The following is a 144,179-nucleotide window of genomic DNA, read 5'->3' on the forward strand; positions in this document are numbered from 1 at the left end:
AGAGAATGCAGAGAATGCCAGACTAAATTTGCCCACAAAGGACCAACACGCCACAACTAGGTGAGTCCAAAAATGTATTGTATGCTCCTGCATAAATTATGTAATATGCCAGAGAGATATGTATACTGTAGCTAAGAAAGTAATACTAAGTGTATGTTGTGTATTAAGCTGCTAGTAGCCCATGTGCCTCACTCTAATAATTTGGTCTATTTTTTCCTCTTAATTTCATCTACTGTTCTGACTTGGTGGTGCACATGTAGCCTATAACCTGTTTTAGAGAAATGTAATCATTGAATATTGTAAGACCTTTTATTGTCTGCTTATATGCCCCCTTTATTTATCCTACGGTTCTGAGTTGGTAAACAGGGAGAACACTAAGAACAGCCCATGTCCTGAATTCTGTCACTGTACATTTCAAAAGTTCTGATCAAATATTTATATTGACTACGTCAGTCCTAGCTTGCTCATTAATGACTTTATTGAAATTACGGATTGCCTCTTATCTGCTTGTTGTTCCCTTATGCCATAGTTTGTACATCTCAATTATCTGTAGAAAGCACATTTGTTTAAGCAAGTCAACCATGTTTTTTTAAAGTCAGTAAATGAGGCTGAATTAATTGTTTCGCTGCCAGACAAGACTGAGCTGATAGCCAGTTAGTGGGCACCGTTTGTCACCGTTATAGTACAATGAATGTATTGTTTAGTGTTGTGGCTTTGCTGGCATGCATCCCACATTTATTTATTTTTGCCACGCCAAGATTTACATGCTAAAATCGCCAGTGGATAGGAGTCATAGGACACTGGCATTATTCCTGTGGACATAAAATGTAATGTGGATATAGAGAGGCCTTACAGGCTATAGTCATTAGCCGTGGTGATTTTAGCATGTAAATCTTGGTGGGGGGGGGGGGGGTGCATGCCAACAAAGACACAAAAAATGTGGGGCTCTGCCCCACCTGCCCTGAATGACGGGTCGCCACTGGTCATTAGGCAGTATGAATAGGCTTAGCTAATCATGTGGAAAACTTCACTGAAAGCATTGTTAAATATTAAGAGTGCTTGGTTGGGCTGCAGTAGAGTTAAAGGCCTATACAATTTAGGCTGAGTTACACAGATGGCATGCAGTTCAGATGCAATAGCACAGGTTGGTGCGCTCTGACGTAGGCGGCGGTATTATCTAACGAACTGAAATCTGTGATGGCCTATTCGCCACATATTATGGCCTACAATCACAATGGACATGAACTTAATTTTAGGCCAATAACATGTCATTATTTACATAGCACAAGTTATGAGATTACAATAAACAAATATTCATTTTCACAAGACTGTAGTCTACCTGTTTACTGGCAGAGAGGATCTTGCTAACTCTGCGAACGTGCATCGCATTGGACCCCTTGTTATAGCGCTCTTCTGCAAACTTCAGTGCTTTCTTTAGACCTGGGTCGTTTTCCGACAAACGGACGGCAGACCCGGGTGCCCCCATCAAAGGGCCATCCAAATCGGCCAGAACCAAGCCCAAAACCGCTAGGATTAGGCAAAGAAGAACAGGGTGGCGAAATCCGGCGTCCATGTTGATCCGTCTGTTTGTAGAGCAGTAAAACTCCAACGGAGGGTGGACGGTGAGATTATAAAATGGGATTTCTGTTTTCCTAGTTACCTGTCAATGCCACAACAAATCAGAAGACCGCCCCAAATAGAAATGGTTACACAATGGTTACAATGGCCGTGTTCGAGAGGATCAAACCCGCAATGCATCATGGGTAAATTCTGACTGACTGACCGATCTACAACAGTTAGTAGTTATTGACGGGTGATTTGTAGATCAGTCAGTCGGCAGTAGCCTGCAATCGTTTTGATGCTCTCAAACACGGCCATTGTTGCCTGAAACAACGACGGAACAATGGTGCGCGGAGCTACAGGGACTGAAAATATGCATACCACCCTCTGCATCCTACTGCTAACTTGCTTCTGAAGCTAAATAGGGTTGGTTCTGGTCAGTCCCTGGATGGGAGACCAGATGCTGCTGGAAGTAGTGTTGGAGAGCCATTTGGAAGCACCCTTTCCTCGGGTCTAAAAAAAATTCCCAATGCCCCAGGGCAGTGTAGAGTGCAGTCTTTCGGGTGGGACGTTAAACGGATGTCCTGACTCTCTGAGGTCACTAAAGATCCCATGGCACTTATCGTAAGAGTAAGGCTGTTAACCCTGTACTGGCTAAATTCCCATTCTGGCCATCATACCATCATGGCCACCTAATCATCCCCAGTTTACAATTGGCTCATTCATCCCCTCCTGTCCACTGTAACTATTCCCCAGGTCGTTGCTGTAAATGAGAATGTGTTCTCAGTCAATTTACCTGGTAAATTCAGGGTTAAATAAATAATAATAACATATTAATAAATATAATATTTGAATTAATATCCATTCCAGAGACAAGAAATTGTGTAATATATGAAGAGACTGGCTCAGACTTCGTGCCAAATTTTGAAATATTTCAACATCCAAAATATTACTCAACACCTCTGAAGTCTGTGATGAACTATTCCTCATGCAGATGAAGGAGAAATAACTTGTGCTGGTATGGGTGATACTGATATCAGTTTAGTGTTCTGTTTTGCCAGTTAACTGTCTGTATTATTGTTTACTTATTGTTTAATTATGGGTTATTTTGCAAATACAGGCCTTAGATTTTGAAGATAAAATATTAATTTAGATTTTTTTTATTTCACATCCATTTAAGTAAAGACGTTTTTTATATATATATATATATATACAGTATATATATATTTAAAGCATTTAATATCTGGATTTCACTGTTTTGCACTGTTTTTGTCCTGTCTCACACACAGACTTTGGACATTCTGCTTTGTATTACACTTACAAAATTCTTGATAATTAGAAAATATGTAATGCACCTGTTTAAAAAAAAGAGTCAAATAAATGGAAACTACATACATATTAGATGTGCATAAGCCATTTGTAACTTATTTTTATACACAAAATACAGTCCTCTCTTGTATTGTGTCATTACCACCACAACAAGCAAATGACAGGATATTGTTTGTGCACTTGGTTACCATGGATATGAATAGTGACAGTGGAGCACATGGATGTCATGGAGAGAGATTCAAATGTTGATGCTAGGAAATGATAGAAAAATATAGGTAAATATGACTTATGATAATATTTTTATTGTACGTCATTACCCCTTCTTAGGTTATAATTTCATCAAATGATGTTAGATTTTTCAAATTATGTTTTAACAATGTGCATTTAGTATACATTGTATGCTAGCTGTTCAACTGGAGTTCGCATGCTAGGATCCCTGCTATTTATGACCAAACACTGTAAAAATGTCATTCCCACCACATAATGAACTGTGATGGTAAGGACAGAATGTGGTGGTAATGACACAATTTATTAGTTAATCAATTTTTACTTACCTTAATACCTGAAAAGACACACAACTTACATACTATATGATCATGGTTAAGTTGAAACTGAACACTTATTTGCTGAATAAGACCATTACATGTTGTATAATGTTAGGATGACTGAGTGATTTTGATGTCTATTCGTGTGACTTACTATGGTTGTTGCTGACTTTAATTATTTATTTTTATTTTCTATAAGATGCCCCCTAAATAAACCAAGGAGAGGACAGGGACATATCTAAACAAAATCAAACAAGACCCTATAAAATACCAGGAGTATCTTAAGAAACAAATACCTTAAGAGAAAAGAAAGTGGTGAACTGAAACACATCTCACAACTTTCCCAAAGGAAGAAAAAGGAGGCAATGGAAAATAAACCAAAGAAACAGAAGATCAACTATCCAGAAAATAGTGGTTATGGAGTGATACCTGTCAAGGAACACACCACCACACTCACCTGAAGTCTTCCAGCTACAGAATGATATGTGATTGTTTTGGCCCACATACCGTGATAATTCAACAGACAGAGGCAGACAAAGCACAACCTTACACTTCAACCTGCACAGCACCACAGCCATCTCCTAGCACAATACAGCCCATTGCAGACATACATGAGGGACTGATTGGAAAGTGGTGTGTTGTGAAATATGAGGAAGACCCTTACCCTGGTATTATACAAGATGCAGAAAGCTGTGCTCTAGTCAAGACGATGAGTAGTATGGGAGCCAATCGATTATTTTGGCCAATGAGAAAGGACATTGTATGGTACCAACCAGAAAATGTGCTTGGGCTTGTCCCTGAGCCTCATCCAATGACAAAACGGCATATGATGCTTGATGGCGCAGTCTGGGAGGAAATTTGCTCTCTCGTTAAGCAATATAGAGCATTATTAAGGGCAAAACCTAATCTTGAGTGAGCACACACCTGTCTCATGAGTCTGAATCAATAGGTTACAGCCAGTGAACAATCATTTGTTTCATGTCAAGCAGTGTTTCCAACCTTTCTGCCTAATGCTTTGAATCCCAAAATTGTTCTTAAAGATGCTTTAAGTTCTTGAGGCATGTATCATTGTTTTTTGAGGTTTTGAATGGTGTGTTCTAGATCTTAAATCAAATTAAACATGTACAACTGCCACCATTAAAATGTTTAATGGTATTTTTCATCAGTTGTTTTATATGAAATGGCATTTCCACCATGCACGTTGGCTACCCGGACTATCTGCATTGTGTCCCTCCACCCGCCAACCCCTCTTTTACGCTACTGCTACTCTCTGTTTATCACATATGCATAGTCACTTTAACCATACCTACATGTACATACTACCTCAATTAGCCCGACTAACCGGTGCCTGTATATAGCCTCGCTACTGTATATAGCCTCGCTACTGTATATAGCCTCGCTGTCACGCCCTGACCATAGTAAGCTGTTTATTCTCTGTGTTGGTTGGGGCGTGATAGTGACTTGGGTGGGTCATCTAGGTGAATTTGTATGTCTATGGTGGCCTGATATGGTTCCCAATCAGAGGCAGCTGTTTATCATTGTCTCTGATTGGGGGTAATATTTAGGTAGCCATTTCCCCGTGGTTATTCGTGGGATCTTGTCTACATTTAGTTGCCTGAGTGCACAACAGTAGCTTCACGTTTCGTTTTTGTGCTTGTTTGTTTTTGTTTTGCTGAGTTTCGGTTTATTAAAAATATGTGGGACTCTACTCAAATCACTCACGCTGCGCCTTGGTCTATTCATTACAACGAACGTGACACTCGCTACTGTTATTTTTCACTGTCTTTTTACTGTTGTATTTATTTCTTTACTTATCTATTGTTCACCTAATACCTATTTTTTACTTAAAAATCACACTGTTGGTTAAGGCCTGTAAGTAAGCACACCTGTTGTATTCAGCGCACGTGACAAATAAACTTTGATTTGATTTGAATGCCAAGAGTGAGCAAAGCTGTCATCAAGGCAAAGGACAGCTACTTTGAAGAATATCAAATATTTTTTGATTTGTTTAACACTTTTTTGGTTATTACATGATTCCATATGTGTTATTTCATAGTGTTGATGTCTTCACTATTATTCTACAATGTAGAAAATAGTAAAAATTAAGAAAAACCCTTGAATGAGTAGGCGTGTACAAACTTTTGACTGGTACTGTATATTCTGTGTGTTCGTGTGTGTGTTTGTTTGGGCGCATGTGTATGAGGTGAGAGATTCGTCTTCATCAAAGGCTAGCTGGGATGGACGAGAGCGAGGACACCGAACACCTGCAAGATGGCCAGGATAACACTACAGGCAGTGGTGTAAAGTACTTAACAAAAATACTTGAAAGTACTACTTAAGTCGTTTTTTGGGGGTATCTGTACTTTACTTTACTATTTATATTTTTTTAAACTTTTACTTTTACTTCACTACATTGCTAAAGAAAATGATGGACTTTTTACTCCATACATTTTCCCTGACACCCAAAAGTACTGGTTGCATTTTGAACGCTTAGCAGGACAGGGAAATGGTCTAATTCACACACTTATCAAGAGAACATCCCTGGTCATCTCTACTGCCTCTGATCTCGCGGACTCACTAAATGCAAGCTTTGTTTGTAAATTATGTCTGAGTGTTGGAGCGTAACCCTGGCTATCCGTAAATTTAAAAAACTAGAAGATGGTGCCGTCTGGTTTGCTTAATATAAGGAATTAGAAATTATTTATACTTTTACTTTTGATACTTAAGTATATTTAAAACCAAATAATTTTACTCAAGTAGGATTTTACTGGGTGACTTTTTCTTTTACTTGAGTCATTTTCTATTAAGGTATCTTGACTTTTACTCAAGTTTGACAATTGGGTACTTTTTCCACCACTGACTACAGGTAAGTACACACTTGTACACACACCTGTGTGAGACGTATCATGTGTTGTGTGTTTCCTATATCATGATGTTGTGTTTGGGTGTGCTTTTCACTCAGAAATCGAGTAGTGCATCTGAAATTCTTCATCAGATGCACTACTGGAGCCACATCAGATTACAGCAACACATCTGAGCCAGGAGAAAGCGTCCATTCTCATAGCATGAGGGGGGAGATGGACATCAGAAGGTTTCAGAGTGAGATAGGCGAAGAATAAATATTTGCTGAGGAAGGGGTGGGGAATATTTGGTTGGAAGGGTAATCTGAGACAGCAAAGCAGCCAAACAGTATCCCCAGCACACTGACTGGAACTTCAACCTGAGTGATATCCTGATGCAGAGCTCCAGTGGAGTAATGATAGGTGGCGCCAAAGTATTATCTTTAGGGGGGGCCCTCATGTATTTTGTTACTGTAAAACAATAGGAAGATTTGTTACATTTAAAAACCTGCTTATATGTTTAAATATGTGTGAATGTATTACTTTTTGTGTCTTCTTTTATTTCATTTATTTCAAGTTGTTTGATAATTCTTGCAAAAACCAGACAATGTTGAAATATTTCACCATAGGCCTCCACCTAAGATGACCATTTTACTGTAGCCTACAGTATTGCACAAATGGAGTAAGGGTTAAATCAGATTATCTCAGTATTATGAAACATCCTGGGTGGATGACAACACAAACAAAGTGCCTTCCTCATTTTCATATATTTGCAGGGCCGGTTCCAGGCATAGGAGACATAAGAGGTTGTTTAGGGCCCCGGCCGCTAATGACATGACCTTTTTTTTAAATAAAATTGCTACTTTTTCTCTCCGCCCCATTGCGAAATGTGTAGAATTGCTGAAAACGTGCTTTAAAATGTAAATGTTGTCTCTATGCCCCATGGCAAAATGTATAGAATTGCAAGAAATTAACTTTAAAACACCATCAAGAGGCGGGCCAATAAATGTTTTGCCGCGAGATGGAGGGCCCTCAAAAGGCTAGAGCTGGCCTTTATATTTGCATGTTACAGACAAACATTTCTATGTCTCCCATGATCTCCTCATCGTTTCATTTAATAAATATTACAAATGTTTTTATTGGTGTTTGTATAGCATTTATGCATTTACATCCTACCTTTCACATTCTGTCATTATGTCACTCAAAAACATGCTCACAGCACAATCTGTCCAAACATTGCTGTGTATACCTTTTGATTTTATGTAATTAATTAAGCCACCTAAGATGTTTTAAAATGTCCTATAGTAGCATAGGTCTGTTAGTAAACCCCCTATGTATTTGGATACTAGACAGAGCACCCCATTCAGATGACCCAGATGCATTTCCTAAGTAACACACAAACAAGAGAGACTCCTGTCAACCTGCCATGCTGCCAGTCACGCTCACTCACTCACCACAGTGTTTTGAAAACTTTGTTCCGTCACAGCATGCAAAATACTAAAACGTCAGGGATAACGCAGGGAGACAGAGCTAGAGCCTATTCTACTACAGTCCTCCGACTGGTGTCATTTCTACAGACTAAATGAACCCCTGGGGTCCATAAAGGGTTCCACAGATTTATCAAGGGGATGCTGTTGAATGCACAAGGTAGGCTACTGCTAGCAACTTTTAATATATGTATTTCAGCATCCTTATTGCAACACCTAAATAGACATTGCCATTGCATTGTTAGTCCTGTACGTGTTTTAAAAAACGAATTGTTGTAGCTATAGCTTATTCATGTATCTGTTGTTAGTGAAACAATTATATTCTTAACCATTCAAATTCCTTCATTTGCCTGTGTGTTTTGTGCTGTATATGATTTTATAAAGATGTTTTCACATATGGAACATATCATCTATACTCAGGAGACTTATCGAACACTCACAAAGTGGACTAGGCCGACTAACATTGGAGTGGACTTATCAGGATAACTACATCCCCTGGAATATCACCCTTTCACCTGGGAATGATGGACAACACAACACCCCCAGCACTGGAGGAAATGAAGGATGTAGAGAGAAAAAAGGAGACGGTAGAAGGAGAGTTGGGGAACGGAGAACATGATAATGACAATGAGGATGGATTTGTTGGACTCTTGAATGATGTTGACCAACATCTGCCCACTGCTGACAGGACACCCAGTGTGTTTAGTGGGGTGAAACCCCAAACCAAACTTCTCTCTAGCCCGGACTCACCATCTAACAGTCTGGAACTACAAGACCACGATGGAGGACCAGAAGAAAGACCCAGGCAAATGGGTGACACAGAACCAGGCTCTGAACTGCATTTGACTCAAGGCCTTTTGTTTGATATTCAAATATGTGACAGTGGTGTGCGGGAGAGGAGAGAAGAACATGTAGAGGAGGGGTCTGAGAGTGAGAGAGTAAAGGATTCAAGGATGAACAGAAGGAGCGCAAAGGAGAGATGGAGACTGAGTAAGAGGGAGAGGTCGGGAGAGAGCATGCCGACAGCAAAGACAGAGGGATGGGAAAAGATGGAGAAAAGAGAGAGATGGAGCAGGTCAGGGAGGATGAGAAAGATGGAAGAGGAAGAGGGGATGCAAGATGGAGGTGTGCTGAATGAGGGGAGCGAGGAGAGGAAGAGTACAGAGCAGACACGTGATAAAGAGACCGAGCTTGAGAGGATAGGGGACAGAATGACAGACAGAGAGGACACAGGGGATAGAGAGACAGACAGAGGGGACATAGGGGATAGAGACATAAGCAGAGAGGACACAGGGGATAGAGAGATAGACAGAGAGGACACAGGGGATAGAGAGATAGACAGAGAGGACACAGGGGATAGAGAGATAGACAGAGAGGACACAGGGGATAGAGAGATGGAAGGAGAAAGATCAGGGGATAGAAAGACGGAAGGGGGAAGTGTCAGGGATAGAGAGAAGGATGGAGAGAAGGAAGGTGCCAGCAGCCTTAGCTCTGAGGGGAGCTGTAGTGAAACCCACTGGTCTCCTTCACCCCATCCCATCCTCTCCAAGATGCTCATGCATTCCTCCGTCTCTTCCTCCGCTTCCTCCTTCAACTGCTCCTCAGCGGAGAGCGATGAGGTCTTCAGCGAAGGAGAGGACACTGCCAGCAAGAGGAGCACCATGAGGAGGGTGAGATTGAGAACTGAACATGAAAAGAGAAAGAGTGTAGGCCTATTAGATACACCATACTTTTGGAGATCATATTTTAAATAGACAATATCTCACTGGTTTCATCCACTGTAGGCCTACACTGTAAATATTAGGGATGGGAATTGCCAGGGTCCTCACAATACAATATTATGACCATATTTAAGTGCCGATATGATATGTTTTGCGATTCTATATGTATTGCAATTCAATTCTCTGATTTTATTCCGATTCCATGGTCCTGACATATTGTCTGCTGCAGAGAGACACGAGAGAGCATAAGAAAACCAGTTTTGATCAGTCATGGAAATAAAAGTGCTGAAAACAAATTGGCTCCCCATTGAAAAATAATATGGAGAACAAGCTAGGATAAGTACTGTCATTTTGGTGCAGGTACAGCCAACTAGCGCAAAAATAATATTGCAATATTGTCAAATCGATACAATACATCGTTAAAAATATATGTAACTCTATCGATTATTTCCGTTGATGCCTTTATTCTCCATGAAAGAATGTGTGTAATTTCCATCCCATTCTCAACCCCTCTGTCTAACTGCAGTCTGCGATTTGCATGAGTTTGAAAGCGAGCCTTGAGCCCGGCACATTTGAATAGGATTTGCATGGGTCCTACTGATAGAGATAGGGGAGACCGGAGAGGGGGGTGATGGGTGTTCCACCAGTGTTGTCCCACTCCCCTTAGTGTGGACCTACAGTATTTTGACTCAAGTTATGCCCATTATGAAGCTAAAGAGAGAGATCACAAAAAGCAGGCTATTTTATGTGAATAAGACAATGGAAATTCTCTTTACTCCAGTGTCGCTCCTGGAGGACCTTCCTGACCATGATGCAGTGGTCAGTGCGTCGGCAGAGTTCATGGGTCCAGCTAGCAGGACATCAAGGCATGTGTACATTCAACAACACAAACACATCGCTATCGCACTTTATATGTACTGTATAACTCACTCTATCACATCTCTCCCCTGCCTCTGTGTTGCTAGGTAACTTCCAGCTGAGTGAGGGGGGCGAGGTGCTGAAGCGTTTCAGTGAGGTGGAGGCTGTGTGTCTGCAGGCCCTCATGGCTGACCCCCTGCGTCCGTTTGTACCGCAGTACCATGGCTCGGTCAACAGAGGGGGTAACAGTTACATCCGCCTGGAGGACTTACTGAGTGGCCTGAAGAACCCTGTCATCATGGACTGCAAGATGGGCGTGAGGTACTGTGTGTGTGTGTGTGTGTGTGTGTGTGTGTGTGTGTGTGTGTGTGTGTGTGTGTGTGTGTGTGTGTGTGTGTGTGTGTGTGTGTGGGTTGGTTGGTTCTTCTATCCTTGTTGGGACCTAAAATCCACAAAAGTCTCCACAAGGATAGTAAAACAAGGAAAATTATCCCTTATGGGGACATTTCCCACTTCCTCATGTGGACAAAGGCTGTTTTAGGCTAGGCCTGATACCAGGCATTTCATTAATTCCGTTCCAGACATTACTATGAGCCTCTCCTCCCCATTTAAAGTGCCACCAGCCACCACTGGTGTGTGTGTGTGTGTGCGTGTGCGTGTGCGCGCGCGTGTGTGTAATACAAACTACTGTTGACCATAATGGTTTCTCTCAGGACATATCAGGAGGAGGAATTAACCAAATCACACACCAAGCCCACCCTGCGGACTGATATGTACCAGAAGATGGTAAAAGTTGATCCGACGGCTCTCACTGTGGAGGAACACGAGCAGCGAGGCGTGACGAAGTGGCGCTACCTGCAGTGGAGGGATAACACCAGCTCCACCTCCACACTAGGCTTCAGGATTGAGGGCATCATGGTGAGAGACACGGCTTCAACGCCCAAACCTCTTCTGTCCTCTGATTGGCTAAATGATTTTAAAAAATCGTATTTTGTGCCAGTCTTTATTTATTGACGTCATCATTGATGTTTTAAAAGTCCTGACTGTTCTTGACCCCTGTGTCTCTCAGGCTACTAACTTCTCTGGATTATATATACTGGGGTTATATACAGTTCATTCGGAAAGCATCCACTTTGTTGCGTTACAACCTTATTCTAAAATTGATTTCATTGTTTTTTTCCCTCATCAATCTAAACACAATTCCCCATAATGACAAAGCAAAAACAGGTTTTTAGAAATGTTTGCAAATGTATTAAAAATGTTAAAAAATGAAATATCACAACTACATACGTATTCAGACCCTTTGTTATGAGACTGGAAATTGAGCTTAGGTGCATCCTGTTTCCATTGATCATCCTTGAGATGTTTCTACAACTTGATTGGAGTCCACCTTTGGTAAATTCAATTGATTGGACATGATTTGGAAAGGCACACACCTGTCTATATAAGGTCCCACAGTTGACAGTGCATGTCTGAGCATAAACCAAGCTATGAGGTCGAAGGAATTGTCCGTAGAGCTCAGAGAAAGGATTGTGTCGAGGCACAAATCTGGGGAAGGGTACCTAAACATTTCTTCAGCATTGTAGGTCCCCAAAAACACAATTGGCTCCATCATTCTTAAATGGAAGATGTTTGGAACCACCAAGACTCTTCCTAGAGCTGGCCGCACTGTCAAACTGAGCAATCGGTGGAGAAGGGCCTTGGTCAGGGAGGTGATCAAGAAAGTGATGGTCACTCTGACAGAGCTCCAGAGTTCATCTGGGGAAATGGGAGAACCTTCCAGAAGGACAACCATCTCTGCAGCACTCCACCAATCAGGCCTTTATGGTAGATTGGCCAGACGGAAGCCACTCCTCAGTAAAAGGCAGCCCGCTTGGAGTTTGCCAAAAGGCACCTAAAGACTCACAGACCATGAGAAACAAAATTGTCTGGTCTGATTGAACCCTTTGGCCTGAATGCCAAGCGTCACATCTGGAGGAAACCTGGCACCATCCCAACGGTGAAGCATGGTGCTGGCAGCATCATGCTGTGGGGATATTTTTCATCGGCAGGGACTGGGATACTAATCAGGATCGAGAGAAAGATGAACCGTGCAAAGTACAGAGAGATCCTTGATGAAAACCTGCTCCAGAGCGCTCAGGACCTCAGACTGGGGCGAAGGTTCACCTTCCAACAGGACAATGACCCTAAGCACACAGCCAAGACAACGCAGGAGTGGCTTCGGGACAAGTCTCTGAATGTCCTTGAGTGGCACAGCCAGAGCACAGACTTGAACCTGATCGAACATCTCTGGAGAGACCTGAAAATAGCTGTGCAGCGACGCTCCCCATCCAACCTGACAGAGCTTGAGAAGTTCTGCAGAGAAGAATGGGAGAAACTCCCCAAATACAGGTGTGCCAAGCTTGCAGCATCATACCCAAGAAGACTCAAGGCTGTAATCGCTGCCAAAGGTGATTTAAAAAATGTAATAAAAATGTCATCTATAACAAAACATTTTTCATCATACTGAGTAAAGGGTCTGAATACTTATGTAAATGTGACGTTTGCAAAAAAATCTAAAAACTTGTTTTTGCTTTGTCATTAGGGAGTATTGTATGTAGATTGATGACGGGAAAAAACGATTTAATCCATTTCAGAATAAGGCTGTAACATAATAAAATTAGGAAAAAGTCAAGGGGTCTGAATACTTTCCGAATGCACTGTGTACTGGGGTTATGTATACTGGGCTTCTATATGCTGGGCTTCTGTATGCTGGGCTTCTGTATGTTGGGATTATGTATGCTGAGCTTCCGTATGCTGGGTTTATGTATGCTGGAGTTATGTATGCTGGGTTTATGTATGCTGGGTTTATGTATGCTGGGGTTATGTACGTCAGCTATCGCCAATTAACACTTGATCTGATTGAATCTAGGCCTTAGTCTGCGTCTGTCCCTGTGTGTCCATGTTAGATGGAGAACGGCAGCGTACAGCGGGACTTTAAGATGCTCACCCCAGCCAAGGTCACTGAGGCCCTCCTCTCTTTCACCAAGAGTCATCTACACATCCTGGTCAGTCATTCACCATCAACCGCTCTAATAATGTAGCTGAATATATCTCCTTTTCACCCTGCACTCTGCCTTCCTGTTTCTCACCCTTAGAAGGCCTACCATTCCAGACTCCAGGCTCTGGATGAAGCCCTGAAGGAATCCCCATTTTTCAAAGCCCATGAGGTCAGTTGATATGTGCTACTTAAACATGTCAACCCTCCCTCTACTTCATAATAACATATTTAGCCTCAGAACTAGTCATGCAGTAATGTTTTGGGTTCACCTGGCAGGTGATTGGCAGCTCGCTCCTCTTCGTCCACGACTGGACCAGTAAGGCCAGCATCTGGATGATAGACTTTGGGAAGACCACCCCGTCGCCCAGCACTGTGCAGCTGAGCCACGACGTCCCGTGGGCCGAGGGGAATCGGGAGGATGGGTACCTGATCGGGCTGGCCGCCCTCACCTCCCTCGTGGGTCAGGCCATCAGCCAGGCAGCCTGCAGACAGGAGGAGAAGCATGGAGAGGAGACGGACAAGTGTCACACACACCCTGCAGGAACAGGAACACACACAGACTAAAAGTCAGGGTGGTCAGGGCGAGGCAGCACAGAATGAAGGTACTTCTGATTGAAGAAGAGAGGCCACATCAGGACAATACTCACAGGAATGTGTTCTCTAATTTACATGGATGATGTTTGTGGATGATTGCAATAGACACTATTAATGGATAGAATTCTCTTAACTGTTTAGACATAAGACAATATTTTTCTATTTTTCACAATAAAAACAACCCACTGTACAAATGCCTCGTCTATAGACATCATATTGACAGTTATCAATATATTCTAACTCAAATTTGCACCATAGACCATGGTCTGGTTTGTCTCATTTGCTTGTGCCATTAAGGAAATTAAATTTGAATAGCCACAGTAGATACTCCAGGCTTTGTGGTGGTGGTTATCTCCTGAACCATCACTGCAGTACAGGTGAGGGAGGTTAACACCCAACATCAGACGCAGCCAACAAAAACAGGGTCTTTCATTTCTTTCATCACACATTTTTTCAGCATTACATCTGTGGCACACGTTGGCAAAGTTCATGAGGTCAAGGTTGACAGGAATTGTCTTTGCTGCTCAATGGATGTCCCTGAGCCCTATCAGAGATACTGTACATTTGAGGAGATGTACTGGAGTACCAGTACCAGATCAATATGCAGCTATATACAGGGAGTACCAGTACCAGATCAATGTGGAGCTATATACAGGGAGTACCAGTACCAGATCAATGTGCAGCTATATACAGGGAGTACCAGTACCAGATCAATGTGCAGCTATATACAGGAAGTACCAGTACCAGATCAATGTGCAGCTATATACAGGGAGTACCAGTACCAGATCAATGTGCAGCTATATACAGGGAGTACCAGTACCAGATCAATGTCGAGCTATATACAGGGAGTACCAGTACCAGATCAATGTGGAGCTATATACAGGGAGTACCAGTACCAGATCAATGTGGAGCTATATACGGGGAGTACCAGTACCAGATCAATGTGGAGCTATATACAGGGAGTACCAGTACCAGATCAATGTGGAGCTATATACAGGGAGGGGATAGCCCCATTCACATTGACAGGGTTGTAGTGGAGCGGTTCGAGAGCTTCAAGTTCCTTGGCGTCCACATCACTAAGGACTTAACATGGTCCACACACACCCGCACAGTTGTAAAGAGGGCTGAAAAGATTTAGCATGGGCCCTCAGATTCTCTAAAAGTTCTACATCAAGAGCATCTTGACTGGCTCCATCACCGCTTGGTAAGGAAAATGCACCGCCCTTGACTGCAAAGAGCTACAGAGGGTGATGCGGACAGCCCAGTACATCACTGGGGCCAAACCTCCTGCCATCTGACACAAAACAAATACATACATATTACAAACACACACTTTTACACTCATCATTTGCTGGTGCTGCTCTGTTCTTAACTTACTCTTATTATTATCTATCCTGATGCCTAGTCACTTTACCCTGCCTTCATGTACATATCTACCTCAAATACCTTATTATTATCTATCCTGATGCCTAGTCACTTTACCCTGCCTTCATGTACATATCTACCTCAAATACCTTATTATTATCTATCCTGATGCCTAGTGACTTTATCCTGCCTTCATGTACATAACAATAAGGTATTTGATGTAGATATCTATCCTGATGCCTAGTCACTTTACCCTGCCTTCATGTACATATCTACCTCAAATACCTTATTATTATCTATCCTGATGCCTAGTCACTTTACCCTGCCTTCACTTTTGAGCCAGGAGAGATTGACATCCATATTATTAATATTTGCTCTCTATGTACATCCAAGGGCCAGCAGTGCTGCCCTGTTCTGAGCCAATTGCAATTTTCCTAAGTCCCTCTTTGTGGCACATGACCACATGACTGAACAGTAGTCCAAGTGTGACAAAACTAGAGCCTGTAGGGCTTGTAGGCCTTGTTGATAGTGCTGTTAAGAAGGTAGAGCAGCGCATTATTGTGGACAGACTTCTCCCCATCTTAGCTACTGTTGTATCAATATGTTTTGACCATGACAGTTTACAGTCCAGGGTTACTCCAAGCAGTTTGGTCACCTCAACCTGTTCAATTTCCACATTATTTATTACAAGATTTAGTTGAAGTTTAGGGTTTAGTGAATGATTTGTCCCAAATACAATGCTTTAGTTTTTTTTTTGATATTTAGGAACAACTTATTCCTTGCCACCCATTCAAAAACTAATTGCAGCGCTTTGTTAAGTGTTGCAGTCATTTCAGTCACTGTAGTAGCTGACGTGTATAGTGTTGAGTCATCCCCATACATAAACATACTGGCGTTACTGAAAGCCAGTGATATGTTGTTAGTAAAGATTGAAAAAAGTAAGGGGCCTAGACAGTTGCTCTGGGGAATTCCTGATTCTACCTGGATTATGTTGGAGTTTGCTGAACACATCAGCAAGATAAGCAAGGAGGGCTCCCCAATCTGTGTCCTCAAACACGGGGGTGTGAGTGCTCAGACAGAAAATCACTTACTTTGGCACGCAGCTCAAAAAGCCTCTTTAGCGGTTTCCCTCTTGATAGCCAATGGACGTCGGCGTGAAGCAGTAGCTGCTGGTGCTCAGTCCCACTGTCATCACAGAGCTTTTCAAACAGTCAGTGATTCAGGGGCCTGGACGAGATAAAGTTCATCACTTTCACTGCGTCATTCAAAACATAATGTAACCTAGGACTCATTCTCTTGCTGGCCAATTCTTCTCTGTGAATGATACCGTGGGTTTGACCTTTTTGTGTGTAATTAATCATTTCACTCTCCCGTGCATTGATGCAGCACGATCGGTGCACACATGAACACAGGATTTCCAATCCTGATTGAACTCTGAGAAAGAGCAGTCAATAACGTGAAAAACATCTTCACCTTTAGTTCTCCCCGTTAGCTTCTTGCAGAACAGAATGTGCTCATTCATTTGCGAAATGTCTCTGTATCGCACAAACGCAATCAACTGGGCTTCCCCACTGACATCAGTTGATTCGTCCAACTGCAGAGAAAATGGACAGGAATTATTTAATTTGTTTCACCTATTGATCAACAATATCAACGCCCATGACGTCGATCCTATGGCACACCGTGTTATTGGACAATGGTACAGTCTGCAGTGCATCAGGTGCTGTCTTATCATTCATAGTTTCTATAAGGATAACAGCAGCAGGCACTCAAGCGCCCGGAGCAAAGCATCACGTGCACTTTGCAGAAGCAGAGGATCAAACATTGAGCCAACGGGCGGGCGAGCAGACGCCAGGTAGACAGAGCAATGCGCACAGACCAAAACTAAAGTAAAAAAGTAGGCCTATAAATATAAAATAACTACATATTTTACACGAGTGACCTCAGTAAATGTTTTCCTGACTATTAAAATTGAATTAAATTGAATATATTGTTTGCGGTAATATTTTTCAAAATATTTTGTTTCTTCACATTTTAGAAAATGTTCTCATGTACCCCCTGGAGACTGCTTTTTTATCTCCTCTCCCGCCACACACCCACTCCCCTTGTGCCTCTCTGCCTTTGTGTGCACCTTTGCTGTGACTTCTGTTGCAGAGACAGCTTCCCCACTCTCATTTATGGCACAATTGAGTGGGAAAAGTCACTAAATGCTACCAAAGCAATAGCAATAATCGGCGTCAAAACTCCACAAAGGCACTGAAAAGTAGATGCATTTGTCGCTTGCCTCTTTTACAAAATAAAGTCGCTGGAGGGGTCTGAACTCGATCCAAAGTCGCCCAATTGGAAACACTGGTAACCGTTGGTCAGACTGAGGCATCCTCATGTTTTAAATGTTGATAATGTGTATAATTACGCCGGAGTCAGAACCTATAATGGCGTTCTATGTCAGAACCGACCAGAGTAGTGATGCTAGTCGGGCAGGCGGGTGCGGACAGCGATCGGTTGAAGAGCATGCATTTAGTTTTACTAGCATTTAAGAGTAGTCGGAGGCCACGGAAAGAGTGTTGTATGGCATTGAAGCTCGTTTGGAGGTTAGTTAACACAGTGTCCAAAGAAGTGCCAGATTGTATACAGAATGGTGTCTTCTGCGTAGAGGTGGATCAAAGAATCACCAGCAGCAAGAGAGATATCATTGATATATACAGAGAAAAGAGTCGGCCAGAGAATTGAACCCTGTGGCACCCCCATAGAGACTGCCAGAGGTCCGGACAACAGGCCCTACGATTTGACACACTGAACTCTACCTGAGAAGTAGTTAGTGAACCAGGCGAGGCAGTCATTAGAGAAACCAAGGCTGTTGAGTCTGCCGATAAGAATACGGTGATTGACAGAGTCGAAAGCCTTGGCCAGGTCGATGAAGACGGCTGCACAGTACTGTCTTTTGTCGATGGCGATTATGATATCGTTTAGGACCTTGAGCGTGGCTGAGGTGCACCTGTGACCAGCACAGAAACCGGATTGCATAGCGGAGAAGGTACTGTGGGATTCTAAATGGTCGGTGATCTGTTTGTTAACTTGGCTTTCGAAGACTTTAGAAAGGCAGGGTAGGATGGATGTAGGTCTGTAACAGTTTGGGTCTAGAGGGTCTCCCCCTTTGAAGAGGGGGATGACCGCGGCCGCTTTCCAATCTTTAGTAACCTCAGACGAGCAGTTTCGCTAGCCAACAGGCAACAGCACTTCTACAATAACAGTTTTAGTAAAGAGAGCACAGTATGAAGATGGGCTAAAACTGCTTCTCCAATAGAAATCCCTGATCACACTTGTGGGCGATATCATGGCAATGTTGGCTAGCTAATGCTCAAAACAACTGGGAACTTGGAAATCTCAGACTTCAGTGCCTTCAAGATAACTGGGAACTCGGATAAAAAAGTAGCCCCTCCGACTGGGGAAAATAGTTTTAAATGGTCATCAAACTCGGGAACTCTGGCCTCTTTTTAGAGCTCGTACTTTCCGACCTGATGATCACTGACATCATGATTGACCACGTATTTTTCAGAGTTCCCAGTGGTCTAGAACACACCATAAGCTCAAGTGTAGAAATACGTCATTGTGTCTAACGGTAGTGTGGCGCCAAGCTGCACATGTGCAGGCCGTCAAATCAAAGGCACTCCTTCAATATAAAGTTGTTTTTGACGAAAATGGAAATGTGTCAGTTTGTCACATTCGCAAGGTTGGAGTAATAACATGTTCAACTACATAAGACATTGGCTCAAATCTAGGGTTTGCCTTTAGATTCAGAGAAAATTAACAACTAAGGAAGAATTCTTCCCTTCTCTCATTGACTTCTCACACCTTGGCCTGGTTCCCGAAAGTCTTGCGTTGTTCAGTGGTGAAAAGTACTTAAGTAAAAAATACTTAAAAGCAGTATTTAAGTCATTTTTTGGTGGTGTCTGTACTTTATTATTTATATTTTTGACAACTTTTACTTTTACTCCACTACATTCCTTAAGAAAAGTATGTACTTATTACTCCATACATTTTCCCTGACATCCAAAAGTAGTTGTTAAATTTACAATGCTTAGTAGGACAAGAAATTTGTCAAATTTGTCAAAATTTGTCCAATTCACACACTCAGACGCATCCCTGGTCATCCCTAATGCCTTTGATCTGGCAGACTCACTAAGTACAAATGTTTTGTTTGTAAAATATGTCTAAGTGTTGGCTACTCATACATTTATTTTTGTATTAATAAAATCATTCCATAATATAAGGAATGTGAAATGATTTATACTTTAACTTTTGATACTTAAGAATTTTTAAAATCAAATATTTGTAGACTTTTACTCAAGTAGTATTTTACTGGGTGACTTTCACTTTTGCTTGAGTAAATTTCTATTAAGTTATCTTTATTTTTACTCAAGTATGAAAATTGGGTACTTTTTCCACCACTGGTTTCTAAACCCAGACTACAAAAGGAAAACCAGCCACGTTGCGGACACCAACGTCTTGCTTCCAGACAAGCTAAACACCTTCTTTGCCCGCTTTGATGATAACACAGTGCCACCGACGCGGCCTGCTACCGAGGACATTTAAGCGTGTTAACCCTCGCAAGGCTGCCGTGCTAAATGGTATCCCTAGCCGCATCCTCAGAGCATGCGCAGACCAGCTGGCTGGTGCGTTTATGGACATATTCAATCTCTCCCCATCCCAGTCTGCTGTCCCCACATGCTTCAAGATGGCCACCACTGTTTCTGTACCCAAGAAAGCAAAGGTAACTGAACTAAATGACTATCGCCCCGTAGCACTCACTTCTGTCATCATGAAGTGCTTTGAGAGACTAGTCAAGGATCATACCCTTACCTGTCACCCTAGACCCACTTCAATTTGCTTACCGCCCCAATAGATCCACAGACGATGCAATCGCCATCACACTGCACACTGCCCTATCCCACCTAGACAAGAGGAATACATATGCAAGAATGCTGTTCATTGACTATAGCTCAGCATTCAATCACATTTATTTAAAAAGCCCTTTTTACATCAGCTGATGTCACAAAGTGCTGTACAGAAACCCAGCCTAAAACCCCAAACAGCAAGCAATGCAGGTGTAGAAGCACGGTGGCTAGGAAAAACTCCCTAGAAAGGTCAAAACCGAGGAAGAAACCTAGAGAGGAACCAGGCTATGAGGGGTGGCCAGTCCTCTTCTGGCTGTGCCGGGTGGAGATTATAACAGAACATGGCCAAGATGTTCAAATGTTCATAGATGACCAGCAGGGTCAAATAATAATAATCACAGTGGTTGTAGAGGGTGCAACAGGTCAGCATCTCAGGAGTAAATGTCCGTTGGCTTTTCATAGCCGATCATTCAGAGTATCTCTACCACTCCTGCCCGGACAGGAAGATCACATCAGTGACTCAACCCACTCAAGTGATGCACCCCTCCTAGGGATGGCATGGAAGAGCACCAGTAACCCAGTGACTCAACCTCTGTAATAGGGTTTGAGGCAGAGAATCCCAGTGGAGAGAGGGGAACCGGCCAGGCAGAGACAGCAAGGGCGATTCGTTGCTCCAGTGCCTTTCCGTTCACCTTCACACTCCTGGGTCAGACTACACTCAATCATATGACCTACTGAAGAGATGAGTCTTCAATAAAGACTTAAAGGTCGAGACCGAGTCTGCGTCTCTCACATGGATAGGCAGACCATTCCATAAAAATTGAGCTCTATAGGAGAAAGCCAAGCCTCCAGCTGTTTGCTGAGAAATTCTAGGGACAGTAAGGAGGCCTGCGTCTTGTGACCGTAGCGTACGTGTAGGTATTTACGGCAGGACCAAATCGGAAAGATAGGTAGGAACAAGCCCATGTAATGCTTTGTAAGTTAGCAGTAAAACCTTGAAATCAGCTCTTGCCTTAGCAGGAAGGCAGTGTGGAGAGGCAAGAACTGGAGTAATATGATACTTTTTTGGGGTTCTAGTCAAGATTCTAGCAGCCGTGTTAAGATTAATTCAACACCATAGTACCCTCCAAGCTCATGATTAAGCTCGAGGCCCTGGGACTGAACACCGCCCTGTGCAACTGGGTCCTGGACTTCCTGACGGGCCGCCCCCAGGTGGTGAAGGTAGGAAACATTTACATTACATTTAAGTCATTTAGCAGACGCTCTTATCCAGAGCGACTTACAAATTGGTGCATTCACCTTATGATATCCAGTGGAACAACCACTTTACAATAGTGCATCTAACTCTTTTAAGGGGGGGGGTTAGAAGGATTACTTTATCCTATCCTAGGTATTCCTTAAAGAGGTGGGGTTTCAGGTGTCTCCGGAAGGTGGTGATTGACTCCGCTGACCTGGCGTCGTGAGGGAGTTTGTTCCACCATTGGGGTGCCAGAAACAACACCTCAACTTCACTGATCCTCAACACTGGGTTCCCACAAGGGTGCGTGCTCAGTCCCCTCCTGTACTTCCTGTTCACCAATGACTGCGTGGCCAAGCACGCCTCCAACTCAATCATCAAGTTTGCAGATGACTCAACAGTAGTAGGCCTGATTACCAACAATGACGAGACAGCCTACAGGGAGGAGGTGAGGGCCCTGGGAGTGTGGTGCCAGGAAAATAACCTCTCACTCAATGTCAACAAAATAAAGGAGATGATCGTGGACTTCAGGAAACAGCAGAGGGAGCACCCCCCCATCCACATTGACGGGACCACAGTGGAGAAGGTGGAAAGCTTCAAGTTCCTCGGCGTACACATCACTGACAAACTGAAATGGTCCACTCACACAGACAGTGTGGTGAAGAAGGTGCAACAGCGCCTCTTCAAACTCAGGAGGCTGAAGAAATTTGGCTTATCCCCTAAAACCCTCACAAACATGTACAGATGGACAATCGAGAGCATCCTGTTGGGCTGTATCACCGCCTGGTACGGCAACTGCACAGCCCGCAACTGCAAGGCTTTCCAGAGGATGATGAGGTCTGCCCAACACGTCACCGGGGGCAAACTACCTGTCCTCCAGGACACCTACAGCAACCGATGTCACAGGAAGGCCAAAAAGATCATCAAGGACAACAACCACCCGAGCCACTGCTTGTTCAAATCAAATCAAATCAAATTTTATTAGTCACATACACATGGTTAGCAGATGTTAATGCGAGTGTAGCGAAATGCTTGTGCTTCTAGTTCCGACAATGCAGTAATAACCAACAAGTAATCTAACCTAACAATTCCACAACTACTACCTTACACACACACACAAGTGTAAAGGGATAAAGAATATGTACATAAAGATATATGAATGAGTGGTGGTACAGAACGGCATGGCAGATGCAGTAGATGGTATAGAGTACGGTATATACATATGAGATGAGTACTGTAGGGTATGTAAACATAAAGTGGCATAGTTTAAAGTGGCTAGTGGTACATGTATTACATAAAGATGGCAAGATGCAGTAGATGATATAGAGTACAGTATATACATATGAGATGGGTAATGTAGGGTATGTAAACATTATATTAAGTGGCATTGTTTAAAGTGGCTAGTGGTACATTTTTACATAATTTCCATCAATTCCCATTTTTAAAGTGGCTGGAGTTGAGTCAGTATGTTGGCAGCGGCCGCTAAATGTTAGTGGTGGCTGTTTAACAGTCTGATGGCCTTGAGATAGAAGCTGTTTTTCAGTCTCTCGGTCCCTGCTTTGATGCACCTGTACTGACCTCGCCTTCTGGATGATAGCGGGGTGAACAGGCAGTGGCTTGGGTGGTTGTTGTCCTTGATGATCTTTATGGCCTTCCTGTGACATCGGGTGGTGTAGGTGTCCTGGAGGGCAGGTAGTTTGCCCCCGGTGATGCGTTCTGCAGACCTCACTACCCTCTGGAGAGCCTTACGGTTGTGGGCGGAGCAGTTGCCGTACCAGGCGGTGATACAGCCCGACAGGATGCTCTCGATTGTGCATCTGTAGAAGTTTGTGAGTGCTTTTGGTGACAAGCCGAATTTCTTCAGCCTCCTGAGGTTGAAGAGGCGCTGCTGCGCCTTCTTCACAACGCTGTCTGTGTGGGTGGACCAATTCAGTTTGTCCGTGATGTGTACACCGAGGAACTTAAAACTTTCCACCTTCTCCACTACTGACCCGTCGATGTGGATAGGGGGGTGCTCCCTCTGCTGTTTCCTGAAGTCCACAATCATCTCCTTTGTTTTGTTGACGTTGAGTGTGAGGTTATTTTCCTGACACCACACTCCGAGGGCCCTCACCTCCTCCCTGTAGGCCGTCTCGTCGTTGTTGGTAATCAAGCCTACCACTGTAGTGTCATCCGCAAACTTGATGATTGAGTTGGAGGCGTGCATGGCCACGCAGTCGTGGGTGAACAGGGAGTACAGGAGAGGGCTCAGAACGCACCCTTGTGGGGCCCCAGTGTTGAGGATCAGCGGGGTGGAGATGTTGTTACCTACCCTCACCACCTGGGGGCGGCCCGTCAGGAAGTCCAGGACCCAGTTGCACAGGGCGGGGTCGAGACCCAGGGTCTCGAGCTTGATGACGAGTTTGGAGGGTACTATGGTGTTGAATGCTGAGCTGTAATCGATGAACAGCATTCTCACATGGGTATTCCTCTTGTCCAGATGGGTTAGGGCAGTGTGCAGTGTGGTTGCGATTGCGTCGTCTGTGGACCTATTGGGTCGGTAAGCAAATTGGAGTGGGTCTAGGGTGTCCGGTAGGGTGGAGGTGATATGGTCCTTGACTAGTCTCTCAAAGCACTTCATGATGACGGAAGTGAGTGCTACGGGGCGGTAGTCGTTTAGCTCAGTTACCTTAGCTTTCTTGGGAACAGGAACAATGGTGGCCCTCTTGAAGCATGTGGGAACAGCAGACTGGGATAAGGATTGATTGAATATGTCCGTAAACACACCAGCCAGCTGGTCTGCGCATGCTCTGAGGACGCGGCTGGGAATGTTCAACCCACTATCATCCAGAAGGCGAGCTCAGTACAGGTGCATCGAAGCTGGGACCGAGAGACTGAAAAACAGCTTCTATCTCAAAGCCATCAGATTGTTAAATAGCCATCACTAGCACATAGGCTGCTGCCTATATAGATAGACTTGAAATCACTGGCCACTTTAATAAATGGAACACTAGTCACTTTAATAATGTCTACATATCTTGCATTACCCATTTCATATGTATATACTATTCTACTGATTCTTAATCTATACCGCTCTGACATTGCTCATCCAAATATTTTTATATTCTTAATTCCATTCCTTAGATCTGTGTGTATTGGGTATATGTTGTGTAATTGTTAGATAGTACTTGTTAGATATTACTGCACTGTCGGAGTTAGAAGAACAAGCATTTCGCTACATGGGCAATAACAACTGCTAAACACATGTATGTGACCAATAAAATTTGATTTCCTCAATGAAAACAATGTACTGAGCAAATGTCAAATTAGCTTTTTAACAAATTACCATACGACAGACCACGTATTCACCCTGCACACCCTAAGTGATAAACAAATCAAACATTATTTGTCACATGCACCGAATACGACAAGTGTAGACCTTACCATGAAATGCTTACTTACAAGCCCTTAACAAACAGTGCAGTTCAAGAAGAGTTAAGAAAATATTTATCAAATAAACTAAAGTAAAAAAAAAAGAAAAAGATAACAATAAAAATAACAATAACGAGGCTATATACAGGGGGTACCGGTACCGAGTCAATGTGCGGGGGTACAGGTTAGTTGAGGTAATTTGTACATGTAAAAAGGGGTGAAGTGACTATGCAAAGATAATAAACAGTGAGTAGGAGCAGTGTACAAAACAAATAGAGGGTGGTGGGGGGTGGGGGGGGGGGGCAATGTAAATAGTCCGGTGTCCATTTGATTAATTGTTCAGCAGTTTTATGGCTTGGGGGTAGCTGTTAGGGAAGCTGTTAGGGAGCCTTTTGGTTCTAGACTTGGCTCTCTGGTAGCGCTTGCTGTGTGGTAGCAGAGAAAATAGTCTATGACTTAGGTGAGTGAATTTTATGGGCTTTCCTCTGACAACGCCTTTTATATAGGTCCTGGATGGCATGAAGCTTGGCCCCAGTGATGTACTGGGCCATACTCACTACCCTCTGTAGCGCATTACGGTCAGATGCCGAGCAGTTGCCATCGAAGGTGGTGATGCAACTGGTCAGGATGCTCTCGATGGTGCAGCTGTAGAACTTTTTGAGGATTTGGGGACCCATGCCAAATCTTTTCAGTCTCCTGAGGGGGAAAAGGTTTTGTCGTGCCCTCTTCACGACTGTCTTGGTGTGTTTGGACCATGATAGTTCGTTGGTGATGTGGACACCAAGGAACTTGAAACTCTCGACCCACTCCACTACAGGCCCGTCAATGTTAATGGGGGCATGTTCGTCCCGCCTTTTCCTGTAGTCCACGATCAGCTCCTTTGTCTTGCTCACATTGAGGGAGAGGTTGTTGTCCTGGCACCACAGTGCCAGTTCTCTGACCTCCTCCCTATAGGCTGTCTCATCGTTGTCAGTGATCAGGCCTACCACTGTTTTGTTGTCAGCAAACTTAATGATGGTGTTGGAGACATGTTTAGCTACGCAGTCGTGGGTGAACAGGGAGTCCAGGAGGGGACTAAGTACACAAACAATCCAAAACAACGGCAAAGTCTTCTCATGCTTTGTTGATTTCAAAAAAGCTTTTGACTCAATTTGGCATGAGGGTCTGCTATACAAATTTATGGAAAGTGGTGTTGGGGGAAAAACATATGACATTATAAAATCCATGTACACAAACATGGGCAAATAACACACATTTCTTTCCACAGGGACGTGGGGTGAGACAGGGATACAGCTTAAGCCCCACGCTCTTCATCATAAACTACAAATTGGCGAGAGCACTAGAACAGCCTGCAGCACCCGGACTCACCCTACTAGAGTCTGAAGTAAAATGTCTACTGTTTTCTGATGATCTGGTGCTTCTGTCCAAAACCAAGGAGAGCCTACAGCAGCACCTTGATCTTCTGCACAGATTCTGTCAAACCTAGGCCCTGACAGTAAATCTCAGTAAGACAAAAATAATGGTGTTGCAAAAAAGGTCCAGTTGCCAGGACCACAATACAAATTCCAGCTAGACACTGTTGCCCTAGAGCACACAAAAAGCTATACATACCTCGGCCTAAACATCAGTGCCACAGGAAACTTCCACAGAGCTGTGAACGATCTAAGAGACAAGGCAAGAAGAGCCTTCTATGCCATCAAATGGAACATACAATTCAACATACCAATTGGGATCTGGCTAAAAATACTTGAACCAGTTATAGAACCCATTTCCCTTTATGGTTGTGAGGTCTGGGGTCCGCTCACCAAACAATAATTCACAAAATGGGACAAACACCAAATTGAGACTCCGTGTACATGTCACGATCGACAAAGGGAGAGAAAGCGGACCAAGGCGCAGCGTGTGAAAAATACATCTTCTCTTTATTTAGAAGATGAACCAACGAAGCAAAACAACAAATCGATGACCGTGAAGCTATGACCGACTAAATGCAAAACATGCAACCTTGACACAGACCTAGACCTAGACACAGACTTAGACAATGACCCAACAAAAACATGATGCCTATGGCTGCCTAAAATATGGCTCCCAATCAGAGACAAATGAAAGACATCTGTCTCTGATTGAGAACCACTCAGGCAACCATGGACATACCTAGAAACCCTCACTAAACCATAGACATACCTAGACATATTCACTCAACACAAAACCACACACAAAACCCAACACCCCCTTTACCATATAATCACCCAAAACACAAACATACCCCATGTCACACCCTGACCTAACTAAAATAATAAAGAAAACCAAGAATACTAAGGCCAGGGCGTGACAGTACAACGCAAAACACCAAATAATGCAGAATTAGGCCGATACCCGCTAATTATCAAAAACCAGAAAAGAGTCGTTAAATTCTACAACCACCTAAAAGGAAGCGATTCCCAAACCTTCCATAACAAAGCCATCACCTACAGAGAGATTAATCTGGAGAAAAGTCCTCTAAGCAAGCTGGTCCTGGTGCTCTGTTCACAAACACAAGCAGACCCTACAGAGCCCCAGGACAGCAACACAATTAGACCCAACCAAATCATAAGTAAACAAATAGATAATTACTTGAGACATTGGAAAGAATTAACAAAAAAGCTGAGCAAACTAGAATGCTATTTGGCCCTAAACACTGAGTGCACAGTGGCAGAATATCTGACCACTGTGACTGACACAAAATTAAGGAAAGCTTTGACTATGTACAGACTCTGAACATCGCCTTGCTATTGAGAAAGGCTGCCATAGGCAGACCTGGCTCTCAAGTAACTCAGGCTTTGTGCACACTGCCCACAACATGAGGTGAAAACTGAGGTGCACTTCATAACCTCCTGCCAAATGTATGACCATATTAAAGACATATTTCCTTCTGATTATACAGACCCAACAAATCCAGTTTTGACAAACTCCCATATCTATTGGGGGAAATACCCGTGTGCAATCACAGCAGACCTGTTGCCACAAGAAAAGGGCAACAAGTGAAGAACAAACAGCTTTGTAAATACAACCCATATTTATGTTTTTTTATTTTTCCTTTTGTACTCAAACTATTTGCACATCGTTACAACCCTGTATATAGACATAATATGACATCTTTATTCTTTTGGAACTTTTGTGAGTGTAACACTGTTACATTTTTATTGATTATTTCACTTTTGTTTATTATCTATTTCACTTGCTTTGCCAATGTAAACATTTTTCCCATGACACTAAAGCCCCTTATATTGATTTAATTGATAATTGGAGATTTCCGAGTTCCCAATTGTTTTGAAGACTAATGTGGTTAGCTGATACGTAAAATAACTATCCATGCGTTGTAACTAAGATATGGCATGTAACAGCAACGCCTGGGCAGAGGACCGCATAGTTTGGTTTTGACCTTCCAAAGATGGCGTATTTATAATTCTAACTTTCGGCTTTTGCAACTGACGCAATGACGTCCCCCACCGTACAATCAATTCGCGTATGAAAACAATAAACAACCCTGAGAAACGGTGAAACGCGAGATATGCAAGAGAACCTGTCGCCAAGTTTAGACAGAAATACCGTTAAAAGAGGAACTGAAACAACAAGTATAACGTCTTGTAAAACGACGTTGGACTCATCGGTCCTGACACAAAGGATTTCCGAGAGACGGGTTACCCCCTTCCTTAGCCCCCTACTAGGCTCTAACGTTAGCTAGCCAGCCAGTCCTGTAGCTCCTTCTTCGTTAGTACACTTTGTTTTATTTGTTATGCAGTTGCCGGAGGACTATTTTCGCATTCGTTTTCCTCCATCGCCTCATCGCTCCCTCACCCTGAACTCGCTGGCCCTATGTCTCGCTGGCTTTTCCCCTGGTCAGGCTCAATCAAGAAGCGGGCCTGTCGGTACCTCTTACAGCATTACCTCGGTCACTTCTTTCAAGAACGACTGAGTTTGGAACAGCTGAGTTTGGATCTGTACAATGGTAGTGGTGTCATCAAAGAAATCAACATCGATGTTTGGGTGAGTTAGTCAAAGTAGTAAGGCCGTTTAGCTGTCATGAAACAACTGGTCCCTTTTGTGTGTTCCCATGCACTCCGACCCTCAACTTTTTTGAAATTTCAGGACTTGAGTATAACAACAATATCAACGCATTTTCGTGAGTTCAAGGAACAGTAGTTCCGATAAATATTTTTGTCAGCATCTGATTGGAAAATAACTCGCCTCATCCAGTGTCCCTGCAGTTCAGTTGAAATATACTGTATATGACTTAGGTCTCGCAAACTCACTCACTTTCAATCTGCACATCAGACAAAACCATTGCCTGACGCCATTTCCACCAGCTGTTTATTGTAGGACACGGTGTTTCTTTTTCCAACTTCATCTTCCACTCATCTCTATTCATTTCTCATCGCCCATTTCCTTCCTTCCCTCCCCCCAGGCGGTCAACGAGCTCTTGGAGTCTCTTGGGGCTCCACTTGAGATTGTGGATGGGTTTGTGAGCAGCATAGAGGTGACAATTCCCTGGTCAGCTCTTGTCACTGACCACTGCACCCTCGTCATCTCAGGCCTTCAGATAACATGCAGACCCAAGTACAGGACCAGTAAGTCTCAGCCTGACAGCCAGTCTTACCTTGTTATTGATAGAGCTCCTGTTCCTGTCACTGCCTCAGGTCTATCAGGTTCAGGAAGGAAGTTGTGGTAACCATTGTTTAGCTAGCTACCTTTTAGAATGTCATTGTCAACCAAGACAAATACAGTTGTCTAGTACTAGCTAACTCTTTGTTGTAAACCAATGTCAGAGCTCAAGAGAAGATGTTGCACTATCCCAGGCCCACATTTTTCAGAGCCAGCTACAAACCAATTAACAAATGACTGTTGCTCAGTCATACAGTACAGTATGTCCATGAGTCATCACTTAGCATTGATTACAGTCACTGAATTATGCCTTGTTTTTTTCGTCTACGTGTAGGTGGGGGTTTGGACTCCCAGGGCTGGTCCACATGCATGACCTCCAGCATGCAGCTGGCCCAGGAGTGCCTAAAGGACCCCCCTGAGGCGTCCGAAGAGCCGCCCGCTCCACTGGAGGGCTTGGAGATGTTTGCACAAACTATTGAGACTGGTGAGTCAATGTGTAGGCCTTGTTTGCACGTGTGCATGGCAGTGAAAAGCATTCACCTGTTTTCCTGTAGTTGGTTATAGTGCCTTTTTGAAGATAACATATTTGTTCAGTTGTTTTCAAACTGCTGAGTCGGTTGTGTACCATCAAGTCCAAGCTTGTGAAGTAAGGACTCATATCACATCACTGGTGTCCCTTGTTAGTGTCTTTGTGACCAATATGCTTAGTGATAATGGATGTCCCTGTTTGTGTTGTGTTGCAGTCCTGCGTCGGATTAAGGTCACCCTCCTGGACACCATCATCCGAATCGAGCACCAGCCCCTGGACATGGAGATGGGCATTGCCTTAGAGGTGCACATCAAACGGTATGTTGGTTCTCACCACACTGACACTCACACTTCCTGTAGTGGGCTGTTCACCTTTGACCGGTTTAGAAGTCAGGATGGAAAGGAGATAAGGAAACACTTGATTCAAACTTGCAATGCCAAACAGTCACTGGATTTGTCTGTAGATCCAAAGAGAACCTTTGAACCTAGGAGAAGCTTCACTATCTTTGGTAAAGCTTGTATGGTGAATGTGTGTGGTGGGTGTTTTGGCTGAGGTTGAAGGTTATATTGTGTTATTGTGCTGAGTGCTCATCTCTGCCCCCGGTGGCTGTGTGGTGCGCTGTAGGCTGGAGTACTGTGACGAGGCGGTACGGGACCCCAGCCAGACGGTGCCTGTGGACATCCACCAGCCCCCTGCCTTCCTGCACAAGATCCTCCAGCTCAGCTCTGTTCAACTGCTGTACGAGACCACCGGAGGGCCCCAGGTAGCATACAGTTTCACATTGACCATGGCACTTATCAACCCCCTCATGTACACTGTCACTCTCACATGCATATACTCACATTGGGTCCCAATATAACACACAGCTCTTATAGAGACTAAATATTAACTTAGAAACTACTCACATACACTCATACAGTATTTCCTCTCGCTCTCCCTCTAGTGTGAGAGGCAATATGAGACTTGGGGCTGACAGACTCTACCAACCAGTGGTGCTAAGGGTTAACCCTGCTAATCTTTCTCTCCTCAGGGTCCTTTAAGAGCTGACACCACTGGCTCAGCCTCAGCCAGCGAAGAGGAAGTTGAGGAGGAGGAGAATGACCCACCAGCCGCCCCTACCTCCCTCCCTCCGGCCACCCAGCGGCCCCTCCTCATCGGCAGCTGCTCTGGCTTCATGGAGACCACAGTCAAGATCAAACAGAACGACATGCTGCCTGGACCTAAGGTGTGTGTGTCTGTCTGTCAGTGTGTTTGTATGTGGTTTGGTTCACTTCCTTCCTGTGTGCTTAACCTAGATTTTAAGAACACAGTTTTGCTTTTGTCTTGTTCTGTCTCTGTTATTACAGCCAATTGTCTCTCCTTATCTTTCAGTTGGAGCTGGATGGGAAGGTGGGCTGCCTCCACCTGCTGCTCTCTCCAGACCAGATCACTCACCTGACCGACCTTCTGTCTGCCCTCTGCATCGACACAGGTGAGTAAAGAAAGTGGTTTACCTGTACCTCCCCACCTGCATTCCACCTACACTGAGTACCGATATACAAAACATTATGAACTGCTCTTTTCATGACATAGACTGACCATGTAAATCCAGGTGAAAGCTATGAGCCCTTATTGATGTCCCTTGTTAAATCCACTTCAATCAGTGTATATGAAGGGGAGGAGGCATGTTAAAGAAGGATTTTTAAGCCTTGATACAATTGAGACATGGATTGTGTATGTGTGCCATTCAGAGGGTGAAAGGGCAAGATACCCTGTTCAAAGGCACTTAAATATTGTATGGTAGTAGGTGCCAGACGCAGCAGCGGTTTGTGTCAAGAACTGCAACGCTGCTGGGTTTTTCATGCTCAACAGTTTCCGTGTGTATCAGAATGGTCCACCACCCAAATGACATCCAGCCAACTTGACACAACTGTGGATTCCCTGTGGAATGCTTTCGACACCGTGTAGAGTCCATGCTCTGATGAATAGAGGCTGTTCTGAAGGGGGGTGAAACGTAATATTAGGAAGGTGTTCTAAATGTTTTATACAGTTAGTGTATGTGTCTTAGTTCCACATCCTAATGTCATTGACAGTGGAACAAAACTCAGTGTCTTTTAACCATGCACATCTTCATCCACACTGTGTACTACATAGCCTGTATGATTCCTCCCTGTCTATCCTACCAGAGCCTGTATGATTCCTCCCTGTCTATCCTACCAGAGCCTGTATGATTCCTCCCTGTCTATCCTACCAGAGCCTGTATGATTCCTCCCTGTCTATCCTACCAGAGCCTGTATGATTCCTCCCTGTCTATCCTACCAGAGCCTGTATGATTCCTCCCTGTCTATCCTACCAGAGCCTGTATGATTCCTCCCTGTCTATCCTACCAGAATCTGTATGATTCCTTCCTGTCTATCCTACCAGAGCCTGTATGATTCCTCCCTGTCTATCCTACCAGAGCCTGTATGATTCCTCCCTGTCTATCCTACCAGAGCCTGTATGATTCCTCCCTGTCTATCCTACCAGAGCCTGTATGATTCCTCCCTGTCTATCCTACCAGAGCCTGTATGATTCCTCCCTGTCTATCCTACCAGAGCCTGTATGATTCCTCCCTGTCTATCCTACCAGAGCCTGTATGATTCCTCCCTGTCTATCCTACCAGAGCCTGTATGATTCCTCCCTGTCTATCCTACCAGAATCTGTATGATTCCTTCCTGTCTATCCTACCAGAGCCTGTATGATTCCTCCTGGTCTATCCTACCAGACCCTGTATGATTCCTCCTGGTCTATCCTACCAGACCCTGTATGATTCCTCCTGGTCTATCCTACCAGAGCCTGTATGATTCCTCCTGGTCTATCCTACCAGAGCCTGTATGATTCCTCCTTGTCTATCCTACCAGAGCCTGTATGATTCCTCCCTGTCTATCCTACCAGAGCCTGTATGATTCCTCCCTGTCTATCCTACCAGAGCCTGTATGATTCCTCCCTGTCTATCCTACCAGAGCCTGTATGATTCCTTCCTGTCTATCCTACCAGAGCCTGTATGATTCCTTCCTGTCTATCCTACCAGAGCCTGTATGATTCCTTCCTGTCTATCCTACCAGAGCCTGTATGATTCCTTCCCGTCTATCTTACCAGAGCCTGTATGATTCCTTCCTGTCTTTCCTACCAGAGCCTGTATGATTCCTTCCTGTCTATCCTACCAGAGCCTGTATGATTCCTCCCTGTCTATCCTACCAGAGCCTGTATGATTCCTCCCTGTCTATCCTACCAGAGCCTGTATGATTCCTTCCTGTCTATCCTACCAGAGCCTGTATGATTCCTTCCTGTCTATCCTACTAGAGCCTGTATGATTCCTTCCTGTCTATCTTACCAGAGCCTGTATGATTCCTTCTTGTCTATCATACCAGAGCCTGTATGATTCCTTCCTGTCTATCCTACCAGAGCCTGTATGATTCCTTCCTGTCTATCCTACCAGAGCCTGTATGATTCCTTCCTGTCTATCCTACCAGAGCCTGTATGATTCCTCCCTGTCTATCCTACCAGAGCCTGTATGATTCCTCCCTGTCTATCCTACCAGAGCCTGTATGATTCCTCCCTGTCTATCCTACCAGAGCCTGTATGATTCCTCCCTGTCTATCCTACCAGAGCCTGTATGATTCCTCCCTGTCTATCCTACCAGAGCCTGTATGATTCCTCCCTGTCTATCCTACCAGAGCCTGTATGATTCCTCCCTGTCTATCCTACCAGAGCCTGTATGATTCCTCCCTGTCTATCCTACCAGAGCCTGTATGATTCCTCCCTGTCTATCCTACCAGAGCCTGTATGATTATTCCCTGTCTATCCTACCAGAGCCTGTATGATTATTCCCTGTCTATCCTACCAGACCCTGTATGATTCCTCCCTGTCTATCCTACCAGAGCCTGTATGATTATTCTCTGTCTATCCTACCAGAGCCTGTATGATTCCTCCCTGTCTATCCTACCAGAGCCTGTATGATTATTCCCTGTCTATCCTACCAGAGCCTGTATGATTCCTCCCTGTCTATCCTACCAGACCCTGTATGATTCCTCTCTGTCTATCCTACCAGAGCCTGTATGATTATTCCCTGTCTATCCTACCAGACCCTGTATGATTCCGCCCTGTCTATCCTACCAGAGCCTGTATGATTATTTCCTGTCTATCCTACCAGAGCCTGTATGATTCCTCCCTGTCTATCCTACCAGAGCCTGTATGATTCCTCCCTGTCTATCCTACCAGAGCCTGTATGATTCCTCCCTGTCTATCCTACCAGAGCCTGTATGATTCCTCCCTGTCTATCCTACCAGACCCTGTATGATTCCTCCCTGTCTATCCTACCAGAGCCTGTATGATTATTCCCTGTCTATCCTACCAGACCCTGTATGATTCCTCCCTGTCTATCCTACCAGACCCTGTATGATTCCTCCCTGTCTATCCTACCAGACCCTGTATGATTCCTCCCTGTCTATCCTACCAGACCCTGTATGATTCCTCCCTGTCTATCCTACCAGACCCTGTATGATTCTTCCCTGTCTATCCTACCAGACCCTGTATGATTCCTCCCTGTCTATCCTACCAGAGCCTGAAGCCAGTGGTGCTGGGGTTCACAGCCGTCCCCTGGACTCTGAGGACCTGCGTCTGATAGAGGAGGACTTGAGCAAACAGTTGAGCTCCAGCCCCGGAGATAGAGATCCGGACTGGGATGAAGAGCCCGACATGGAGCCCTACCTCACCGGTCTGGAGAACGGGGGTATGTTGGTTAGTCGAGGGCAGCTATAGTTGGAATGCAATATGGAGGCTAGTGAATTTGTGGTCACATTAGCTTTTGTTTGCTGCTGCATAATTTGCGTTCTTGGCATTTCTGTGAGAGATTAGTTGAACTAGACATGTGAAGCATAATGCACCTTTTCTCTGTTTACTCTCTCTCTCTTTCAGATATGTTCTTCTCCATGGGTCCTGGTATGACTAGCAGTGTGACGTCAGCGCTCTCTGGCAGCTCTCTCTCCGACAGCATGGCGTCGTCTACACACAGCCAGGCTAGCTACGCCCAGGGCTTACCACAGGGTCCCAGGCGTTATCCTGTACCAGGATCACTATCCAGCCTGCCCCAGTGTAACCGAATACCAGGTAACACTCACAGCATCTTACTACACTGTTTTGTACACATTTCACAGATATCAAAATCTATATTATACAACCTATCTTCCTGATTCATCTTATTAACCCCTCGTCCAGGGCGAAGTAGCCAATCTGAGCCCCTGAAACCAGAGGCATTGCTCCGCTTCTCGCTTGGCGGGCTCACCCTAACCCTACTGGAGCAGGAACCACACACCGGGCCGGACGGAGTGTCCTCATTGACCCAGGTGTCTCGGGTGTTCTTCCGGGAGCTGGCCTTCTTCAAAGACAGCATGTTCAGCGAGAGAGACTTCCACCACCTCAGAGCTAGCTTCGCTAAAGCCTGCCCCCACTCACACCTCAGGTACAAACACACAAAGCCTCTTCAACATTGGCCACCACTCCTCAGATATACCAACAAACCTGCCTGCCCTACATACCCGTAAATAATCATTTGCTCTATCTCTCAGGATGACTGGAGCAGCAGTACAGGTGGCGTGTGAGATGCGCAGTGCAGGTCGCCACTCCCGTGCTGTGACCTCTGACCTATCCTTCAGTAGGCTAGAGCTGCTTGAGTGTCTCTGGGAGCCAGGAAAGCCCCAATACACTGAGGTAGGACAGGGGCTGTTATTTGAGATGATCTGAGGACTTTTACACACCATTCAACATAACAGTGTGCTACAGCAGGGGTTAGCATTGCCCAGGATATAACTCTTCACTCCTCTTTCCTCCCTCTCTAGTTGCTCCAGTTCCAGCGTGCTGGGATGTTCACAGTGGGAGCTACAGCCAGACCCTGTGCACAGCTACACTACAGTCTCACAGAGAAACACCTGCGCAAGGTAAACCAGGACAGTGTCCATGTTGTGTGTTGGCGTCATGTTCAAAAGCTAATATGTCATTAATTCAGTCTGTTTTGGTCGCATCTGTTAGCCTGCTACCCCCTCCTCCTGAAATGTCAATGTCTCTGTATTGCAGGGGAGGCAGCGTGTGCTGCGTAGAGACAGTGTAGTGAGGGTAGAGTTGGGAGAGCTGAGTGCTGAGTTGGACCTGGACATACTGAGTCGACTGGAGCCTCTGAGCAGAGCCTGGAGCCACTGTCCCACACAGACAGGAGGAGGATCCGTCCACACAGAGGTAAACACTTAGAAAGCCATCAGCCACTAAGGACCCGTCCACACAGAGGTAAACACTTAGCAAGCCATCAGCCACTAAGATGAGCCATTTTAATAATGATTAATAAGGATTTTGATATGCCTGCCTCACAATTGAAGTTAAATTGCAGGTTTGCTTTGTTTAGATTTTTTATTTGAATATTCTCCCTTCTTTTTCCTCTCCAACTCCTCTCCCATCCCTCTCTCAGACCCAGAGCAGTGAGCTGCACTCCTCTCTCTCCCTCCTCTCGCCCCACGCCATCCTCAAGCTCCGCTTCCCCATCCCGGACCTCCGGCCGCTCCCCTTCCGACGCCCGCCTTCCCAGAGAGCCATGCGGCAGGAGACCCTGGTACTGGAGCTGTGTGACCTGGATATCTGCTCCCAGGAGGGCCTTGACCTCCAGCCAGATCACCATGCACCCCCTGGCCCCTCCCACGGCTCCCTCACACAGCTATTGGAGGCCAGCTTCAGTGACATGCACGGTGAGGAACACACACACCGTCAAATATACATACACACACAGTAACACTCACATTTTGAGCAATTGTTTGTTCATTGTCTCTCTCAGGAACGTATGAGGGCTGGGAGGGAGGCTCCTTCCCCTGTATCAGAGTCAAGAAGAGTCAAGACTCCATGGCCAAGTGAGTGTGTTTCTGGGACATGTGTTTTAGGAGAGTTTGTTTCACTTGCTGTGTCACTTTAATTGAATGTCTTTCATCAAAAACATACTGTACACCAATTCCACAGCTGGATAGTATACATCTCCCTGTCTTTCTTTGTCTATCTCCCTCTCTCCAGACTGTCAGTGCGTGTGAGTGGAGGAGAGGGTCTGGGGTCAGCATTAGGGGGGGTAGGGGTGGGTCTGATGAGGGACCTGGGGTCCATGTCGTTTGAGAACCCCTGTGAACTCCGAGAGAAGACCAGCTCTCCCTTCTCCTCCAACCGCACCATGTTCGAGACTGAGGAGGTACCGCACCATCCCATCACAAACACCTAGACTCCTCTCTCACCCCTGGCCATCCCTCTCTCACCCCTGGCCATCCCTCTCTCACCCCTGGCCATCCCTCTCTCACCCCTGGCCATCCCTCTCTCACCCCTGGCCATCCCTCTCTCACCCCTGGCCATCCCTCTCTCACCCCTGGCCATCCCTCTCTCACCCCTGGCCATCCCTCTCTCACCCCTGGCCATCCCTCTCTCACCCCTGGCCATCCCTTTGCATGTAAATCTCGCATGGCTCAAAGTGGAACATCCATACTTGTTTTTGTAAGAAGTGTTGACAAGCTGAATGCACTGAGCTGTATGTTTAAACTACTAGCACACAGCTCGGACACCCATGCATACCCCACAAGAAATGCCACCAAAGGTCTCTTCACAGTACTACATAGAGCCATGGCTACATTGAACTCTATTCCACATCAGGTAACTGATTATAAGCAGTAGAATCATATTTCAAAAAACTGATAAAAATACACCTTATGGAACAGCAGTGTCTGTGAAGAGATACACACAGGTACAGACACATGCATATGCACACACACTCATATATATATATATATATATATATATATATATATATATATATATATATATACACACACACACACGTACAGTACAGTACCAGTCAAATGTTTGGACACTCCTACTCATTCAAGGGTTTTTCTTTATTTTTAGTTGTAGAATAATAGTGAAGACATCAACATTATGAAATAATAAATATGGAATCATGTAGTAACCAAAAAAGTATTAAACAAATCAAAATATATTTTAGATTCTTCAAAGTAGCCACCCTTTGCCTTGATGACAGCTTTGCACACACTTGGCATTCGCTCAACCAGCTTCACCTGGAACGCTTTTCCAACAGTCTAGAAGGAGTGCCCACATGTGCTGAAGACATGTTGGCTACTTTTCCTTCACTCTGCGGTCCAACTCATCCCAAACTATCTCAATCGGGTTGAGGTCGGGTGATTGTGGAGGCCAGGTCATCTGATGCAGCACTTCATCACTCTCCTTCTTGGTCAAATAGCCCTTACACAGCCTGGAGGAGTGTTGGGTCATTGTCGTGTTAAAAAAACAAATGATAGTCCCACTAAGTGCAAACCAGATGGGATGGTGTATCGCTGCAAAATGCTGTGGTAGCCATGCTGGTTAAGTGTGTCTTGAATTCTAAATAAATCACTGACAGTGTCACAAGCAAAGCCCCCACACAACATACCACCACCTCAATGCTTCACAGTGGGAACCACACATGCGGAGATCATCCGTTCACCTACTCTGCATCTCACAAAGACACTGCGGTTGGAACCAAAAATCGCACATTTGGACTCAGACCAAAGGACAGATTTCCATCGGTCTAATATCCATTGTTCATGTTTCTTGGCCCAAGCAAGTCTCTTCTTATTGGTGTCCTTTAGTAGTGGTTTCTTTGCAGTAACTGGACCATGAAGGCCTGATTCACGCAGTCTCCTCTGAACAGTTGATGTTGATGTGTTTGTTACTACATTTATTTGGGCTGTAATCTGAGGTGCGGTTAACTCTAATGAACTTATCCTCTGCAGAAGAGGTAACTCTGGGTCTTCCTTTTCTGTGGTGCTTGATGTTTTTTGCAACTGCACTTGAAGAAACTTTCAAAGTTCTTGAGATTTTCCGAATTGACTGACCTTCATGTCTTAAAGTAATGATGGACTGTCATTTCTCTTTGCTTATTTGAGCTGTTGTTGCCATAATATGGACTTGGTCTTTTACCAAATAGGGCTATCTTCTGTATACCACCTCTAGGGTTGCACATTTTGGGGAATATTCAGAGGTGGACATTTTCTGTGGGAATTAACGGGAATATATGGGAACCATTTAAATGTAGATGTTTTTTGCATTGGATATATTTACCATATATGGAGACAGAAACAAGCCTTTTAGCTTATCATAAGTAGACATAATTGCAAATGATTATCCTTCCAATAGATTTTCCAAAAAATATTTAAGTTACAAATTGAACTTTTAATTAAATGAGTTGACTCTTCAAATGGGAGGATTTCACTGAACAACTAAAGGGAATATTGAACAATCCCCAGTGATCCATGGCATCTCTCAAAAAGTCACTTTCCAACCCTGTTGAGGATGGCTCGTTGTCAGGCTCAAAAAGCCTCAAGTTTGCCAGGATGGCCACCAATTTTTTTTTTTTTGGGGTGTGATGTGAGGGTAGAACTCCTCCACTTTAGACCAAGCAGCGTTCATGTTCGCAGCATTGTCTGTCACCAGTGCAAATACCTTCTGTGGTCCAAGGTCATTGATGACCGCCTTCAGCTCATCTGCAATGTAGGGACCAGTGTGTCTGTTGTCCCTTGTGTCTGTGCTCTTGTAGAATACTGGTTGAGGGGTGGAGATGATGTAGTTAATTATTCCTTGCCCACCAACATTTGACCACCCGTCAGAGATGATTGCAATACAGTCTGCTTTCTCTATGATTGCTTGACCTTCACTTGAATTCTGTTGAACTCTGCATCCAGCAAATGAGTAGATAAAGCATGTCTGGTTGGAGGAGTGTATGCTGGGTGAAGAACATTCAGAAATCTCTTCCAATACACATTGCCTGTGAGCATTAGAGGTGAACCAGTTGCATACACCCTCGAGCAAGACATTCATCAGCATTTCTCTGACTACGTTCCTCCATTGAGTCAAAAAAACTTCTGATTCCAGGAGGACCATGAGCTGTTGCTATCGATAAGGTGTCTGATTCATCATTTTCACCTCGAATAGAAGTAGAGAGACTTTTGCCAGAGGTTGCTTGTTGTGAGCGCTGAGGGAACTTTATGCACTTGGCCAGATGATTCTGCATCTTTGTTGCATTCTTCACATATGATTTGGCACAGTATTTGCAAATGTACACAGCTTTTCCTTCTACATTAGCTGCAGTGAAATGTCTCCACACATCAGATAGTGCCGTGGCATTTTCCTGTAAAGATTAGGGAAAAAATTTGGAAGAAAACCCCAAATACAATTCCATGTACAGATAAATAGTTAAACAGCTAGATTAAACAACTCCTTTTGTAAGATAAATGTTTTAAAATTAAACATGTATGGAAACAGGTGCGTTAGCAGGCTCAAGCAAGCTAAAACCCACATGGTAGCAAAAACTAACTAGCAGAAATTGTTAACAAGTTAAATGATTTAAACACACTTTGCTGTAGGCTACTATTTACTAGTTAACAAAAAAATAATGTATGTCACATAAAATATCTTCACCCCACCCAGTATTGTAATCAAAAAGCATGTAAAGAAAGCATGTAGTCCTTGGCTCAGACAGTGTAGTAGTGTGGGCTCAATAGCAACTCATTAGTGTGCAAGATCTTGAGAATCAGCTGTACATGTGATGGAAGAGTGCACTGCACATGTGATGGAAGAAGGCACTGTGCTTGCAGGGGGTTGCAATTCCATTGAATTGGGGATAGTTTAACCAAAATATGCCACAAAACCTAGAATTGCCTTCTCTGTATCCCACAAAAAAGGTTCACTGTTATAAGATCACTTTTTTGAAGAATTTAATTTAATTGAACTTCCCATGGAAAGATTCCGGAAGAATTCTGAAAATTTACCGGAAAGTTTCTGACCCTTTGCAACCCTAACCACCCCTACCTTGTCACAACAACTGATTGGCTCAAACGCATTAAGAAGGAAAGAAATTCCACAAATTAACTTTTAACAAGGCACTCCTGTTGAAATGCATTCCAGGTGACTACCTCATGAAGTTGGTTGAGAGAATGCCAAGAGGGTGCAAAGCTGTCATCAAGGCAAAGGGTGGCTACTTTGAAGAATCTCAAATATATATAGATTTGTTTAACACTTTTTTTTGGTTACTACATGATTCAATATGTGTTATTTCATTGTTTTGATGTCTTCACTATTATTCTACAATGTATAAAAGAGTAAAAAATAAACACCCTTGGCAGAGCTAACGGGGATCCTTAATAAACCCCAGGAAGAGTAGCTGCGGCCTTGGCAGAACTAATGGGGATCCATAATACAAATCCCTCTCTCACAACTGACCATACCTCTCTCACACCTGACCATACCTCTTTTTACTCCTGACCGTCCCTCCTTTACTGTATCAATTGTCAGTTTCTCACCTACACTCAATCACCTGACAACCCCTCTCTCACTCAATCACCTGACCATCCTGCTCTCACATATAATCTCACACTTCCTGAAGATATTGGGGTTTTATTTGACCCATTTTACGAAAGTCGCAGTCTAATCTTTTCTCATTCTCCCTCTCCTCCTCATCCTTCTGTCCTCTCTATCTACTTTCATTGCCCCCTCCCCTCTCAGATGGTGATCCCAGCAGACCCAGAGGGGATGCAACAGTTCCAGTCTCAGTGTGTGTCTCAGTGTCAGTGTGTAGTAGACGTCTTTCTGCCCCTGGCCTACATCTTCCTGCCCAGCAAACAGGCCTTCCAGAGCATCTACAACAGGTCTGTGGGTCTCTTTTTCTGCTAGTTTTCTTATTTGTACAAAAAAGTATTACAATGTACAGTTGAAGTCGGAAGTTTACATACACTTAGATTGAAGTCATTAAAACTCGTTTTTCAACCACTCCACAAATATCTTGTTAACAAACAATAGTTTTGACAAGTCGGTTAGGACATCTATTTTGTGCATGACACAAGTAATTTTTCCAACAATTGTTTACAGACAGATTATTTCACTTATAACTCACTGTATCACAATTCCAGTGGGTCAGAAGTTTACATACACTAAGTTGACTGTGCCTTTAAACAGCTTGGAAAATTCCAGAAAATTATGTCATGGCTTTAGAAGCTTCTGATAGGCTAATTGACATAATTTGAGTCAATTGGAGTTGTACCTGTGGATGTATTTCAAACTCAGTGGCTCTTTGCTTGACATCATGGGAAAATCAGCCAAGACCTCAGAAAAAAGTATGGTTCATCCTTGGGAGCAATTTCCAAACGCCTTAAGGTACCACGTTCATCTGTACAAACAATAGTACGCAAGTATAAACACCATGGGACCACGCAGCCGTCATACCGCTCAGGAAGGAGACGCGTTCTGTCTCCTAGAAGTGAACATACTTTGGTGCAAAAAGTGCAAATCAATCCCAAAACAACAGCAAAAGACCTTGTGAAGATGCTGGAGGAAACCGGTACAAAAGTATCTATATCCACAGTAAAACGAGTCCTATATCGACATAACCTGAAAGGCCGCTCAGCAAGGAAGAAGCCACTTCTCCAAAACCGCCATAAAAAAGCCAGACTACGGTTTGCAACTGCACATGGGGACAAAGATCTGACTTTTTGGAGATATGTCATCTGGACTGATGAAACAAAAATAGAACTGTTTGGCCATAATGACCATCGTTATGTTTGGATGAAAAAGGTAGAGGCTTGCAAGCCGAAGAACACCATCCCAACCGTGAAGCACAGGGGTGGCAGCATCACGTTGTGGGGGTGCTTTGCTGCAGGAGGGACTGCAGCAAAGCACAAAATAGATGGCATCATGAGGGAGTTAAATGATGTGGATATATTGAAGCAACATCTCAAGACATCAGTCAGGAAGTTAAAGCTTGGTCGTAAATGGGTCTTCCAAATGGATAATGACCCCAAGCATACTTCCAAAGTTGTGGCAAAATGGCTTAAGGACAACAAAGTCAAGGTATTGGCGTGGCCATCACGAAGCCCTTACCTCAAAATTTGTTGGCAGAACTGAAAAAGTGTGTGCGAGCAAGGAGGCCTACAAGCCTGTCTCAGTTACACCAGCTCTGTCAGGAGGAATGGGCCAAAATTCACCCAACTTATTGTGGGAAGCTTGTGGAAGGCTACCCGAAACGTTTTACCCAAGTTAAACAATTTAAAGGCAATGCGTCCAAATACTAATTGAGTGTATGTAAACTTCTGACCCACTGGGAATGTGATGAAAGAAATAAAAGCTGAAAGAAATAATTCTCTCTACTATTATTCTGACATTTCACATTCTTAAAATAAAGTGAGTTTAAATGTATTTGGCTAAGGTGTATGTAAACTTCCGACTTCAACTGTATGCACTCACTACTGTAAGTCTCTCTGGAGAAGAGTGGTCTGCTAAGTGACTAACGAGTCAATGTGAACATTTTACAATCACTCATTCTCTTTTTTTGTCCTTTCCCTCTGTCCTCCTCTCTCCATCCCTGTAGGATCAATAATGACCTGTTAATGTGGGAAGCCCCTCCCCCCTCAGGTTCTAAGAGCGACCACAGCCCCCTACACCGTCTCCAAGACGATGACAACTTCCAGCTTTGCAAGTCTGCCTTCAGACTAGGTGAGACCCCCATACTGAGACTTGTAAACCACTTCAGACAGGTCAGACACTCATTCAGAATTGGGTAATCCCTGGGTAGCAACTTTGTTGACATCTTTAGTTTATATAAATCTCTGATTTAAGATGGCTTGCCAAGTAGTATGAGTTGAACAACTCTTTAGTCGGCACACCTGCAGACCATCTGAAATGTGTTGTTGCTCAGCAGTTCTATAACTGTGACATTTCTGGTCTCTCAGACTCGGAATCCGAGGAGGAAGATGCTCAGTTCTACACAGCCAGTGAATCAACCAGACGCAGGCAGTCAGAGCCCCGCCCTAACCACACCCTCAGCCTGCTCTCTCTCACCATTGTCATAGGAAAGGGCCGCCTCCAAGCAATGACGGACAGCAAGGTGAGCCATTGATGAACCAGCTACATCTTACAATGGTTAACTAGGGATATAGACTGGAGAGATTTTGGATCCTGGTTCAATTCCTGACTGGACCTTACTGCTTGAATGAGTGATATTAGAGCAAACATAAATGTAATTTGAATTCAATAGCTTGGAATTTGTATTACAAAAATGGAATGATTGAATGTATATATACTATGATGCTTCTAAAGAAGACACTTGCTTAAATACATGGTTTTCTGTTTCTCGTCTCCTGCAGGGAGAGACGGGAAGTCCGGAGGACCGGTGTCATGGTGAGCTCCTATTGGACCTGGAAGGGGGGAAGATGTTCAGTGTGGCGCAGCATCAGAATAACCCCCATCTCAGCTTCCTGTGCCTGGAGAGCAGGAGGGTGGAGCTCTACCACAAAGGTGAATGGAATGACTGTGTGATACCAGGGTTTAGGTCTGGTAGTACCTACCTAATCATGTGTGATAATCCCTGTGTTATCATGTAGATTTTAGTCATGAGCTAATCTCTTCTAAATGACTGATAGCCCTTTTCCTTTCTGGCCACTAACCCTTTTCCTACCTCTCACAGCTGTAGTGAAGGACTCCCCTGTCCCCGGGCGGTTGGAAATGCCCAGCTTCACTCCCCCAGGGCATCTAGACCTTACCATTTACCCCACAGAGGTGGGGCTGAGCAGTGTGAGTGGCAGGGAGACTGAGGTCCAGATGTTATCCACAGCCATCAAAGTCACCCTGGACCCTCAGAAGAATGTCAAGGTAACACGCATATCTTCTAATTTATTCTTTGACTGAAATATCACCTTTTGATTGTGCTTGTAGGTTAGCTGTGCTTATGATGAAGAAAGCGTAAGAAATATCATTAACTTAATTCTCTGTTTGTGTGTTTTACAGGAGTTTCTGGTTGCCCTTCGTCTCCATGGTGCCACTATGCGACATCGCATGGCACAGACCAATCACAGCTGGCACGAACAGGTATGGGGGGGATCCTAATAAATACTAAATCTGAGATGCTTCAGGCACCTAACATGATTTGACTGTGTGGGTGTGTGTTTGGTTAGTGAGTCTTGTTGATTAGTCTGTTTTTCGTCATGACAGCTGGTTGATTTTTTGGATGTCATTGATGACCCGATCCTGGGCTACACATCTCCTGTAGTTATTACCGTCCTACACACACACCTGGCTACCTGCGTCGTGGACTACAGGTACACACACACACACACACCAGATTTAGATATGTGGACAAAGGAAGATAATACATTATTAACATAAAATTATTTTTCACTTCTCCCTTCTCTCCCCTTCTTTGTCTCTTTCTGTCTTTCAGGCCCCTGTATCTTCCATTGAGGGTGTTGTTCACAGCAGAATCCTTCTCTCTGTCCAGTAACATCATAGTAGACACGGCCACCTTTCACCTCAGGTACAGTAACATCAATAAGTGCATCGACAGTGACAGTACATACGTATCCCAACCAGAATTAATGGGTTACAGGCAGCATCTGCAACGAATTAAAAGCTAGAGCTGCCGCTTTCAATGACTGAGACACTAATCCGGACGCTTATAAGAAATCCTGCCCTCAGACGAACCATCAAACAGGCATAGCGTTAATACAGGACTAAGATTGAATCCTACTACACCGGCTCTGATGCTCGCCGGATGTGGCAGTGACGCAAGCCTACCAGACAAGCTAAATTACTTTTTATGCTCGCTTCGAGGCAAGCAACACTGAAGCATTTATGAGAGCATCAGCTGTTCCGGATGACTGTGTGATCACGCTCTCCGTAGCCGATGTGAGCAAGACGTTTTAAACAGGTCAACATTCACAAGGCTGCGGGGCCAGACGGAATACCGGGACGTGTACTCAGACGTGCGTGGACCAATTGGTGTCTTCACTGATATTTTCAACCTCTCCCTGACCGAGTCTGTAATACCTACATGTTTCAAGCAGACCACCATAGTCCCTGTGTCCAAGAAAACTAAGTTAAACACCTCCTCTGCAACTGGATCCTGGACCTCCTGACGGGCCGCCCCCAGGTGGTAACGATAGGCAACAACACATCTGCGCGCGCTGATCCTCAACACGGAGTCCTCTCAGGAGTTTGTGCTTAGTCCTCTCCTGTACACCCTGTTTACCCACAACTGTGTGGCCAAGCACGATTCCAACACCATCTTTACGTTTGCTGACGACACAACAGTGGTAATCCTGATCACCGACAATGATGAGACAGCCTATAGGGAGGAGGTCAGAGACCTGGCAGTGTGGTGCCAGGACAACAACCTCTCCCTCAATTTGAGCAAGACAAAGGAGCTGATCGTGGACTACAGGAAAAGGAGGGCCGAACATGCCCCCATTCACATCAACAGGGCTGTAGTGGGGCTGGTCAAGAGTTTCAAGTTCGTGGTCCAAACACACCAAGACAGCCATGAAGACGGCATGACAACACGTGCCCCCTGAGGAGAAAAAAAACATTTGTCATGGGTCCCCAGATAAAGTTCCACAGCTACACCATCGAGAGCATCTGACAGGTTGCATCGCCTGGTATGGCAACTGCTCGGCATCTGACTGTAAGGCGTTACAGAGGGTAGTGCGTACGGCCCAGTACATCACTGGGACCAAGCACAGGACCTATATACAAGGCGGTGTCAGAGGAAGGCCAAAAAAAGACTCCAGTTACCCAAGTCATAGACTGTTCTCTTTGCTACCGCACGGCAAGCGTTACCAGAGCGTCAAGTCTAGGTCCAAAAGGCTCCTTAACAACAGCTACTCCCAAACCATAAGTCTCCTGAACAGCTAATCAAATGGCTACCAGGACTATTTACATTACACTGCTGCTAATCACTGTTTTTATTATCTATGCAAAGTCACTTTACTCCTACCTACATGTACAAATGACCTCGACTGACCTGTACCCCCGCACATTGACTCGGTACCAGTACCCCCGTATATAGCCTCATTATTTTATTGTGTTACTTTTTATTTAGTAAATATTTTCTTAACTCTATTTCTTAAACTGCATTGTTAGGTTGAGGGCTCGTAAGTAAGCATTTCACTGTACTTAGCGCATGTGACAAAAAAAAATTTGATTAGAAATGTGTAGAATTGCAGGAGGGATATGGGGACGGGGGGGTTAGGAATAACCTAATAGTTGGCTATTGAAGTTTGTGATGGTATTTCCTCCTCAGGTTTATCCTGGATGATTCTGCCTTGTTTCTCTCTGATAAGTGTGAAAGTGACGTAGTGGACCTGAGACGAGGTATGACACATAATTAACTGTACTGTGTGTGTGTGTAACAGTATAACTTTAGTACCGTCCCCTCGCCCCGACACGGGCGCGAACCAGGGACCCTCTGCACACATCAACAACTGACACCCACGAAGCGTCGTTACCCATCGCTCCACAAAAGCCGCGGCCCTTGCAGAGCAAGGGGAAACCCTACTTAAGTCTCAGAGCAAGTGACGTAACTGATTGAAACGCTACTAGCGCGTACCCGCTAACTAGCTAGCCTTTTCACATCCGTTACACTCACCCCCCTTTCAACCTCCTCCTTTTCCGCAGCAACCAGTGATCCGGGTCAACAGCATCAATGTAACAGTATAACTTTAGTACCGTCCCCTCGCCCCGACACGGGCGCGAACCAGGGACCCTCTGCACACATCAACAACTGACACCCACGAAGCGTCGTTACCCATCGCTCCACAAAAGCCGCGGCCCTTGCAGAGCAAGGGGAAACCCTACTTAAGTCTCAGAGCAAGTGACGTAACTGATTGAAACGCTACTAGCGCGTACCCGCTAACTAGCTAGCCATTTCACATCCGTTACATGTGTACATCTACATCTGAGTGTGTTTGCAGTTCTAACGCTTTCTCTCTCTCGCTCTTTCTCTCCTCAGACTATGTGTGTGTTCTGGACATTGATCTGCTGGAGCTGGCCATCACCACATGGAAAGGCAGTGATATAGGGAAACTGGTAAGTTCTTAGCCTGACAATTTTATGTCATTACACATCTGTCGGTGTGTTTGAACTTGAGAGACTGTCAGTCTCAAATCTACGGTCTCTTTAGTTCTTCTTACCTCTTCTCCTCGCCAGCGAGATGACGCTCAACGGAGAAGGGTGACATCTTACGAGTTCTAACCGAACGTTGCTAATTAGTTACTTTTATTTTGTTTATCTTCTTTGTACAAAAAGTTCATACTATCACATATCAAATGTTAATATTCACATACACATATTTAGCAGATGTTCTTGCGGGTGTAGCGAAATGCTTGTGGACATCAGATCGACAGTTAGTAACCTCGATTTCGACAGTTAGTAACCTCGATTTCGACTTCAAATACAACTTCAACTACCACAGCTGTTCCACTGTTCATACCAGACCCTATTCCTTTGTTCCATAAGCCACCAAAACAATGCAGGAGTCCTGGTGAAATTGAGGTGAAGAGAGAACCGAATGGCGCTCCCCTCCATTCTATTGGCAAATGTCCAGTCTCTCGTGAATAAGACGTATGAGCTTTTTTTCGAGAGTCTCCTATCAGAGAGTCTCCTATCAGAGAGTCTCCTATCAGAGAGTCTCCTATCAGAGAGTCTCCTATCAGAGAGTCTCCTATCAGAGAGTCTCCTATCAGAGAGTCTCCTATCAGAGAGTCTCCTATCAGAGAGTCTCCTATCAGAGAGACTTGAAAAGCTGTAATATTATGTCTTACTGAAACGTAGCTGGATGATGACGCAATGCACGTAGTACTCTGTGGATTCTCCATGCAGCGGTAGGATCGGACGGCGCCTTCGGGAAGTCGAAAGGAGTGTTTTTGTTCATGAATAACAACTTGTGTACTGCTTCCAGTGGGAAGGAAATCTCAAACTTTTGTTCACTTGATATAGAATGCCTCATGGTAAGCTGCAGAACCTTTTATCTACCAAGAGTTCTCATTCGTAATTATCACGGCTGTCTACATCATGCCCCAAGCAAACAGCACTCTGGCACTCAACAAACTGTATGGGGCCATAAACAAACAAGAAATCGCTCACCCAGAGGCAGCGTTTCTGGTGGACAGAGACTTTAATGTGGGGAGAATTAAAACCGTCCTACCTCGCTTCTACCAACGTCTCCTGTGCCACTAGGGGCGCTAAAACTCGTCATCCCTTTGGCAAATCTGACCATGACTCCATTCCAGTGATATCAGTGATGCGCTCAATACAGAAGTGATTGGATAGCATTGAGGAGTTTACAACAACAGTCACAGGCTACATCAATAAGTGCAAAGACGATGGCGTCCCCGCAGTGACTAAGAACGTATCCAAACCAAAAACGATGGATTACAGGGCCTCTCGGGTGGCGCAGTGGTCTAAGGCACTGCAGTGCTAGCTGTGCCACCAGAGATTCTGGGTTCGAGTCCAGGCTCTGTCGCAGCCGGCCGCGACCGAGAGGTCCATGGGGAACCTACCGGGGAACAGTGGGTGAACTGCCTTGTTCAGAATGACAGATTTTTACCTTGTCAGCTCGGGGATTCAATCCAGCAACCTTTCGGTTACTGGCCCAACGCTCTAACCATTAGGCTACTTGCTCGCTTCGAGGAATACAACACTGAGTCTCGCCACCGGGCGAGATGGAATACGAGGTCGCGTTGTCAAAGCATGCGCAGACCAGCTGGCAAGTGATTCATGGACATTTATTTAGATCGATTTTTATTTAATTTTTCGTTTTTTTTGTTGTCTTTTTTTATTTTTTAACCACTTTTTTTCTCGTGATATCCAATTGCGATCCAATTCCGATCTTTTCTCATCGCTGCAAGTCCCCAACAGTCTCAGGAGAGGCGAAGGTCGAGTCATGCATCCTCAGAAACATGACCAGCCAAACCGCGCTTCTTAACACCCGCCCGCTTAACTCGGAAGCCAGCTGCACCAAGGAGTCAGCCTGCAGGCGCCCGGCCCGCCTTAAGGAGTCGCTAGAGCGCGATGAGCCAAGTTAAGCCCCCCGCCTAACCCAGACGACGCTGGGCCAATTGTGCGCCCTATGGAACTCCCGGTCACGGCCGGTTGTGACACAGCCTGGGATTGAACCTGGGTCTGTAGTGACGCCTCAAGCACTGCAATGCAGTGCCTTAGACTGCTGCACCACTTGGGAGGCCCTTCACGGGCATTTTGAATCTCTCCTTGTCCCAGTCTTTAATACCAACATGTTTCAACCTGACCACCATTGTCCCTGTTCCCAAGAGCTCCAAGGTAACCTGCCTAAATGACTATCGCCCTGTAGCACTCACATCTGTAATTATGAAGTGCTTTGAAAGGCTGTTCATGACACACATCTACACTATCATCCCAGACACCCTAGACCAGGCCTGGGCAAAGGCCGGCCCGAGTAGCTGTATGTGGCCCGCGACCTAATTTCAATACGGCCCAAGGAATCATGCTCAAATCACATAAAGAATTAGCGATAGTAAAGTTTTGAAAAACGTATTTGTTATTCAAATTAAAAGCCCAATAAATACTCGCCTTTGTGCAATGATTTAACTCCCACCGCTTGTGGGACATTTATTTTGAAGGCACGTATAAATAACAACTGCACGAGGACAGACAGTGACTGACAGGCTGACACACACGTAACAGTTACAAACAGTAGCTAGCTAGAAATTGAGTTTTTCAAAGAAAAGGAAAGTAGACCATGAATTTAGGGTGTTCCAGCAAGAGTGGACATCGAAATATTTCTTTGAGCTATCAGGGAAAGCTGTGTGCAAAGAGAGCATCGCTGTCTTGAAAGACAACTTGTCCCGACACTTCCAGACGAAGCATGCAGAGGAATATGTCTTCTGAGCAGAGGGCAAGTGCATCGAAAGAGTTGCTTTCTCAGTTGCAAAAGCAGCAAGGACTTTTCACAAAACTGCATTCAGCAAACGGCGGAATTGCGAGACCTATCTATGTACTGTCCCACAAAATTGCTAAACATAGCATGCCATTCGCTGAGGGTGAATTCATTCAAGAATGTTTAATTGACTCTGCAGCAATACTTTGCCCTGACAAGAAAGAGCTGTTTGAAAGTGTTTCCCTGTCAAGGCCAACAGTGACACGGCGTGTTGAGGACATTGCAGAGAATATGGAACAGTTGAAAGACAAGGTAAAGGATTTCACCTATTTCTCCTTGGCCCTGGATGAGAGCAGTGATGCACGTGACACGGCGCAGTTGTTGATATTCTTACGAGGCATAACCCCAGACGTTGAAATTACAGAGGAGCTTGCTTCAGTGCAGTCAATGAAGAGCACAACCACAGGGAAAGATTCATTGGAGGAGGTTAATAAGTGTGTGGCAAAGCTGGGACTGAGTTTTGAAAAGTTATCCAGTGTGAACACTGATGGGTGCCCAAACTTGACAGGGGAAAAAAATTGTCCTTTTGAAAAGGATACAAGATCAAGTAGATGAGCTGAACCAGGATCAGACAATTATTTTCCTGCATTGCATTATTCATGAGCAGGTGCTCTGTAAATGTGTTCTGAAAATGAGCCATGTTGTGGATACAGTCACTGAAGTGGTAAACTTCATAAGATAATTTTTTTTAAACCACAGGCAGTTTCTCTCTTCTAACAGTGAGACCGAGTCGGGTCAATCAGATCACCCCTACCACACAAACGTGAGATGGCGAAGGTGCTTAGAAGGGTGTGGGACCTGAAGTCGGAGATTGCTGAGTTTTTGCAAATGAAAGGGGAAGAAATGTGGATTTCCCTCAACTGCAAGATAAAGAATGGTTGGCTGATTTTGCCTTCACCGTGGACATCATGGCCCTCATGAATGAACTGAATTCTAAACTACAAGGGAAGGGCCTTTATTGCACATCAGATGTATAGCCTTGTCAAAGCCTTCAAGGGAAGATTACTCCTCCTGACCTGCCAAGTAGAAGCCAACAATCTCACCCATCTTCCGACACTACTAGTCTGTTCCCTATCAGATGACCAGCGGGAGAAGTATACATCGCTGCTGCGTGCTTTGAACGGTGAGTTTTCTCGTCGTTTTGAGGATTTCAAAGTGTTGGAAAATTACATGCTGTTGGTGGCCTCTCCTTTCACCTTCAATGTGGATAACGCTCCCACTGACCTGCACCTTGAGCTTCTCGATCTTCAGTCTGATGCTTGGAGAACTATTCAAAACAATGTCACTGACGAGGTTCTATGCATCTCTTGATGAACAAAACTTTCCAAAGATTAGGAGTTATGTTCAGAAGATGTTTGGTTCAACCTATGTATGTGAACAGACATTTTCAGTGATGAAATATAAGTCAAGGCACAGATCATCTCTTACTGACTCTCACCTCTCAGCAATCCTGCGCATAGCGACATCAGAAACTATACCTTCACTGCTCTAGTCAATGCCCATCAGACTTCACTCCTCATACTGATTGAGTGATTTTAAATGTAATGTTGAGCTCTCTCTCTTGTGTTTTTGTGCATACCTGTTAACAAGAGTTCTGTCCGTGGTGATGATTGCACAGTGTACTTTTCCCTCTGTGTAGTTCATTGCATGTTTAATAATGAAAATACCTACCAAAAGGAGAACATGGATGTGGTTTATTTCTGTGCATGTTAAGAAAGTAAAATAAGTAGCATATCTGGACATGATTTACAGTAGATATATCTGTCAACAGTCATACACATGATGTATAATCCTGTAATATGATTCTGGCCCACGATGGCAAAAATATATTCTAATGTGGCCCTCCATGGAAAATAATTTCCCAGGCCTGCCCTAGACCCACTCCAATTCGCATACTGCCCCAACAGATCCCCAGATGATGCAATCTCAATTGCACTTCACACGGCCCACCTTGACAAGAGGGGAAATAACTGTGAGAATCCTGTTCATAGACTACAGCTCAGCATTCAACACTATAGTCCCCTCCAAGCTCATCACCAAGCTAGGGACCCTGGAATCCTGGAACTGAACCTCTCCCTCTGCAACTGGATCCTGGACTTCCTGATGGGCCAACCCCAGGTGGTGAGGGTAGGCAACAACACCTCTGCCACACTGACCCGCAACACGGAGGCCCCTCAGGGGTGTGTACTTAGTCCCCTTCTGTACTCCCTGTTCACCCATGACTGTGTGGCTACGTAGAACTCCAACACCATCAAGTTTGCTGACAACACAAAGGTGTTAGGCCTGATCAGCGATAGCGATGAGACAGCCAACAGGGAGGAGGTCAGAGACTTTGCAGTTTGGTGCTGGGACAAAAAATCTCCCTCGACGTCAGCAAGACCAAGGAGCTGATTGTGGACTACAGGAAAAAGAGGGGAGAACCCCATCCACATCGACAGGGCTGTTGTGGAGCAGGTCGAGAGCTTAAGTTCCTTGGCGTCCACATCACTAAGAACTTAACATGGTCCACACTCACCGAGCACAGTCGTGGAGAGGGCACGTCAGTGCCTCATCCCCCCCCTGGAGGCTGAAAAGATTTGGCATGGGCCCTCGGATTCTCAAAATGTTCTACAGCTGCACCATCAAGAGCATCTTGACTGGCTCCATCACCGCTTGGTATGGAAAATGCACCACCCTTGACTGCAAAGAGCTACAGAGGGTGGTGCGGACAGCCCAGTACATCACTTGGGCCAAGCTCCCTGCCATCCGACACAACACAAATACACATACAGTTGAAGTTAGAAGTTTACATACACTTAGGTTGGCGTCATTAAAACGAGTTTTTCAACCACTCCACAAATGTCTCGTTAACAAACTATAGTTTTGGCTAGTCGGTTAGGACATGCACAAAGTAGATGACAAGTAATTTTTCCAACAATTGTTTAGACAGATTATTTCACTTATAACTCACTGTATCACAATTCCAGTGGGTCAGAAGTTTACATACACTAAGTTGACTGTGCTTAAAAACAGCTTGGAAAATTCCAGAAAATTGTCATGGCTTTAGAAGCTTCTGATAGGCTAATTGACATAATTTGAGTCAATTGGAGGTGTACCTGTGGATGTATTTCAAGTCCTACCTTCAAACTCAGTGCCTCTTTGCTTGACATCATGGGAAAATCAAAAGAAATCAGCCAAGACCTCAGATAAAAAAATTGGTTCATCCTTTGGAGCAATTTCCAAAATCCTGAAGGTACCACGTTCATCTGTACAAACAATAGTACGCAAGTATAAACACCATGGGACCACGCAGCCATCATACTGCTCAGGAAGGAGACGCGTTCTGTCTCCTCGAGATGAACGTACTTTGGTGCAAAAAGTGCAAATCAATCCCAGAACAACAGCAAAGGACCTTGTGAAGATGCTGGAGGAAACGGGTAGCCGAAGAACACCATCCCAACCGTGAAGGATGGGTGTGGCAGCATCATGTTGTGGGGGTGCTTTGCTGCAGGACGGACTGGTGCACTAAACAAAATAGATGGCATCATGAGGGAGGAAAATTATGTGGATATATTGAAGCAACATCTCAAGACATCAGTCAGGAAGTTAAAGCTTGGTCGCAAATGAGTCTTCCAAATGGACAATGACCCCAAGCATACTTCCAAAGTTGTGGCAAAATTGCTTAAGGACAAAAAAGTCAAGGTAATGGCTTGGCCAAAACAAAGCCCTGACCTCAATCGTATAGAACATTTGTTGGCAGAACTGAAAATGCGTGTGCGAGCAAGGAGACCTACAAACCTGACTCCGTTACACCAGCACTGTCAGGAGGAATGGGCCAAAATTCACCCAACTTATTGTGGGAAGCTTGTGGAAGGCTACCAGGAACGTTTGACCCAAGTTAAACAATTTAAAGGCAATGCTACCAAATACTAATTGAGTGTATGTAAACTTTTTACCCACTGGGAACGTGATGAAAGAAATAAAAGCTGAAATAAATCATTCTCTCTACTATTATTCTGACATTCCACATTCTTAAAATAAAGTGGTGATCCTAACTGACCTAAGACAGGGAATTTCTACTAGGATTACATGTGAGGAATTGTGAAAAACTGAGTTTAAATGTATTTGGCTAAGGTGTATGTAAACTTCCGACTTCTACTATACATACATATTACACACAAACACACACTTTTACACTCATCATTTGCTGGTGCTGCTCTGTTCTTAACTTACTCTTATTATTATCTATCCTGATGCCTAGTCACTTTACCCTGCCTTCATGTACATATCTACCTCAAATACCTTATTATTATCTATCCTGATGCCTAGTCACTTTACCCTGCCTTCATGTACATATCTACCTCAAATACCTTATTATCTATCCTGATGCCTAGTCACTTTACCCTGCCTCCATGTACATATCTACCTCAAATACCTTATTATCTATCCTGATGCCTAGTCACTTTATCCTGCCTCCATGTACATAACAATAAGGTATTTGATGTAGATATGTATCCTGATTCCTAGTCACTTTACCCTGCCTTCATGTACATATCTACCTTAAATACCTAGTACCTCTGCACATTGATCTGGTACTCCCTGTATATAGCTCCACATTGATCTGGTACTCGTACTCCCTGTATATACACTACCGTTCAAAAGTTAGGGGTCGCTAAGAAATGTCCTTGTTTTTGAAAGAAAAGCTTATTTTTTTGTCCATTTAAAATAACATAAAATTGATCCGAAAATACAGTGTAGACATTGTTAATGTTGTAAATGACTATTGTAGCTGGAAACGGTTCATTTTTAATGGAATATCTACATAGGCGTACAGAGGCCCATTATCAGCAATTATCACTTCTGTGTTCCAATGGCACGTTGTGTTAGCTAATCCAAGTTTATCATTTTTAAAAGGTTAATTGATCATTACAAAACCATTTTGAAATTGTTAGCACAGCTGAAAACTGTTGTCCTGATTTAAAGAAGCAATAAAACGGGCCTTCTTTAGACTAGTTGAGTATCTGGAGAATCAGCATTTGTGTGTTCAATTACAGGCTCAAAATGGCCAGAAATAAAGAACTTTCTTCTGAAACTCGTCAGTCTATTCTTGTTCTGAGAAATGAAGTCTATTCCATGTGAGAAATTGCCAAGAAACTGAAGATCTCGTACAACGCTGTGTACTACTCCCTTCACAGAACAGCGCAAACTGGCTCTAACCAGAGGACAAGTACATTAGTGTCTAGTTTGAGAAAGACGCCTCACAAGTCCTCAACTGGCAGCTTCATTAAATAGTACCCGCAAAACACCCGTCTCAATGTCAACAGTGAAGAGGCGATTCCGTGATGCTGGCCTTCTAGGCAGAGTTGCAAAGAAAAAGCCATATCTCCGACTGGCCAATAAAATATTAAGATGGCCAAAGAACAGACACTGAACAGAGGAACTCTGCCTAGAAGGCCAGCATCCCAGAGTCGTTTCCAGCTACAATAGTCATTTACAACATTAACAATGTCTACACTTTGTTTCTGATCAATTTTATGTTCTTTTAATGGACTAAAAATGTGTTTCTCTTTCAAAAACAAGGACATTTAGAAGTAACCCCAAACTTTTGAATGGAAGTGTAGCTCCACATTGATCTGTTACTGGTACTCCCTGTATATAGCTCCACATTGATCTGTTACTGGTACTCCCTGTATATAGCTCCACATTGATCTGGTACTGGTACTCCCTGTGTATAGCTCAGCATATACTTGTATAGCTGCACATTGATCTTCCTCTGTACTTCCTATATATAGCTCCACATTGATCTGGTACTTCCTGTATATAGCTCCACATTGATATGGTACTCCCTGTATATAGCTGCACATTGGTCTGGTACTGGTACTTCCTGTATATAGCTGCACATTGGTCTGGTACTTCCTGTATATAGCTCCACATTGATCTGGCACTCCCTGTATATAGCTCCACAATAGCTCCACATTGATCTGGTACTTCCTGTATATAGCTCCACATTGATCTGGCACTCCCTGTATATAGCTCCACAATAGCTCCACATTGATCTGGTACTTCTGGTATATAGCTCCATATATGTGCATTTTATTTTATTCCTCATGTTACTATTTTGTTTGTATCATTATTATTGAACTGCATCATTAGAAAGGGCCCGTAAGCAGTGGTGTAAAGTACTTAAGTAATACTTTAAAGTACTACTTAAGTAGTTTTTTGGGGTATCTGTACTTTCATTTACTATTTATATTTTTGACTACTTTTACTTCACTACATTGCTAAATAAAGTAATGTACTTTTTACTCCATAAATTTTCCCTGACACCCAAAGTACTCGTTACATTTTGAATGCTTAGCAGGACAGGGAAATGGTGCAATACACATACTTATTACTGCTTCTGGAGGACTCACTAAACACAAATGCTTTGTTTGTAAATGATGTCTGCGTGCTGTAGTGTGCCGTCTGGTTTGCTTAATATAAGCAATTTGAAATTATTAATACTTTTACTTTTGATACTTAAGTATATTTAAAACAAAATTATTTTACTTTTACTCAAGTAGTATTTTACTGGGGGACTTTCACTTTTACTTGAGTCATTTTCTTTTAAGGTATCTTTACTCAATTATGACAATTGGGTACTTTTTCTACCACTGCATGTAAGAAAGTATTTCACGGTAAAGTGTACACCAGTTGTTTTTGGCACATGTGACAATGTTATTTGATTTCTATTCCAATCCCCTCACCTCCTCTCGGTCTCTTCCCCTAGTCCCAACCTCTGTTTGAGCTGCGTTGCTCCAACAACGTGGTCCACCTCCACACTTGTGCTGACTCCTGTGCTGCCCTGGTCAACATGCTGCAGTACCTGGTGTCCCAGGGAGACCTGCACCCGCCCCCCCGACACACATCACCCACTGAGATCGCTGGACAGAAGCTACCGGTAAGACAGACAGGCCAGTAGACCAATAGACTAGTAAACTAGTATAATATTACCTTCTTTAAGGTCTGGAACAGATGTTGTATGTTTGTTCAGATAAACGTTGTGTGAGAACAACTGAAGAAAATGAAACTGTGGAGCGACTGGAAAGGAGCCTATCTGAACCTCAACTATCTGTTGTCTGTCTATGTGACTTGTTTTAGTTGTCAGAAAGTCCCGCCTCCTTGCCACCCTGCCCTCCAGCTGAGACTGCTGAGATCAACCAGTATGATCTCCTTGATGCTTTGATTGACACAGAGAGGAGCCACCCAGATGAGGATATGGACTCAGGTAAAACGGGGGTATTAAATGATAGTGTAGTTCAATATCTCCAATTATAAATCCCTTCTGTACATTTGATAGATGAAATGGATGCCATTAGCTATTCCTGTGTGTATTTCCCATTTCTAATGCATATTACTTTTCACTGTAAAAATGGAGTCTTCTAAATGAACATTTCTATGTCTAGGATCTCCCACTGTCCCGCGGGGCTCACCTGTCTCAGTCTACCTGTTTCCTGGGGAGGCCCCTAAGCTCCGCCCACCAGTTGTCATTGAGGGGGAGGAGTCAAAGCTTGACAGACTGGTGGCGACAGCCACTGAGGTGCAAGTGGATATGATGTCAGAGGAGGGCTCTGATGGTTCAGAGGACAACGAGGACTTCTGTATCCTAGAGGCTCCTGGGATGGGTATACCTGTGAGTCTGTTTCTTTATTTCATTATGTCTCTATGCTCTCTCTCTATACACTCTCTCTATACTCTCTCAACTCTCTCTCTCTATACTCTCTCTCTCAACTCTCTCTATACACACTCTCTCTATACACTCTCTCAACTCTCTATACTCTCTACTCTCTCTATTCTCACTCTGTACTCTTTCTTTATACTCTCTCTCTCTATACTCTCCCTCTATACTCTCACTCTATATATGTGTATATATAAATATGTATGTATACGTGTGTGTGTGTGTATATATACATACATACAGTTGAAGTCGGAAGTTTACATACATTTAGGTTGGAGTCATTAAAACTAGTGTTTCAACCACTCCACACATTTCTTGTTAACAAACTATAGTTTTGGCAAGTCGGTTAGGATATCTACTTTGTGCATGACACAAGTAATGTTTCCAACAATTGTTTAGACAGATTATTTCCCTTATAATTCACTGTATCACAATTCCAGTGGGTCAGAAGTTTACATACACTAAGTTGACTGTTCCTTTAAACAGCTTGGAAAATTCCAGAAAATTGTCATGGCTTTAGAAGCTTCTGATAGGCTAATTGACATCATTTGAGTCAATTGGAGGTGTACCTGTGGATGTATTTCGAGGCCTACCTTCAATCTCAGTGCCTCTTTGCTTGACATCATGGGAAAATCAAAAGAAATCAGCCAAGACCTCACAAAAAAAAAATGTAGACCACCACAAATCTGGTTCATCCTTGGAAGCAATTTCCAAATGCCTGAGCGTACCAGGTTCATCTGTACAAACAATAGTACGCAAGTATAAACACCGCAGCCGTCATACCGCTCAGGAAGGAGACGCGTTATGTCTCCTAGAAATGAATGCACTTTGGTGCGAAAAGTGCAAATCAATCCCAGAACAACAGCAAAGGACCTTCTGAAAATGCTGGAGGAAACCGGTACAAAAGTATCTATGTCCACAGTACAGCATCGACATAACCTGAAAGGCCGCTCAGCAAGGAAGAAGCCACTGCTCCAAAACATCCCAAAAAAGCCAGACTACGGTTTGCAACTGCACATGGGGACAAAGATCGTACTTTTTGGAGAAATGTCCTTTGGTCTGATGAAACAAAAATAGAACTGTTTGGCCATAATGACCATCGTTATGTTTGGAGGAAAAAGGGGGACGCTTGCAAGCCGAAGAACTCCATCCCAACCGTGAAGGACAGGGGTGGCAGCATCATGTTGTGGAGGTGCTTTGCTGCAGGAGGGACTGGTGCACTTCACAAAATAGATGGCATCATGAGGCAGGAAAATTATGTGGATATATTGAAGCAACATCTCAAGACATCAGTCAGGAAGTTAAAGCTTGGTCGCAAATGAGTCTTCCAAATGGACAATGACCCCAAGCATACTTCCAAAGTTGTGGCAAAATGGCTTAAGGACAACAGTCAAGGTATTGGAGTGGCCATCACAAAGCCCTGACCTCAATCCTATAGAAAATTTGTTGGCAGAACTGAAAAAGCGTGTGCGAGCAAGGAGGCCTACAAACCTGACTCAGGAGGAATGGGCCAAAATTCACCCAACTTATTGTGGGAAGCTTGTGGAAGGCTACCCGAAACGTTTGACCCAAGTTAAACAATTTAAAGGCAATGCTACCAAATACTAATTGAGTGTATGTAATGTCGTGTCTTTGGCATCATTAATTTGAGGACTGTTATTTTATCAAATCAATTCTCTGTAATTATTATTACGTGATTAAACTAATCATGTAAATGTAATTAACTAAGAAGTTGGGGCACCAAGGAAAATCTTCAGATTAAAGTTATTTTCCTAAAATAACTCTTCAGATATTTTAATATCTGATCAATTAGTCTTCTAATTAATTATTCTTTACCTCACGTTAGTCTCATTCCAAACGTCGTAAATTGATGGTTATCTACACGAACCCAGCCTTTACTATGAATCATCCATACACCAATTGTCTTAATCATTTATTTACTAGCTAACTAAATAATCACAGAAATGCATAAACAAACAAACAGTAGATATGGTTACAAAGAAATGATAGGGGAGGTTCCCTAGTGGGCTAAGCCGATATGACGGCTTGGTGGACAAAGGGAAGTGGGTGTGGACTGAGAAGGGTGCGAAAGACAAAAATGCAGTCACTACACAGTTGATAATGATATTATTTGAAATTCTAATCCTTTGCACATGAACGCTCACTCATTCGGGAATAATTGCAATCAATATATATTTACGCTCAGTGTGTCGTCGTTTTCTCTGTTGGAATCGTCCGTCTTTCTGTTGGAAAGTTCATCCGCGCATCTCTCTCTCTGCTTTCCTGAAGTCTTTCGTGGTTAGAATGGATACCTCAGAGTACCATTCAGAAATGTTCTTATAGGATAGATGTTTCGGCGGTTGTCGGTCTTCGCATCTCAGGTTCACATAATTTCTAGCTGCAGACTAGTAATTTGTATCGAAGATTTGCTCTTATTCTGTCGGGATCGATAGTCTCAGAGTTTAACCATTTCCACCCATGTAGCCAATGCTCCACGTGATATGGTTAGGAATTCCACAACCATTACAACCTTAGCTTATACTGAGGTTTTTGTGGTCTCTACTCAAACCTTCGCCCCCTCGGTGACCGATGTACGCATGGTCTAAAGAGGATTTCTTCAGGTGGGGCTTTTATTCCTAACGGTAGAAAAGGGCTGTCCCATGAGCCAGATCATGTCGGTGCTCATGGAGGCGGGCCAATGACTTAGTTAAACTTGAAAGGGAATACAATTCTCTCACATTAACTGTTTTTAAAATCACATTACATAATTTCACAAATAGTTTCATCTTTACTCATTCATTTTATACAATAATTAGACGCAAACCTCATAACGGAGGCTCCTGTATAAACAGAGTTATGGTAATGTGGCTGTATTGTCTTTCATTTTCCACCGACCGTTTACACATTCTCCAAAACATGGATATTGTTCAGTTCTCAAGTTCTGTGATGTAGAAGAAGTTCCTTTGTTCCCTCTGTCTCTTTCTGCATGGCCAGGAGGAGAGTCTCCTCCAGGAATTTACGACTTGAGATAACAGAACCTGGGTGTTGGAGGGAGAGAGGGGGAAGCCACTCGCTATACCCAAAGAGGAGCACACCATGACAGTAAACTTCTGACCCACTAGGAATGTGATGAAAGAAATAAAAGCTGAAATAAATAATTCTCTCTACTATTATTCTGACATTTCACATTCTTAAAATAAAGTGGTGATCCTAACTGACCTAAGACAGGGAATTTTTACTAGGATTAAATGTCAGGAATTGTGAAAAACTGAGTTTAAATGTATTTGGCTATGGTGTATGTAAACTTCCGACTTCAACTGTGTATGTATATATATATATACACACACACACACACACACACACACACACACACACACTGTTGAAGTCGGAAGCTATATATACAGTGGGCTCCAAAATTTCTGGCACCCCTGACTGGCAATGCACAAATAATGCTTAAACAATATAATTATAGAGAAACTCAAAATACCAACATGTGAGAAATACGATACTTTATTAATGTTTCAATGGAACCAACCAAAATATATATATATTCTTTTTTTTATATTTTTTTATCCCATTTTCTCCCCAATTTTCGTGGTATCCAATCGCTAGTAATTACTATCTTGTCTCATCGCTACAACTCCCGTACGGGCTCGGGAGAGACGAAGGTCGAAAGCCATGCGTCCTCCGAAGCACAACCCAACCAAGCCGCACTGCTTCTTAACACAGTGCGCCTCCAACCCGGAAGCCAGCCGCACCAATGTGTCGGAGGAAACACCGTGTACCTGGCCCCCTTGGTTAGCGCGCACTGCGCCCGGCCCGCCACAGGAGTCGCTGGAGCGCGATGAGACAAGGGTATCCCTACCGGACAAACCCTCCCTAACCCGGACGACGCTATGCCAATTGTGCGTCGCCCCACGGACCTCCCGGTCGCGGCCGGCTGCGACAGAGGCTGGGCGCGAACCCAGAGACTCTGGTGGCACAGCTAGCACTGCGATGCAGTGCCCTAGACCACTGCGCCACCCGGGAGGCCACTCAAAAATAATTTATTGATTTAATTAAAAATCAATGTCCTCCAAATCAAGGTTTCACAATTAATGGCACCCTTAAAGATTATTGTAAATAACATCTACCAAAATTAAACCACAAATTAAATTCCACTTATTTAAGTTTATCTAAGTCTTAAGGAACTATATTGAGCCATTACATTACTTCCTGTTTCACTAGGGTATAAAAATGAGGTAACACACATGCAATATCCCACTGTCATCCAACACCATGAAGAAAACAAAAGAACTGGCAGTTCAAAAGAGACAGATGGTCATAGACCTTCATAAATCTGGTAATGGCTACAAGAAGATCCACAAACGATTGAATATACCACTGAGCACTGTCAGGGCAATTATTAAATGCAAAAGATATGGAACAGTTGAAAACCTCATGGGTAGAGGACGCAAATGCATTTTGCCCCCCAGGATAGGGAGGAGGATGGTGAGAGAAGCAACAAAATCCCCAAGAATCACTATAAAAGAATTGCAGGCCTTGGTGGCGTCTTGGGGTCACCAGGTTTCAAAAAGCACCATTAGACGCCACAACCACAGGCTCTTTGGAAGGGTTGCCAGAAGAAAGCCCTTTCTGACCACAAGACAGACGCAAGCGCTTGGAGTTTGCCAAGCGTCATTTCAATTATGACTGGAAGAAGGTGCTCTGGACAGATGAGACCAAAATTGAACGATTTGGTCAGATACAGCATCGGCATGTTTGGCGTCGAAACAGAGATGCATACAAGGAGAGGTACCTCATACCCACGGTGAAATATGGAGGGGGGTAAGTGACGTTTTGGGGCTGTTTTAATTCCAGAGGTCCAGGGGCACTGGTTAAGATTGATGGCATAATGAATTCCACCAAGTATCAGGCAATTTTGGCTGACAATCTGGTTGCCTCTGCCGGAAGGCTGGGACTTGGCCGTAGGTGGACTTTCCAACAAGACAATGACCCGAAACATACAAGATCCACACAGAAATGGTTCCGTGACAACAAAATCAATGTTCTGCCATGGCCATCTCAGTCGCCGGACCTCAATCCAATCGAAAACCTGTGGGCTGAGTGGAAGAAGGCAGTTGATAAGCGCAAACCCAAGAATGTGAAGGATCTTGAAAGGATCTGAATAGAGGAATGGTCCAAAATCCCTCCAAATGTGTTCCTTATGCTTGTCAAATATTACAGGAAAAGACTCCATGCTGTTTTCCTTGCCAGAGGTGGTTGCACTAAGTACTAAATGAGGAGTGCCAATAATTATGAAACCTTGATTTTGGTTCAATTTATTTTGTATTAAATAATTGTATGATTTTGGTTACAAAATACAGTATAAGTACAGTATTTCTCACATGTTGGTATTTTGAGTTTCTCTATAATTGTTTTATTTTTTTAAGTATTGTTTGTGCATTGCCAGTCAGGGGTGCCAGTAATTTTGGAGCCCGCTGTGTATATATATATTACACACACATATACATACACTGTCTCTATATATACATTGCCTTCGAAAAGTATTCTATTCAGAGCCCTTGACTTTTTCCACATTTTGTTACGTTGCAGCCTTATTCTAACATGTTTTAAAAAATACATAAATCCTCATGACAAAGCAAAAACAGGTTTTTAGAAATGTATAAAATGCACCTTTTCAGACCCTTTGCTATGAGACTTGAAATTGAGCTCAGGTGCATCCTGTTTCCATTGATCATCCTTGAGATGTTTCTACAACTTGATTGGAGTCCACCTGTGGTAAATTCAATTGATTGGACATGATTTGGAAAGGCACACACCTGTCTATCTATATAAGGTCCTACAGTTGACAGTGCATGTCAGAGCAAAAACCAAGCCATGAGGTCGAAGGAATTGTCCATAGAGCTCCAATACAGGATTGTGTCGAGGCAGATCTGGGGAAGGGTACCAAAAAATGTCTGCAGCATTGAAGGTCCCCAAGAACACAGTGGCCTCCATCATTCTTAAATGGAAGAAGTCTGGAATCACCAAAACTCTTCCTAGAGCTGGCCGCCCGGCCAAACTGAGCAATCGGGAGAAAGGCCTTGGTCAGGAAGGTGACCAAGAACCCGATGGTCACTCCGACAGAGCTCTAGAGTTCCTCTGTGGAGATGGGAGAACCTTCCAGAAGGACAACCATCTCTGCAGCACTCCACCAATCAGGCCTTTATGGTAGAATGGCCAGACGGAAGCCACTCCTCAGTTAAAGGCACATGACAGCCCGCTTGGATTTTTCCAAAAGGCACCTAAAGACTCTCAGACCATGAGAAACAAGATTCTCTGGTCTGATGAAACCAAGATTGAACTCTTTGGCCTGAATGCCAGCGTCACGTCTGGAGGAAACCTGGCACCATCCCTACTGTGAAGCATGGTGGTTGCGGTATCATGCTGTGGGGATGTTTTTCAGTGGCAGAGACTGGGAGACTAGTCAGGATTGAGGGAAAGATGAACGGAGCAAAGTACAGAGAGATCCTTGATGAAAACCTGCTCCAGAGCACTCAGGACCTCAGACTGGTGCGAAGGTTCACCTTCCAACAGGACAACGACCCTAAGCACACAGCCAAGACAACGCTGGAGTGGCTTCGGGACAAGTCTCTGAATGAGCCTGAACTTGAACCTGATCGAAAATTTCTGGAGAGACCTGAAAATAGCAGTTTCCAAGAGTGTGCAAAGCTGTCATCAAGTCAAAGGGTGGCTACTTTGAAGAGTCTCAAATATAAAATATTTGTATAACTTTTTCACTTTTTTGGTTACTCCATGATTCCATATGTGTTATTTCATAGTTTGTCTTCACTATTATTCTAAACTCACCAAAAATAGAAACGTCCTGTCGCTGTCAACTGCATTAATTTTCAGCAAACTTAACATTTGTAAATATTTGTATGAACATAACACTATTCAACAACTGGGACATAAACTGAACAATTTCCACAGACATGTGACTAACAGAAATGGAATAATGTGTCCCTGAACAAAGGGTTGGGTTGAGGGGGGGGGTCAAAATCAAAAGTAACAGTCGGTATCTGTTGTGGCCACCAACTGTATTAAGTACTGCAGTGCATCTCCTCCTCATGGACTGCACCAGATTTGCCAGTTCTTGCTATGAGATGTTACGCCGTTCTTCCACCAAGGCACCTGCATGTTCCTGGACATTTCTGGGGGAATGGCCCTAGCCCTCACCCTCCGATCCAACAGGTCCCAGACTTGCTCAATGGGATTTCGATCTGGGCTCTTCGCTGGCTATGGCAGAACACTGACATTCCTGTCTTGCAGGGAATCACACACAGAAAGAGCAGTATGGCTGGTGGCATTGTCATTCTGGAGGGTCATGTCAGGATGAGCCTGCAGGAAGGGTACCACACAAGGGAGGAAGATGTCTTTCCTGTAACGCACAGCTTTGAGATTGCCTGCAATGACAACAAGCTCAGTCCGATGACGCTGTGACACAATGCCCCAAACCATGACGGACCTTCCACCTCCAAATCGATCCCACTCCAGAGTACAGGCCTCATTCCTTCGACGATAAACGCGAAGCTGACCATGACCCCTTGTGAGACAAAACAGCGACTCGTCAGTGAAGAGCACTTTTTGCCAGTCCTGTCTGGTCCAGCGATGGTGGGTTTGTGCCCATAGGCGACGTTGTTACCGGTGATGCCTGATGAGGACCTGCCTTACAACAGGCCTACAAGCCCTCAGTCCAGCCTCTCTCAGCCTATTGCGGACAGTCTGAGCACTGATGGAGGGATTGTGCGTTCCTGGTGTAACTCGGGCAGTTGTTGTTACCATCCTGTACCTGTCCCGCAGGTGTGATGTTCAGATGTACCAATCCTGTGCAGGTGCTGTTACACGTGGTCTGCTACTGCGAGGACGATCAGCTGTCCGTCCTGTCTCCCTATAGCGCTGTCTTAGGCGTCTCACAGTACGGACATTGCAATTTATTGCCCTGGCTACATCTGCAGTCCTCATGCCTCCTTGCAGCATTCCTAAGGCACGTTCACGCAGATGAGCAGGGACCCTGGGCATCTTTATTTTGATGTTTTTCAGAGTCAGTAGAAAAGCCTCTTTAGTGTCCTAAGTTTTCATAACTGTGACCTTAATTGCCTACCGTCTGTGAGCTGTTAGCGGGGTTTTCAGCCGTAAGAAGTTAAGACACTAACAGGATTGATATGACAACAGCCAGTGAAAGTGCAGGGCGCCAAATTCAAACAGAAATCTCATCATTTAAAATTCCTCAAACATATTTTACACCATTTTAAAGAAAATTGTTGTTAATCCCACCACAGTGTCCGGTTTCAAAAAGGCTTTACGACGAAAGCACACCAAACGATTATGTTAGGTCAGCACCTAGTCACAGAAAAACACAGCCATTTTTTCCAGCCAAAGAGAGGAGTCACAAAAAGCAGAAATAGAGATAAAATTAATCACTAACCTTTGATGATCTTCATCAGATGACACTCATAGGACTTCATGTTATACAATACATGTATGTTTTGTTCGATAAAGTTCATATTTATATCCAGAAATCTCAGTTTACATTGGCGCGTTATGTTCAGTAATGTTTTGCTTCCAAAACATCCGGTGATTTTGCAGAGAGCCACATCAATTTACAGAAAAACTCATAATAAACATTGATAAAAGATACAAGTGTTATGCATGGAATTATAGATCCACTTCTCCTTAATGCAACCACTGTGTCAGATTTCAAAAAAGCTTTATGGAAAAAGCACACCATAAAATAATCTGAGTACGGCGCTCAGACACAAAAACAAGCCATACAGATACCCGCCATGTATGATACCCGAGAATGCACTCCCAGGAATCCCAGTTCGACAAAAAATGATTGTTTTGTTCGATAAAGTCCATAATTTATGTCCAAATACCTCCTTTTTGTTCGCGCGTTTAGTTCACATCCAAATTCATGAGGCGCGAGCAGTAGGTCCAGACGTAAAGTCAAAAAGTTCCGTTACAGTTCGTAGAAACATGTCAAATTATGTATAGAATCAATCTTTAGGATGTTTTTAACATAAATCTTAAATAATGTTTCAACTGGAGAATTCCTTTGTCTTTAGAAATGCAATGGAATGCCGCTAACTCTCACGGGAGACTGAGCTCATGGCACTCTGCCAGACCTCTGGTTGAAACAGCTCTCATTCTCTCCCCTTCACAGTAGTAGCCTCAAACAAGGTTCTAAAGACTGTTGACATCTAGTGGAAGCCTTAGGAAGTGAAATCGGACCAAATTTACGCTGTATCTTGGATAGGCAAAGAGTTGAAAAACTACAAACCTCAGATTTCCCACTTCCTGGTTGGATTTTCTTCTCAGGTTTTTGCCTGCCATATCAAATCAAGTTTATTTTATATAGCCCTTCGTACATCAGCTAATATCTCGAAGTGCTGTACAGAAACCCAGCCTAAAACCCCAAACAGCAAGCAATGCAGGTGTAGAAGCACGGTGGCTAGGAAAAACTCCCTAGAAGAAAAAAAAAACTCCCTCCCTTAATACACTCATATGAGTTCTGTTATACTCAGACATCATTCAAACAGTTTTAGAAACTTCAGAGTGTTTTCTATCCAAATCTACTAATAATATTGCATATCTTAGCTTCTGGGCCTGAGTAGCAGGCAGTTTACTCTGGGCACCTTATTCATCCAAGCTACTCAATACTGCCTCCCAGCCATAAGAAGTTAACGATCGTTCCACAGATGCATGTTCATTAATTGTTTATGGTTCATTGAACAAGCATGGGAAACGGTGTTTAAACCCTTTACAATGAAGATCTGTGAAGTTATTTGGATTTTTAAGAATTATCTTTGAAAGACAGGGTGCTGAACATTTCTTTTTTTGCTGAGTTTACAATGTAGAAAATAGTAAAAAAGAAACCCTTGAATAACTAGGTGTCTCCAAACCTTTGACTGATACTGTATATACTCTCTCTATATATAGATATACTCTCTCTGCCTCTACAAACGCTCTATTCTTTCTCTCTCCCTCTACTCTCTCTATATGCTCTTTTTTTATATGCACTCTCTCTCTACACTCTCCTACACACTCACTCTCCCTCTACACTCTCTCCTACACACTCTCTTAATACACTCACTCTCCCTCTACACACTCTCTTAATACACTCACTCTTAATACACTCACTCTCTCTCTACACTCTCTCCTACACACTCTCTTAATACACTCACTCTCCCTCTATACTCTCTCTCTACACTCTCTCCTACACTCTCTTAATACACTCACTCTTAATACACTCACTCACTCTCTATACTCTCTCTACACACTCTCTTAATACACTCCCTCTCCCTCTACACACTCTCTTAATACACTCACTCTTAATACACTCACTCTCCCTCTACTCTCTCTCTACACTCTCTCCTACACACTCTTAATACACTCACTCTCCCTCTATACTCTCCCTCTATACTCTCTCTTTCTTTGTACTCTCTACTCTCTCTATTCTCTCTACACTTTCTCTATACTCTCTACACTCTCTTAATACACTCTCTCCCTCTACCTCTCTACACTCTCTCTCTACTCACTCCCTTTCTCTATACTCTCTACACTCTCTTAATACACTCTCTCCCTCTACCTCTACACTCTCTCCTACACACTCTCTTAATACACTCACTCTCCCTCTACACACTCTCTTAATACACTCACTCTTAATACACTCACTCTCCCTCTACTCTCTCTACACTCTCTCCTACACACTTTCTTAATACACTCACTCTCCCTCTACTCTCTCTACACTCTCTCCTACACACTTTCTTAATACACTCACTCTCCCTCTATACTCTCTCTCTACACTCTCTCCTACACTCTCTTAATACACTCACTCTTAATACACTCACTCACTCTCTATACTCTCTCTACACACTCTCTTAATACACTCCCTCTCCCTCTACACACTCTCTTAATACACTCACTCTTAATACACTCACTCTCCCTCTACTCTCTCTCTACACTCTCCTACACACTCTTAATACACTCACTCTCCCTCTACTCTCCCTCTATACTCTCTCTTTCTTTGTACTCTCTACTCTCTCTATTCTCTCTACACTTTCTCTATACTCTCTCTACACTCTCTTAATACACTCTCTCCCTCTACCTCTCTACACTCTCTCTACTCACTCCCTTTCTTTATACTCTCTACCTCTCTACACTCTCTCTACTCACTCCCTTTCTTTATACTCTCTCCCTCTACCTCTCTACATTCTCTCTCTACTCACTCCCTTTCTCTATACTCTCTCCCTCTACCTCTCTACACTCTCTCTCTACTCACTCCCTTTCTTTATACTCTCTCTACACTCTCTTAATACACTCTCTACCTCTCTACACTCTCTCTCTACTCAATCCCTTTCTTTATACTCTCTCTATACCCTCTTTATACTCTTTCCTTCCTCTGTATCTCACTTTTAACTTCTTGTCCCAGTGTTCCTATTAGTCGTAGTTCACATGGAATTTAATTATGTGACATTAAGTACTAAACCTGTTCATTAATTCACCCCCTCCCCAGCCAAGAGACGGGGAGCCTCTTGTGACGGTGCTAGCTGAGGGTCCTATCAGGGTTAGGGAGGGCCACTTCTCCCGGCCGCGGGGCAGCTCTGACTTGCTGCGGGCCCCCAGCCGCTTCCCTGTCCCCGAGAGCAGGGTGGTGCTACGAGAGGTGTCTGTCGTCTGGCATCTGTACGGAGGGAGAGACTTCGGGGGCAAGGCCATGTCTATACACACGCAGCATGGAAACAGGTCCCTATGCACACATGTACACACAACCCAGCAACAGGCACTTGAATTTGGAAGATTTCTCTTACTGATCATCAAGCTCCTCCCTCTCTCTCCTCTCTCCTCTCTCTCCCTACCCTCTTGCTCTCTAGGGGTCGCACTGCCCCGTCTGGGATGCGTGGATCCCCGTCCCGCTCCACTGCTCCGTCCCGGCCTCAGAACTCGTGGCGCTGGGCTGGAGGCGGTGGACGTCAACACAACTTGCTCATGGAGATCCAGCTCACCAAGGTAGGGAGAGTATGTACACTACATAACCGAAAGTATGTGGACACCTGCTCATCGAACATCGCATTCTAAAATCATGGGCATTAATATGGAGTTGGTCTATAACAGCCTCCACTCTTCTGGGAAGGCTTTCCACTAGATGTTGGAACATTGCTGCGGGGACTTTCTTCCATTGAGCGACGAGCATTAGTGAGGTCGGGCACTGATGTTGGGCGATTAGGCCTGGCTCGCAGTCAGCGTTACAATTAATCACAAAGGTGTTTGTTGGGGTTGAGGTCAGGGCCCTGTGCAGGCCATTCAAGTTCTTCCACACCGATCTCAACAAACCATTTCTGTATGGACCTCACTTTGTTCACGGGGGCATTGTCACGTTGAAACAGGAAAGGGCCTGCCTCAAACTGTTGCCACAAAGTTGGAAGCACAGAATCGTCTTGAATGTCATTGTATGCTGTAGCATTAAGATTTCCCTTCACTGGAACTAAGGGTTCTAGGCTGAACAATGAAAAACAGCCCCAAACCATTATTCCTCCTCCACCAAACTTTGCAATTGGCACTATTCATTTGGGCAGGTAGTGTTTCCCTGGCATTCGCCAAACCAAGATTCGTCCAAATGTGATTCATCACTCCAGAGAACGCGTTTCCACTGCTCCAGAATCCAATGGCGGCGAGCTTTAGCATTGTGAATGGTGTTCTGTGAGCTTGTGTGGCCTACCACTTCGCGGCTGAGCCGTTGTTGCTCCTAGACATGTCCACTTCACAATAACAGCACTTACAGTTGACTGGGGCAGTTCTAGCACGGCAAAAATTTGACGAACTGACTTGTTGGAAAGCTGGCATCCTATGACGGTGCCACGTTGAAGTCACTGAGCTCTTCAGTGAGGCCATTCTACTGCCAATGTTTGTCTATGGAGATTGCATGGCGGTGTGCTCGATTTTATACATCTGTCAGCAACAGGTGTGGCTCAAATAGCCGAATCCACTCATTTGAAGGGGTGTCCACATACTTGTGTGTGTGTATATATAATGTATGTAACTTGAAAAATACAGCCAGTATGATGCTGTGTTTTGCATCATACCAGCTGTATTTCTGTGTTCTGAAAGTTATAAATCTTAAACTTGATTGCCGACATGCAAAACATTTTGGGACTATATAAACAATGGACTAATGAAACAAATACCAAAATGTTTTTTAGGGTAGAGTTTTCCTTTAACCATACTGTGAGTGTGTGGTAATAAAGCCATAAGACCTGACTGTGACAGAGGTGATAGAACATTTATGCCACTGTAGTGGTTGGGGGTTAACTAACCATGTTGTAGTGGTTGGGGGTTAACTAACCATGTTGTAGTGGTTGGGGGTTAACTAACCATGTTGTAGTGGTTGGGGGTTAACTAACCATGTTGTAGTGGTTGGGGGTTAACTAACCATGTTGTAGTGGTTGGGGGTTAACTAACCATGTTGTAGTGGTTGGGGGTTAACTAACCATGTTGTAGTGGTTGGGGCAGATCTAGCAAACTGACTTGTTGGAAAGGTGGCATCCTATGACGGTGCCACCTTGAAAGTCACTGAGCTCTTCAGTAAGGCCATTCTACTGCCAATGTTTGTTCATGGAGATTGCATTGCTGTGTGCTCGATTTTATACACCTGTCAGCAACGGGTGTGGCTCAAATAGCCAAATCCACTAATTTGAAGGGATGTCCTATATATACAAAAGTATGTGTGTGCAAGGTGTGTTCTTTTCTCCGTACAAACTAGAACGCTAATTCATTTCCCCCATCATAAGGATATGTTCAGTTCAAGTGTAGCATAAGTGTCAACCAGTCCTTTTGTTAGTGGAGACAGCAAAAAGCTACATAACAAAAGCAAAAAGCTACACTAATTGTTTGCAACCATTTAGTTAAGTGTCATTCCTGTTCCAGGTGAGCTTCCAACACGAGTCCTACCCAGTGGTGGTGTCTGCAGCTGGGTCGGCTCTGGAGGGAGAGGGGCCTGGGGTCGGGGCTGTGGGGGAGCAGCCTCTGTCCCGCCAGGTGTTCATTGTTCAGGAGCTGGAGGTACGCGACCGCCTGGCCTCGTCCCAGCTTAACAAGTTCCTCTACTTGTACACCAGCGAGAGCATGCCCCGCAGGACACACTCCAACATGGTGAGAGAAGAGGCTTTTTAAAGCCGTTTCTCATTATTTCCTTTCCGTTGTGAAAATCTGTTCTTATTAATGATTCTCATTTCCAAGGGAATTCTAAAGTTTTCTCTGAGATTTGGTTTGTTGTAATCCTACCTAATGTGTTGTCTATGTCTGTGTGTTCCAGTTAACAGTGAAGGCCCTGCAGGTGTGTCCAGACTCTGGTGTAGGTGGTCCAGAGTGTTGTTTAAGAGTGAGCCTCCTCCCCCTCCGACTCAACATCGACCAGGATGCCTTGTTCTTCCTGAAGGATTTCTTCAGTAGTCTGGCTGCTGGAGTTAACCCCTACCTGCCTGTGGACCCTGCAGCTGAGAGTGAGCACCTTCACTGTGTTCTCTATACTCTACATAATAAGTAGGGTCACATGGAACAGGAAGAAAATCATACATAGCATACATGGTGCTCTGTATCATGTATCTCCTCCTCACCCACTTGATACTTTCTCCTGTTTTCTTAATTTTCTCTTTTCTCTCTTTCCTCTCACAGTGAAGACAGACCCTTCCCAGAAGCCCGCTGAGGATGGGGTCAGTGGCACGGAGACCACTGCTGGTCTGGGTCCTGACCTCACCACTTCTGTAGAAACCACCTATAGCGAGCAGAGCTCCTTGTCTGCTGGCTCCACCTCTTCCACTGATCAGCCAATCTACTTCCGGTAATTAACTTCATCCTCCCAAAGAGTAAATCTACAGTCTATTTAGAATGTGTGGACATTATTTATACGTTGTCTTTCCTTCTCTTTCGAAGGGAGTTCCGTTTCACCTCTGAAGTGCCCATCTGGCTGGACTACCAGGGCAAGCATGTGGTCATTGAGCAGGTGAAAGGACAAAGAACATTTTAACTACGAACACAGTGAACTCATCTCTGTGGTTATATTTTGTTATGACACACACGTGACATTTGCTATGTGATTGTTTCCTAGGGGACGTTTGCAGGGATTCTTATTGGTCTGGCCCAGCTGAACTGCTCTGAGCTGAAGCTGAAGAGACTCTGCTGCCGACATGGGTACAACAACACGAACTCTGGGGTTTCTCTGTAGTCTGAAGCAAGTGTCTTTTTCATAACGCTTTTCTCTAATATCTCTTCCTTATAGACTTCTAGGCGTAGATAAGGTGATTCAGTACGCTGTCACTGAGTGGCTGACAGACATCAGGAAGAACCAGCTGCCGGGCATTCTGGGAGGTCTAGGCCCCATGCACTCTGTAGTTCAGCTGTGTAAGTACAGGACAGGACGTCACTTGTTTGGTGATCTTTGTTTCTTGGCTTCTTTAGTAGTTCCTGAGTTATCACCATAGTAATAGAATTGTTCTCTTGCAGTGTGGTTATAGCTAGCATACTCTCACAACCTCATTTAGTGTTGATCTCATTTGTTTTTTGTGTAACTTTCTCTCTCTAGTCCATGGAGTGAGGGACTTGTTCTGGATGCCCATAGAGCAGTACAGGCGGGACGGCCGCATTATCCGGGGTCTCCAGCGGGGGGCCGCGTCCTTCGGCACCTCCACTGCCTCTGCTGCTCTGGAGCTCAGCAACAGACTCGTGCAGGCCATACAGGTACTACTGACCTCTGAACTCTAACCACAGACAGATCAGCTGGCTACAGACTGTCTGTAAGCCATACAGCGGTAGAATACCAATCAAACAAGCATAGACATATAGGTTGAAACAATGCATCCTATGTACCACACCCTATACACTAACCTTAGTCACATGTCATAGATTGCGGCCAAAGGGTTAGCATACCTAAACCATGTAGGAAAGAACTGAATGACTAGTAGCAACCGTATGGGTAGAAGCCACTGGGACCAGTAATACAGGTTCCTCCATTGCTATGATGTGCCTTACTCTCCTGAAGTGTTGTAATATTCCTGCGGTTTCTCCTCTAGGCCACAGCAGAGACGGTGTATGACATCCTGTCCCCAACGCCCCCCCTGAACCGTTACATCACAGAGGGCCGACGGCCCTCCAACCGGTCCCGCCGCGCCCACCAGCCTGCCGACCTCAGAGAGGGCGTAGCTAAGGCCTATGACACCGTCAGAGAAGTACGTGTTCTACTGATCAACAAATCAATCAATAATTGTTCATTTGAGTCAACCACTTTAGAATAATAGCAACAACAAAAGGCTTAGCACTTTCATTTGAACACACAAACTTCTCTTCCTCACCTCTGTCTGTTTCCAAGGGCATGATGGACACAGCTCAGACGCTATGTGACGTGGCGTCTCGCGGGCATGAGCAGAAAGGCCTGCCTGGTGCTGTGGGCGGAGTCCTGCGGCAGATCCCACCCACCGTGGTCCGTCCCCTAATAGTGGCCTCTGAGGCAACGTCCAACCTACTGGGGGGCATCCGGAACCAGATCAAGCCAGATGCACGGAAGGAGGACTTCTTAAAATGGCGCTCTGAAGAAGGCCAAGAATGATGATTCTGGGGGATTAAAGGTTAAAGAAATGGGGGGGGGGGAATTGTTATGTGTGTGAACAGATGAAGGGAGTGAATGTGTGAAAACGTGAGTTTAAATTATTATTTTTAAACTACTGCAGAGTGATTGACACCCAGTATTTTATGTGGTTCCATATGGATCAAGACAAAACAATTGTATCTCTTTCTTCAATGCAATCAAATAGAGTTCAGTTCACTATCCTTGCAGCAGTACGTACATGATGAGGATACTCTACCTTTATTAGTATGTCAACATATCACTGTCATTCTGGGTTGTCTTCATCTTTAGATGTCAAAGGGCAAACAGGGCTCTAGTCTAGTATAAAGTCTGTAGTAGTGGTAGGTGGGATTAAACATGTTAATCAGTAGCTCTCACAGTCTTCTGTTGATCAGACTATGGGCCGGTTTCCCAGTTTGAGATTACACCTATTCCTGGACTAAAAAGCACTTTGAATGGCGATCCTTAATTGAGCATGCATTTAAGGAGTAGACTTAATCTGAGTCTGGGAAATCATTCTATTGAGCCCAAATCAGTGTCCACAGGGATTGGATGGTAATATCCGTCTCTCCTGTAGTCATGGAGACTGAAAGACTGATATAGTGGCCTTAGCTGAGATCCTTCCAGATAGCTGTTAATCAAAACCTAAAAACACAATTGTGGGATTGTTCCATCCTAGCCTGCACACATCCCCACCCCAGTGTTGTTTGTGCCATAAGTTTGTTCAATGATGGGTTCCCTGGCCTCTCCTCCTTTGGTTGTGTTTAGTTTTATCGCCTTCCTGAAACCTATACTCATCTCTCTGTATGCTTACTTGTTCATATTTGACCTGTGGAAACAATGACCTGGGCCTGGTTGTGTTAACTAAATGCAGTCATGGGAGAATTTGGACGATGAACTGAATGAACTAGAGAAACGTACTTTCCTCTATGTCAAATGGCTTCGCTTGAGTTTAATGCTTGCCAGCGCTTGGTCATCTGATTTGTACTTACAGTATGTTAACTGTTTATTTTGTCAGATCAAGGAGGTTGCCCTCAGGGCCTTGGACCTTATCACCAGTCTGGTTCCTTCCTCTCAACAGAACAATTGCTTGACTCGTCTCATTAGTTGCCTTCCTCCATTTTTGTATTATGTTAAACTAGTATCATATTATTTTTGAAAATAAGTGTTGGTGGATGTGTCTAGAGGGTTAAGATGGGGGGAAAAGGGGGGATTGTGGTAAAACATTTAACATGATCTTTTGTTCAATACGTTTAAATTGTGTGTGTGAGTGTAATGCATGTTTGTGGGTTAGTGGTTTCTTGTGAGGGTGACCCGTGGGTTGTATTGGTCACAGGTCTGTAATTACCATTTACCTGTAAGAATGACCTGTATAATACCAAGACAATGAGTACAGAAAAATATATACTAAAAAAATAAAACAATATAAAAAACGTAACTTCACGGTTTTTGTGATTTTTGGAGGGGACGGTTTACAAAATGTATAAAGGAGTCCTCTGCTTTCCTAAAATAGTTTGTACGGCTAGGAAGCTGTTTTAGGATTATTGCTGTTTGGGGGAAACTATTCACTGTTGCACCATCGACATTTCCGATCCACATGTAAACGCATTGTTTTTAGTTTGCACAGTAGAGAATCATAGATATTGTTGATCAATACAGTATATATTGACAAAGTTGCCGGTTCTCTCACTTTCCCCCTCAAAGCAGATTCGTCGAAAGCGTTTCACAGGGATGCTGGCCCATGTTGACTCCCAATGATTCCCACAGTTGTGTCAAATTGGTTGGATGTTTAAATTGTCTCAAGACTTTAAAATCATTCTTTAACCTGTCTCCTCCCCTTCATCTACACCGATTGAAGTGGATTTAACAGGTGTCATCAATAAGGGATCATAGCTTTCACCTGGTCAGTTTGTCATGGAAAGAGCAAGTGCTCTTTTATGCATTTTTTTTATCCGGTTTGTTCGGATCCCAGGCGACAGAGGTGAGAGTGAGGTGGAGTTCAATCCCATTTTCGTGAGTCATGATCCCCAAATTGGATTGGAGCGTACTGGTTGAGGCGGCTGATGGGGTGAGTGTCTCCGTATGACTACAACTGTCTGGAATGCCAGAGAGTTTCGATTGGACAAATTCAGGTAGCTCCATAGAGAGACAGAGGACGTATCTTTGTATCAGTGCCATTTTATAGCTTATGTATCAAATCAAATGTCACACGCGCCGAATACAACAGGCGTAGTAGACCTTACAAGCTCGTAACCAACAATGCAGTTTTAAGAAATTACCTTAAAAAACATAAAAATAACAAATAATTGAAGAGCAGCAGTAAATAACAATAGCGTGGCTATATACAGGGGGTACCGGTGTCGAGGTAACATGTACAGTTGAAGTCAGAAGTTTACATAAACGAGTTTTAATGACTTCAACCTAAGTGTTTCAACCACTCCACAAATGTCTTGTTAACAAACTATAGTTTTGGCAAGTCGGTTAGGACATCTACTTTGTGCATGACACAAGTAATTTTTCCAACAATTCTTTACAGACAGATTATTTCCCTTATAATTCACTATATCACAATTCCAGTGGGTCAGAAGTTGACATACAGTAAGTTGACTGTGCCTTTAAACAGCTTGGAAAATTCCAGAAAATTATGTCATGGCTTTAGAAGCTTCTGATAGGCTAATTGACATAATTTGAGTCAATTGGAGGTGTACCTGTGGATGTATTTCAAGGCCTACCTTCAATCTCAGTGCCTCTTTGCTTGACATCATGGGAAAATCAAAAGAAATCAGCCAAAAGAATTGTAGACATCCACAGGTCTGGTTCATCATTGGAAGCAATTTCCAAACGCCTGAAGGTACCACATTCATCTGTACAAACAATTGTACGCAAGTATAAACACAATGGGACCACGCAGCCGTCATACCGCTCAGGAAGGACACGCGTTCTGTCTCCTAGAGATGAACGTACTTTGGTGGGAAAAGTGCAAATCAATCCCAGAACAACAGCAAAGGACCTTGTGGAGATGCTGGAGGAAACGGGTACAAAAGTATCTATATCCACAGTAAAACGAGTCCTATAATCGACATAACCTGAAAGGCCGCTCAGCAAGGAAGAAGCCATTGCTCCAAAACCACCATAAAAAAAACAGACTACTGTTTGCAACTGCACATGGGGACAAAGATCGTACTTTTTTGAGAAATGTCCTCTGGTCTGTTGAAACAAAAATATAACTGTTTGGCCATAATGACCATCGTTATGTTTGGAGGAGAAAGGGGATGCTTGCAAGCCGAAAAACACCATCCCAACCGTGAAGCACGGGGGTGGCAGCATCATGTTTTGGGGCTGCTTTGCTGCAGGAGGGACTGGTGTACTTCACAAAATAAATGGCATCATGAGGAAGGACATTTATGTGGATATATTGAAGCAACATCTCAAGACATCCGTCAGGAAGTTAAAGCTTGGTCGCAAATGGGTCTTCCAAATGGACAAAGACCCCAAGCATACTTCCAAAGTTGTGGCAAAATGGCTTAAGGACAACAAAGTCAAGGTATTGGAGTGGCCATCACAAAGCTCTGACCTCAATCCCATTGAAAATTTGGGGGCAGAAAAAGCGTGTGCGAGCAAGGTGGCCTACAAACCTGACTCAGTTACACCAGCTCTGTCAGGAGGAATGGGCCAAAATTCACCCAACTTATTGTGGAAGGCTACCCGAAACATTTGTCCCAAGTTAAACAATTTAAAGTCAATGCTACCAAATACTAATTTAGTGTATGTAAACTTCTGACCCACTGGGAATGTGATGAAATAAATAAAAGCTGAAATAAATAATTCCCTCTACTATTATTCTGACATTTCACGTTCTTAAAATAAGGTGGTGATCCTAACTGACCTAAGTCAGGGAATTTTTACTAGGATTAAATGTCAGGAATTGTGAAAAACTGAGTTTAAATGTATTTGGCTAAGGTGTATGTAAACTTCCGACTTCAACTGTACATGTAGGTAGAGTTATTAAAGTGACTATGCATAGATAATAACAGAGTAGCAGCAGTGTAGAGGGGTGGTCAATGCAAATAGTCTGAGTAGCCATTTGATTAGCTGTTCAGGCTTGGGGGTAGAAGCTGTTTAGAAGCCTCTTGGACCTAGACTTGGTGCTCCGGTACCGCTTGCCGTGTGGTAGCAGAGAGAACAGTCTATGACTAGGGTGGCTGGAGTCTTTGACAATTTTTAGGGCCTTCCTCTGACCGATGATGTACTGGGCCGTACGCACTACCCTCTGTAGTGCCTTGCGGTCGGAGGCCGAGCTGTTGCCATACCAGGCAGTGATGCAACCCGTCAGGATGCTCTCGATGCTGCAGCTGTAAAACCTTTTGAGGATCTGAGGATCCATGCCAAATCTTTTCAGTCTCCTGAGGGGGAATAGGTTTTGTCGTGCCCTCTTCATGACTGTCTTGATGTGCTTTGGACCATGTTAGTTTGTTGGTGATGTGGACGCCAAGGAACTTGACGCTCTCAAACTGCTCCACTACAGCCCCGTCGATGAGAATGTGGGCTTGCTCGGTCCTCCTTTTCCTGTAGTCCACAAGGGGGCAGGGTTCTGGTCTAGAAGCATGGTTTCCACTGCTCCTACAGTTTTGCTTCAGTACTGCAGTTTAACTGACACGGCCCAGAAAGACCCAGATTTTCATACACTGCCACATAGAGAAGTCAGATTTTAACATTCCAAATAAGACATTGTGCGCAAAACATCCATTGAATAATTCAAATAATTGTCGCTTAGGCTGATTTTTCTCCATCACTTACAGCCGAAGATATTAACATTTTATATCCATCGAATGTCTGCCATGTTTTTGGATGACGTGATGTCATCAGTGCTCGCGATGCTCCCTGTGCACACTGAGTGCTATTGCGTGTGTAATGTTGGTCCGTATAAACCGGGTGCAACCCGGATATAGATGTTCAATGAATTGGCCTTTTGCAAACATGAGTAGATCACCTTTTAAACAATGGTCAGACATCTTTGACGCAGTCTCCAGTTATTATTATACCTCAGTGGTGACAGCATGGGCAGCACCATTGAGGCTGTCTCCATTGTAAAGTAGTCAATTTTGTTCTTCACTATTGGCTGATTCCTCCTGATGACCCAGTTGGACATGACTACAACAGGAGGGATTAGCCAATGAAATTGGAAGTCCCACCCAGTTGACTTCATTAAAATGGTGGATGCCCTCAATTGTTTTGTCTATGCTAATACGGCCTTTTGGCCACTAGAGGCCTCTATCATTCTCTATGGTCCCTTCCTGTTTGGTTCCGTTTGCTCTGTTTACTACCGTTTGGTTCTTAAACTGAGTCATTTAAAGCTACTGTATCCAACTTAGGTAGAATAGTTAACTAGTCTTACAGCTATTCTTTGGTCTAACTAATACAGATAGATTTTACCTAAATTCTAAATTCTAAGTCTTGATTCTTGTTCTAGTGATTGTGGTTGTATGGCAATATTACTGTGGTCTTTCTCCAGCTGGGTCTTCTCCATGGCTTACCTGCAGAACTGGTTACCCCCAACATGGGCTCTTAGATGTACAGAGAGAAATACACCACTTATCCATACGGTAACCCCCCATTTGCCCTTCTCCACCATCTCACACCAACCATTCATTGTATGGGACTGCTGGCATTAGAAGTGAGGGCAAAAAATTGATTCCTGTTTAAGACTGTATAGGAAGAAATATATGTTGAAGTGGTTATATAGTACAGTACATGGGGCAATGGGATGTGAATACACCGCCGCCCCCAGAAAACCACAGAACGGATCTGAATGCTTCTATGTTGTCCAATATCTGGGAGATGATTTTGTTTAATTTATTAATTTAATAAAAAGTATAATTCCTTGGTTTCCTTGCAACCCTAAAATACTTTCCCTTGTAATTAAGTTACACAGATAATACAGTTAGACATGCATACCGGTAGTATATCCACTCATGAATGAAAGGTAATGTCAAACTGTGATAAATCACCAAACCATGTCCTTGAGTTTGTTTTCGCAGGTCAGGAGAACTGCTGAGAGCTAGATGACGTGGCAATCCATGACTATATTTTGGACTGAGGGAAAGAGAAAAAGCTCCAGCCAGGGATAAGTTGTTTTTGAGGAGGTATTTTTCTACCCACGCATTGCAATACCACAACTAACCACTAGGCCCCTTTGATCCATTCACCCCCAGGTCAGACAGTCAGAAGCACTGGCTGTTGCCAAACAACCCTAGATCCACATAGGCAAAATTTGCTCTGAGTGGCTGTGGGGGGCACACTGTCTGAAGCTTTGGGGCACAGCATTAACGGTCATGTTGAAACAACAAAGTGTTCCCAATCTTCCCGTGCAGTATTATCATTTTTAGAAACCTTGCCAGGAGAGAAAAAAGCCTGCCCGCACGCCTGCCCGCCACAAGCTTTTGGGCTGACTGCGTCTCATTCTCCCTCTCTCTCCCTCCATCTCTCCCTCTTTATCGCTCTGTTTTTCTTCTCCCCCTCTCTCTCTCTCTCGCTCATACCCATCCCTTCTACTTACTGCAATTACAGCTTTGGAGCCGAAACTATAATAACAGCATAATGGGATGAGGAAGCTGCAATAAAAGCCTCCGCTGACAGATTAACAATCCCGGGCTTCTGAACTGTAATTAACAATGAAACTGGCAAGAAGAGGGGGAGAGAGAGAAAGACCGAGACATGGTGGGACTGGATAACTGGGCTACTCATTTCTTATATCTGAATGAAAAGATTTCAGTAAGTACTAGGAGTGGGACAAATGGGTTACATTTATGTAGGACACACACTTAGGAGACATGTCACAGTTATGGAAATAACTAAAGGGAAGACAAATGAGACCATGTCAGTCAAATATGACAAGCCAAGGAATTAGTAAACTCCATCTATCACTTTTTTGCTATCAATAGCGACTGGGTATGAAACGGTGGTTTGATATGTTTGAACAGGATACTTACCTGAGGATAGAAGGGAGGCCTGTGCAAACATTTTTGTGGTAGGGAGAATCTCCAGAAAAATGTCTTTGCGTGTGTGTACTGAATTGATGAGGGAGATGTCCAATAACACACACCCATCACTTTGGTGGCACCCCACCCACTAGCTCTCACATGCGACCTCTCTCTCCCTCTCACACACACATTGCATTGCACACTGAAGTTACTGTCCCACAGCTCTGGATTAATATTTTTCTTGCCAAGGAATGAAAGAATGGCATCAGACCTTTTTGCTATAGTGGACGTTTTTCCCTCTGATATCCATATAAAAAGAATTAAGAGGATTCATTTTCTAAGGATGGGATTGTACCAAAGCTTACCCTAAACTCTATAATATATTTACACTTCTGGAGAAGTTGTCTATCGGGAGTGCAAATACCTCTTTCATAGAGGATTTTTATTATATTATAACTTTTATGTAGTGTGAGAATTTGAGTAGCCAACCATGCTGCTTGGTTTACATCTCAAAATTTTCTCAAACTTGTATCAGGAATCTCTATAGCATTCAGTTCTTAGACTTTTGAAGGAGCACGTATGGACAGTCATTATTTTCTATATGCTCAGAAATGGCTCTCGGAGAAAATGATCAAATAAACACTTTGGAAATAATTGTAACCAACTTTATGCTAATACGCCATAGGCTGAGCTTCTCTATTCTAGCTGTATTTGTTTTATACTATTATTTGCCTATTATTTTTACAAACGTTGGACATTTTCTTTAGAAGTGTATTTCTGGGGGTTGATAGACAGTCGCCACGATAGCAGAGTAACAGGTCCTCATTGCGTATTGGACTGCACCGGACACTACACAGACTGAAAGATTCCTAAAGATTTCATATGGAGCCGAGTGAGCCCCTAAATCCATCTGACCACCGGACTATGTGGCTTACCCACCTCGCCCTGCTGCTGCTCCGGCTGGCGGTGTCCGCCGAGGGGCTCTCCACCTGCCATTCTTTACGCATGGATGATCAGAAATCCAAGCGCATCGAGGCCGTCCGCGGCCAGATCCTCAGCAAGCTCCGCTACCGGAGCCCACCCGAGCCCCCCGCACCAAGCCCACAGCCCGAGGCCGTACCCGCCGAGGTGATGCTACTCTACAACAGCACCAGAGAGCTGTTGGAGGAGCGTGCGCGTCAGTCCGATTCCGCGTGCGACCGAGAGAGCAGCGAGGAGGATTATTATGCAAAAGAGGTTCAGCGCATAGACATGTTTAAGCAGCGCACGGACACAAGTGAGTGGAGTCTTAATCAATACAAAAAAATTGAATGGAATTTTTATACATTACTGTTATGCATGCGTTAAGGTCTCCAACTACCTTGCCAAATTGTCAGATACCTCTATTACTGTCGTAACTGTGTGTGTGTGTCACATTTATTTAGTATATGTTGCAACTTTATTGATACTCTCCACTTTTGTAGATGCAGTGAACCCTCCAGTCCCCAGCCCGTATTACAGAGTGGTGGGGTTCGATGTGAGTGGTGTGGACAGGAACTCCAGCACCCTGGTCAAAGCTGAGTTCAGAATCTACAGGACACCAAACCCCCAGGCCCGCACCTCAGAGCAGAGAGTAGAGATCTATCAGGTACAGGATCAGTGGGGTGTATTCATGGAAGCCAAGGGAAGCCAGGCCCAAAATATTTGACGAAGAAAAAAAGCATTAAATGTATCTTTTGTCTCTCTGTTTCATAAATGTCCTTCAATTTGCAAGAGGCTGAATGTTTCTCATCAGAGAAAACATCTGATGCTGTCTGGTCCAAAGGAGTATGACATTGTTTCCGCTAGTAGCATTGAATGCAAGGGAAGTCAGCTAGCATTTGATCTCCCTTGATAAAAAATATTAAATTATAACCAATCAGCGTTGAGCTAAACTGAGCTCAGCTGTGAATGGTCATGGCACACAAAAAAAGTGTCACGGGAAGCCAGTTTGGATTTGGCTTCAGACCAATAAAATTAGAAGCCAAACATCATTATTGACAGAAAAACTTGAATTGTTGCATCTCTTTGTGTTGTCCGGCCCTTTCCTAAATTAGCCACCTATGGACATATGGATTTGGACTTGTGGTTTATATTTAATTATCCGTACTGGCCTACTACACCGGCTCTGACGCTCATCGGATGTGGCAAGGCTTGCAAACTATTACGGATTACAAAGGGAAACCCAGCTTCGAGCTGCCCAGTGACGCGAGTCTACCAGATGAGCTAAATGCCTTCTATGCTCGGTTCGAGGCAAGCAACACTAAACCATGCATGAGAGAACCACCTGTTCCGGACGACGGTGTGATCAAGCTCTCTGTATCCGATGTAAGACCTTTAAACAGATCAACATTCACAAGGCCGCAGGGCCAGACGTGTACTCAGAGCATGCGCTGACCAACTGGCATGTGTCTTCACTGACATTTTCAACCTCACCCTGACCGAATCTGTCATACTTACATATTGCAAGCAGACCACCATAGTCCCTGTGCCCAAGAACGCCAAGGTAACCTGCCTAACGACTACCGCTTTGTAGCACTCATGTCTGTAGCCATGAAGTGCTTTGAAAGGCTGGTCACAGCTCACATCAACACCATCATCCCAGAAACCCTAGACCCACTCCGATTTTTATACTACCCCAGCAGATCCACAGATGGCACAATCTCCATTGCACTCCACACTGCCCTTTCCCACCTAGATATACGGAACACCTATGTCAGAATGCTGTTCATTGACTACAGCTCAGCATTCAACACCATAGTGCCCCAAAAGCTCATCACTAAGCTAAGGAGCCTGGGTCTAAACACCTCACTCTGCATCTGGATCCTGGACTTCCTGATGGGCTGCCACCAGGTAGTAAGGGTAGGTAATAACACATCTGCCACACTGATCCTCAACACGGAGGCCCCTCAGGGGTGCGTGCTCAGTCCCCTCCTGTAATCCCTGTTCACTCACGACTGTGTGGCCACGCATGACTCCAACACCATCATTAAGTTTGCCGACAACACAAGTGTTTCAGTATGATATGTTAGATAAAGGAATAAAAACAGACACCAATGTCAAGTTCAATAGCCTTGTTAAGCATTGTACAAATCCCTACACGTGGAGTCCGGGGAACAGTCCGGCTAGTCGAATACCTATCAACTAGACTCTAACAACAAGTGGTAGGCCTGATCACCAACAACGATGAGACAGCCTACAGGGACGAGGTTAGAGACCTGGCAGTGTGGTACCAGGACAACAACCTCTCTGTGTGAGCAAGACAAAAGGAGCTGATCGTGACCTATAGGAAAAGGAGGGCCTACCACGCCCCTATTCACAATCGACAGGGCTGTAGTGGAGTGGGTCGAGGGTTTCAAGTTCCTTGGTGTCCTTATCACCAACAAACTATCATGGTCCAAACACACCAAGACAGTTGTGAAGAGGGCACGACAACACCTTTTCCCCCTCAGGAGACAGAACATTTTTGGCATGGGTCCCCAGATCCTCAAAAAGTTCTACATCTGCACCATCGAGAGCATCCTGACCGGTTGCATCACTGCATGGCATGGCAACTGCTCGGCATCTGACCATAAGGTGCTGCAGAGGGTAGTGCATACGGACCAGTACATCACTGGAGCCAAGATTCCTGCCATCCAGGACCTCTACATCAGGCGGTGTCAGAGGAAAGCCAAAAAGTTGTCAAAGACTCTAGTCACCCAGGTCATAGACTGTTCTTTCTGCTACTGCATGGCAAGTGGTACCGGAGCACCAAGTCTAGGACCAAAATGCTCCTTAACAGCCATAAGCCATAAGACTAGTTGTTCAGCAATCAAATGGCCACCCAAACAATCAATGCTGTCTGCAGCATTGAAGGTCCCCAAGAACACAGTGGCCTCCATCATTCTTAAATGGAAGAAGTTTGGAATCACCATGACTCTTCCTAGAACTGGCCAAACTGAGCAATCGGGGGAGGAAGGCCTTGGTCAGGTAGGTGACCAAGAACCTAATGGTCACTCTAACAGAGCTTCTCTGTGAAGATTAACCTTCCAGAAGGACAACCATCTCTGCAGCACTCCATCAATCAGGCCTTTATGGTAGAGCGGCCAGGCAGAAGCCACTCCTCAGTAAAAGGCACATGACAGCCCACTTGGAGTTTGCCAAAAGGCCCCTAAAGAATCTCAGACCATGAGAAACAAGATTCTCTGGTCTGATGAAACCAAGATTGAACTCTTTGGCCTGAATGCCAAGCGGTTGTGGTAGAATCATGCTGTGGGGATGTTTTTCAGCAGCAGGGACTGGGAGACTAGTCAGGATCGAGGGAAAGATGAACGGAGCAAAGTATAGAGAGATCCTTGATGAAAACCTGATCCAGAGCACTCTGGACCTCTGACTGGTGCGAAGGTTCACCTTCCAACAGGACAACGACCCTAAGCACACAGCCAAGACAATGCAGGAGTGGCTTCGGGACAAGTTTATGAATGTCCTTGAGTGGCCCAGCCAGAGCCCAGGTCTGAATACTTATGTAAATGTTATATTTAGTTTTTTTATTTGTAATAAATCTGCAACGTTTTTACTTTCTCATTATGGGTTATTGTGTGTATATGAGGGGGGGAAATGATTTAATCAATTTTAGAATAAGGTTGTAACCTAACAAAATGTGGAAAAAGTCAAGGGGTCTGAATACTTTCCGAATGCACTGTATATATCACGGTTTCAAAGCATATGAAGCAAATAGAGCAAACAATGCAATTGTCAGAACACATAGTTATGGCATTTTTTTCTGGATTGGCTTCCCCAGTGATTTAACCCACTCACGATACTGTATGGTATATCATATTACACTATTACATTACCTGTACCAGGTATTACAATATTACTTTCCTGTACAAAGGGTTACAACATCATATACTTCATGAACCCATGTCAGAATCAATCAATTTGTTGTTACAATATCTCAGAACTTCACTGGTATCACAGTTTGCTGGAGCTGTGAACTGATGCTTCTCTCCGGTTCTCCCTCTGACAGGTGATAAAACCAGAAGAGGCAACAGGTCCCTCGCAGAGATACATCAACTCCAGAACGGTTCGCCCACAGACCAAGGGTTCCACTTGTTGTAGAACCTGTTTATGTTATGTAAAGAGACACATACCTCTTAATTAATGATTGAACTTCTCAACTCACACACAGCTGTCGTGTCTGACTATTATTAAATTATGACATGCTATTTTATCAAATTATTTTATCGATTATTCAATTATTTTATCGATTACCTAACTTAATTGATTACGTGATTGAATTAAACCATGCAACAATTAAACCATTAATAACCTGGGGCACCACGGAAGCATTCATTTAAATAGAGCAGTTATCTCCCGAATCCACTCTCTTAAAGATCTGAAGATCTTTAATATCAATAGCAGTCAATTATTAATCGTCACCTCGATCGTTCTCATTCTGATTCTCGTAGGTACTTGGTTATCTGCACGAACACTAGCTAATAAGTTGTATCAGCAATACACAATTTGGCTTTATTTATTTACTAAATACCTAAATATTCACACAGAATTACACATATATATATATATATATATATATACACACACAGGATAGATCACACATCGGTTACTAATCATGTCATGAAAAGCCCTAGTGGGCTAACCAGATATGACGGCTGGTTACATAAAGGAAGGGGGTTGGGTATGAATGAAAGAGCGGGAAGACTGAGGGACAAAGGGATTGAATCTATCGGACCTTGAGAAGGTATGCTACAGTAATTACAGAGTCTTATGCATTCTAATAACCGCCCATTCGGAAAAGAAAAATGCAAGATATATACAGTTGAAGTCGGAAGTTTACATACACTTAGGTTGGAGTCATTAAAACTTGTTTTTCAACCACTCCACAAATTTCTTGTTAGCAAACTATAGTTTTGGCAAGTCGGTTAGGACATCTACTTTGTGCATAACACATGTCATTTTTCCAACAATTGTTTATAGACAGATTATTTCACTGTATCACAATTCCAGTGGGTCAGAAGTTTACATACACTAAGTTGACTGTGCCTTTAAACAGCTTGTAAAATTCCAGAAAATGATGTCATGGCATTAGAAGCTTCTGATAGGCTTATTAACATAATCTGAGTCAATTGGAGGTGTACCTGTGGATATATTTCAAGGCCTACCTTCAAACTCAGTGCCTCTTTGCTTGACAAAATCAAAAGAAATCAGCCAAGACCTCAGAAACAATTGTAGACCTCCACAAGTCTAGTTCATCCTTGGGAGCAATTTCCAAACACCTGAAGGTACCACGTTCATCTGTACAAACAATAGTACGCAAGTATAAACACCATGGGACCACGCAGCCATCATACTGCTCAGGAAGGAGACGCGTTCTGTCTCCTAGAGATGAGTGTACTTTGGTACGAAAAGTGCAAATCAATCCCAGAACAGCAAAGGACCTTGTGGAGATGCTGGAGGAAACGGGTACAAAAGTATCTATATCCACAGTAAAACGAGTCCTATAATCGACATAACCGGAAAGGCCACTCAGCAAGGAAGAAGCCACTGCTCCAAAACCACCATAAAAAAGCCAGACTACGGTTTGCAACTGCACATGAGGACAAAGATTGTACTTTTTGGAGAAATGTCCTCTGGTCTGATGAAACAAAAATATAACTGGCCATAATGACCATCGTTATGTTTGGAGGAGAAAGAGGGACGCTTCCAAGCCGAAGAACACCATCCCAACCGTGAAGCACAGGGGTGGCAGCATCATGTTGTGGTGGTGCTTTGCTGCAGGAGAGACTGGTACACTTCACAAAATAGATGGCATCACGAGGGAGGAAAATTATGTGGATATATTGAAGCAACATCTCAAGACATCAGTCAGGAAGTTAAAGCTTGGTCGTAAATGGGTCTTCCAAATGGACAATGACCCCAAGCATACTCCCAAAGTTGTGGCAAAATGGCTTAAGGACAACAAAGTCAAGGTATTGGAGTGGCCATCACAAAGCCCTGACCTCAATCCCATAGAAAAGTTGTTGGCAGAACTGAAAAAGCGTATGCGAGCAAGGAGGCCTACAAACCTGATATTTATATAAATAATAATTCTCCCTTCTCAGTGTTTGGAAAGCTGGACTGAAAATTGTTTACCAAGTTACCAATTACTTTGCACAATCAGTTACACCAGCTCTGTCAGTAGGAATGGGCCAAAATTCACCCAACTTATTGTGGGTAGCATGTGGAAGGCTGCTTGAAATGTTTGACCCAAGTTAAACAGTTTAAAGGCAATACACTCAATTAGTATTTGGTAGCATGTAAACTTCTGACCCACTGGGAATGTGATGAATGAAATAAAAGCTGAAATAAATAACTACTATTATTCTTACATTTCACATTCTTAAAATAAAGTGGTGATCCTAACTGACCTAAGACAGGGAATTTTTACTAGGATTAAATGTCAGGAATTGTGATAAACTGAGTTTAAATGTATTTGGCTAAGGTGTATGTAAACTTCTGACTTCAACTGTATATTTACTCTGAGCTGCACTTCGATACATGGGTCAAAGATGGAAGACTGGTTTACCCAGCAGTGATTGCCATTGTCCTTTGAAGAATCTTTCTGATCGTAGTGTTGTAGAGCGAATACATTAAAGTACCCTGTCGTTCTTCTGAGATTAGCTGTCCTTTCCTAGGCCACGTGCGTTTACAGCTGCTGTTGATAACTCGACGTCTAGGAGTTTTCACTTCTTTAGTGAATAATCGTTCAAAGTTCATACCAAGTTGCCATAATCAGCTCGCGCTGTATTCTGGCTGGTCTAGTTGAAATTCACCATTCCAGCGTGGTGATCATCACCTCCACGTTGAAATTCACCCTTTTAAACATTTGGACAGCAGTCCTAACATTTCTGGGACTAAATGTTAATTTCATTAGGTTGTAGTTGAAATTAGCCCTTTTAAACGTATGGACACCAGTCCTCACGTCATCGGGACCTGAGTTGACTTCTGTCAACGGGCTTTTGTACTGGGGGAGAGAAGGGTGTGTTTCATAGTTCTCAACCAATGTCTGTTCACTTGGGCGTGACCACTGAGTGAGCATAGTTTACTTATGAAAACAATTCTTTCATTTAGATGCTAAAATTACATAACTTTTCACAAATAGTTTCATATTTAAACATTTAAATTGCACAACAATTCCATGTGAATCTGATAACTAGAATGAGTAGACTTTCCAAGATACAATTTATGTCGTCCTATTATCAGATATAATGTCCCAGACAACTGATCCGACATCATATTCTTTAAGTACACTTTCAGCTGGTTGAGAAAGGGAAATATTGTTCCATTCCCCAACCTTTTGATGTTACCATACTCTCTTTATGTTAACAAAGGGCTTTCCAAGAGTCCATTCTGTAGAGTGGAGAGAAAAGGGGGAAAGGTATTTATGGGGGATCATAAACCTCACCCAACAGTGCAACGTCATGACACAGCATTCTGGCTGACAAATGTTCCCATTATGTGTCTCCATGAGATAAATTTTCCCACGCACTGCAAAAAACACCGGCCCTTTCTCTCTCCCTCCCTCCCTCCTCCTCTCTCCCCACTTCCTCTCCCTGTCCCTCCTCCATGTCCTACTCCCTCTCTTCCTCCTCAGGTCTGGATGATGAGCTGCTTCAGCAGCAGTTGCGGAGGCCAGGGTCAGGGCTGGCTAAGGGCCAGGTAGATTTTAGTACCAAGACCCCCCACCTCATCCTCACCTTGCGGCCCAGCGACAGGGTCGACAACCCAGGCAAGAAGACCCGCAAGAAGAGGGCCACCGCAGACACCAACACCTGCTCCAGGTAGGGTAAGCACCTCAGATCCAGATGTCAAAAACATAATGTTATCTACGACCATACAAGATACTTAGAGGTTTCTCTTTATTTTGGTCTTTGATATACAGAATTACTACATTTGTTCATAACAATATTACAATCATCAATAATGTTGCAATCAATCTGAGGCTTATAGTCCTGAAACTGATAAAGTGCCTGTGTGGATCAGAATGCGAGAGTGTTTTCTCTCCATGTCTCCTACCTGTTTTAGGAACTCCGACGTGGACTGCTGTCTGCGATCTCTCTACATCGACTTCCGCCGGGACCTGAACTGGAAGTGGATCCACGAGCCGAAGGGCTACAAGGCCAATTTCTGCTCTGGCAGCTGCCCATACCTCTGGAGCGCTGACAACCACTACAACATGGTTAGTTAACCCCCAACCACTACAACATGGTTAGTTAACCCCCAACCACTACAACATGGTTAGTTAACCCCCAACCACTACAACATGGTTAGTTAACCCCCAACCACTACAGTGGCATAAATGTTCTATCACCTCTGTCACAGTCAGGTCTTATGGCTTTATTACCACACACTCACAGTATGATTAAAGGAAAACTCCACCCTAAAAAACATTTTGGTATTTGTTTCGTTAGTCCATTGTTTATATAGTCCCAAAATGTTTTGCATGTCGGCAATCAAGTTTAAGATTTATAACTTTCAGAACACAGAAATACAGCTGGTATGATGCAAAACACAGCATCATACTGGCTGTATTTTTCAAGTTATATACACTATATATACACACACACACACGTATGTGGACACCCCTTCAAATGACTGGATTCGGCTATTTGAGCCACACCTGTTGCTGACAGATGTATAAAATCGTGCACACAGCCATGCAATCTCCATAGACAAACATTGGCAGTAGAAAGGCCTCACTGAAGAGCTCAACGTGGCACAGTCATAGGATGCCAGCTTTCCAAAAAGTCAGTTCGTCAAAATTTTGCCCTGCTAGAGCTGCCCCGGTCAACTGTAAGTGCTGTTATTGTGAAGTTGAAACGTCTAGGAGTAACAACGACTCACCTGTGAAGTGGTAGGCCACACAAGCTCACAGAACGGGACTGCCAAGTACTGAAGTGCATAAAAATCGTCTGTCCTCGGTTGCAAACCTCATTACCGAGTTCCAAACTGCCTCTGCAAGCAACGTCAGCACAAGAACTGTTCATCGGGAGCTTCATGAAATGGGTTTCTATGGCCGAGCAGCCACACACAAGCCTAAGATCACCATGCACAATGCCAAGTGTCGGCTGGAGTGGTGTAAAGCTCACCGCCATTGGATTCTGGAGCAGTGGAAACGCGTTCTCTGGAGTGTTGAATCACGCTTCACCATCTGGCAGTTCGATTGATGAATCTGGCTTTGGCGGATGACAGGAGTTTTTCATGGTTCGGGCTAGGCACCTTAGTTCCAGTGAAGGGAAATCTTAACGCTACAGCATACAATGGAAAGGAAACCACTAATTTGTTTAAGCTATTCCTTTAAGTAGTGTTTTCAGTACTTGTCATTGTTCATGTGATATTTCATGTGGTACTTTCTCTTGCCCTCACACACAGATCCTGCCGCTGTATAACAAGCTGAACCCTGAGGCGTCAGCATCTCCGTGCTGTGTACCTCAGGACCTGGAGCCTCTGACCATCGTTTACTTCATGGGCCGAACGCCCAAGGTAGAGCAGCTCTCCAACATGGTGGTCAAGTCCTGCAAGTGCCGCTGACGCAGGGGCCCAGCGGCGGGCCAGGAGGCGGGACTTTGACTAGAACTACAACAAACTACCACTTTTGGTCCTCAAACAAATAGGACAGACTGACTATCTCTAGATACTCAACCCTTCATTTCACTATGACACATTTTACAGTCTGGCACAGATTATTTTTATCTCACACGCATGAAACTCTGAAAATCGTTGTCAGCAATGGGTCTTTTCCCCACTTTCATAAGGTCGAGAATATTGTAAATATTGAATTCCTTAATAGCTTTAAAAATCTGATATTAAAGTATTTCAATTGGAAATACAATGTGTTCTTGTTGCATAAGACTGATCTCTACCAAATTGACTGAAGGGCCCAGTAACTCAGTTAAGATCTGTGCATATTTACTGAAGGGCCCAGTAACTCAGTTACTTAAGATCTGTGCATATTTACTGAAGGGCCCAGTAACTCAGTTACTTAAGATCTGTGCATATTTACTGAAGGGCCCAGTAACTCAGTTACTTAAGATCTGTGCATATTTACTGAAGGGAGATTATTTTGATTTGAACTAGCTTTCCTTTGGTCTGAAAGAAAGAGAAGCAGAGGGAGAGAAGGGGCTGGGAGGGAGGGAGGGAGGGGAAGGAGTAGAAGAGAGGAGAAAGGAGGCTGAGAGAGAGAGAAGAGGCTGAGAGAGAGGCTGAGAGAGAGAAGAGGCTGAGAGAGAGAAGAGGCTGAGAGAGAGAAGAGGCTGAGAGAGAGAAGAGGCTGAGAGAGAGAAGAGGCTGAGAGAGAGAAGAGGCTGAGAGAGAGAAGAGGCTGAGAGAGAGAAGAGGCTGAGAGAGAGAAGAGGCTGAGAGAGAGAAGAGGCTGAGAGAGAGAAGAGGCTGAGAGAGAGAAGAGGCTGAGAGAGAGAAGAGGCTGAGAGAGAGGAGAGGCTGAGAGAGAGGAGAGGCTGAGAGAGAGGAGAGGCTGAGAGAGAGGAGAGGCTGAGAGAGAGGAGAGGCTGAGAGAGAGGAGAGGCTGAGAGAGAGGAGAGGCTGAGAGAGAGAGGAGAAGGCTGAGAGAGAGGAGAAGGCTGAGAGAGAGGAGAATGCTGAGAAAGAGAAGAGAATGAGAAGAGGGAAAGCGAAAGAAAGTAAGGTAGAGGTTTTGAGGTTGTGTGTCCAGGCAGTAGGGGCCTCCAGCCAGCTCTGCGGTCGAGGGCTGAAATCTGCCGCCGTAAACAGGATGTGAAAGATTTCCAGACAGCGAACATTCACGCCAAATTCAAACCCATTTGTGGTGGGAGCAGAGGAGAGAGTGAATAAAACAGAAAGAGGCTTTGAAGGGAGAGACGTGGGCTCATAGGCCCAATTTGGAACACATCAGCTTTGGGCGGGGGTAGCTGTTTTGCAGCCTTAGCAAATTTGTAACAATCAGGTCTGTCATTATTGGGCTTTTCACAGCTATAACCACACTTATCTGTCATGTACATTTACGTCTTACTTGATTGCTGTTGCATGTACAATATGTTAGGTCGTGTTGTTAACATTGATCCAGTCATCGAAGTTTGGCCACTTTTGATAAGAGGGCTCAACTCAAAATAAGTCCACCCTGAGGCTCAACTTATATTTGAGCGGTTGACCCTGAACCTAGTGAGAAACAGAGTGGGTCGGCCACCAAGTCGGTCCGTTTTATATGTGCCAAACACAGAAAGGTGATGAAAATAAGATAATGCCTAGAGAGTTGGACATTGAGTTTGAACCGTAACCAAACTGGGCCTCCATTAATCCTCTCATCCTCCTCCCCCAGTCTCTCAGGACGTGTGGCCTCTGTAGGGGGAGGAGGACGTTAGGGGTGCTGCAGTGAGGTCCCCCTCCCCCCCAGCATCTGTTTGTCCTTTCCACCTAACCATCCTTACTATATTCAACCTGCACTTATACCACATTAACACTCCTCTGGGTGTCTGAGTGTGTGTGTGTCTGACTCAGTGACCTTGAGAGGGTGTGTGTGTGTGCGTTTGTAGTTTGTTTGCTGTGTGTGTGTGCTGTACACGTACGATCTGACATCCCTTCCACCCCACGTCTCCCCAAGGCCTCTCCATGTATTATGTCATCTCAGGTAGGTTTAATGGGACTTCCCTTTATATTCCGAGAAACAGAATGCCATCAAAACAAAGGTTATGGGTCATTCCACGAAATAAGTCCCTTTTGAATCGCTTTAATATTTTAAAAAGGCCCGATGCAGCTGTTTTTATCTCAATATCAAATGATTTCTGTGTAACAATTACGTACCTTATTGTGATTTTTGTCACTCAAAATGGTCAAAAAGAAACAAACAGCTTTTTAGCAAAGAGCAATTTTCCTAGCAAGAATTTTGCTAGGACTGTCAGAGTGGTCTGAGTGGGGAGGGGGAAACTGAAAACTAGCCATGATTGGTAGAGAGGTTTGGAACTCTTTCTTATTGGTCTATTAACTAATTTACTGACTGGTGTTGTCACCAAACAGGCCAAAATGTCAAATTTATTATCAAACAGCTCTTACACTAAAAGGGCATTATCATCCTTTATCATGCTAGTGTGGAAATATCTATAAAACTTTTTGGGCAAGTTTGTATTCAATTGCCCCTGCCTGCTGCACACAAAAACTTACATACCTCCTCCAGTTAGTGAGGGTTTACGGTTATTTAAGATGAAATGGTCAGCCCTGTTACTTGATTTGGCAATTAATAGGCACTTACTAAAGTAATTTCTTTTATTTAACCTCTTGAAAAACAAGTTTTTTTATTAAGTTGAACTCTGTGCTTTTTATGACAGAATTAAAATTATGTCAAATAAAATGTTTTGCACCAAATTACATTTCCCAAAAGGGACTCCTGTTGTGGAACGGCCCTTATTCAACCAGAGCACTATATATCCCACATGCTGAAGGACACTGGGATATACAGAGAAATGGATCTCTGAAGCCAGATCTAACATGGTTATTCAGTCCTTTAGTCAGTGATTTAAAAACCAGGGCTGAGGTTTGGGCTGAGCTCCAGTAGCGGACAGCACAGCAGGCTACACCTACTCAGAGGAGATGTTGTACTACACTTACCAGCCAGGAGATGGTGCTATTACTCAACCCAGTGAGTCTGACTTGACTGAGTTTAGACAGTTTATATATTCTATATCTGTGCTGCTGAATACATGCATTGGTTTTCATACAAATATATCTCAATGGCGACTATGGTCCTCAGTCAGTGAGATCTAGTATATTGTTGGCCTTTATCCCCAGTACATAATATAAGTACATCTGAGCTTTGGGGTCTGCTTCTCCTGTGAACACTAGTAATAAAGACCAGCCTTACTATCCCCCTTCATGACCTGTGCCTGTCAGTTTGTTCATCAGTCTCTGAGATGGGAGAGAGGGGGTTGGGTGGGGGGGGGTTTAGAGGGGGACTGCATGTTACTGTGTCAGTCTCTAAGAGGGGGAGGTGTCGGGGGGTTGGAGGGGGGCTGCATGTCACTGTCCCTCCTCTCCTTCAGGGGGCTCCGGTGGGGCAGCTGCCTCCTTATGCTCCTCCTGCGGGGCTTACGGGGGCGAGGACTGACAGCCCCCTCAACCGGCTGGTTCCTGTCACTCAACGTGTCCGACGACTCGTCAATGTAGGCCAAGTTCTCCCCGAAGAAATCTAGCATTTTGCAGCCTGGCGGGGTGGGCATGGGGAGCGGCATGGGTTTCACAGAGAATATGGGCGACATGGGGATGGGCTTGGTGGGGTTGTGGGACTTGGGGAGCTGCTGGAGAGGCACAGGGAACCAGTCATCCTCCTGGAAAAATACCTGCCTGGATCCTCCCTGGCTTCCCCTCTCAGTACAGAGAGACCCACTGGCGTCAAAACTGGCAAAAGTTATCCCCTGCCCTGGTGTACACATGTCATAGGTATGAAAGTCAGAGGAGGAGACTTCTGATCTGGAGTCAGACTCTGGAGACTCGGACAGTGACACAGACTCCCCTTGCAGCATCATCATAGCAACAGGATCAAGGTCATAATCTAACTCCATCACAGAGCGCGCCGCAGGCATCGACAGCGACCTCGCCACCGTCCGGCCCAACGACCTGCCCTCTGACCTCGCACTGACTCTGGAATCCGCCCCTAGCACCGCCCCTGGTCCTAACCTCGTCCCCTCATTCCTAACCTCGCCCCCCCCTAACCTCACAACCTCCAGACGGGTCATGGAGCGGGTGTGGGAGACCCACCTATTGGGCAGATGTCCATTCTCCTCTATGACGCCCTGCCTGCCGTGGTGCCCCAGCGCCCCCCTGCGGACCCGCCGCCGGGTGCTGCGTTTCCAGCGGCGCCGCTGCAGCAGGAAGGGGTCGTTGAGGTCCAGAGGGTTGGGGATCCGGAAGTCCATGGACATGTTCTGGATGTTCTGGGTCCAGTCTGTAGCATGGGCCCTCAACTCCTCCATCTGAGAGAGAGGGGGAGACAGGAAAAGTGAGAGAGGCAAAGAGAGGTGTGTGTGAGAGAGGCGTGTGTGAGAGAGGCAAAGAGAGGTGTGTGTGAGAGAGGCAAAGAGAGGTGTGTGAGAGGCAAAGAGAGGTGTGTGAGAGGCAAAGAGAGGTGTGTGAGAGGCAAAGAGAGGTGTGAGAGAGGCAAAGAGAGGTGTGTGAGAGGCAAAGAGAGGTGTGAGAGAGGCAAAGAGAGGTGTGAGAGAGGCAAAGAGAGGTGTGAGAGAGGCAAAGAGAGGTGTGTGAGAGGCAAAGAGAGGTGTGAGAGAGGCAAAGAGAGTGGTGTGAGAGGCAAAGAGAGGTGTGTGAGAGGCAAAGAGAGATGTGAGAGAGGCAAAGAGAGGTGTGTGAGAGGCAAAGAGAGGTGTGTGAGAGGCAAAGAGAGGTGTGAGAGAGGCAAAGAGAGGTGTGTGAGAGGCAAAGAGAGGTGTGTGAGAGGCAAAGAGAGGTGTGTGAGAGGCAAAGAGAGGTGTGAGAGAGGCAAAGAGAGGTGTGAGAGAGGCAAAGAGAGGTGTGTGAGAGGCAAAGAGAGGTGTGTGAGAGGCAAAGAGAGGTGTGAGAGAGGCAAAGAGAGGTGTAAGAGAGGCAAAGAGAGGTGTGAGAGAGGCAAAGAGAGGTGTGTGAGAGGCAAAGAGAGGTGTGAGAGAGGCAAAGAGAGGTGTGAGAGAGGCAAAGAGAGGTGTGAGAGAGGCAAAGAGAGGTGTGTGAGAGGCAAAGAGAGGTGTGTGAGAGGCAAAGAGAGGTGTGTGAGGCAAAGAGAGGTGTGAGAGAGGCATAGAGAGGTGTGTGAGAGGCAAAGAGAGGTGTGAGAGAGGCAAAGAGAGGTGTGTGAGAGGCAAAGAGAGGTGTGTGAGAGGCAAAGAGAGGTGTGAGAGAGGCAAAGAGAGGTGTGAGAGAGGCAAAGAGAGGTGTGTGAGAGGCAAAGAGAGGTGTGTGAGAGGCAAAGAGAGGTGTGAGAGAGGCAAAGAGAGGTGTGTGAGAGGCAAAGAGAGGTGTGTGAGAGGCAAAGAGAGGTGTGTGAGAGGCAAAGAGAGGTGTGAGAGAGGCAAAGAGAGGTGTGTGAGAGGCAAAGAGAGGTGTGAGAGAGGCAAAGAGAGGTGTGAGAGAGGCAAAGAGAGGTGTGAGAGAGGCAAAGAGAGGTGTGTGAGAGGCAAAGAGAGGTGTGTGAGAGGCAAAGAGAGGTGTGAGAGAGGCAAAGAGAGGTGTGTGAGAGGCAAAGAGAGGTGTGAGAGAGGCAAAGAGAGGTGTGAGAGAGGCAAAGAGAGGTGTGAGAGAGGCAAAGAGAGGTGTGTGAGAGGCAAAGAGAGGTGTGTGAGAGGCAAAGAGAGGTGTGTGAGGCAAAGAGAGGTGTGAGAGAGGCATAGAGAGGTGTGAGAGGTGTGAGAGAGGCAAAGAGGTGTGTGAGAGAGGCAAAGAGAGGTGTGAGAGAGGCAAAGAGAGGTGTGAGCGAGGCAAAGAGAGGTGTGAGAGAGGCAAAGAGAGGTGTGAGAGAGGCAAAGAGAGGTGTGAGAGAGAGAGCTGCATGTGAGCTCCCACGTTTTTCAGCATGTTTTTACTAAAAGGTAGATTTAGAGTTAGATAAACTTGGAATTTTTGGGCAGGGACATATACAGGATACTACCCTCCACAACATAACCTTCACTCCAAATCAAAACTCCTAACCTACAACCTGGTTTTGGACGGAATGACCTGGAAGGATTCCTACTACCAAAGATGATTATTTCCAAGCAATACAGCAAATGCTCTGGCAGACAGAAACCTGAAAACACCATCCAACCTGGAACTGAGAGTCATGTTTAGTCTGAAGCTACTTTTTATTTTCAAAAGCCAAGAAGAAAAATACATTACAATGATATATTTTACTTTATAAGGACTGAATGCTAAGTTAATGCTACCAAGCTTGCTAGCACAGAACATATACAACTTCAATTACCACTGAGGTGTGAAGTCAGAGGTGTCAAAGCCCTTGAGCCCAACAATGACAGGAGAGTTTCACAGCCTACCCCACCCAAATACAGAGGCCTTTGAAGCCCCCTCTGCTGTTCAGAGGTCATTACAATACAGTACCCTGAGTACGTAAAAAATGACAAGGCACGAAAAGAGTACAAAGTGAAGCTCCTTATGGAAAATCAAGAGACACTTTTTGCTGACTATTATAAAAATGGGAGTATAAGCAACTTAATCTTCCACACAGACCATCCAGTGCTATATTAACACACTGCCCCTCTGTTAAGAAGGGGGGGTTAGCGATGGGTGGAAACTCAGGATATTAGACAATGAAGACTGAGTCAACCAATCTGAACTTTTACTGTTCCAGATTTGTACAGTAAGGGTACAGGGCAAACAATTTCAGCTGAACTTTCACATCAAAGAGATATCTTATCCTGCTGAGCTCTCTCTTGAGAAAGATACCCCGAGCGTGTCAGACCAGACCTCTTCATTATACAACCCCACAGATGAGCAACCCAGAAAGGTTGACCGGAAAGTCATCCTCCCAGCACAGAGTACTACTCCCTCGTTGAAATGAAGGACACATTCACCCAGCTGGAGGTAAGGCAGGTGGAGCTGGAACAGCAGGTGAACACACTCCAGTCAGCACAACAACAACAAAATTGTCCAGCTCAACACCTCAACCAGACACGGAGGTGGAGAGAGACATATCTGCACTCTGGACTGTGGTGAGACAACATGAACAGGAGAAAGAGCAGGAGAAGAACATAGCACTAGGAGAGGACCAGAGTCCTGGAGGAGAGGGTGAGGGTGATGGAGTGTGACAGAGAACACCCCATTAAAAGGAGGTGGCCACCCCAGCAGAGAAGACAGCAGAACAGCCCATCTCAGCCCCAGACAAAAGTCTTGACACCACAGGAGAACAGTCAACCCCAGACAATGACCACAGCGTCGACATCACAGCAGGACAGACAAATGAAGAACCCCAAGCCCAGGGGATCCCCACCCACTCTGAGCCCCAACCCTTCACAGGAGCAACAGATCAATAGACACCCCATGTACTACCTATATCCCCCCACCAGAAAAACCCATAATTTAATGAAGACATCTTCTCTATCCTGGAAGGGGAAATCAATCATTTCCAGGCCCGGGAACATGTACTAGTCTTTGGCAACCCATTGTAAATGCCAGAACTGGACAAGAACCTGACACCCTCAGCACACAGGGGGACAAACACCTACCTGGAGGTGACAGCATTCCCTCCCCCATATGTCCCCCTAGACACAACTACGACAACATAACCACCAAAAATGGGTCACAACTCCTGTAGCTCAGTCACACGCTGGGTATGTACATAGTCAATGGTAGGCTTCGAGGGGACTCCTGTGGTAGGTACACCTATAGCTCATCTCTTGGCAGTAGTACTGTAGACTACTTTATCACTGACCTCAACACAGAGTCTCAGCCCACTGACAACCCTATCAGATCACAGCAAAATCACAGTCTACTTGAACAGAACAATACTCAATCATGAGGCATCAAAGCCAAAATAATCTAACCACTTCTGGGAAAATTGGAACACACTAAACAAACAACACGAAGAGTTATCTATCCAGAACGGAGATGTATGGATAAACCCCTTCTCCAATCTTTTTGGCTCTATAACAAAGAACAAACAGCAAAAACATATACATGATCAATTACACGTTTTAGAATAATCGATTAAAGACTACCAGAACCCACTGGATTATCCAATTACATTGAATGAACTACAGGACAAAATACAAAACCCTCCAACACAAAAAGGCCTGTGGTGTTGATGGTATCCTCAATGAAATGATAAAATATGCAGATCACAAATTCCAATTGGCTATATTTAAACTTTTTAACATCATCCTCAATTCTGGCATCTTCTCCAATATTTGGAACCAAGGACTGATCACCCCAAACCACAAAAGTGGAGACAAATTTGACCCCAATAACTACCGTGGGATACGCGTCAACAGCAACCTTGAGAAAATCCTCTGCATTATCATTAATAGCAGACTTGTGAAAGCAATGTACTGAGCAAATGTCAAATTGGCTTTTTAACAAATGACCATAAGACAGACCACGTATTCCTCCTGCACACGCTAATTGACAAACAAACAAAACAAAGACAAAGTCTTCTTGTGCTTTGTTGAATTCAAACAAGCTTTTGACTCAATTTGGCATGAGGGTCTGCTATACAAATTGATGGAAAGTGGTGTTGGGGGAAAAACATACATGACAAAATCCATGTCCACAAACAACAATTGTGCTGTTAAAATTGGCAAAAAAACACCCACTTCAACAAATTGGCAAAGGCACTATAACAGGCTGCAGCACCCAGTCTCACCCTACTAGAATCTGAAATCAAATGGACTACTGTTTGCTGTCCCCAACCAAGGAGGGCCTTACAGCAGCACCTAGATCTTCTGAAAAGATTCTGTCAGACATGGGCCCTGACAGTAAATCTCAGTAAGCCAAAATGAATGGTGTTCCAAAAAAGGTCCAGTTGCCAGGACCACAATACAAATTCCAGCTTACCCTAGAGCACACAAAAAAACGATACATACCTCGGCCTAAACATCAGCGCCACAGAAAACTTCCACAAAGCTGTGAACGATCTGAGAGACAAGGCAAGAAGGGCCTTCTATGCCATCAAAAGGAACATAAAATTCAACATACCAATTAGGATCTGGCAAAAAATACTTGAACCAGTTATAGAACCCATTGCCCTTTATGGTTGTGAGGTCTACAGTCTGCTCACCAACCAAGAATTCACCAAATGGGACAAACACGAAATTGAGACTGCATGCAGAATTCTGCAAAAATATCCTTTGTTTACAATGTAAAACACCAAATAATGCATGGAGAACAGAATTATACCGATACCCGCTAATTATCGAAATCCAGAAAAGAGACGTTAAATTCTACAACCACCTAAAAGGAAGCGATTCCCAAACCTTCCATAACAAAGCCATCACCTACAGAGAGATGAACCTGGAGAAGATTCCCCTAAGCAAACTGGTCCTGGGGCTCAAGAGTGGTGCAGCGGTCTAAAGCACTGCATCTCAGTGCAAGAGGCATCACTACAGTCCCTGGTTCAAATCCAGGCTATATCAGACCCCACACAGCCCCAGGACAGCAACACAATTAGACCCAACCAAACCATGAGAAAACAAAAAGACACATTGGAAAAAATTAAAAAAACTGCGCAAACTAGAATGCTATTTGGCCCTAAACAGAGAGGAGACAGTGGAAGAATACCTGACCACTGTGACTGACCCAAAATTAAGGAAAGCTTTGACTATGTACAGACTATTGAGAATGGTCGCCATGTGCAGACCTGGCTCTCAAGAGTGGCGCAGCAGTCTAAAGCACTGCATCTCAGTGCAAGAGGTGTCACTACAGTCCCTGGTTCGAATCCAGGCTGTATCACATCCGGCTGTGATTGGGAGTCTCATAGAGCGGCACACAGGCTCAGCAGGTTTGGCCGGGGTAGGTCGTCATTGTAAATAAGAATTTGTTCTTAACTGACTTGCCTAGTTAAATAAATATATTACAAAAATAAAATAAAAGAGAGTAGACAGGCTATGTGCACACTGCCCACAAAATGAGGTGGAAACTGAGCTGCACTTCCTAACCTCCTGCCAAATGTATGACCATATTAGAGACACATATTTCCCTCAGATTACACAGACCCACAAAGAATTCGAAAACAAATCCAATTTTAATAAACTCCCATATCTATTGGGTAAAATACCAGTGTGCAATCACAGCAGCAAGATTTGTGACCTGTTGCCACAGAAGAACAAACACCATTGTAAATACAACCCATATTTGTTTATTTATTTTCCCTTTTGTACTTAACTAATTTGCACATCATTGCAACACTGTATGTAGACATGATATTACATTTGAAATGTCTCTATTATTTTGGAACTTGTTTGAGTAATATTTACTGTTCACATTTCGTTTATTTCACTTTTGTTTATCCATTTCACTTGCTTTGGCAATGTAAACATGCCAATAAAGCCCCTTAAATTGAATTTAGAGAGAGAGAAAGGTGAGAGAGAAGAAAAGAGGTGTGAGAGAGAGAGACAAAGTGAAAGAAATCCAGAGACAGAGAAAGACAGAGGGATAAAGGATAAGTAAATATTGACAGTTAAAATCCCAGTAAATCCTTGTCCAGCCCTTCACTTGGTTTGTGTCACACTCACTACCACTCACCTCAGCACGTGTTTTCTTGGACAGCACCCTCAGCCAGTTCCCGATCATAGTGAGTATAGAGGCAAAGTAAGCCAGGCCAAACACTATCCAGAGCCACACCAGGGGCTTAAACAGATCTCCGTCCCTCCGGTTAGCACCTAAGCACAAGGACATTTACGCATTGATGCATGCACGTGCACACACAAACAAAAGACCTTCGATAGGTACCCATGAAATATGATTTGTATCTTTCATAGAGTATATCCTGAAAGGGATGTGTAGAGTATGTACTCTCCAGATTCTATACTGTCCAAAGTGTGTACAGTTCACTTCACTTCATACCTGCTACGTAGTCTCCAAAGCCGACCGTGGTGAGGGTGATGACCACAAAGTAGAGCGCCTCCAGAAAGGACCAGTCCTCCACTTCCTTAAACACCAGCGTTGGCACGGCAAGGAAGATCAGACAGCCAATCAGGATGGACAGAACAGCAGACATGATCCGTACATAGGTGGGACTGACCCGCCGCTTCTGAGAGAGGGGCAGAGAGAGAGAGGGACACAAAAGAAGGGAAAGAGTGAGAGGTGGATGGAGAGGGTAAGATCTTCCTCAAGACTCTAATAATGTGCCTTTTCTTTGATAAACAGTAACAATACAAAAAAATATTCTTGCAAAGTTTCATTGGGAAGTACAGTGGGGCAAAAAAGTATTTAGTCAGCCACCAATTGTGCAAGTTCTCCCACTTAAAAAGATGAGATGCCTGTAATTTTCATCATAGGTACACTTCAACTATGACAGACAAAATGAGAAAAAAAATCCAGAAAATCACATTGTAGTATTTTCAATTTATTTATTTGCAAATTATGGTGGAAAATAAGTATTTGGTCATCTACAAACAAGCAAGATTTCTGGCTCTCACAGACCTGTAACTTCTTCTTTAAGAGGCTCCTCTGTCCTCCACTCGTTACCTGTATTAATGGCACCTGTTTGAACTTGTTATCAGTTTAAAAGACACCTGTCCACAACCTCAAACAGTCACACTCCAAACTCCACTATGGCCAAGACCAAAGAGCTGTCAAAGGACACCAGAAACAAAATTGTAGACCTGCACCAGGCTGGGAAGACTGAATCTGCAATAGGTAAGCAGCTTGGTTTGAAGAAATCAACTGTGGGAGCAATTATTAGGAAATGGAAGACATACAAGACCACTGATAATCTCCCTCGATCTGGGGCTCCATGCAAGATCTCACCCCGTGGGGTCAAATTGATCACAAGAACGGTGAGCAAAAATCCCAGAACCACACGGGGGGACCTAGTGAATGACCTGCAGAGAGCTGGGACCAAAGTAACAAAGCCTACCATCAGTAACACACTACGCCGCCAGGCAGTGCCAGACGTGTCCCCCTGCTTAAGCCAGTACATGTCCAGGCCCGTCTGAAGTTTGCTAGAGAGCATTTGGATGATCCAGAAGAAGATTGGGAGAATGTCATATGGTCAGATGAAACCAAAATATAACTTTTTGGTAAAAACTCAACTCGTCGTGTTTGGAGGACAAAGAATGCTGAGTTGCATCCAAAGAACACCATACCTACTGTGAAGCATGGGGGTGGAAACATCATGCTTTGGGGCTGTTTTTCTGCAAAGGGACCAGGACGACTGATCCGTGTAAAGGAAAGAATGAATGGGGCCCTGTATCGTGAGATTTTGAGTGAAAACCTCCTTCCATCAGCAAGGGCATTGAAGATGAAACGTGGCTGGGTCTTTCAGCATGACAATGATCCCAAACACACCGCCCGGGCAACGAAGGAGTATATAACAAAGTATTGAGATAAACTTTTGTTATTGACCAAATACTTATTTTCCACCATAATTTGCAAATTAATTAATAAAAAATCCTACAATGTGATTTTCTGGATTTTTTTTTCTCATTTTGTCTGTCATAGTTGAAGTGTACCTATGATGAAAATTACAGGCCTCTCATCTTTTTAAGTGGGAGAACTTGCACAATTGGTGGTTGACTAAATACTTTTTTCCCCCACTGTAGCTAACGACTGACTGAATGTTTAAGTCAGATTCTGTTCTACTTGTGTGTAACATGTTTCAAGTGCTAGAGTCCAAGACGGCCTCTTCTGTTTACAGCACAGTGGCATCACTTAAGCAGCCCCTGAGACAGACAAGTACAATGAGATGACATCCTGAAAATGAAGCAGCCCCGAGACAAGACAGTCTCACCAGGAAGAGTGTCTCCATCTTCCACACGGCCTTCCTCAGCCCCGTCCCCATGTGGTCCCCGACACCAGCCAGCAGGAAACCAAACATGGGAATCCCTACCAGGGCATAACAGACGCAGAACAGCTGGCCCCATTTGGTCCTGGGAGACAGGTTACCAAACCCTGAGGACAGAGGGAGACCATATACATTCACCTATATGTTAATCTATATCATTTTAAAATGAGTCAATTTCACCAGCAACCCACTGGGCACAGACGTCAATTCAACGTTTATTCTATGTTGGTTCAATGTAATTTCATTGAAACAACGTTGATTCAACCAGCGTGTGCTCTTGAGGTTTACTGTATTTTCCGAAATGGGATTATTCATTTTCTGTCAAATTACAAATGCACATCTGGCTGATTAAGTTGTTACCAAAGGGTTTGCAGTAGGGGAAAAAGAAACAAAGGCTCACCAATGGTGGTGATGATGGTACCACAGAAGAAGAAGGCGCTGGCCAGGTCCCACCTGCTAGTGAAGTTGGTGGAGCTGTGTTTTACGTCCAGGCCTGCCTCCACCGCCTTCACCACACTCTGACAGTACAGAGACATAACAGAGGTTGGCTTTATCTACACCTGCTCATTACCCATCTTAGGCTGGGTCTATCTACACCTGCTCATTACCCGTCTTAGGCAGGGTCTATCTACACCTGCTCATTACCCGTCTTAGGCTGGGTCTACATCTGGGGTCTGTGTTCTTTTTAGGATTTTAGTTTTTGGTCAAAAAAGACTAAAATCACCAGGAAGTCTGCTAAGTATTCAACAAACAAACAAAATAACTGACGTGATCGTGTCTCAATGTAATTTTCAAAACCCTTTTGGTGCTTAGTTGTGGTTAATTTACAAATTACCATCCGCGTCGACAAAAGTTGTCCTGCTGCTGAATCTAGTTGCCTACCCCTGGCTACACTTTCTCAGGTGGGACTCTACACCGATCTTAGTCTGTTTAGATTCTTCTCAGATGTGTTTTAACTCATCTTTCTATTCAAGTGTATGCTTTCACGGTCTGTGAAATGTGTGTGTGCTATGGTGTGGGTATACCTTTATGAGGTCGCTGAGGTTCTGTGCAGTGACACATGAGTGGTTTCCGAGGAAGTCACGTGTGGTGCAGAGCAGCTTCTCATGCTCCTTGCTCTCCTTCGGGCTTTCCAAGTTCCGGAACACCAACGCCCCCATCACCAGGTACAGCATGACCCCCGCCAGCAGGGCCAGCAGGGTGGGGCAGCGCATTGCCCCAAACTCACCCCCCCACACCACAGGGGTCAGGGGTTAGGGTTCGCCAGAATCTGCTCTACGGCCTCTTCCACGACACACACGGTGGCACAGCTAGACACACAGGCACCATTCTTAGAACTGTGCGCGTGTATGGGGTTTTGCTATCTTTGTGGGGACCAGAAGTCCCCACAAGGATAGTAAAACAAGGATTATTCAGACAAGTGGGGACATTTCGCCGGTCCCCACAAGGAAATAGGCTATTTTAGGGGTTAGGATTATGGTTAGAATTAGGGTTAAATTTAGGTAAAATAGGATTTTGAATGTGTGTTAGTGCTGAGCGATTAACCGAAATGACCAACATCCGTTCAATTATTTGAATTCCATTTCATAATTTTTTCCCCCCTGCGAGCTCACTCGATATGCAGTTTCTGAAGAGATAAATCAGATCAAGCCTGAACTGTGTGAAATATACTGACCAAAAATATAAACGCAACATGTAAAGGGTTGGTCACATGTTTCATGAACTGAAATAAAAGATACCAGAAATTATCCATAACCACAAAAATCTTATTTCTCTCAGATTATGTTCACATTCCTGTTAGTGAGCATTTCTCCTTTGCCAAAATAATCCATTCACCCGACAGGCATATCAAGAAGCTGATTAAACAGCATGACCTTGTACTGGGGACAATAAAAAGGCCACTCAAATGTGCAGGTTTTTTTTCACAACACAATCCCACAGAAGTCTCAAGTTTAGGGAATGTCCACCAGAGCCGTTGCCAGATAATTTAATGTTAATTTCTCTATCATAACCCGCCTCCAATTTCGTTTAAGAGAATTTGACAGTACATCCAACCGGTCTCACAACCACAGACCACGTGGTAACCATGCCAGCCCAGGACCACAACATCCGACTTCTTCACCTGCGGGATCGTCCGAGACCAGCCAACTGGACAGCTGATGAAACTGTGGGTTTGCACAACGAAGAATTTCTGCATAAACTGTCAGAAACAGTCTCAGGGAAGGTCATCTGTGTGCTCGTCGTCCTCCCCAGGGTCTTGACCTGACTGCAGTTCGGCGTCGGAACCGATTTCAGTGGGAAAAAGGTCACCTTCGATGGCCACTGGCATGCTGGAGAAGTGTTCTCTTCACAGATGAATCCCAGTTTCAACTATACTGGACAGATAGCGTGTATGGTGTTGTGTTGGCGAGTGGTGTGCTGATGTCACCGTTGTGCCCCATGGTGGCAATGGGGTTATAGTATGGGCAGTCATAAGCTACGGACAATGAACAATTGCATTTTATCGATGGCAATTTGAATGCACAGAGATACTATGATGACATCGTGAGGCCTGTTGTCGTACCATTAATCCGCAGTCATCACCTCATGTTTCAGCACGATAATGCACATCCCCATGTCGCAAGGATCTGTACACAATTCCTTGAAGCTGAAAATGTCCCAGTTCTTCCATGGCCTGCATACTCACCAGACATGTCACCCATTGGATCATGTTGGGGATGCTCTGGATCAATGTGTACCACAGCGTGTTCCACTTCCAGCCAATAGTCAACAACTTCGCACAGAAATTGAAGAGTGGAACAACAATCAACAGCCTAATCAACTCTATGCGAAGGAGATGTGTCGCGCTGCATGAGTCAAATGGTGGTCACACCAGATAGTGACTGGTTTTTTGATCCACGCTCCAGTCACTACCATCATTGGACTTGTATTTCTTGTTTATTCAGTGTTATTACAGCATTCAACCCACATTAATATATAGTGCATTTAATGTACATTTTTTTTTTATACCAAAACCATGATTATTTTTTAAATAATTGAACCGATACCGAACAGACCTCAAAAAGTACTAATTGCTCAGCACTAACGTGTGTGTATATTCAATGATGATGATCCCTTTATGGAAATGAGATCGCAGCAACAACTTTGATAATGGAGATTATTTGAGGAGCTTCATCAAGGAAACAAGACAGAGCTGGGTCGTTCTCTGGTCATTTCCAGAACATGAAAGTAAGTGAGACAAGATATGAAGCTCATCTCCTATAGGAATTCAATCACTTTTTGACAGCATCCCTTTTGATTTAAACAATACTTTCCATACGTTTGCCCATGGAAGAAAAGAAGGACGGAAAGTGACTTTTTGGACCGGAATTCACAAACATTCAAGATATAAAGGTGCTCAAAGTTGACCCATTTTGCATATCCTGCAACACGTCTTCATTACTGGGAAAGATAAGCAGTTGAGTTTGATATAATTTAAACGCTTACAAACAGGTTTGTCAAACTACTTGATAATTTCTTGGTGAAAAAAAGTTGCATAAAAAAAATGTATGTCTTAACCTTCAACCTCATCTAAAAACACCGTTTTTTTCTTCATATTTGCATATGGTGTGGCTCAGACCCTACTTCATATTTGCATATGGTGTGGCTCAGACCCTACTTCATATTTGAGATTTTTGTGTCTGCCATCAGTTGAGCAGCAGCCAGTCAGCGGTTGAGCAGCAGCCAGTCAGCGGTTGAGCAGCAGCCAGTCAGCGGTTGAGCAGCAGCCAGTCAGCGGTTGAGCAGCAGCCAGTCAGCGGTTGAGCAGCAGCCAGTCAGCGGTTGAGCAGCAGCCAGTCAGCGGTTGAGCAGCAGCCAGTCAGCGGTTGAGCAGCAGCCAGCCAGCGGTTGAGCAGCAGCCAGCCAGCGGTTGAGCAGCAGCCAGTCAGCGGTTGAGCAGCAGCCAGTCAGCGGTTGAGCAGCAGCCAGCCAGCGGTTGAGCAGCAGCCAGCCAGCGGTTGAGCAGCAGCCAGCCAGCGGTTGAGCAGCAGCCAGCCAGCGGTTGAGCAGCAGCCAGCCAGCGGTTGAGCAGCAGCCAGCCAGCGGTTGAGCAGCAGCCAGCCAGCGGTTGAGCAGCAGCCAGCCAGCGGTTGAGCAGCAGCCAGCCAGCGGTTGAGCAGCAGCCAGCCAGCGGTTGAGCAGCAGCCAGCCAGCGGTTGAGCAGCAGCCAGCCAGCGGTTGAGCAGCAGCCAGCCAGCGGTTGAGCAGCAGCCAGCCAGCGGTTGAGCAGCCAGCGGTTGAGCAGCAGCCAGCCAGCGGTTGAGACATAACATGGTGAGTGTCATAGAAATAGGAATTGATGGAATGGACCTTTCCCTTCAGACCACTGCAATTTAGCTGGTACACCATTGACATGTTTTAATTGTATTGACATTTTAACTTCTAAATTATTGTAGATTTCAAAAGATACTGCACACAAAACCATGAAAAGGAATAAGAGGCCAATATACAAAAAAATTATGTACTTAATGTAATTCATGCTCAAAAGAATACAAAAAGTGAAAGTGCAAAGACGTTTCGGCCTTGTCTTCATCAGTACTGTACAAACAAATTAGGAAGACACGTACTTTAAGAGACAATTTATGCTTGATCTGAAATTGTGGTCGGAGACGCAATGCATGGTGTGACGCAATTGCGAAGCCTCTGGAGGCAAACAGCCAAATTGAGCTCTGTACTACATCGCCGTGCGCCTCAGATTTTGTAACAATGTGGAGGGCTCCGTATAGCCCCGCATTGACATAATTGGTTGACGGTAGGTAAGGACGGGAAGTCCTGTATAAACACAAACTCACTTCCTTGAAAACTTCCTTCACAACAGCTCAGCGCAGCTCGGCCAAGCATGAATGGCCCGACATCTGCAGAGGCTATATCACCGTAAATGCTGCACGGCCAATGCAGACATCAGATTGACCATGAAGCGCCTTTAGGGAGACACTTGCTGTGCTTAACAGGCGCAAGCAGCTAGTTGATTAGACTCTGGCGAATAGGGAGTCAATGCATAAGCAAGGAATATGTAGAAAAATATTTTAAAGAAATGTACAATTCAAATGTCGCATATAATTGAAAAACGACAACGATCTAGGCTGCGACAGGTAGCCTTATGGTTAGAGCGTTGGGCCAGTAACCGAAAGGTAGCAAGATCGAATCCCCGAACTGACAAGGTAATAACCCCATGTTTATAGGCCGTCATTGTAAATAAGAATTTGTTCTTAACTGACTTGCCTAGTTAAATAAAGGTTAAATAATAAATAAAAATATATAGCAATATCAGAAGCAACAGATATGAAATACATATTTGCTGATATTCTCAATGAGGAAGAAGCAGCTGTGCTTAACAAGGGACTTTCCTTTTTCCCTACACCGAGACCCAACCCCTTCCAAACCAAGGTAGAACGTTTTTTCATTCATTCAATCTACCTCGAGGTGTGTAATGCCAATGAGGATAATCGTCGAGTATTCAGATCTAAGACATTCTGCCCCCCTGTAAATAACGCCACGATTGACACGCTTTGCAAGCTTGTGGCGAGATGACACGCTTTGCAAGCTTGTGGCGAGATGTTGATCATTTGTTTGTTGGTAATGACAAGAAAATATGCTTTCAACTGTTGCAAGACACATGTTTTATTCCATCTAAAATAAATCTAAACCTTATCTTCAAACCTGTGATAAGGGAGGTGGCTTGGCATGCATGAATATATCTGTCTATGATAAAAATCCATAGACAATTATCTGACAGACTCCTACTGCAAACTCAAAGGTAACCCTACCTGTATATAAAACGGAAATGTACTTTTCTTAGCTGAGGCAGTTTACCTGACTGACAAGGAGCGAGGCTACCTCCTCAACAAGCGGCCCACCACAGCCGTTATGTACATTTTCACCAAAAACGCACAATGATTACCAGAAGTTTCCCCTGTACGTCCGACTTGGGCAAGTAATGACCTCCCGAGTCTTTGTCTAATTTCATTGATTTCCACATCAGACCTCTTTACTAAACTACCATCCTAACGAAGAGACACAGGCGACTTCAATTATCTGAACTATGATAGGCCTACTTTTCTTGTAACTATGGACAACTAGTTTGTACACCAACATTCCCCACAACATTGGACTGGAGGCTTTACGTTGCTCTTTAGACTCCAGAGCGGGCTCTACTCCTCCAACCCAAATGGCTGAGTTGGTACAAAGAACTGTGTTTTGTTTGGAGCGGATTATCTGTAATCCCGAGGCACTTCGATGGGCCCCTGATTATGCCAACACGTATGGGCCTCAGGATAAATTCCATTTCTAATCATCCTTTTTCTGATAACACTGTTCAACAAACGCTATATTTATGTTTTTAATCACACGAACAGGCACCAAAACGGAACTGGACTCGTTCCATTAGTATACATTATATAGACAAATGATTTGACAATTCGTTCTACCGTCTGTCAAACCGAAAGCCTTCTTCACGCATCAAATTACCATCTGACTCCGAGTAGGGGCTTGCCGTACAGCCAATTCTGATTCAACAGACGAATCTGCACTCGAAATTAGGATTTGATCATTTAATCAAATTGTACTCGAATTTCCGTCAGGTTACTTCACAGAAAGTTTGGACTCTGCTCTCAATAAAGGCTATGGACAGAGGCAAGGCAAACGCAAACGCAACAAAAAATAAATAATTTTCTGTGGTGTGCTGTACCACACACTCATTACGGACCTGACATTAAAAATATTAGACAACACTGGCATGTATTGCAAACTGTGGGCTCAGATGCGTTTCATGATGTTTTCCTGTTCACTCACTCCATGTCCCGCTGCCCGGGACATGCTGGTTCGCGCAGACACTTATGACGCATTGAACGTCCGGATGAAGCGCGTGATTTCTTCCCCTGCCGCAATTGTGCTGCCTGTACAGGTATTCTAAAGTGCAACAGTTTCAGATCTTTCGTTACAAATAAAGAAATCACCAATATATTCATTACCTGTGGATCTAGCAATGTAGTGTATCTATGCTCTTGTCCATGTGGCTTGCAATACACTGGCATTACGCGAAGAGAACTACGGTTACGCATCAACGAGCACCGCAGTGCCATCCAAAAAAATGACCCGAAATCACCAGTGGCTAGACATTTTCATGAGGCTAATCATGCTGTGACTGATCTTAAATTCTGTGCCATCGACCGTGTGTCTCTCTCCCACCGCACTCTGAGCTTTTTAGCATACTCGAGTATTTCATATATATTGCTTCTGATAGTTATGTAGCCTAGAAGTTGTATTTTTTCAATTGTGACGTATTAATTGTCGTTTTTTTAAGAATATACTTCTACATATTCCTTGCTAATAAGCATGGACTGGCTATTCGCCAGTAGGCTATCTAATCAACTATTGCGCCTGTTATGGACAGCAGACGTCTCCTTAAATACGTATATTCCTAATTTGTTTGTACTGCACTGATGAAGACGAGGCCGAAACATATGCTCCGTTTTATAGCACCTTTCACTTTTTGTATTATTTTGAGCTTGTATTAAATTAAGTGCATTATTTTTTATCTCTGTCTCCTTGGCGTATTCTTTTTCATTGTTATGAGTGCGAATACCTTTCGAACTCTACATACTTCTCCTGGCTTTCTAATTATTACCACAACGATGGTCGCCGATCCACCTGCCGTCGAATGTAAAATTAAATGGTAATGTATCTATATTTCAATAGGTTTCCTATGGAGGATTGACAGTATAATTTAAAACAGATATTCAAGTCAACATTCTGTGTGGACCTCCAACCATCTTTGTGGTACCATTTGAAAGTTAAATATACATTTAATTCCAATTAACAGCGAAAACATGACAATCATTTAAGAGCAGCTTTGCTCAAACGATGGCGGTCACAACACAACGTCAGATGACGTAAAATAGGGTCTAAGCAACAACATATGCGAATGTGAAAAAAATCAGAGTTTAGCGTTTTAAGATCTGACGTTTAAGGTAAAAAAAAAAAAAAAAAGTTGTAGTACTCTTATTTAGAAACAATTATAAAATATTTTGACAAACTCGTTCGTAAGCTTTTTGAATGATATCATTCTCAATTGTATATTTTCCAGTGAAGACCTGGATGTCTCATAGTATGGTACGGTATGCAAAAAAGGTCCCATTTTAAATCAAATCTAATTTTATTTGTCACATGAGTCTAATACAACAGGTGTAGACTTTACCGTGAAATACTTATGAGCCCTTTCCCAACAATGCAGAGTTAAAAAAGAAAATGGTAACAAAGCCTGGTCACACAGCCTGGTAACACACAGCCCGGTCTCATAGACATAACATAGTAAATCAATCCGAGAGTCAAATTAGCAAGAGGGTGCTTGGTCGGTGAATGGGTGGGCATATAATGAGGATGTCTAGCAACCCAAATGTTGTGTGTTTGAATCTCATCATGGACAACTGTAGCATTTTAGCTAGTTAGCAACTTTTCATCTGCATTTTTGCTACTTAGCACGTTACCTAACCCTTTTTGCTAACCCTAACTTCAACCTAACTCCGAACCTTAACCCTTAGCCTAGCTAACATTATAACAAATTGGAATTCGTAACATACATTTTGCAAATTCACAACACATTGTACGTTTCACAAATTCATAACATATCATACTAAACGGATGGACATCCAGAAATACATACCATACGAAATGTAACATATCATACTAAATGGAGTGTCTCAGATTTATGTACAGGATAATATGAAATGGTCAGACTAGGAGTACCGTCTCTTGAATGTTTCCACATTCAGGTCCAAAAAGTTACTTTCGGAGCACTTCTACAGTAGGCAAATATGTATGGAAGGTTTTATTCAAATCAAAAGCGGTGCTGTCAAAAAGTGAATTCAAATAGATATACCCATAGAGGAACGTATGACCTTACTACCGTTAAGACATTGCGCTCTAAACCACCTCACTTGTCCACGTTTTATTCATCCTGAAGATCTGGTGATGGAGAGATCTCGCTCCTCGATCTCTCTCTCCCAGGCCCAGGGCTAAAAGGGGGAATAGTAGGAGGGTTCAGACCAGCGTCCACGTTCGGCCCGTCATAATAACACATGGAGACACACACCAGACTACCCTGGATATCAGCTGGCTAAAGTTTAAACGATTAACCTCTGCCAACCTGCTAAACATACGTCTCGCTGTTAATCTAATTATGTTTAGGGTGCTTATCTTTATTTAGTGTAAACGGTTTTCTTTAATTAAATGATATTCACCTCCCATCTACACAGGTATTGTGTCATGAGAGTGCCGGTTCAAAGGCAGCCAATTGGGGAAGAGAACCAGAAGATGGCCATGGTGTTCCAAAGAACTTGTGTCAACGTTCTGATATTTCCCAGAGTTCTCTGTTAGCATTCTGATCTAATGGACTGCATTGGTTTGTATGGACGTTCTCGCCCTCTGCCTTGGCTGAAAATGTATTATTTGTTATCGTTGTCTAAACCGATCTTGACATATTTTGATATTTTTGTAAGATATGACGGAGCTAACCCCAAAAAAGCAAACGTGTGTTTGATGTGTTGTGAAATATCCCAGCTCAAACAGTCTGACATATGTTGTAATAAATCATCATGTTTCCAAAATATTGCAATTAAAAACAAAAAGGAGTACCGAACTGCCAAGGAGAGATTTGGCTTTGGAACCAGTCTCCACCTAGCTCATAAGATGACTGCAGATATGGCCAAGTTTATATTTGTCTAACAGTTCATTTTAAGGTACATTTGTCATTCAATAAAATGTAATGTTATGAGTAATTTATATTGAGGGATTAAAGTTAAATCAAAGAATGTTTCCAACATTTCCCTCAGCATTTGATATTGCCCTATGTTCTTTAGAAGGATACATTTAGATTTTGTTATCCAAATCACTGACTGAAAGCGATGAAACAGCATTTGAGGAGAAAAACACAATCGACCACGCAGTCAAGCAAGTAAGTAAATAATTCAATGAAACAATAATTCACAAAAACAGATACGGATGACCCCACCAGAACCAACACTTGAACACAGAAAAACATTTTATACATACAACGATGCTGGTTAGTTGTCCCTTGCAATCAACATAAACAAATACATAAATATCTTCAGACAATACTGTATATTACTAAATGGTAAACAAACATCTGAACAAAGTATTTACAAAGCAATTAACTTTAAGTCCTACCTGATTTCAGGAGAAACTGAAGTACCGGTATGCGCTTCACGGTGTCAAGGCTCTTCTCACCATCAAACGCTCTGTGAGTAGGAGTGTGTATGTCCACACGCTCAAAGAGTAGAAGAGTGTGTGTGTCCACTGAGTAAGAGTGTGTGTCCAGTGGTGGGAAGGTGTTTCCCCATGCTCAGGACTCTACAGCACTGTGATGGAGGAGAGGGGGGATTCTAGGAGGAGTGTGTGTGTGCATGTGTATCTTAGGGCCGGGAGTTTTGGGGCACTTTTTTAAGCACTGTAGTCTAACACCAGCCTCTCCAAAGCTCGCTGTGGAGTCAGCCCGGCAAGCAGCACTGTGCTTTTACCAGTATTTCCAGCATTGTCCATTAGTTGCTGCAGGTAGGAAATTCTATTCTATTCTGTAATTGACACAAGCTGTCTCCAATCAATCAATCAATGTCTGGTTGTGTGTTTGTTTGGCAGAGGGAATTGCCTAATCCAGGGGAGGCGTAGCTCTGCGAATCTTAATCGCACAAAACCTATTATTTGGCAAGGAATACTACTTGTAGATCAGTGATTCTACACCTCAATCTGATCCTCTCCAACTGATCCTCTCCAACAGACTCGGAAGTTGTAGCTAAAAATAGGTCATACAGTGGCAAGAAAAAGTATGTGAACCCTTTGGAATTACCTGGATTTCTGCATAGATTTGACATAACATTTGATCTGATCTTCATCTAAGTCACAACAATAGACAAACACAGTGTGCTTAAACTAATAACACACAAACTGTTGTATTTTTCTTCTCTATATTGAATACATAATTTAAACATTCACAGTTTAGGTTGGGAAAGTATGTGAACCCCTAGGCTAATGACTTCTCCAAAAGCTAATTGGAGTCAGGAGTCAGCTAACCTGGAGTCCAATCAATGAGATGAGACTGGAGATGTTGGTTAGAGCTGCCTTTCCCTATAAGAAACACTCACACAATTTGAGTTCGCTATTCACAAGAAACATTGCCTCAAACATAAAGAGATCTTAGAAGATCTAAGATTTGTTGACTTGCATAAAGCTGGAAAGGGTTATAAAAGTATCTCTAAAGGCCTTGATGTTCATCGGTCGACGGTAAGACAAATTGTCTATAAATGGAGAAAGTTAAGCACTGTTCCTACTCTCCCTAGGAGTGGCCGTACTGCAAAGATGACTGCAAAAGCACAGCGCAGAATGCTCAATGAGGTTAAGAAGAATCCTAGAGTGTCAGCTAAAGACTTACAGAAATTTCTGGAAGATGCTAACATCTCTGCTGATGAGCCTACAATATGTAAAACACGAAACAAGAATGGTGTTCATGGGAGAACACCATGGAAGAAGCCACTGCTGTCCAAAAAAAAAAAACATTGCTGCACGTCTGAAGTTCACAAAAGAGCACCTGGATGTTCGCGCTACTGGCAAAATATTCTGTGGACAGATGAAACTAAAGATGTGTTGTTTGGAAGGAAAACACAACACTATGTGTGGAGGAAAGACACATCACACCAACCTCAAAACCTCATCCCAACTGTAAAGTATGGTGGAGGGACCATCATGGTTTGCGGCTGCTTTGCGCCTCAGGGCCTGGACAGCTTGATATCATCGACGGAAAAATGAATTCCCAAGTTTATCAAGACATTTTGCAGGAGAATGTAAGGCTGTCCGCCAATTGAAGCTCAACAGAAGTTAGGTGATGCAACAGGACACCAACCCATTAGACAGAAGTAAATCAACAACAGAATGGCTTGAACAGAAGAAAATACACCTTCTGGAGTGGCCCAGTCAGTCCTGATCACCACCTGATTGAGATGCTGTGACAGGACCTCAAGAGCGCGATTCACACCAGACACCAAGAATATTGTGGAACTGAAAGTTTTGTAAAGAGGAATGGTCCAAAATTCCTCCTGACCATTGTGCAGGTCTGATCCACAACTACAGAAAACATTTGTTTGAGGTTATTGCTGCCAAAGGAGGATAAACCTGTTATTAAATCCAAGGGTTCACATATTTATTCCAACCTGTACTGTGAATGTTTACACTGTGTGTTCAATAAAGACATGAAACAATTGTTTGTTATTAGTTTAAGCAGACTGTCCATTGTGGTGACTTAGATGAAGATCAGAGAAAATTGTATGATCAACTTATATAGAAATCCAGGTAATTCTAAAGGTTTCACATACGTTTTCTTCCCACTGTAGGCCTGGACCTCTTGGAGTAATGGTTAAGGTATTGGCTGGACCTGGGTTCGAGTCCCAGGCGGGGCTACCCCCAAATTCTTTACAATATACTTCAATGGATGGTTTCATTGACACTGCCCCTAATTAACCTATTTTTAATTACAACTTCCTAGTCTGAGGATCATCTTGACTTGTAGAATCCCTGTTAATTGCAATGCATTCCAGGTGACTACCTCATGAAGCTGGTTGAGAGAATGCCAAGAGTGTGCAAAGCGAAGGGTGGCTACTTTGAAGAATCTAACATTTATTTTGATTTGTTTAATACTTTTTTGGTTACATGATTCCATGTGTTATTTCATAGTTTTGATGTCTTCACTATTATTCTACAATGTAGAAAATAGTAAAAATAACAACCCTTGAGGTGTGTTTGTGTATATATATTCCGGACTCTTGACATTGCTCGTACTGATTTAACTTTTTGTATTGTTAGGTATTACTACACTGTTGGCGCCAGAAACAAGCATGTCACTGCGACATCTGCAGATCTGTGTACGCGACCAATAAACGTTGATTTGATATTTGGCTTCGGCAATCCCCCTGCAAAACCAAATGATTGATTGGACACAGCTTGCGTCAATAATATAACATTTCCTACCTGCAGCAACACTAGTGGACAATGCTGGAAAAACCGGTAGAAGCACAGTACCCCAGAACTCCTGGCCCTATACCGTAGTCATTACTGTGAGCATGAGAAAGCTATGGGCTGGAGTAAGAGCATAGCCCCTGTTTGTTTCCTGATGTCCATTTAGAGGGGCTTAGATTTTTAAACCCATACATTCCTAACTACAGTGAGTTTGAATGAGAATACAGACAGAGATGTCTTGAGCAACATTAAGTTGACACAATGTAATCCACTCATATTTATCCAGTCATCAAACTCAAGTCTCTCGAGGTGACTGGAAGGTAGACTGTGGTTTAGCAGAAACAAGAGATCTAACTACTATGCTAGGATGAGTACCTGAGACATTGAATTCACTTTTCCAGTCCTTTCATGTTACCCTGTATACCAGTCTGTATATGCCATCATGCCATTCATTGTCATGCCAAGCATGTCTGGCTTGACAATGAGCAAGCGAATTGGCAAGAGCCCAAAGAGATCTGGGACCAGGCTACTTTCAAGTAAGCGGTGAATGGAAAAAATGATTTCAGCTGGACTCTGATGTCAGGACTGATGTCTTGCCAGTTACCTTACTGGGTACCCCATTAGTGACCTCTAGACTAGAGGGTACTATTCGGAATGCAACTCCAACCTAGAGAGAATAGAGAGATGGAAAGAAATACAGCAAAAAAAAATAGAGCTATCATAGACACGATGGAAAGAACAACTGAGACACAGTTGGAAAGAGAAAGAAGTCACAAGATAGATTTATATCAACCTATCTTCAACAGTGACACAAAACATCAGTGATATATTCACATTCAGTGTGTTCTGTTTGGAGTCCTTGGACAAGTCCCACTGCCCAGACACCCAGAGATCCCACAGATAACTCAGCTAGGGGTATGTTCAGAAGGCTAATGAATGGTACTTACTGCTTGACTTGGGCAGGAGCTCATCGGAGCGGAGTACTGGCACCTCAAATTTTCTACTGCTTGAGCCCGTGTTCCTCTTATAAAATATTAGCTCAAAAGTATTGTGGAGCTCCAAAATATAAACAGTACCAGCACCCAAAATTAATACCAGCACCTATTACATTCCGAGTTAAGCACTGATGGTACTGTAACAGCCCATAGAGTTATGTGTGTTCTAGAACACACTCCAGGCTTCTAGAATCTAAAGACATGGCTGTTGAAAGAGGCTACATGTATTATGTCTGTAGTGACGGAAAGCACGTGTAGCTAACTATGTACAGTGCATTCAGAACGTATTCAGACCCCTCTTGACTTTTTCCACATTTTGTTACATTACATCCTTATTCTAAAATAGATTAAATACATTTTTTCCTCATCAATCTACACACAATACCCCATAATGACAAAGCGAAAACAGGTTACATTTTTACTTAAGTATTCAGACACTTTGCTATGAGACTCAAATTTGAGCTCAGGTGCATCCTGTTTCCATTGATTATCCTTGAGATGTTTCTACAACTTGATTGGAGTCCAGCTGTGGTAAATTCAATTGATTGGACATGATTTGGAAAGGTACACACCTGTCTATATAAGGTCCCAAAGTTGGCAGTGATTGTCAGAGCAAAAACCAAGCCACGAGGTCGAAGGAATAGTCTGTAGAGCTCCGAGACAGGATTGTGTCGAGGCACAGATCTGGGGAAGGGTACCAAAAAATGTCTGCAGCATTCTTAAAATGGAAGAGGTTTGGAACCACCAAGACTCTTCCTGGAGCTAGCCGGTAGGCCAAACCGAGAAATCGGGGAAGAAGGGCCTTTGTCAGGGAGGTGACCAAGAACCCGACAGAGCTCCAGAGTTCCTCTGTGGAGATGGGAGAACCTTCCAGAACAAAATGTGGAAAAATTAAAAGAGGTACTTTCCAATACTTTCCAAATGCAGTGTACATCAAGTTCAAAATGTGAGAGAAATTAAAATCATTCCACAATGCATGAATCTACTTCTATCAGCTCCAATGCCTGTTAATTTATTTAGCTGTGTTAAAAACAAATAGGAGTGGTTGAGAGATTTTTAGACCACAACAAAAACAAATGACAACTCAGATTGATCTAAGTAACACTGTAATAAACCTCAGCTCTGAAAGGTGGTTGGAGTATAGTGGATTTGTAATGGAGGAAGGTTTCATTCACACTAAACACTCACATATACAAGTGCACACTTCCTCAAAGCACATCGAGGGTGGCAGTACCAGAACTACATTTAAGATGCTATAAATTGTTTTGATATACAATCTCTTAACTGAATATTGTTTCAAACCAGGGCAGTTTGTTCCAACTGAAAATCTAGAAGCCTAAGGCACAAATCTTAGGCACAATAATTAACGTGCGCAAAAATATCTCAAAAAGTTCAAATATATTAAATCTACAAAAAACAAACACATATATTTTTTTAAAGACTAAAACTGCACAATTTAAATAAAGCGTATCAACAAAAGAAAATAGCCCTCATAAGTGTCTGGCACTTGCGTAAACTTAACACGGTGCGAGTTTTAAAACGTTTCTAAGTGGAAGGAAAGAAAAGGGGAGGAAGAGAGGGAGGGGAAGAGAGGGAGGGGAAGAGAGGGAGCGCTCCCAGTGGATCGCCATACAAGGAGAGGAAACAAGCTCAGGTTAGGTTGAGTCATACACAGGCACACGCTAACATTGAGAAAACATAACGACCCACACATCATCCTACACATGCAGTACGTACTCAGCCTTGTACACACAGTTTTGTACAAACCAACACACATACTCCCTAAAAATGTACACCAACTGCTTATAAAAGCCGATATGAACACACACACTGACACATTCAAAAGTCTATAAATAAGGCAACTCAAACTAAAATTAATGTTTTTAGTTTTTACAACTTACCACTGACCATGGCCTAACCCATACGATAAATCATAACCTTGGCGTCAAGCACAATTTCTAATTAACAGCACAACAAATCTTTATCAGTAGATTTGTTAAGAACAGTAATGTAGTGGGTGCTGAGAAACCAATGAGCCGTGGTTAAACAGATTTGTTAAGAACAGTACTGTAGTGGGTGCTGAGAAACCAATGAGCCGTGGTTAAACAGATTTGTTAAGAACAGTACTGTAGTGGGTGCTGAGAAACCAATGAGCCGTGGTTAAACAGATTTGTTAAGAACAGTACTGTAGTGGGTGCTGAGAAACCAATGAGCCGTGGTTAAACAGATTTGTTAAGAACAGTACTGTAGTGGGTGCTGAGAAACCAATGAGCCGTGGTTAAACTCAATGAAAGGCCTCTTCTGAAACGTCAGTAGGTGAAAGTTGTTGTTCCTCTTCAGGTCTAGGTGTTTCAGTAGACAGAGATGAAATGAGTTTTGTTTGATCTCTATGTTCCAGTACCACGGGTCAGTACATCAGGTAAGGAGGTGGTATGCAGTAGGTCCAGTGAAATGGACTCTCTCTGACGGTCTCCCAGTGGATCTGTACAAACACACACAACGAATATTAAGAAGAGCGTAAGGTGGAGAGCCATTGTAGACCCCCTACGCTCGCAAGGAGGCCAAGAGGATTAAATCAAGTCCTATGTGGAACTGGTTAATGTCATCTCCACATGAAGTCCTTTCTAAAGACTACACAGAATTTGTATCCACTATCACGTTCAGTAGCTACATGAGTTTACATTATGACTATACAGACTCTGTGATCGATGTGAAATATGTGCCGAACGTAAACAGAGTGATGATGCAGCGGTCAGGTGTGTGATGATGCAGCGGTCAGGTGTGTGATGATGCAGCGGTCATGTGTGTGATGATGCATTAGAAGACGTCCTAAATGCCCCCGTCTTCAGATAACAGCTAGGCCTAACTTGCACTGGATATGTTAAAATTTCAGTATCCATTTAACCCATCTAAGCAGTAGGCTACAGTTCAATTGACATGCCATCGGCCTATTTGAAGTCCCGTCTTGTGACTGTCAAATTTGTATAGCGCCTCACAATCATCACACCTAAAATAACCGCCACCATCATTTTCTTTTACCACTTCACCAAATATTTTCCAAAAATTACTTTTCTTTATCTTCAACTCTCCTTTCGCAGCTTTTGTCATATTGAATTAAACTTCGACAATGTCTGTTTTGCCTCCGTGGATTGACATCAACTTTTTCTGCCCGTTCCCAAAAGCATTATTTGGCGATTGGCTGTGTAGGCTATTTGGCGCTCGTACAGTTAAGCCCTAAGCTTAAGCTTATGTGTAATACCAGATAGCCTAAACATAATGAAAGAAAAACCTCAATGTAGACTTTATAAATTGCTATATTTTTTAAAGGTATTGCTTCCCTTTATTCAACCCGCCTGACACCCACCCGTCCTTCAGCCACACAATATTTAACGACCCTAAACCCGTCCGCCCCACGGATATAACCGCAGGGACTGCGAGTTATGAGTCAACCCGCGCATCACTAGTGTAATGTCATGTTCTAAGGGGATAAATGCTTCACCTGTTGGGGGTTAATTAGGGTCCTCCTGCCCCCCCTCCCTCTGGCCAGGATCAGTACCCTGGAGCCCCCTCCTCACGATGTACGGACAGGCTGGACCACTGGGGATGTCAGCAAAACCTGGAGATGGGTGGGGGGGGAAGAAGCTATGTAAACATTTAGTACTGTCCATACAGTGCCTACAGAAAGTATTCACACCCCTTGACTTTTTCCACATTTTGTTGAGTTACAGCCTGAATTTAAAATAGATTAAATTGAGATGTTGTGTCACTGGCCTACACAAAATACCCCATAATGTCAAAGTGGAATTATGTTTAGACATTTTTACTAATTAATGAAAAATGAAAAGCTGAAATGTCTTGAATCAATAACAATTCAACCCCTTTGCTATGGCAAGCCTAAATAAGTTTAAGAGTAAACATTTGCTTAACAAGTCCCATAATAAGTTGTATGGACAATAATAGTGTTTAACATTATTTTTTTAAGGACTACCTCATCTCTGTACCCACACATACAATTATCTGTAAGGTCCCTCAGTCATGCAGTGAATTTCATACACAGATTCAACTACAAAGACCAGGGAGATTATTCAATGCCTCGCAAAGAAAGGCACCTATTGGTAGATGGGTAAAAATAAAAAGCAGACACTGAATATCCCTTTGAGCATGGTGAAGTTTTTAATTACACTTTTGATGGCGTATCAATACACTTTTGATGGTGTATCACCCAGTCACTACAAAGGGACAGGTGTCCTTCCTAACTCAGTTGCCCGAGAGGAAGGAAACCGCTCAGAGATTTCACCATGAGGCCAATGGTGACTTTAAAAAAGTTAGAGTTTAATGGCTGTGATAGGATAAAACTGAAGATGGATCAACAACATTGTAGTTACTCCACAATACTAACCTACAGTTGAAGTCGGAAGTTTACATACACCTTAGCCAAATACATTTAAAAACTCAGTTTTTCACAATTCCTGACATTTAATCCTTGTAAAATTTCCCTGTCTTAGGTCAGTTAGGATCACCACTTTATTTTAAGAATGTGAAATGTCAGAATAAGAGAGAGAATTATTTCTTTCAGCTTTTATTTCTTTCATCACATTCCCAGTGGGTCAGAAGTTTACATACACTCAATTAGTATTTGGTAGCATTGCCTTTAAATTGTTTAACTTGGGTCAAATGTTTCAGGTAGCCTTCCACAAGCTTCCAACAATAAGTTGGGTGAATTTTGGCCCATTCCTCCTGACAGAGCTGTGGTAACTGAGTCAGGTTTGTAGGCCTCCTTGCTCGCACACGCTTTTTCAGTTCTGCCAACAAATTTTCTATAGTATTGAGGTCAGGGCTTTGTGATGGCCACTCCAATACCTTGACATTGTTGTCCTTAAGCCATTTTGCCACAACTTTGGAAGTGTGCTTGGGGTATTTGTCCATTTGGAAGACCCATTTGCGACCAAGCTTTAACTTCCTGACTGATGTCTTGAGATGTTGCTTCAATATATCCACATCATTTTACTTCCTCATGATTCCATCTATTCTGTGAAGTGTACCAGTCTCTCCTGCAGCAAAGCACCCCCACAACATGATGCTGCCACCCCTGTGCTTCACGGTTGGAATGGTGTTCTTCGGCTTGCAAGCCTCCCCCTTTTTCCTCCAAACATAACGATGGTCATTATGGCCAAATAGTTCTATTTTTTCCCCCATCAGACCAGAGGACATTTCTCCAAAAAGTACAATCTTTGTCCCCATGTGCAGTTGCAAACCATAGTCTGGCTTTTTTATGGCAGTTTTGGAGCAGTGGCTTCTTCCTTGCTGAGTGGCCTTTCCGGTTATGTCGATTTATAGGACTCGTTTTACTGTGGATATAGATACTTTGTACCTGTTTCCTCCAGCATCTTCACATGGTCCTTTGTTGTTGTTCTGGGTTTGTTTTGCACTTTTTGCACCAAACTACGTTCATCTCTAGGAGACAGAGCGGTATGACGGCTGCGTGGTCCCATGGTGTTTATACTTGCGTACTATTGTTTGTACAGATGAATGTGGTACCTTGAGGCGTTTGATAATTTCTCCCAAGGATGAACTAGACTTGTGGAGGTCTACAATTTTTTTTCTGAGGTCTTGGCTGATTTCTTTTGATTTTCCCATGGTGTCAAGACATGGAGGCACTGAGTTTGAAGGTAGGCCTTGAAATACAGCCAAAGGTACACCTCCAATTGACTCAAATTATGTCAATTACCCTATCAGAAGCTTCTAAAGCCATGACATTTTCTGGAATTAAAATTATGAGTAAATACAGAACAATAAATTCGCAAACATTTCTAAAATCATGTTTCCACTGTTATTATGGGGTATCGTGTGTAGATGGGTGTGATAATATATTTTTGAAATACTTTTTGAATTCAGGCTGCAAGAACAAAATGTGAATTTAAAAAACCACGGCTCATTTAAAAAAATTAAACATTAAAAATCCCACAATGTGATTTTCTGGATTTTTTTTTCTCATTTTGTCTGTCATAGTTGAAGTGTACCTATGATGAAAATTACAGGCCTCTCTCATCTTTTTAAGTGGGAGAACTTGCACAATTGGTGGCTGACTAAATACTTTTTTGCCCCACTGTAGGTTGTTCCCATCCTGCAGGTTAAGCTCAGATCTGTTATGTCTGTTTTGGTGTCTGTAGGGTCTGATGGAGATTTGGTTTGGTTAGAGAGGTTGATGCTTTGAGCGTCTATCATAGCAAGTTTTGGAGTTATTCAAATGGGGTATTAGATCGGTGGTCACTCACCAGCATTTCGACCAGAAATTAGAATTCCCTGAATTGGATCCTTTGTTTGAACTCCACGGGGCAATTCCATTCATCCCGGGGGCTGCTCTATGTCACCGTCCCCGTGGAAGAGGAACAAAGAGTGGGCTCTTAAACTCCGGAGGTGTGCATGCCATCCACCGCTTCCAAGAATACTACTTGCGAACTTTGAGTCCTTGGACAATAAAGTAGACGAGCTCAGGGCAGGATCTCCTTCCAGAAAGACATAGGGGCTGTGTAACATACTCTGTTTTACGGGCTCATGGTTCTCCGGATATACTGTCGCCGTCCATTCAGCCAGCAGGGTTCTCCGTTCATGGCTTGGACAGGTAGAAGGAACTCTCCGGGAAAAGGTGAAGGTGTATGTTTCATGATTAACTACTCATGGTGTGACTGTGGTAATGTACAGGAACTCAAGTCCTTTTGTTCTCCCGATTTGGAATACCTCATCAAATGCTGACCGCATTACCTCCCGAGATAATTTTCTTTGGTCATTGTCATGGCAGTGTTCACCCCAAGCCAACATCGCAATGGCTTTCAAGGAAATTACACTGGACTTCGTACAAACTGGAAACCGCATATCATGAGGACACATTTATTGTAGCTCAGGACTTCACTAAAGAAAATCTTAGGAAAACTCTACTGAAGTTTTATCAACACATCTCCTGTGGTACTCGCTCATCGAGCACTCCTGACCATTGCTACTCCCCCTTCTGGGACAGCTACAAGGCCCTCCCCTGCCCTCCCTTCGGCAAATCAGATCAGGCCTCTATTTTGTTCCTCCCCCGTAAGCAGAAATGTAAATCAGGACACACCCGTGGTAAGGACTGTTCAACGTTGGTCTGACCAATCGGAATCTATGCTTCAAGATTGTTTTGATCAATCACGCAGACTCTGAAATGTTCCGGGCTGCCTCTGAGAATAGTATTGACATATACACTTGGCAGTGTCCGAATACCCATACTAGTCAAGGCTCATCATATACTGTCCATACACACCATCATATACAGTGCATTCAGACCCCTTGACTTTTTCCACATTTTGTTACGTTACAGCCTTATTCTAAAATGGATGAAATGAATCTACACACAATACCCCATAATGACAAAGCAAAAACAGTTTGACATTTTGGTAAATTGATAACATTTGAAATACAGTACCAGTGAAAAGTTTGGACACACCTACTCATTCAAGGGTTTTTCTTTATATTTTAGATTCTTCAAAGTAGCCATCATTTGTCTTGATAGCTTTGCACACTCTTGGCATTCTTACAACCAGTTTCACCTGGAATGCTTTTCCAACAGTCTTGAAGGAGCTCCCATATATACTGAGCACTTGTTGGCTGCTTTTCCTTCCCTCTGCGGTCCAACTCATCCCAAACCATCTCAATTGGATTGAGGTCGGGTGATTGTGGAGGCCAGGTCATCTGATGCAGCACTCCATCACTCTCCTTCTTGGTCAAATAGGCATTACACAGCCTGGAGATGTGTTGGGTCATTGTCCTGTTGAAAAACAAATGATAGTGCCACTAAGCGCAAACCAGATGGGATGGTGTATTGCTGCATAATGCTGTGGTGCCCAAGCTGGTTAAGTGTGCCTTGAATTCAAAATAAAATCACTGACAGTGTCACCAGCAAAGCACCCCCACGCCATTACACCTCCTCCATGCTTCACGGTGGGAACCACACATGCAGAGATCATCCATTCCCCTACTCTGCGTCTCACAAAGACACAAAAACCGCAAATTTGGACTCATCAGAACAAAGGACAGATTTCTACCGGTCTAATGTCCATTGCTCGTGTTTCTTGGCCCAAGCAAGTCTCTTCTTCTTATTGGTGTCCTTTAGTAGTGGTTTCTTTGCAGGAATTCGACCATGAAGGCCTGATTCATGCAGTCTCCTCTGAACAGTTGATGTTGAGATGTGTCTGTTACTTGAACTCTGTGAAGCATTTATTTGGGCTGCAATATGAGGTGTAGTTAACTCTAATGAACTTATCGTCTGCAGCAGAGGTAACTCGGTCTTCAATTCCTGTGGCGGTTCTCATGAAAGCCAGTTTCATCATAGTGCTTGATGGTTTTTGCGACTGCACTTGAAGAAACGTTCAAATTTCCTGAAATTTTCCGGACTGACTGACCTTCATATCTTAAAGTAATGATGGACTGTCGTTTCTCTTTGCTTATTTGAGCTGTTCTTGCCATAATATGGACTTGGTATTTTACCAAATAGGGCTATCTTCTGTATACCACCCCTATCTTGTCACAACACAACTGATTGGCTGAAACACATTAAGAAAACAAAATCCACAAATGTACTTTTAACAAGGGACACCTGTTAATTGAAATGCATTCCAAGTGACTACCTCATGAAGAGCGTGACAATTTGTTATCAAGGCAAAGGGTGGGTACTTTTAAGAATCTCCAATTGAAAAATATATTTAGATTTGTTTAACAGTTTTTTGGTTACTACATGATTCCAAATGTGATATTTCATAGTTTTGATGTCTTCACTATTATTCTACAATGTAGAAAATAGAAAAATAATGAGTAGGTGTGTCCAAACTTTTGACTGGTACTGTGAGTATTCAGACCCTTTCCTCAGTACTTTGTTGAAGACTCCATGACTATTTCCACATTTTGTTACATTACAGCCTTATTCTAAAATGGATACAATAAAAAAAAGTCCTGAACTATCTACACACAATAGCCCATAATAACAAAGCGAAAACAGGTTTAGACATTTTTGCAAATGTATTAAAAATAAAAAACAGAAATACTTTATTTTCACAAGTATTCAGACTCTTTGCTATGAGACTCGAAATTGATCTCAGGTGCATCCTGTCTCCATTGATCATCCTTGAGATGTTTCTACAACTTGATTGGAGTCAGCCTGTGGTAAATTAAATTGATTGGACATGACTTGGAAAGGCACACACACCTGTCTATCTATATAAGGACCCACAGTTGACAGTCTTCGAGGCCCGGTGAACAGTGGGTTAACTGCCTTGCTCAGGGGCAGAAAGACAGATTTTTACCTTGTCAGCTCAGGGATTCAATCCAGCAACCTTCCGGTTACTGGCCCAACGCTCTAACCACTAGGCTACCTGCCGCCGCACCTTTTTACAGCCAAGTCTTCTTGGGTATGACGCTACAGGAAGAGTCTTGGTGGTTCCAAACTTCTTCCATTTAAGAATGATGGAGGCCACTGTGTTCTTGAGGACCTTCAACGCTGCAGAAAATGTTTGGTACCCTTCCCCAGATCTGTGCCTCGACACAATCCTGTCTCTACGGACAATTCCTTCGACCTTATGGCTTGGTTTCTGCTCTGACATGCACTGTCATCTGTGGGTCCTTATACAGACAGGTGTGTGCCTTTCCAAATCATGTTCAATTGTTCCATTGTTTTACAAAATATGGCAGCCGATACTGGATAAATGGTCTAGTCCCGCTTCATAACTGGGCTGACGATCTGCTGCTACTCTGTGCTGTACTACACTCAATATTTATTTGGGCTTAACTACACTGCTTGTAATGACTATATGCTGTCTTCTTATACATGTACCACCTAATAGGATTTTGTTTTATTTTGTGTTATTTTGTGTATGTGTGAGTTAACTTTTGTTTTGTCCTCTAAATTGGCCATCCCATTCAACAGTACAATGAATGTCATTGTTTGTATTGCTGTCTTTTTTTTTTTTATTGGAAAATAATAAACATATTATAAAAAATAAAAAAAGGATGATCAAAGGAAACAAGATGCACTTGAACTCAATTTCGAGTCTCATAAAGGGTCTGAATACTTATGTAAATCATTTTTAATACAGTTACAAAAATTTCTAAAAACCTGTTGACTGTTATTATGGGGTATTGTGTGTAGATTAATGAGGACTTTTTTATTTAATCAATTTTAGAATAAGGCTGTAACGTAACAAAATGTGGAAAAATTGAAGGGGTCTGAATACTTTCCGAATGCACTGTTTATATATAAGCAGTATATGAAAAGCATTAATTGTCACCACGTTTCCTACAAGTGCTAAATGTACCATTACCTTGAGGCCAGGGTCCTCCCATAGAGTCTATTGGAGGTGCAGGAGAGAAGCAGCTCATCCTCCCTGATCACAGTCAGTGTTGTGTACAGGGCTGAGGGGAGCAGGGCTGAGGGTAGCAGCGATGGGGTCCTCTGGGTCCAGACAGGGGGTCTGGGCCGTCAGCCTCCAAACTGCCAGCTCCTCAGCCTGTCTCTGGTTCTCCTCAGAGAGAGACTGCAGTTCAGCCTGCAGCGCCACCACCTGGACAGGAGGAGAGAGAGCGAGAGAGACAAAATAACATTCAGGATTTATTCAAAATACATTTATTCAAAATAGCTAGCTTGAATAAAGCCTTCTGTAGTAGAGTTTGTGGACAACCACATGCTTAAGATACGGGGGAAATTGTTCAAGTATTTATGGTAACTTTGATAACTACATTCACAGTAAGATTTAGAGTATAGAAACCTACCTGCTTCTCTAGGCAGGTGATCTGGTGTGGAGCCAGTGGAGTAGTGTCTAGTAGAGTCTCATATCCAGCTCCTCTCTCCCTCTCTACTCCCCCGCTCCCATCACCCCTAGCTCCTCTCTCCCCCTCTCCTTCCCCTCTCCTCTCACCCCTAGCTCCTCTCTCCTTCCCCTCTCCCCTCATCCCTAGCTCCTCTCTCTCCTTCAGACTCCACTTCCCCTCTCTCCTCGTCTTTGGGTTTCCCTCCATCCTGCAGTGTGGCCTCCAGTCCTGAGGTGATGATGTCACTGATTTGCTCTAGCTCTCCAGAGGTGGAGATAACTTTCTGTCCTCCCCTCTGGTTCTTTCTTGTCCTTCTCTTTGCTTGTCTTTCAGCCTGGTCTTCACAGGTGGCTGGTAGTGTTGTGTTACTGACAAAACACATTTCTATGTCTGTGGTTGCCACATCTTGAAGTTTGAGTTTCAGTTGTTCGTTATTCTGTTTTAGAGACCGCAGCTCTTCAGCCAGACTGTCTTCTCGACCCTGTCCACTGGTGTACTGTTGTTGGTAGGAGCAGAAGCTTTCTCCAGCTCTACAGTAAGACGTGTATTCTCAGTCCTGGTTAGACTCAGGTCTCTCTGGGACTCTTCAGTAGGTCTCCTGAAGACAGGGCTGTACATGGTGTGTCCGTCACTACGGACGTGTTGCTGTTGGAGCCCAGAAACCTCAGGATGTTCCATCTGCTCCTCAGAACGTGTGACAGTTAAATGGTCCGATTTGAATTTCTCTGTGTTTTCAACTGTCTCTTCACTCCTGCTTGGCTGAGCAGACGCCTTAGAATCCACCATCTTCGCTGCCTCATATTCAACAGGATGGTTGCTCGGAGTGGTAGTGCTGTGTATTACATAATACAATTCTGTGACACAGTTTTTCTGTGGAGTGGGCAGCTGACTACCCTCATCACCTGCCTGGTTACCTGGCTCTGTCTGGCCACCAGCTTGGCCTGGGTCTGTCTGGCTCGCCCAGCCTCCTTGGCGCTCTCCCCACCCAGATGCTCCACCTCCTGGGCTAGCTCTGAGGCAGAGAGGCCTCCACTCTGGAGCTCCATGGTGGTTTCAGCCTGATCTGAGGGAGACACACCCCTCTGGGCCTCCACAATGGTCTCTCCCTCACCAATAGGTCTGGAGAGATCTGGAGCTTTGGTCAGAGTTCCGTATTCCTGGATCAGATCAGCTGTTGTTGCTGTTGCCTGGGAGACAACAGTGTTCTGCGGGTTGGTATTCTCACACAGGAGATGGTGCTGGTCTGGAGATGGTAGTAGCTTGTAGTCAGGGACAACGGTGTTGTTGTTGGAGTTAGAGGTGATGTCATGGTGCAGGGTGAGGTGTTTTTATCTACCATGTTCTTCACTTCAAGACGTCCACGGTTCTTCAGTTCCTTCAACTCTCCCTGGAGCTCTTCCAGCTTGACAGTCAGGTCAATCGTTCCTTCTATCCCTTTGTTTTTCAATCTCTTCCTCTCCTCCTTTTCACTTTCTCTCTCCTCCCGTTCTACCAAGAGCTGTCTTCAACTCAGCCAGCTGCTTTTTTAGCTGGAGGTTCAGCAGCATGCTTTCCGACTCCCTGTCCTCTCTCTCCCTCTCTTTCCTTTCCTCCTTCTCTCCCTCCCCCCTCTCCCTGTCCTCTCTCTCCCTCTCTTTCCTTTCCTCCTTCTCTCCCTCCCCCCTCTCCCTGTTCTCTCTCCCCCTCTCTTTCCTTTCCTCCTTCTCTCCCTCCCCCCTCTCCCTGTCCTCTCTCTCCCTCTTTCTTTTCCTCCTTCTCTCCCTCCCCCCTCTCCCTGTCATCTATCTCTCCTGACCTTTATCTCAAGTTCAGCCAGTGTCTCCTTCAACCTCCGTGTCTCTGCTCTCTCTAACTCCCTCCTCCTCTCCTCCTTCTCTCTGGAGGTCTCAGCCTGGGAGGCATGTTTGCGGCTGAGTTGCTTGAGTCTGGTCCGGGCCTCGGCCTCCGCTCTGCGCTGTGTCTCCAGATCCTCCAGTCTCCTTTGTAACTCATCCTTAACGTCCTGCAGCTCTGAACGCAGCTCTCGGTTCTCCCTTTGTAGGTCTCCCTCAGCCCCGGTGGTCTGGGCTCGGGGTTTGGAGTGGCTGGACAGGGTCTCGCTCTCGTAGTCTGTGTCGGAGCTAGCGGACCTGCTGAGGTGGGGACTGTGGTCTGTGTCAGAAAGAGAGCTCTGTGTGCTGAGTGAGTTTTTGTCCTTGGTGGACGCATCCTTTCCAGGGATGCAGCCATCTACTACCGACTCTACCTCGTCTTATCTCTCATTCTCTCGTTTCCTCTCCTCCCCTTTCCCCCTTTCTCCTGCCCTCTTTGTTTTGTCAGAGTCTGTGGATCCAAACGGAGTGATGTGCTCTGAGTCGATGCCCTCGCCAGGCTCTCGCTCTGTGGGGTACTTTGCTCTCTGTCCCTCGTTCCCTCTCCTCTCGCTCCTCCCTCGCTTGCTCCCCTCTAGCAGGTCTGTTGGTCTGAGCCGAGGATGTACGTGGGGTGGTGTGGCCATGTCGTGGTTGTGAGACCGGGGCAAAGCTCTGTCCGGCAGGGCTAAACGGGACTGGAGCCATTGGAGTAGCAGTGGGTTGGACCGTCTTCTGGTCTGGAAAGAGGAATAGGGAAATAAACAAGAGAAAGAAGAAATGATCAACCACATGACATATTATCATTCAAACTGCCATATTAATTCAACAAAATGTTAATCATTTGGATAATCAACCAAATATCCGGGTGTAATACCGCTGAAGGTCAACAGGTGGCAGCAGTAACAAGAATAACAGCTTGTGCAGCTCAAAGGAAATGAGTGACAACAGTGTAGGAATGATGTCACTCTTTTGTTAAGTCAAACACGTCCTGTTCAAATTTCCTAACGTTGAACAGACAACAGCACTGTCCATCGTCTCTAGTCATCAAGGATAAACAACCCATTATCAACAACAGCCCTCTTTCCTCCCGCCTCCTCACCTTCTAGTTCTTTGATGCAACCGAAGGCCTCTGCCAGCTCCTCAGCCAGCTTCTTCACCTCCTCCTCCAGTCCTGTCTCTCTCCTCCTGTTCTGCTCCAGTGTTACATTCAGCCCCTCCCTCTCACACAGTGACTCCTACAGGACAGCAACAGGAGAGAAACAGCACATTCACATGCATGACGTCAATAACTATGTAATAACTATGCAATATCAACTACATAAACAACTTAATAACCAACCTATTCTTTATATAACAGCAGACAATTCTACAGCAATAACCTAAGGACTAAATTATTCAGTGACTTCATAATGCGGCCACAGCATAGTTCATGCATAATAGATTGACATGTCCAGACCAAGGACACAAGAGTCTGTCCATCTGTAGCTCATAATTGTATGTGTATACCGTTAGTTTGGTTTGTGTTTGGGCCTCTTTCTTCTGGCTCTCCTTCAGTTCCCCCTCAGTCCATTTGACTTTCTCTTTCAAAGCGTCTATATCCCTCTCCAACGCCTGCTTCTGAAGGGTCACCTGGGAGAGAGACAGGAATATTACTCCATAATGGAGGAAGGAAGTACTCACTAAGGAAAAGGTGGGGACCGGGGAGGACTATGAGAAGATTACATATAAAAGGAAGTTGAAAAATGGACTCTTGAGAAAGGGGAAGGGTGGGAGGGGAGTAGACACGGGAAAGCTAGCCACAGGGAAGTAAACAAACAGGGTCTCTATCTCCCTCTCTATCTAAAGGACAGGTCCTGTCGTAAACAACACATCTCCTGAAAACATCTGTCTGATGAATCAACAGCCATGCCACATGCAGTTACCTGCACAGCAGAGACAGATGGGGAAACTATCAAACCCATCAGATACATATTAAACATGATCAAATCTTTTTTGCTTACATGAGGTAACACTTTGGATACACTTGCATGCCATGGATAAAAACAACAGATGAATACCCCTACAAATTGATCAACCAATTTGAGGTTAATCAATTTGTGCAATGTCATTGTTGTTGCATGCATGCAGGTCTTAAAACCTTCTCAATAGGGGGGGGCGCTATTTCCACTTTGTAAAAAATCGTTCCCAAATTAAACTGCCTCGTACTCAATTCTTGCTCGTACAATATGCATATTATTATTACTATTGGATAGAAAACACTAGTTTCTAAAACAGTTTGAATTATATCTGTGAGTAAAACAGAACTCATTTTGCAGCAAACTCCCTACAGGAAGTGAGAAATCTGACATCGAGGGCTCTGTTCCAGGGTCAGTTTATTAATTTGCATGGAATCTATGGGTCTACATGCACTGCATACGCATTCCCCTAGATGTCAGTAGGCAGTGAGAATTGGAATGGGGTGTATAGCTCTATCTGAGGCCGAATAAGACCTGTTGGAATGACGCGACCACTCTTTCCTTTCTTCACCATGGCGCGAAAGGGTCACCTGGATTGCGTTCTGAAAAGCTGTCGTTATCGACGTTAGATATCTCCGGCTCTGATTTTATTTGATATATGTGTTAAAAACATAATAAACTAGTTATATTAAACCGAGTTATCAGTTTATATCAGTTGATTGCGATTTTCTGTATTTTGTTTGTTATGCGTTCTGGTGAGTTGGGCACTTCCATGCCGCATGGCCAGCTTTGTTAGCTAAATCGACAGATGAAGACGACATTCTACAACCGAACAACGATTATTCTGGAAAAAGGACACCTTGTACAAGATTCTGATGGAAGCTCATCAAATAGTAGGAACCATTTATGATATTATTTCGTATTTCTGTCGAAAATGTTTAGACTATATTCCGCCCAGATTTCGGGCGCTGTCTTGCTATAACGTAAGCTGTATGTCGTACTAAGGTTATTTTTAAAAATCTAACACAGCGGTTGCATTAAGAACTAATGTATCTTTCATTTGCTGTCCAACCTGTATTTTTTAGTAAAGTATATGATTAGTTATTTGATTAGATGATGTGAGTGTCAGAAATATATCCGGATTATTTTGTGCAGTTTGGCTAGTATTCACATTGTTCAACCACGAATTGTACCGCTAAATATGCACATTTTCGAACAAACCATATATGTATTGTGTAATATGATGTTATAGGACTGTCATCTGATGAAGTTTGAGAAGGTTAGTGAAAAAATTAATATCTTTTGCTGGTTTATTCGCTATCGCTAACGTGCCTTGAATGAATGCGGTTGTGTGGTAGGCTATTGTAGTAAGCTAATATAATGCTATATTGTGTTTTCGCTGTAAAACACTTAAAAAATCTGAAATATTGGCTGGATTCACAAGATGTTTGTCTTTCATTTGCTGTACACCGTGTATTTTTCATAAATGTTTTATGATGAGTATTTAGGTATTTCACGTTGGTTTCTGTAGTTATTCTAGCTGCTTTGGTGAGACGTGTGATGGTGGCTGCAATGTAAAACTATGATTTATACCTGAAATATGCACATTTTTCGAACAAAACATATGCTATACAATAAATATGTTATCAGACTGTCATCTGATGAAGTTGTTTCTTGGTTAGTGACTATTTATATCTTTATTTGGTCGAATTTGTGATAGCTACCTATGCAGTAAAAGAATGGTGAAAATATGCGGTTGGGTCTTTCGCTATCGTGGTTAGCTAATAGAAATACATATTGTGTTTTCCCTGTAAAACATTTTAAAAATCGGAAATGATGGCTGGATTCACAAGATGTGCATCTTTCATCTGGTGTCTTGGACTTGTGATTTCATGATATTTAGATGCTAGTATTTACTTGTGGCGCTATGCTAGGCTATGCTAGTCAGCTTTTTTACTGATGAGGGTGCTCCCGGATCCGGGATGAGTACCAAGTAGAATTAAAGCAACTATTCCCTGTTTATCTCCATGCTGTGAACCCAAAGCCCTGAAGTCACAGACCTTCCAGCTTGGTACGTTTAACTCTCAAAGTGGCCACTTTAAAAGCAACGTGAGAGCATATTAAAAAGCTTATCAGTAATTAAACATGACGTCAATGTGATTTGAGGCAGCTAGCGAAACCATATGTACTGCAGTTCTATTGTGTTCAGTGTCTATTGGAGAGAAAGGAAGAGAATGGACACTTCCCAAATGGCACCATATTCCCCATCTGTGGGCCCTGGTCAAAAGTAGTGCACTATAGTGGGAATAGGGTGCCATTTGGGATGAAACCAATGAATGCCTTATCAGATTGAACTAGATTAGATACAGTGCATTTGGAAAGTATTCAGACCCCTTGACTTTTTCCACTTTTTTTTTTTTTTTTTTTTACTTTATAGCCTTGTTCTAAAATGGATTACATTATTTTCCCCCCTCATCAATCTACACACAATACCCAATAATGACAAAGTACTTTTTTTTTTTTTTATTGGAGCAAATTTATTAAAGAGAAAAAACTGAAATATCACATTTACATAAGCATTCAGACCCTTTACTCAGTACTTTGTTGAAGCACCTTTGGCTGCTTTGAGTCTTGTTGGGTATGACACAACAAGTTTGGCACACCTGTATTTGGGGAGCTTCTCCCATTCTTCTATGCAGATCCTCTCAAGCTCTGTCAGGTTAGTTGGGGAGCGTCGCTGCACAGCTATTTTCAGGTCTCTCCAGAGATGTTCGATGGGGTTCAAGTCCGGGCTCTGGCTGGGCCACTCAAGGTCATTCAGAGACTTGTTCCGAAGCCACTCCTGCATTGTCTTGGTTGTGTGCTTAGGGTCGTTGTCCTGTTGGAAGGTGAACCTTCGCAATAATCGGCGGTCCTGAGCGCTCTGGAGCAGGTTTTCATCAAGGATCTCTCTGTACTTTGCTCCGTTCATCTTTCCCTCGATCCTGACTAGTCTCTGACGTTGAAAAACATCCCCACAGCATGATGCTGCCACCACCATGCTTCACCGTAGGGATGGTGCCAGGTTCCCTCCAGACGTGATGCTTAGCATTCAGGCCAAAGAGGTCAGAGTTCTTTGGGTGCCTTTTGGCAAACTGCAAGCTGGCTGTCATGTGCCTTTTACTGACGAGTGGCTTCTGTCTGGCCACTCTACTATAAAGGCCTGATTGGTGGAGTGCTGCAGAGATGGTTGTCCTTCTGGAAGGTTCTCCCATCTCCACAGAGTAACTCTGGAGCTCTGTCAGAGTGACCATTGGGTTCTTGGTCACCTTCCTGACCAAGGCCTTTCTCCCCCGATTGCTCAGTGCTGGGCGGCCAGCTCTAGGAAGAGTCTTGGTGGTTCCAAACTTCTTCAATTTTAAGAATGATGGAGACCACTGTGTTCTTGGAGAACTTCAATGCTGCAGAAATGTTTTGGAAACCCTTCCCCAGATCTGTGCCTCGACAAAATCCTGTCCCGTAGCTCTACGGACAATTCCTTCGACCTCATGGCATGGTTTTTGCTCTAACATGCACTGTCAACTGTGGGACCTTATATAGACAGGTGTGTGCCTTTCCAAATCATGACAAACCAATTGATTTTAACACTAGTGGACTCCAATCAAGTTGTAGAAACATCTCAAGGATGATCAAGGGAAACAGGGTGCACCTGAGCTAAATTTTGAGTCTCATAGCAAAGGGTATTTTGTTTCTTATTTTTTATAAATTGGCAAACATTTCTAAAAACCTGTTTGTTTTCACTTTCTCATTATGGGGTATTGTGTGTAGGACTGATGAAGACTTTATTTAATCCATTTTAGAATATTTCTGTAACGTAACAAAATGGGGGAAAAGGGAAGGCGTCTGAATACTTTCTGAATGCACTGTATATTACTGAGGTCAGGCCTGTGGTTGATTCACTAGATTGTGGTGACTGACTGGAGGAACTGGAAGTGATTCATTGTTTATCATTCATGAACTAGTGCTTGAAAAGCTAGACATGTGTAGAGGTGGGGATGGGAATTATTCTCAGTGTAGAGGTGGGGATGGGAATTATTCTCAGTGTAGAGGTGGGGATGGGAATTATTCTCAGTGTAGAGGTGGGGATGGGAATTATTCTCAGTGTAGAGGTGGGGATGGGAATTATTCTCAGTGTAGAGGTGGGGATGGGAATTATTCTCAGTGTAGAGGTGGGGATGGGAATTATTCTCAGTAAGTATTAAGTAGCACCTGTGAGCCTGGAATAACCAAACATCTCTTTTACTGTAATGTATAGCCATTTTTAAAATGCACACCAAAAACATCACACCATTCCTTAACCTTCATGCACCTCCACATGCTCTTCCAGCCTCTAGTGTAAATATCCCTCATGCCTCCACCTGCTCCCACCACCCCTCCTTGGATGACAAGGACGACTATGTCAAGATGAGTTGTTTCTCAGATGACAACAGCAGATCAAGTCAAAAGGTTCTGAACACAGTCAGTCACGCCAGTATTACCTTCCCTGTTCAACACTCCACTGGGACAAACCAAGAGGGGAGGAAAAGAAACAGAGTGAGACGGAAAGCAAGAAAGAAAACCAGCTAGGGCAAGAAAGAGAGAGAGGAGTGACATTGGTTCATCAACCTTGAGAGCAGCACATTGCTAAACTCCCTTCTGAGAAAGAGAACAAGAGGCAAGAAAGTAGAACAAATAGTTCAGACAAGACATTTTGAAACCCAGAGATATGAAAACAGTGAAGTAGAGAAAATGTGTGTGTGTGTACCTTCTCAGACTGGGCCTGTAGTGTGTAGTGTTCTAGTCTGGTCTGCTGGACCTCCTGGTTTAGTTGATTAACATCCAGCTGGTGCCGTTTCTCCGCAGACTGACACTCTTTCTGCAGCTCCAACAAGTCCTGCAATACAACCAGCATCATATGTAGAGGAGACAGACACAATCCCCATCTCAGTGGGGGGGGGGGGGGGGTCTTCCTGGGGGGCATACACTGAGTGTACAAAACATTAAGAAAACCTGCTCTTTCCATGACATAGACTGACCAGGTGTGTGTGTTCTGTTATACATCTGTGTGGATGTGATCAATCTGTTTATTCCAGTTCAGAATTAAATCAATTATTGTATTTTAACAGCAACAGTTCCAACCTAGACAGGTATGTAAAAGTGTTTTTAAATGGGGAAAAATAAACATGAAAAGATATTTATTGGTATTTCATTGTTATTTATTTGTCTGTATTGCATTTTCTTTAGGCATAAAGGCAATGAAATGTACCGATATTTTCGTATAGATGCATATTTTTCTAAGCTTGGCTCCCAGGAAAACACAGAATTTCTCATTTGGGTTGCAGGCTGAAAAAGTGTAAGAACCCCTGGTCTAAGGCACTGCTTCGCAGTGTCACTACAGACCCAGGTTCACAAGTCATGTGAAATCCATTTTAAGCTCATTTCACAGTACATTTGAGCAGTCTTGTCTCCTCTGTTGAGGAACGCAGTGTCTGTACTGAAAGGCCAGTAATTAAATGTATCTGGAGCCATACAGGATGACACAAAGCCCATCACTGCAGATAGCTGTCAGCCGACCAGCAGGAAAGACAATGGGGGGTATTCAGGCTAGAACACACTCTCTATGACTCACACCTAAAGCAAACATTGGACTGTGTCTCCCTCTGCCCTCCTGCTGTCAAAGGAAGCTAGCTGTCTTTACTGGTTTAACTTTAACTGCATCCTGCCTGCCCCAAACCAGCACTCAAAAAACTAATATACCCATATTATTGCCCTACTAAGGAAAACAAATACAACCCATATTATTGCCCTACTAAGGGAAACAAATGCAACCCATATTATTGCCCTACTAAGGGAAACAAATACAACCCATATTATTGCCCTACTAAGGGAAACAAATACAACCCATATTATTGCCCTACTAAGGGAAACAAATACAACCCATATTATTGCCCTACTAAGGGAAACAAATACAACCCATATTATTGCCCTACTAAGGGAAACAAATACAACCCATATTATTGCCCTACTAAGGGAAACAAATCCTCAGATTCTTGGAAATACTAGAGAGAGATTTGAAGCCAGACATCAGAATGTATCAAATATATGATGTTGGGACATACAGTATATGATAAACCAAGGTGCTTGGAGTGGAGTCTGACATCAGAACACATGACTGAACTGGCAATAAGTGATAACAAAGGTGACAAAGTGACACGTACTGTCTGTCTCTCTCCTGAGGTCCTCCACCATCCCACAACCCCCAGCATCCTGTCCTCGTCTGATGACATTGCTGGAGGGGAGAGAGGGAGATGGAGGAGGAGCGAGTCGTTCCCTGGTGGAAGGCTTTTGGTCGTCCCGTTCCCACGGAAACACAGCCGAGGGAGTGGAGGAGTCTGATTGGTGGGACGGACGCCGGTGGGGCGTGCCCTTGGCTTGTTGTTGTTGGGGCGTGGGCGAGACGCCAGGGTCTGAGAACTTGAGCTGTTGCTGAAGGTGGGATGGAAAAAGAGGAATGAAAACGAGTACAGCTACAACACTGGGTTATAGAACCGGGAACACATATGCTAGGATGACAGAGAATACAGTGTGGTCAGAACATGTGTGGCTGGTTGTACTGAGAAGGCCTCAGTTTTAGGTATTGAACTCACTCTGACGTGTAGTGCTTTATTGTCCCCCTCGCCACCGCTGTATCCCTGCCTTTCCTCCCGTCTCCCACCTGCAGGACCATTCATAGTTCATTTACTCAGCAACACTCAGACTCAGCTAAGAAAGAGCTCTCCTGACTGAGGACCAAAGGGAGAGAAGTCTAGGAGTCCCATGGGAGAAAATATAAGGAAGATAGCAAGAGAGAGAGCAAGGGAGAAAAAGGGTGGTGTAGGAGGAAATCAAGCGAGTGAGAAGAGTGTGCTGTACCATTGTGGTCCCATGGTGATGTCATACTCCAGCATGGGGTGGAAAACAACATGGATTCTCCAGAGCTTCTAGTGTTCTGTAACTTCTCTAGATCCGCCTCCAACCTGGGAGAGAGAGAAAAGAGGCAGAAGGAGAGAGAGAACATATGAAACTAAGAACAGGGTTTTCTGTTTTAAATCAATTTTGCCATGTGGCAGAGATAAAGATTTGCAGTTTTAAAGCAAATTTCCTGCAATTCTACACATCTTGCTATGGCTTATGCTATCTGAGTAACTCAAACATAATAAAATCAATGGCCATGACAAAAATATTTCTGATTAAATAATTGAAATTTTGAATTCTCCCTGACTAGCTTTTATTTTGGTGATTGTTAGTTGTCAAAGTTTATACTATTTAAAAATGTATAGGTCCATTATCTTTTCTACATACTTTATATCTGGTTTTAGTCTGAAGTTTACACTGAAAACTTTTTTCCATCCCAATATTTTTATTTTTGGATCCTAGGCCTACTTGTTGTATGAATTTGGCATCTATCGTCCCACAACTGTAGAAGAGTCTGTTTGGAATAGGCTAGTTCTTTCTCAACAAGCTGACCAAATGAATAGGTAGCCTAAACTTTGCTACTATAGTAGATTGAGATAGGCTAGTGATTTTGCTGTTCGTTACTCGTCTTGTTGCTGAGGAAAAGTAAATGTGGACAGTTATTCTAACATGTTCAAAGTGCACATCAGAATTCAGTAAGAAGGACCGCACATCATTGCATCCTCGACTTGCATGTTCTGTTAATATGAATTACCATATTATAACCCTTATTTCTGTCATTCAGAGCACCGTGGGTGGAAGCCCTAATCAGGTTACTGGACCCAATGCATATGGTTCCAGTAAATAAAAACGTTGCATGTCAAATGTCCGGTAAATTAAAATGTTGCATGTCAAATGTCCATAGCTGCTGCTACTCACCTTTTGACCTCCTTTTCGAGGGTGTGTGTGAGGGTTTGTGCCGAGCCCAGCTGTCCCTCCAGTGAACACATCTGGGCCTGTTTCACTTGGAGATCCTGAGAGAGACGCTCCCGCACACAGACACCTGCATGCGCCTCCTCACGAGCCACCTGTAACTCCCTCTGTACACAGTGCAGCTCCCCGCGCACCTCCTCATACTGAAGAAGAGAGAGGAGAGGTAGAGAGCAGATGGGCAGACATTTTTAAAAAAAAAAATTTTTTTTTTTTTTTTTCACCTTTATTTAACCAGGTAGGCTAGTTGAGAACAAGTTCTCATTTGCAACTGCGACCTGGCCAAGATAAAGCATAGCAGTGTGAACAGACAACACAGAGTTACACATGGAGTAAGAGAGGAGAGAGGAGAGGTAGAGGAGATTGGCAGATGGAGAGGAGGGGAGAGAAGAGGTAGAGGAGAAGAGCAAACAGAGAGAGGGTAGATATCAGCTCAATAATGTCAGGAAACCAGGAAATAACAATTTAAAGAATACCAGGAAAAACACAATTTACTTCCTGACATTGTAGTAGTACACACTAGTCTGGGTGCCAGTCTGTTTTTGCTTTAACCAACTTGGCATGACAACAACATAGCAATTGGCTAAAAGCAACAACAGACAGGTGTTTAGGCTACAGCATGAGAGGAAAAGCATGTTAAGAGTATTAAACCAGCTGAGCAAAGTGCTGCATTGTTATTGTTGTTTTATAGCTCAATATCCTATCTCTACAGTAATCATCTCCTAACTCAGATGACAACTTTGTCTACCTCGTGAACTGAACACAATACGTTAACTTAACATAGGTCTCGTACCTTGACAGTCTGTTGAGGGAGGTCTGTGTGCTGTCCAGCTGCAGGTGTTTCTGCTGTCTCTCTCTGTTCAGCCTCTCCTGCTGGACCTGCAGCTCCTTGACCTTCTGCAGGGCCCGGACAGACAGGCCCACTGTCCAGTCCTCCTCTGCCCAGCTCATCCCCTCCCGATCAGAGTAGATCTCTCAGACACCAGGGTTGGTACACTGGAGAACCAGCCTGGTAAGACCAATACGCCCCAGGAAGTTAAGGCTGGAACAGAAAGAGACAGTGATGTTGAATAAAGTAGAGAAAAATAGGAAGAAGAAGAAACATCTGAACATGCTTCAATCCATCTTGCAGCTTGCCTTAGTTTGAACCGTGTAACCAAGCTTGTCAGTTTCCACCAGCACATTAACACAACACAGACAGCCTTCTTCAGGGACAAGCCACTTTTCAGGAGGCATGCTGGATTCAAATCCAACTTAAATGAGTGTTTAGTCTTATGTTTATTCTTCTACACAACACTGTGTGCATGTTTTCACTTTTGGAGGAGCCTAAGGTTGAGACAGCTCCTCTGGCTTATAGCCATGACAATAACACAAGCACAGAGGCACACAGAGATGGTTTGAGCCGAGGGCAGACGAGAAAAATGAAGAAAATCATGATTGAGGATCATGATCTAACCCAGAGTCCTCCAAACTCAGCCCTGGGGAATCCAAGGGGTGCACATTTTGTTTTTTGCCTTAGCACTACACAGCTGATTCAACTAATCATCAAGCTTTGATCATTTGAATCAGTTGTGTAGTGTTAAGGAAAAAAACGAAATGTGCACAGTTTGGGAAACGCTGATCTAAGCGAACCCATCAAGGCTCAATCAAATCAAATCAAATTCATTTGCATCAAGTCCCTCCATGCAAAGGTGTGTAGCTATGCACCCTGCTGCCACCATGCTGTAACTGCAGCTCTGGCTACAAATCGATAGGTAAAGACCGCATCCCAAATGGCACCTTATTCCCTATTTAGAGTAATACTTTTGACCAGGGAAACAAAGTACTGCAC

At 43.8% G+C, this 144,179-nt stretch overlaps 7 protein-coding genes across 10 annotated transcripts in view; 4 read left to right on the forward strand and 3 right to left on the reverse strand.

Moving 5' to 3' along the window:
* LOC139581580 (cathepsin F-like) overlaps window positions 1-1,709 on the reverse strand; it is a 15,045-nt gene extending 13,336 nt beyond the window's left edge. For both annotated transcript variants that reach the window (XM_071411505.1, XM_071411504.1), the window contains exon 1: window positions 1,340-1,709. In XM_071411505.1, coding sequence (XP_071267606.1) covers window positions 1,340-1,573 — 234 coding nt within the window. In that variant the 5' untranslated portion in view covers window positions 1,574-1,709. The remainder of the gene's footprint in view (window positions 1-1,339) is intronic.
* Window positions 1,710-7,748: 6,039 nt separating this feature from the next.
* On the forward strand, window positions 7,749-14,159 carry LOC139581581 (uncharacterized). The gene is made up of 8 exons (XM_071411506.1): window positions 7,749-7,921; window positions 8,182-9,431; window positions 10,264-10,348; window positions 10,448-10,661; window positions 11,054-11,258; window positions 13,289-13,387; window positions 13,478-13,549; window positions 13,657-14,159. Exons 2-8 carry the CDS (start codon window positions 8,283-8,285, stop codon window positions 13,942-13,944), a joined length of 2,112 nt encoding a protein of 703 aa, XP_071267607.1. The 5' UTR covers window positions 7,749-7,921; window positions 8,182-8,282; the 3' UTR covers window positions 13,945-14,159.
* Window positions 14,160-28,358: 14,199 nt separating this feature from the next.
* On the forward strand, window positions 28,359-76,670 carry LOC139581582 (autophagy-related protein 2 homolog A-like). The gene is made up of 40 exons (XM_071411507.1): window positions 28,359-28,908; window positions 29,327-29,489; window positions 29,858-30,007; window positions 30,267-30,369; window positions 30,677-30,815; window positions 31,083-31,277; window positions 31,424-31,523; window positions 34,632-34,802; window positions 34,988-35,179; window positions 35,288-35,531; window positions 35,638-35,779; window positions 35,908-36,006; window positions 36,143-36,301; window positions 36,528-36,801; window positions 36,888-36,960; window positions 37,118-37,286; window positions 41,642-41,784; window positions 43,500-43,624; window positions 43,861-44,015; window positions 44,275-44,425; window positions 44,595-44,779; window positions 44,915-44,995; window positions 45,119-45,225; window positions 45,348-45,440; window positions 47,205-47,275; window positions 47,913-47,989; window positions 57,625-57,795; window positions 57,996-58,122; window positions 58,301-58,527; window positions 70,133-70,362; window positions 70,491-70,626; window positions 72,541-72,765; window positions 72,929-73,115; window positions 73,288-73,453; window positions 73,546-73,615; window positions 73,721-73,803; window positions 73,892-74,013; window positions 74,195-74,349; window positions 74,682-74,837; window positions 74,978-76,670. The coding sequence occupies exons 1-40, from the start codon at window positions 28,738-28,740 to the stop codon at window positions 75,212-75,214; spliced, it is 6,024 nt and encodes a 2,007-aa protein (XP_071267608.1). The 5' UTR covers window positions 28,359-28,737; the 3' UTR covers window positions 75,215-76,670.
* A 4,503-nt stretch (window positions 76,671-81,173) lies between these two features.
* LOC139581910 (transforming growth factor beta-2 proprotein-like) lies at window positions 81,174-93,100 on the forward strand. The gene is made up of 7 exons (XM_071412106.1): window positions 81,174-83,488; window positions 83,676-83,879; window positions 84,929-85,092; window positions 87,238-87,295; window positions 90,866-91,052; window positions 91,297-91,450; window positions 92,644-93,100. The coding sequence occupies exons 1-7, from the start codon at window positions 83,095-83,097 to the stop codon at window positions 92,800-92,802; spliced, it is 1,320 nt and encodes a 439-aa protein (XP_071268207.1). The 5' UTR covers window positions 81,174-83,094; the 3' UTR covers window positions 92,803-93,100.
* A 1,218-nt stretch (window positions 93,101-94,318) lies between these two features.
* On the reverse strand, window positions 94,319-116,317 carry LOC139581584 (potassium channel subfamily K member 2-like). 2 transcript variants are annotated; one of them, XM_071411508.1, is made up of 8 exons: window positions 115,943-116,317; window positions 114,694-114,771; window positions 106,744-107,028; window positions 106,119-106,236; window positions 105,665-105,825; window positions 103,777-103,963; window positions 103,456-103,592; window positions 94,319-97,211 (listed from the first exon to the last, which is right to left on the reverse strand). In XM_071411508.1, exons 3-8 carry the CDS (start codon window positions 106,930-106,932, stop codon window positions 96,210-96,212), a joined length of 1,794 nt encoding a protein of 597 aa, XP_071267609.1. In that variant the 5' UTR covers window positions 106,933-107,028; window positions 114,694-114,771; window positions 115,943-116,317; the 3' UTR covers window positions 94,319-96,209. The 2 variants fall into 2 exon arrangements, with proteins under 2 accessions (XP_071267609.1, XP_071267610.1); XM_071411509.1 differs by having other exon boundaries at window positions 114,663-114,771.
* A 16,548-nt stretch (window positions 116,318-132,865) lies between these two features.
* The window catches only part of LOC139581585 (M protein, serotype 24-like), a 12,368-nt gene continuing 1,054 nt past the window's right edge, over window positions 132,866-144,179 (reverse strand). Inside the window, exons 2-10 of the mRNA XM_071411511.1 lie at window positions 143,142-143,390; window positions 142,298-142,494; window positions 141,338-141,441; window positions 141,073-141,140; window positions 140,644-140,911; window positions 139,191-139,319; window positions 133,959-134,081; window positions 133,552-133,687; window positions 132,866-133,189 (exon numbers count right to left, since the gene is read on the reverse strand). Of these exons, the coding sequence (XP_071267612.1) occupies window positions 132,915-133,189; window positions 133,552-133,687; window positions 133,959-134,081; window positions 139,191-139,319; window positions 140,644-140,911; window positions 141,073-141,140; window positions 141,338-141,340 (1,002 nt within the window). The 5' untranslated portion in view covers window positions 141,341-141,441; window positions 142,298-142,494; window positions 143,142-143,390 and the 3' untranslated portion in view covers window positions 132,866-132,914. The remainder of the gene's footprint in view (window positions 133,190-133,551; window positions 133,688-133,958; window positions 134,082-139,190; window positions 139,320-140,643; window positions 140,912-141,072; window positions 141,141-141,337; window positions 141,442-142,297; window positions 142,495-143,141; window positions 143,391-144,179) is intronic.
* The window catches only part of LOC139581588 (protein RD3-like), a 16,525-nt gene continuing 7,332 nt past the window's right edge, over window positions 134,987-144,179 (forward strand). For both annotated transcript variants that reach the window (XM_071411514.1, XM_071411515.1), the window contains exon 1: window positions 134,987-135,300. Coding sequence is in view for 1 of the 2 variants with exons in the window: in XM_071411515.1 (XP_071267616.1) it covers window positions 135,283-135,300 (18 nt within the window). In the remaining variant the exon portion in view is untranslated. The remainder of the gene's footprint in view (window positions 135,301-144,179) is intronic.

This window comes from Salvelinus alpinus, chromosome 7 (genome assembly GCF_045679555.1).
Source record: "Salvelinus alpinus chromosome 7, SLU_Salpinus.1, whole genome shotgun sequence".
In the NCBI taxonomy this organism is placed as follows: Eukaryota; Metazoa; Chordata; class Actinopteri; order Salmoniformes; family Salmonidae; genus Salvelinus; species Salvelinus alpinus.

Coding starts and splice junctions, on each gene's coding strand:
- LOC139581582 (XM_071411507.1), top strand. CDS start 28,738: ATGTCTCGCTGGCTTTTCCCCTGGTCAGGCTCAATCAAGAAGCGGGCC. Junction 35,532..35,637: donor TGCCCCCACTCACACCTCAG/GTACAAACACAC, acceptor TCTATCTCTCAG/GATGACTGGAGCAGCAGTAC. Junction 44,996..45,118: donor ATCACAGCTGGCACGAACAG/GTATGGGGGGGA, acceptor TCGTCATGACAG/CTGGTTGATTTTTTGGATGT.
- LOC139581584 (XM_071411508.1), bottom strand. CDS start 106,932: ATGCGCTGCCCCACCCTGCTGGCCCTGCTGGCGGGGGTCATGCTGTAC. Junction 106,237..106,743: donor ACCTCAGCGACCTCATAAAG/GTATACCCACAC, acceptor CTGTACTGTCAG/AGTGTGGTGAAGGCGGTGGA. Junction 103,593..103,776: donor CTTTGGAGACTACGTAGCAG/GTATGAAGTGAA, acceptor CCTTGTGCTTAG/GTGCTAACCGGAGGGACGGA.
- LOC139581910 (XM_071412106.1), top strand. CDS start 83,095: ATGGAGCCGAGTGAGCCCCTAAATCCATCTGACCACCGGACTATGTGG. Junction 83,880..84,928: donor ATTCATGGAAGCCAAGGGAA/GCCAGGCCCAAA, acceptor TTTCCCACCTAG/ATATACGGAACACCTATGTC. Junction 91,451..92,643: donor CTGACAACCACTACAACATG/GTTAGTTAACCC, acceptor CCTCACACACAG/ATCCTGCCGCTGTATAACAA.
- LOC139581581 (XM_071411506.1), top strand. CDS start 8,283: ATGATGGACAACACAACACCCCCAGCACTGGAGGAAATGAAGGATGTA. Junction 10,662..11,053: donor GACTGCAAGATGGGCGTGAG/GTACTGTGTGTG, acceptor GGTTTCTCTCAG/GACATATCAGGAGGAGGAAT. Junction 13,550..13,656: donor CATTTTTCAAAGCCCATGAG/GTCAGTTGATAT, acceptor TTCACCTGGCAG/GTGATTGGCAGCTCGCTCCT.